The following is a 144179-nucleotide window of genomic DNA, read 5'->3' as shown; positions in this document are numbered from 1 at the left end:
CCATCTACAATCTGGCCTCCGACCTTACCACTCCCCTGAACTGGCCCTAATCAAAGTTACTAATAATCTTTTAACTGCCAAAGCCTCACAACATTACTCTGTGATCCTTTTTCTGGACTTGTCCTGGTACCCTTGCTCTTCTCAAATCTACACTTTTGATATGGGACTGCTCATAAAATCCCATGGCTTTCAGTACCAGTTCTATGCTGATGACACACAAACTTACCTCTCTGGGCCAAATGTCACCTCTGCTATCCAGTGCTTTAGAGTGTCTAATAACTATATCCTCCTTTCTCTCCTCCCGCTTACTTAAACTCAACTTGGAGAAAACTTAAAGGGAACCTGTCACCAGCATTTCACCTATTGAACTTTACTTCTCCCTCACCGGCTGCTGCTATAAAAAGTTCATTGGCGTTATCCCCTCTCCTAAACTCCTCCTCCGACTGTAAATAACGTTCCGCAAACATTTTGCGCCTTTTATCGTAATAATCCGGTGTCCCTTTGTGCGCTCACACCAGAAGAGGATATCAATGCACAAGCAAGGATTTTGTGTGCTAGGGAAGGCGAGGAGCGTTTAATCAAAGGCAAGGAGGCGGCGTAAACTTGGAAAGACTTGAGGAATTAAGATTTGACTCTTTTCAAAGGAAGATTTGACTCTTTTCAAAGGAAGATTTGACTATTTTATGCTCATTAGCATACAGTGTGGGAACACTAAAAAACTGAATACTAAAGCTACAGTGCTGACAAAGCAGATAATTATAGGTTATATAGAAATTATTTTTCACCCTCTACCACCAGGTATTGTTGGTTTAATAGGTGAAATGCTGGTGACAGGTTCCCTTTAATTCATAATTTTTCCCCCATCTCACTCAACCCCCTTACCAGAACTATCAATTATAGTTAATGGCTCCACGCTTTCCCAGGCTCAAAAGTCTGGTAGTAAAATGAAAAGATTTTTCCAGCTCACCGGTGTCCAGCGTCTTCAGTGATCCAGTGCACGGACCTCACCCTGGCCCAAGCATCTTCTACAGCAGCAGAAATAAGGTATGATCCAGCACTTCATGAAGAAATCTCTGGACTTTATTGTATAAACATTAAAAATCCACCCAGCACATAATCATCTGTCTTTATGTGCTGGGTGGATTTTTAATGTTTATACAATAAAGTCCTGAGATTCTTCAAAAGTCTGCTGCCTCGGGATAACGTTCGATTCTTGCTGTCATTCACAACACACATCCAAGCTCTTGCCACGTCCACCTCAAAAACATTTCTCAAATCCGCTCTTTTCACAACCTCGAGTCAACAAAAATGCTAGCACATGCCCTCATTATCTCCTGCAACATTCTTTTCTGTGGCCTACCATCTAAGACTCTTGCACCTCTCCACTTCATCCGCAAATCTACTTCAAGGTTAATCCACCTCTCCGCTCGTTTCACCTCTGCCAAACCCTTTACATTGCCAGCAAATCCAGTTAAAAACCTGTCTCCTTCATACATGTCTGCCCTAATATCCCGATACCTACCCACACGTAATCTACTGTCCTCACAGGACCTCCTTCTCTGCTCTCCTCTTATCTTCTCCTCACATTACCATCTCCAAGACTTCTCTCGTACATTCACCATACTCTGGAACTCGATACCCCCAAACACAATAGATCATCTCCCACCATCCAAACCTTCAACAGCAACCTAAAAACCCATCTCTTCAGAAAAAGCTTAGAACCTGTAATAACCCTGCTGCCACTACTGTACCAGATGGGCAGCTTCTACCCTTACTTTCTGTCTCCTTATCCCTTCCCTTGTAGAGTGTAATGCCTTTCGGGCAGGGCCCTCTTTCTTTCTGTACCAGCCTACCATTTATTAAGCTCATGTTTAATTGTACTAGTTGTTTTTATTGACAACTCTTTTTCATATGTACAGCGCCTTGTAATTTATTGCGCTAAAGAATAATCATTTTAAAGACATTATGCTGGTCTGGAACATGATTCCATTCAGTTTTAAAATGGCTTTTGTCTTACCACTTGTGTATTCCGTTTCATTGTCTGCATGTAGAGCCTTTGGCATTCTCCAAAATTCGTTACATATTTCAGCAAGTTACTCTGCAAGTTTCTCTGGAACTTCATCTCTGCTGTGAAGCAGGTAGGCAGCCGTGTGCCTTGAATAATCATCAATAAATATCAGAAAATATCTCTTCCTTCCAGGGGTTTGAATACTCATTATGCCATATACATCTGTATGTATCAAGTGTCTGTGCTGATCTAGTAGCACTGTTTTTAGGAAATTATTTCCTTGTCATTTTCTCTTTAAGGCAGCTAGTACATGTCATCTGACTGCATTGGTCAATTATAATTCCATCAGGAAGCTGTTCTTGAAGTAGATTCCTTATTGCTTCTGGGTTTCTATTTCCAAGACGCCTGTGCCCCATATAGATACAATTCTTTTGTTGCAGTATAAACAGTTGCATTTTGGCCAGTATACTGTAGTTCATCTTTTATTTTTCCTTCTGCGAGAGTGTGACCCTCATTTCTGATGATGCAGTTGTCATCTTTGAATGTAACTACATACCCCTGTTTTGTGAATTTCTTCACTTACAACAAGTTGCTTTCAAGACTAGGAACATAGAGCACATCATTTATTTGTATTTTTCTGGTTTGTGTTGAGGAGTCTTTGCAGTGGAAGTAACCATATCATATTCCATCTAAAAAATATTCAAAATTCCTTATTTTATATAAGAAACTTTCAGATTTAAAACATGTGAATTTCCTTCTTCTTATCCCATTACCCTAATATACTATATGAGCCTATCGCAACGCTCAGATTAAGGCACTGAACTGTATCTGCAGTTGATCCTGTTATTCCTTGTACTCTTAAAATCCCATTTAATTTTCCTTGCCAATAGTACATATTCGTTGTTAAAGAGGCTCTGTCACCAGATTTTGCAACCCCTATCTGCTATTGCAGCAGATCGGCACTGCAATGTAGATTACAGTAAGGTTTTTATTTTTAAAAAACGAGCATTTTTGGCCAAGTTATGACCATTTTCGTATTTATGCAAATGAGGCTTGCAAAAGTACAACTGGGCGTGTTGAAAAGTAAAAGTACAACTGGGCGTGTATTATGTGCGTACATCGGGGCGTGTTTACTACTTTTACTAGCTGGGCGTTCTGATGAGAAGTATCATCCACTTCTCTTCACAACGCCCAGCTTCTGGCAGTGCAGACACAGCGTTTTCTCGAGAGATCACGCTGTGTCGTCACTCACAGGTCCTGCATCGTGTCAGACGAGCGAGGACACATCGGCACCAGAGGCTACAGATGATTCTGCAGCAGCATCGGCGTTTGCAGGTAAGTCGATGTAGCTACTTACCTGCAAATGCTGATGCTGCTGCAGAATCAACTGTAGCCTCTGGTGCCGACACGATGCAGGACCTGTGAGTGACGTCACAGATCTGCACTGCCAGAAGCTGGGCGTTCTGAAGAGAAGTGGATGATACTTCTCATCAGAACGCCCAGCTAGTAAAAGTAGTAAACACGCCCCGATGTACGCACATAATACACGCCCACTTGTACTTTTACTTTTCAACACGCCCAGTTGTACTTTTGCAAGCCTCATTTGCATAAATACGAAAATGGTCATAACTTGGCCAAAAATGCTCGTTTTAAAAAAATAAAAACGTTACTGTAATCTACATTGCAGCGCCGATCTGCTGCAATAGCAGATAGGGGTTGCAAAATCTGGTGACAGAGCCTCTTTAAGCATAAGTATGATAATGTTATCCTCCTGCCACTACTTACCAGCTTAAGTAACACCGAACAGAAGCATCCAAGCATGCACCCCTCCTGAAATTCATCAGGAACCATGATTTAAACATTGCAGTGCCTCTATGTATGAAAACTCAATTTGATGGTTTGTTTGAAGCTATGGCTATCCTTAACCTTTGTTAATCATTAGTTAGAAAGATATTAATATCCAATAGACTAGGTGAAGGAGAAGAGTTAAAGAAGAACTCTGGCAAAAAAAAAAATTGCACATATAATTCAAACTTACCAGTAATATTCTAGCAGTGTCATTTGTTTCTTCCAAGCTCAGTTGCATCTATACATTTTTAACATTTCATTATGGGCGGCTGTGTTATGTGATCTCAGTCTGACCCCCAAAATAGACCATGCTCTCATGTGTAGACAGGAAGTCAGTCTCTCCTGTGTTTCTGACTTCCTGTGAACTACAGGATTACATAATTACCAATCAAACCCTCCTGGCAGCTCTGAGCACCTCTGCACACAGCTCTACCCTCCTTGCCCAACCCCCCTCTTATGCGTAGAGTGCTGCTGTAGTTATAATACTCCCCTGACCCACACTAACTGTCCATACAATCTGTGTGGACTGTGTGAAGCATCTCCAGTGTAGTTTTATGAGATACTGCTCTTTTCCCTGCATCCTGCTTGCAAGAGATGATGGCTGACAACCTATCACTAGCAGGAAACAGAGACTGGCTACAGCTGCATCACATAGGAATATACTGAGATTCTGCACTGTGAGTACAGTAGTTCTATGTCACTGAACTATCACTTGCTGCACTTCGATAGGACACAGAGCAGAGCAAGTGCAGGGTGACTAGACTCCGCCCCCTCTGGAAATGCAGAGGTATGATGGGAAATGTAGGCTGCACTAGGGGAACAATATCAGAGGGGAAAAAGGAACCGAGATGGCAGACAACCTATAAATGGCACATTAACTAAAACAGGTATACACAAGGCATACACAATAGCCTCTAAATGATTCTTTAATAATAGCATGTGCTGCACTATATAGGCAACAACAACAAATTGCTGGAGTGCTTCTTTAATATGGAATTAGAGTGAATGCTTATTTATTGTAAATGGTGTGACTCCTGTGATCCCTAATGCCAGGGGCGTAACTAGGAAAGACTGGGCGCCATAGCAAACTTTTGACTGGGGCCCCCCCCTCCCCTGGGTGTCACACAACACCCCCTTGTAGATAGTGCCTTTTTTACAGCCCCCCCCCTGTAGATAACGCCATACAGCCCCCCTGTAGATAACGCCATACAGCCCCCCTGTAGATAATGCCATACAGCCCCCTCTGTAGATAGCGCCATACATCCCCCTGTAGATAACGCCATACAGCCCCCCTGTAGATATCTACAGAGGGGGCTGTATGGCGTTATCTACAAAGGGGCTGTATGGCGTTCTCTACAGTAGGGGCTGTATGGCGCTATCTACAGAGGGGGCTGTATGGCGTTCTCTACAGTGGGGGCTGTATGGCGTTATCTACAGAGGGGGCTGTATGGCGCTAACACCATACAGCCCCCACTGTAGAGAATGCCACACAGCCCCCACTGTAGAGTACGCCATACAGCCCCCCTGTAGAGAACGCCATACAGCCCCCCTGTAGGTAACGCTATAAAGCCCCCTGTAGGTAACGCTATACAGCCCCCCCTGTAGGTAACGCTACACAGCCCCCCTGTAGGTAACGCTATACAGCCCCCATGTAGGTAACGCTATACAGCCCCCCTGTAGGTAACGCCATGCAGCCCCAACCCCCCCAAAAAAATCTGACCTGCTGTGTGTCCTACAAAAGACATGTATCCCCTATCCACAGGATCCAGGAGCCAGGAGCGTAGCTAGGGGGGGGCAGGCGGGGCATGTGCCCTGGGCACAGCTTAAAGGGGGGCGCCAGGGCCACCTCCTCCTGCACTATAATTGTACCTGTGTCGCAAGGACACAGGTACAATTAGAAGCAATGAATGACCGGGTACGTTCCGTGCCCGGCCATTCAGCGCCTTTCCACGAATGAAGCGACTGGTACCTTTTGCCTTTTGTACCAGTGACGCTTCCGTCGATGAAAGGCGCTGACTAACTGACAGGGAAAGTCATCCTGCCCAGCCAATCAGCGCCTTTTATAGACGCCGCGTTCAACCCCCTGGAGACCTGCGCAGAAGAGAGCAGGTCTCCATGGCTGCCGGACGGCGTGGGAGCGGGAATAAGGTGAGTTTGAATAGTTCTATTTTTGAATTTTTTTAATTGTAATAAAAGTGTGGCTTTATCTGCGGGGGGGGACTTTGTATACACGCGGGGGGGACTTTGTCTACACGCGGGGTGCTTTATCTACGGGGGGGTGTCTATCTACAGGGGGACTATATCTACAGGGGGTGGGCTATATACAGGGGGACTATATCTACAGGGGGTGGGCTATATACAGAGGGGACTATATCTACAGGGGGGCTATATCTACAGGGGGGCTACTATATCTACAGGGGGGCTATATCTACAGGGGGGGCTATATCTACAGGGGGTGGGCTATATACAGGGGGACTATATCTACAGGGGGTGGGCTATATACAGGGGGACTATATCTACAGGGGGTGGGCTAAATACAGGGGGACTATATCTACAGGGGGGCTATATCTACAGGGGGGCTATATCTACTGGGGGGCTATATCTACAGGGGGTGGGCTATATACAGGGGGACTATATCTACAGGGGGTGGGCTATAAACAGGGGGACAATATCTACAGGGGGACAATATCTACAGGGGGGCTATATCTACAGGGGGGCTATATCTACAGGGGGGCTATATACTGGGGTGGGCTATCTATGGAGCACCATATACATTGGTGGGCTATAGCTACAGGGGGGGCTATATAGTATATAGTCCCCCTGTATATAGCCCAGCCCTGTATATAGCCCAGCCCTGTATATAGCCCACCCCTGTAGATATAGCCCCCCTGTAGATATAGCCCAGCCCTGTATATAGCCAAGCCCTGTATATAGCCCAGCCCTGTATATAGCCCAGCCCTGTATATAGCCCAGCCCTGTATATAGCCAAGCCCTGTATATAGTCCAGCCCTGTATATAGTCCAGCCCTGTATATAGCTCAGCCCTGTAGATATAGTCCCCCTGTAGATATGGTCCCCCTGTAGATATGGTCCCCCTGTAGATATGGTCCCCCTGTAGATATAGCCCACCCCTGTATATAGTCCCCCTGTAGATATAGCCCACCCCTGTATATAGTATCCCACAAATATCTCCCCCTGTAGTGTTCCACAGAAAGCCCACCCCTGTATATAGCCCCCTTGTACATATAGTCCACCCCTGTATATAGTGCTCCACAGATAGCCCACCCCTGTATAATCTAGTGGAGCACTATATACAGGGGTGGACTATATGTACAAGGGGGCTATATACAGGGGTGGGCTATCTGTGAAACACTATATACAGGGGTGGACTATATGTGGAGCACTATATACAGGGGTGGGCTATATCTACAGGGGGCTACATACATGGTTGGGCTATCTGTGGAGCACTATATACAGGGGTGGACTATATGTGGAGCACTATATACAGGGGTAGGCTATATCTACAGGGGGGCTATATACAGGGGTGGGCTATCTGTAGAGCACTATATACAGGGGTAGGCTATATCTACAGGGGGGCTATATACAGGGGTGGGCTATCTGTGAAACACTATATACAGGGGTGAACTATGTGGAGCACTATATACAGGGGTAGGCTATATCTACAGGGAGCTATATACAGGGGTGGGCTATCTGTAGAGCACTATATACAGAGGTGGGCTATCTGTAGAGCACTATAGGGGGAGTTATTTGTGGGACACTATATACAGGGGTGGGCTATATGGGGGCACTATCTACAGGGGGCTCTATGGCAGGCACTATCTACAGGGGGCACAGTGTGCGTGTGTGTGTGTGTGTGTGTGTGTGTGTGTGTGGGACACGGTGTATCTTGCTATTATAATTAGAGGTGCAGTGTATGGCGCTATTATATTTAGCGGTGTAGTGTGTGGTATAATGATAACTTTATATTTATTTATAGGTGCAGAAATGTTGGTAAAGTGAGAAGCTGAAGACATGTGAGCGGCAAACTGCAGAAATGGTCTGTGACCGGGAGAAGTCGTCATAGTGGTCTGGACCGGATAGAGAAAAATAACTAGAATCTGAGACGTCACCGGTGAGTCACTCAATGTAAATGTTTATTCTGCCTCTAATCAGTAATGTAGTCACTGTACGATCTGCAGTGAGATGATGGGTGGTGTGATTATAATATGATTTATTTTTTGTGAAAATACATCTCCCAGCATATCCTTACCATTGTTCGGGCCATGCTGGGAGCTGTAGTTTTACGCCATACACACCCATACGGCAGGGGTTGCACTAAATTGAGCTGTATTTGTTCTGGGGCTGTATATATGTACCGAGCTTGGTTCTTGTGTTGTGTATAGAACCATATTACTTGTAAAATGTGCAAATATTTTTATGCTCGCGTTACATAAAAAGAAATGACACGTCGATTGGTATAGAAAACAAACACGGCGAGGGGGAAGGAGATGTCGGGAAAGAGGTTGGGGGGGGGCGCCATACTGAATCTTTGCCCCGGGTGCTGGAGAACCTAGCTACGCCTCTGCTGGCAGCGATAGGGAGAACGGGGGACCGAAAGTCCCCTGAAGTTCTCCATGACTAACCTCTGACTTCCGGCGTCTGCGCAGCTCAATAAAAATGAAAGGAGCGCTGGTCACGCATGCGCACAAGCGTGACCTGCGCTCCATTCATTTCTACGGAGCTGCCGACACAGACCCCGGAAGTCCGAGGTTTGTGATGGATAACTTCAGGGGACTTTCGGTCCCCCGTTCTCCCTATCAATGCCAGCGATCACACATGTATCCCCTATCCTGTGGATAGGGGATACATGTCTTTTGTTTAATGGCAGAGCGGGGAGATACCCCCCTGCTCTGCCGTAGTGTTCAGTGGCGTCACGCTGTAGCAGCCATAGCGGCTGCTAGCGGATGCCTCCGGCCATGGTGGGGGCCCGTGCCGGCGGGTGACACGGGCCCCCTCATGCCGCGGGCCCCATAGCAGCCGCTACGGCTGCTACGGCGGTAGTTACGCCACTGCGTAATGCTATACTTACACAGTGACCTTTGCCGCCCAATGCATTTCAACATTGCATCCTGGTGTTGCACTTAGCAAAAAAATTCTATAGCATCATATATGTATCAAGGTATGTAAGGACCAGGGCTTCAAGAGGATCTGTCACTAGTTTATTAATTCCCTATCTCCTAACTAATCTAATAGGCGCATTGCTGCTGATAACTACAGTGTAATTTGTTTTAAAAAAAACTTTTATGATTTGCAAAGTTATGAGCATTTTCCTAAATATGCTAAGGTGGCTTTAATAGCCAAATAGGAGGTGACTCTTTCTTTTCACTCTGGACGGAGTAATATTTTCTGTATGACGCTGTCCAATCAGCTTACAGCTTCTCGCCCTTCACTGCCCAGCAACACAGTGATCATATAGTATACAGCTTCCATTCCCGACTGTGTATTCAACTGGTGATATCACAGTTAAAACTGTGATCCTGGTGTCATATGAACGATTATAATCTCCTCTTTCATATGCCACCAGAAGGGGTGGACTGGATATTCCCTTTCTTCTGATAGTTTCCGGTCTGCTGCTAGGGGAAAGAAAATGACATGCAGGTGTTGTGATAGCGCAGAAGTGGGCATGCGTGGTATACACTGCTAGTCTGAGCATGCGAGATTTCTACACTAGCCGTGTTTACCACGCATGCCCACTCCTGCGCTATCACAACGCCTGCATGTAATTTTTTCCCCCTTAGCAGCGGACTGGAAACTATCAGGAGAAATTATGTCCGTGATGTCAGGAGCAGAGCTGGAGTCCCAGTCAGAGTGCTAGTAGCGCTCTGATAAGGACTCCAGGACTGGGGTTAGGGGATTTCACAGAGTCCCAGAGCAGAGCCTATACTAGCACTCTGCCCGGGACTTCGGCTCTGGGGTCAAGTGAAGTCCTTTTTTTTTTACCATTATGTAAGAGAGAGTGTTGTTTGGTCCGGCACTGATATGTTGCAGGTTTATCTTTAGCTCTCAATGATCTAATGAGAGCAGTAAAATGGCAACGGATATTAGAAAATATTTATTACTGGGTGTATACTGTGTATGCTGAGCACTCACAGCTAGAACTGCGATCCTGGTGTGATATGAAAGATTAGAATCACCTCTTTTATATGCTACCAGAACCACTATTCTAGGTGGTCCATAGCCCGAGATATGGCTGTTTGAAGTGATCCCCCTTCCCTCTAGAATGTGTCTCATACTGTATGAAGCAGCTTCATGCGGATAGAACAGCGTCAGAGACTGTGAGGCAGCTCCATCTCAAGAGAATCGCTGGTGTTACCTCCCAATTGTTTAATAAAGGCTCATTTACATATTTAGAAAAAAGCTCATAACTTTTAAAGTAATAAACGTTTTGGGACACAATTTTCACTAGCATTATCAGTGTGACATCTCCTATTAGATTAGCTAGGAGATAGGGCATTACTAAACTAGTGACAGAGCATCTTTAACCTCCCAACAGTACCGGATTCAGCAGTACAGTCCTGGATTCCGGGCGGTGTCCCGCTGTTTCGGGCGGCCGGGTGTATGTCCTCGGGACGCAGATACAGTTGAACCCAATTCTGAAGCAAGGAACCATCAGTTCCCTGCTTCAGAATTAGTTCACAGCGGAGTAGCAGAGGCAGCTCCTCTACTCACCGAGGACTCCCCGGGCACAGCGGCACTTTAAGCGCTGTGCTCGGGGAAGCCCTTGACGTCACTGTCCATATATGGACAGTGACGTCAGTGGCTACTCCTTGATCTGGCAAGGGATTCCACTTCTAGAGAAAACCCCTGAGGTCACTGTCCATATATGAACATTGACGTCAGGGTCTCCTCCTGGAGTGGAATCCCCGGCCAGAGTCGGCAATGGGGATTTCCTCTCAAGGAGTAGCCACTGACGTCACTGTCCATATATGGACAGTGACATCAGGGCTTCCCTCTATGAGTGGAATCCCCGGCCTAGGCTCTGGCTGGGGATTTCGTTCCTAGAGGGAGTCCCAATGGTGCTATCTACAGGGGTGGTGGCGCTATCTTCAAGTGGGTGTGGCACTATCTACATGGACACTGTGGCACTACACCGCATTCCAAATTATTATGCAAATGTTATTTTTCGCTGATTTTCCTAAATAGTCGATGCAAATGACAGTCAGTATAATCTTCAAGCCATCAACCGTTGGAGTATAATGCAAATTTTATTGAACAAATCTCCTAATGATAACAGATTTTTTTTTAGAAGTAAAAAACTCAAAATGTTTCAAATTATTATGCACAACAGAGATCAAAACATTTTAAAGGTTGTAAAGAACTAAAATGGTAATTTATTGAATTTGCAGCATCAGGAGGTATTTACAGAAATCAAAAGCTCTTTCAATCAAACAAAACTTAACAGGCCAAGTTACATGTTAACATAGGAACCCTTCTTTGATATCTCCTTCACAATTCTTGCATCCATTGAATTTGTGAGTATTTGGACAGTTTCTGCTTGAATATCTTTGCAGGATGTCAGAATAGCCTCCCAGAGCTTCTGTTTTGATGTGAACTGCCTCCCACTCTCATAGATATTTTGCTTGAGGATGCTCCAAAGGTCCTCAATAGGGTTGAGGTCAGGGGAACATGGGGGCCACACCATGAGTTTCTCTCCTTTTATGCCCATAGCAGCCAATGACACAGAGGTATTCTTTGCAGCATGAGATGGTGCATTGTCATGCATGAAGATAATTTTGCTACGGAAGGCATGGTTCTTCTTTTTGTACCACGGAAGAAAGTGGTCAGTCATAAATTCTACGTACTTTGCAGAGGTCATTTTCATACCGTCAGGGACGCTAAAGGGGCCTACCAGCTCTCTCCCCATGATTCCATCCCAAAACATGACTCCGCCACCTCCTTGCTGACGTTGCAGCCTTGTTGGGACATGGTGGCCATTCACCAACTATCCACTACTCCATTCACCTGGACAATCCAGGGTTGCACGGCACTCATCAGTAAACAACACGGTTTGAAAATTAGTCTTCATGTATTTCTGAGCCCACTGCAACCGTTTCTGCTTGTGAGCATTGTTTAGGGGTGGCCGAATAATAGCTTTATGCACACTTGCAAACCTCTGGAGGATCCTACACCTTGAGGTTCGCGGGACTCCAGAGGCACCAACGGCTTCAAATACCTGTTTGCTGCTTTGCAATGGCATTTTAGCAGCTGCTCTGCTAATCCTATTAATTTGTCTGGCAGAAACCTTCCTCATTATGCCTTTATCTGAACGAACCCGTCTGTGCTCTGAATCAGCCACAAATCTGTTCACAGTACGATGATCACGCTTAAGTTTTCTTGAAATATCTAATGTTTTCATACCTTGTCCAAGGTGTTGCACTATTTCACGCTTTTCGGCAGCAGAGAGATACTTTTTCTTTCCCATATTGCTTGAAACCTGTGGCCTGCTTAATAATGTGGAACGTCCTTCTTAAGTCGTTTTCCTTTGATTGGGCACACCTGGCAAACTAATTGTTACAGGTGTCGAGATTGATTACAATGATCCAAAGAGCCCTAAGACACAATACCATCCATGAGTTTAATTGAAAAACTAATAATTAAATGTTTATGACACTTAAATCCAATGTGCATAATAATTTGGAACACGATGTATATAGGGGCACTACCTGCAGTGCTATCTACATGGGCACTATCTACAAGGGCACTGTGTCACTATCTACAAGGGCACTGGCACTAAGGGCAGCTAAGGTGGCATTATACTGTATAAGGGCAACTAGGTGCATTATACTGTATAGAGGCAGCTATGGGGACATTATGCTGTATGGGGGCAGCTTTGGGGGACATTAAGCTGTATGGGAAAGCTATGGAGCATTATACAGTATGGGGCATTATACTGTATGGGGGTATCTGTGTTGTCTTTATACTGTATGGGGGCATCTATGGGGGCATTATACTGTGTGGGGGTTCTATGGAGGTGATATACTGTGGGGAGGCACTATGGGAGCACTATGTGGTACTGGCATTATACTGTATGGTGGCAGCTAATGGGGCATTATGCTGTATGGGGGCAGTTATGGGGCATTAAACTGTATGGGGGCAGCTATGGGGGAATTATACTGTATGAGGGCATCTGTGGGGGCATTATGCTGCATGGGGCAGCTATGGGGCATTATGTTGTATGAGGGATTTGTTTGGGAATTATACTGCATGGAGGTTTCTATATGGGCATTATACTGCATGGGAGAATCTGTGTGGGCATTTTACTGTATGGGGGCATCTATGGGGCAGTATACTGTATGGTGGTAGCTATGGGGCATTATATTGTATGGTGGCAGCTATGGGGGCATTATACTGTGTGGGGGCAGCTATTTGGTATTATACTGTGTGAGAGGCACTATAGGAGCATGATACTGTGTGGGCTGAACCGGGTGTGTATGGGCGGGGATTGGGTGGGATTAGAGGTGTGGCTTAAAAGAAAAGAAAATCGGTTGACCCTCTTTGTGATACTTGAAAGTTGGGAGGTATGTCTTTAAGGATGGTTGAATTCAAGTCGTTTTTTATCTTGTGTCCATCACTCGCAGAAGGGCACATACCAATACAGTGCCAGTTTAATATAATGTATATACTCTGCATTGGCAATAATTCTATGTAGCAGTTCTCTTTGTTATATGTTGGCATCTTGAAGCATTCATACATATTTCTAGATAAGGTATGTCTTTCTTAGGAGAAGTAAGCATATTAGAAAGTTGTTTCTGTGGCTATATATTTTGCCAGGTTTTACTTTATCACCAACAATTTCTTTAATCCATTCATCAGATAGACATGAGGCCACAACTTTGGATTGTCTTGTCTCTGTAAAGTACCAGATTTTGCTAATGCTGCAACAAAGGATTCCGCAGTCGTTACCACTAAGGAAGGTCACCACTTTGGTGCAACCTAGTTGTCTCCTGCATGGATTCCTGCTTGCATCCTGCTATCTGATAAAAACTCTGCATCTCGCTACCTGCTATCAATCCGTGTCCAGCTACCCACTATCAGTATGTATCCAGCTACCCGCTACCAGTCTGTATACAGCTACCGGTTACCAGTCGGTATTCAGCTAGAAGTCTATATCCTGCTACCTGAAACTAGCTTGAGGCCTACTACCTGTTGGCAACTGGTGTCCTGCTGGAAGCCTGAAGACCCACTACCTGCTACAAATTGTGACTTCAGACCTACACCCACCTGCTAAGGTATCATCTGCCAGTACCTGTACCTATGGCGTACTTCACCATTGTCTCCTGATACACTGGGCCAGCTGCCACTTACATCGGGACCACCTCAAGAGGTAGCAACCTGATAGTCTCCCCACAGCAAAGTCCAGATCCCCATATGACGGTTAAAGGGTGTTACCGGGGAGGCTACTTAGATAACGCCCTTAGAAGTGGCCCTAAGCCAAATTGGTTAAGTAGCACAGTGGGTCCACAACCCGCTGGTCATTACACACATTGCAAGGATTAATTACTCAGAATGGTTACCACTCTATTTTACAATGTTATGCAATTCTATAAATGGTGAAAATTTCACCATGTAGCAGGACAATGACTTACCATATTTCGAAGACTTGCGGAAAATTATTTGGTGGATTAACAGAGAACCAGAATATTGCCTTTGATTAACTAGCTGGCACAATGGTCAGGTTTCAACCTTGCTGAGCTCTTGTAGGATGAGCTCCATTATAAGGTCAGGGAAAACTGCCCTACAGGACAGTCACACTTCTGAGAAGAGCTATATTAGTTATAAGTTGAAATTTTCCCTGAACATCATCAAAAACTGACAGGTAAAATGTCAAATGTCTGCAAAGCTGTAATGGCTGCAAATGATTAATGTAAAGTTTGATGAATAGGACAGTTGTATGAAATTATATGTTATGACATTGTCCATAATTTGACGAATCTCTGGTTAATATACTGGTAACTCGTAATTTTCTCCCAATAAATCCAGTAATTCATCTAAATGTTATATATGTCTATTCATTCCATAATTATTTATTGTGTGTCTGTAAACATTGTGTGCAGAACAACTTTATTCATTGTGATTTTTCATATGTCTGGATTTAATTATTGTATGGGTCTCCCTAAATGGTGTAGAATGCTAACTAGGCAAAGTATGGATGTAGCCATCTTTATCTTGACTGATAACTTGCTGCAGCGTGATATCACATGACAAAAGACATTGAAAAGTCATTGAAAAAGTCAATATAAAGGACCTTGCCACTGTGTATTTAATGCGTTAAAAGTCAAGATAAAGACGGCGACATCTGTACTAGCAATAAAAAACACTAATGTACATTATATGTCTTCAAAACTTCAAGTGCCAAACAAAAAACAAGAATGCTTATTCATTATTGAGTGCAGGCATGCTGTTGGCATTTATTTTTCTGGTTGCCATGGAGACACCAATTCATAATAATGACTTTTATCAAATATCCATTATGGTTTCTTTTAGTGTCTACAAAGTACATTTTCTCCTAATTTAGCTTGAGAGGGAATAGCACATTTTCTTTTAGTGTAGAAATTGTAGATGATGAATTGGCTTCTTAAATGTGTTGTTTCCCAAATGACAGTACAATATTTCACTCTGTTCTCAGCTGACCTTCATTAGTTGGGATGCAGCTTTACAATATTGTTGGAGTGTGTTATTATTGTATAAATCAATATATGAGAATAACTCTGATTTATAAATTGCCCCAGACTCACCTTTTCACACTCTTGAGTAAAAATAAAAAGGAATTATAATTAACGAAGGCAGAAGGGAAGATGTAGAAGGTGTTATCTGTATTAGAAATAATTAACTTTAGTACTGCCCACTCCTTAATATTAATGAATGGCTACCATAAAGAAAGCCTGGTAAAGGGAAAGTTACTGAGCCACAGTTTAGATGATTAATGTATTTTTTGCATAATAATTCCAAACAACATTATAATTTGATTTGGGTGATTATGATAAAATAGCTAATAGCTTTAAAAAAGAATGTAAATTGGCTCTAATTCAGAATTTTTGTATACAGTATCAGTATGTTGCCGCTAACATAATTTATGATATTATTTAAGATTTAGGACATTTATAACTTTACTCTCACTCGGTCAATACACTGGTTTCTAATTCCACACATTATAAAATACAAAACTGTCACGTATCTATAAACTCTACATAATGGTGCACCATTCTAAATACACATTTACCACTGTACCCATACAATCAAATTGGTCAATTACCAATTACTGATTAATTGCCGGGTCCCAGGTCAGGCCTCTTTGCCAGGGTCCCCCCAAGTCAGACACCCTCTTGCCCAGATCAGACACCCACCCCCCAAATAAAAGATGAAAAAAAAGCATTTACTTACTGCTCATGCATCTTCTCTTGTCCGTAGGCAGCCCGCCCTAGAGCCCCCTGGTCTGTGCCGCACGGTATACAAGTTTCTGATGCCTAGCAGCATCAGGACATTGTATGCGATGCAGCACACAACATCCAGAATCAGAACGTTGTGTGTTGCATTGCATATAAAGTCCTGTGTTACCCAGCGTCAGGACTTTGTATTCAGTGCGGCACAGACCGCCTAATGGGGCAGTCTGAGGGGATCTAAGGCGGGCTATCTGCGGGCCCCCTTCCCTTCCGGGACCATTTGTGGTAGCACCCACTAAGACTGTAATTGCTACGTGCCTATTATCTTCATCACAGCTTCTCATCTCTTTTTCCATGCTTCACATATAGGTTAGATTGCTTGGCTTGGGCTGCCAGACTAAAGTGGGTCATACACTTGATATAGATGTGGCCAAACGCTCATTCGGCCAACAGCTATTTCTCTCCATATACATAAATGTTTGGATAGGCTAAGTGTGCATGTTTTCAATGGGCAGAGCAGAACTTTCCGCTACCAGATACCTCTAGCAGCTGCTTATCTCCCAAGGCAACAAAGCATTATCCAAGGTTAAGTCCAACAGTCCAGAAATTGGCAGGTTTATCTCAAGTTTATAGCCAGCTTAACTTCTTCCTGCTCCTGGACGTACTATTAGGTCATGGCAATTGCATCGTTCGCGCTCCATGACCTAATAGTACGTCCTGCATCCAACACAGCGTCGCTCGCGCCAGGCGCGTTCATGACCTGTGACAGCTGCTGTTTCCTACAGCAGGCTATCACAGCTCAATGTGCCAGGACCAGTCGTGATGGTCCCGCCTCAGCGATCGCCACTATTAGCTAGTCAGTGGCTAACTGACCAATAGCGGTGATCGATTTCTCCAATTCCTCTCCTTGACATCAGTTCCTGCTGCAACCACCCTGAACGTCTCTGTCGGAGTTAGCGAGGCATTCAGAGCAGTTGTAAGCAGAGAGAAGACGTCAAGAAAGTTTAAAAAAAGTTACAAAAAACACTTTTTTTTTTTGCTTCCCGCCTCCCCCTTCCACTACCCATTTCTGTTCCCTACCTCCTTGTGTTCTCCCCACATTTTTGGTCAGTGAACTCCTATCACTGACCACTTCTCAGTCTTCAGGACCAAATTTCTTGGTCCCAGGGGATTCTTTTTTCCTTTTTTTGTCTATATAAAATAAAAAACCAAAAAAAATAGAAACATTTTTTAAAAAAACAAATAAAAAAATAGTTAGTTTAGATAATTTTGACAACTTGACTGGTTAGTTTAGTATTAGGGCTATTTAGTGTCAGGGAACTGTCAAAAAGTGTAGTTAGGTATAGCGTCAGGGAACTTAGCATCAGGAATCCATCACCGTAGTTAGGTTTAGCGTTAGGGATCCATCACCGTAGTTAGGTTTAGCGTCAAGGAAGTTCACATAAAATGTAGTTAGGTTTAGCGTCAGGCACCCATCACCGTAGTTAGGTTTAGCATCAGGGAAGCTCGGAATAATCTAGTTAGGTTTAGTGTCAGGGAAGCTTGGAATAATCTAGATAGGTTCAGTGTCAGCGAATCGTCGCCGTAGTTAGGTTTAGCGTTAGGGAGGTTCACATAAAATCTAGTTAAGTTTAGTGTTAGGAACCTTCGCCCTAGTTATTTTTAGTGTCAGGGAAGTGCAATTGTTCTCTAAAAACAAAAAAAACACACTTTTGATCTGATTTAGGTAGCAACCTATTGCTCCCAGTTAGGTTTTTTTTTTTTTTGCTGTATACCAAATACATTTTGTACGTGTCTAAGCACAACAAACATGTCCCAACGGATATTTACTGCCAAAGAGGCGCATTCATTTCTTTCCTCCGACATAGACTCGTCGGATGGTGAGACTCTGTTTTATTTGTCGACCTCCTCATCCAGTGATGAAGAGGAGAGACTCCATAGGAGACGCCCCAGGACCACCACCATAGTTGAAACCCCTGAGAGAAATGACCCCGCAACAATTGATACCCCCAAGCGTTGTGACCCCATTTAGACCCCCACATCAGACAATTATGAACCCCAAATCCCTGAGTATACGGCCAGCCCAGGGATCAAGTTTAACACGGCAGGGCTCAGTGACATGGACTTTTTCAAGTTCTTTTTCACTGATGAGTTTATAGAGCTTATGGTGTCCCAGACAAATTTATATGCCCAACAGTATATGACCAAGAACCCCACATCATTTTATGCCCAATCCCACTGGTGGACTCCTGTAGACACAGCAGAGTTGGGCAAGTTCTGGGGACTGCTCTTGAACATGGGGCTTCTGAAAAAGCCATCCATTAGGACCTACTGGAGCACAGACATCTTACGCCACACCGTGATGTACCGCATAGCCATGTCCAGAATGCGTTATGAGGCAATACTTACATTATACTGATAATGAGCAGTGCCCACCCCGAGATTACCCCCGGTTTGCCCAAGCATACACCCCCGAGAAGTGTATTTCTGTTGATGAGTCCCTGGTACATTTTAAAGGGAGGCTTAAATTCTGCCAGTACCTGCCGAGTAAGAGGACAAGGTATGGCATGAAGATGTATAAGCTGTGCGAGAGGGCATCTGGGTATACTTACAAATTTAGGATATATGAAGTGAAGGACACCTGTATATAAGTACTGCTAGAAAAAATCTGAGGGGCCTTCCTAAGACACTGCTTGGGCAAACACTCAGAAGGGGTGATAGCAGGGCACATTCTAGCAGCAACATATTGTGTGTCAAGTACAAGGACAAGAGAGATGTCCTTGTATTGACAACAATACATGGCTACACCAGTACCCATGTACCAGTACGAGTTAAGAGTGCAGAGACCCCCAAACCAGACTGAATCCTGTACTACAATAGGTACATGGGAGGGGTGGACTTGTCAGATCAAGTCCTGAAGACCTACAGCGCCATGCGGAAATCGAGGGTGTGATATAAGAAGCTGGCCATGCACATCATACAGATGGCATTGTACAATGCATACGTGCTACGTCGATGTGCAGGCCAGAGTTAAACTTTCCTGGAATTTCAAGGGGTGGTTATCAAGAACCTAATTTTTAGGGACCAGGAAGGAGGGGCACCCAGTATTTCTGGAAGCCAGGCCACATGCAACGTACCAGGGCAACACTTTCCAGGAAAAGTTCCCCAAACTGGTGGGAAGGGAAAGAGTCAAAAAATGTGCAGAGATCGAAGGAGTACGTTGACTAAGCAAAGAAAAATTAAGTACTTAATTTAATGGAGATAATAATAATAAAGGCTACGCATTCAATGCTGGACAAGCGGATAAAAGACCTTCGGATACCGCCGCAGCTCCTTCCTGGGGATAAAGTCCGGCTGTCCACCCAGTATATACGTCTGAAGACCCCTTGTTACAAGCTAGCTCCTTCGTTTCTGGGTCCTTATGAGATAACAAAACAAATCAATCCAGTCACTTTCAGACTTCGCCTTCCTCGGTCTCTGAAAATCTCTAATGCCTTCCACATTTCTCTGCTGAAACCCACTATACTCAACCGATTTTCAAAAAAAAAATCCTGTCCATCCTGCTCCTGTGACTGATGCCGAATTTGAAATTAAAGAGATCCTGGATGTCAAACGAACACGGGGGAGATTATGGTACCTAGTGGACTGGAAAGATTATGGTCCTGAGAGATCTTGGGAGCCCGTGGAGAATGTCAACGCCCCAGCTCTCATCAAGGACTTTGAACGAAGGTTTCCAAGCAAGCCAAAAAAAGGGGGCATAAGGGGGGTACTGTAATGGCTGCCGCGCCGTTCCCCGTCTTCCCCACGGCCTCTGCTCCAGTTCCTGCGCCCTCCATTAACTCATGCTCATCCCGAGCTCCACTTACCAAATCCGGACGCTCTGCTGGCCCTGGGCAGCGTCATGTAAGTGCATCCCTTACCTCCCTCCGTGGCCATCATCCTCGATGTGCGGCTGCAGTCACTAGAGGGCGCGCACGCTGACTCGTCCTATCTTAAAGGGCCAGCACGTGCCTTAATTCAAAAGACTTCCTATTTAAGGTTCCTCTTCCTTTCATCCATGCTTGTTCAACCAAGTTCCCCGTGAGTTTCCCTGTGCCCTGGTTCTCTGTTTCCTTCCCTTCTGCCTTTATCTGGATTTCCCATTGTTGACCTCTGCCTGAACGTGACTATCCTTGCCTGCCGCCTGCCTTGACCTATTGCTATCCATACCCGTTACGCCGCCTGCCGCCTGCCACGACCTATTTCTATCCATACCCGATATGACGTCTGCTGCGTGTCCTGACTTCTGCCTACCATCCGAACGCCTCTACCCGCTGTGCCAGGCATTGCCTGGGTTCCAAGCACCATCTCCCAGACGACACAGATGATGCACAAAGAAACCGGTGAGAACCGTTATATTGGATTTTGGATTTCTGATTTTTCTGGAATAGTTTGCAGTGCCGTATCGCGTCTGCAATGCACTGGAGGTATGAAAACAGTGGAAACCCCCCAAAAGTAATCCAATTTTGGAAACTGCACCCCTCAAGGAATTTTTCAAGGGGTAAAGTTAGCATTTTGACCCCACAGTTGTTTTGCTGAATTCATTGGAATTAGTCTATAAAGGTAAAAATCGACTTTCTTTCTGAAAAAACATAGACATTTTTAATTTTTACAAGGAATAAAGGAGAAAAAGCACCCCAACATTTGTAAAACAATTTCTCCCGATGACGTAAATATGCCATATGTGGTAATAAACTGCTGTTTGAACCCACAGCAGGGCTTAGAAGGGAAGAAGCGCTATTTGGCTTTTGGAGCTCAAATTTAGCTGAAATGGTTTTCGGGTGTCATGTCGAGTTTGCAAAGCCCCCAAGGGACCAAAACAGTGGAAGCCCCCAAAAAGTAACCCCATTTGGGAAACTTCACCACTTAAGGAATCTATCTAGGGGTATATTGAGCATTTAGACCCCACAGGTCTTTTACAGAATTTATTAGAATTAGGCCGTGAAAATTAATATCAACATTATTTCCACTAAAATGTTGATTTTATTCAATTTCACAAAGGATAAAGGAGGAAAAAGCACCCCAACATTTGTAAAGCAATTTCTCCCGAGTACGGCAAGACCCCACACGTGGTCATAAATGTTTTTTCATTAGAAAGTAATTAACCCTTTCCGGACTATACCATGTTTTGCTTTTTCTTTTTCATTCTTCCCTCCCCGCTTTCCGACAGCCATAACTTTTTTATTTTTCCATCAATAGAGTGGTGTGAGGGCTTATAGTTTGCGAGACGAGCTGTAGTTTTTAATGGCACCATTGTTTGGTACATACAACTTTTTGAACAGTTTTTATTCCATTTTTTGGTAGAGCCAAGGTGACCAAAAAACAGCGATTTTGCAGTTTTAAATTCTTTATTTTTCACGGCGCTCACCATGCAAGTTAAATAATGGTATATTGTAATAGTTTGGACTTTTACAGACACAGTGATACCATGTTTTTCTTTTTCTTTTTGGTTTTTCCCTCCCCGCTTTCCGAGAGCCATAACTTTTTTATTTTTCCATCAATGGAGTGGTGTGAGGGCTTATATTGTAATAGTTTGGACTTTTACAGACACAGTGATACCAATATTGTGTATTTTTTTTATTTTTTACATTACTTTAGAGAAAAAATGTGAAAAGGTTTTTTTTGGGGACTTTAAATATTGATTTAATTTTTTCCACTAATAATAACTATTTACTTTTGTTTTTACACATTTTATTTGTCCCCATAGGAGACTTGAACCAGTAAATCAGTAGATAGCTGGTACAATACACTGCAATACTGATGTATTGCAGTATATTGTCATTTTTATAGGCTCCTGTAACAGCGCGATCGCTGTTCCTGTCCGTTAGTCCCGGATGTCAGCTCTAATACACAGCTGACAGCCGCAACGTATGGCGCAGGCTCAGCGCGTGAGCCCGCTCCATACATCCCCCCCACACCACGACATGCTATTAAGTCGTGGTGCGCGAACGGTTTCATGCGCAGCGGATGGTGCAGAGTGAAAATTTTCCACTGATGTGCCATTTTAGTGCACTATATGTTGTGCCCTGTTTGTGCCACAAATACCTCATAAAATATTAACAGGGTTCTCCCGGGTATGGCGATGCCATATCGGTGGACGTAAACTGCTGTTTGGGCATGCTGTAGACCTCAGAAGGGAGGGGACGGCATTTGGCTTTAGGGAGCGCAGATTTTGCTTAGTAGTAGCTCTGGCATTTTGCTGGTATTTCAGTTTATAATGTGGGCGCATATGTAGGATGGTGCAGGGTACATCAGGGGCATAATAAGAGGGTATAATAAAGGGGTGAATAAATAATAATCCGCAGATTTGTGGTCAGTGTCGCACTTATAAATGGCGCCCGTTCTTATCCGCTTTTGAAACACTGCACATTTTGCATCGCTATATTCTGGGAGCCAGAACTTTTTTATTTTTTTTCACCACCGGAGCTGTGTGAGCATTTATTCTTTGCGGGACAATCTGTAGTTTTCATCGGTACCATTTTGGGGTACATGCGATTTTTTTGATCACTTTTTATTCCATTTTTCGGCAAGTAAGGTGACCAAAAACCATCAATTCTGACAATGTTTTTTATTTATTTTTTGCAGAGTTCACCCTGGGCTATAAATTAATGTTTTACTTTATTTTGCGGGTCGGTACGATTACCGCGATACCATATGTATATAGTTTTTTTTTTACATTTTGCAGCGTTTGCGCAATAAAATAACTTATTTATAAAATAAATTATTTTTTGTGTCACCATATTCTGAGAGCCATAACTTTTTTATTTTTCAGTCAAAAAAGCTGTGTAAGGGCTTGTTTTTTGCGGGACGGGTTGTAGTTTGTACTGGTACTATATTGGCGTATATGCGACTTTTTGATCACTTTTTATTGTATACTTTAGGAGGGGTGGTGACCAAAAAAATAGTGTTTCTGGCATAGTTTTTCGTTTATTTTATTTGCGGTGTGCACCGTCTGGGAAAAATAATATTAGAGTTTTATAGTTGGGGTCGTTACGAACGCGGTGATACCAAATATGTGTTCATTTTTTTCCTATAATAAAACACTTATTATATGAAAAAAAGCATTTCTTGTTTATGTCACTTCTAACTTTTCTATTTACACTTTTTAAAAAAAAAAATGTATTCTTTTTTTGAACTTTTTTAACTTGTCCCACTAGGGGACACTTAGACTTCCAGCTCTGATCGCTGATAGAACACATTACACTACATACGTAGTGTAATGTATTCTGTCATTGTGACGTGACAGTCACTCTAACAGGAAGCCTAGGAGGACCAGCAGAGGCTGGTCCTCATAAGCTTCTGTACATGGCAGCCCAGAAGCCATTGTCTGGCATCCGGTTGCTATGGGTACCATCACCAGCCCCCGTGATTTCACGTGGGGGCGGCCGATCTGAACGCCGCTTTTAAGGGGTTAACTGCCAAAATCAGTGGCGATAGGGGGCGATCGGCAACAGGGACTGCAGGGCAAACACCCTGCACAGTTAACCGCTGCTGCGGTGTAGCGCCACCTGGTGGTTAACTGTCAAAGCACAGACGTAACTGCACGTCAAGGTGCATTAATGGCAAGGTGCGGGAAGGGGTTACACATGGTAGTCTAATCCAGGCACAGTCAGGGCCGTATTTAGAGTTGATGCTGCCCTAGGCACTTTTAGCACTGACGCCCCGCATAACTCCTGGAGTTATGGAAACAGCATAGCTTGCTGACCTTGCAGCTCAAGTGCTGGACCCAGGAAAGGTAAGTATAATAATTGTTTTGCTTTTTTATGTGTTACAAATGTGTTTTTTTTTGTATATTGGAATGTGTTATTTTACAGGTTCAGTTGTTGGACTACTTCGGATTTGGGAGTAATTCGATACAGCGTTTTTTAGTTTCAATAAAATTATTAACGTGGTATATGTTTTTATTTCAGTAAAATATTTTTTCTGTGTGTCTGCATTTCTTTATAACTTTATTACTATCGCCTTAGTAACCCCCCATTATTACCCCGTACCCACCGCCACTATGGGTACCGGGAAGAGCCGGGTACGGTACAGTACCGACCATCTGAAGTGATGGCTGGCATTGGGGGCTCCAGTGGAAAGATGCCAGATGGTGCGACGATGTAATCGCACCGGCTGCGGCGCAAGAAAAGTGCAGAATAGCAAGGAAGGGATTTTGATGTTTCACTTGCCTTGCCTGCGATCTCAATTGAATTTGCATCCTAAGGACGCGGATACAATTGAAGCGACCCTCTTGTCCCGGGGACTGTGACATACAACATTGTAAAATAATACATACAGTACCTTACCTGGTGCCCTCCAGTTATGCTGTGGATCCACTTTTTCCCTCAGCGCTGTCCAGAAATGGCTGCAGCACTACATAAACTGTAAGTCTGAGAAAGGCCGGCCTTATGTTGGATGGCGCCTGTGCAGGACTCCCTATTGCTGCCCTCCACAAACCAAAAATGAACCACATGTATACTGTACGTATGTAGCCAACTTTACTCTGGTAACTTGCTACAGCGTGATATCACACAACAAAAGTCATTAAAAATCAATTCAAAAAGTCAAGTTAAAGTTGCTTGACACTGTGTATTTAATGTGTTTAAAGCAAAGATATAGATGGTTACGTCTGTACATACATAAAGGCAAAATATTTAGACATGGCAGGCAAATATATGCACACACAGACACATAAATATACACATACTGGAACATACACAATTGTATAAATACACATATATAAACACACAGGCACATGTATACACGCACAAAAACACATGTACACATACAGACCCATATATACCCACAGGCACACATATACACAGTACAGATAATGTACAGGGTGGGCCATTTATATGGATACACCTAAATAAAATGGGAATGGTTGGTAATATTAACTTCCTGTTTGTGGCACATTAGTATATGGGAGGGGGGAAACTTTTCAAGCTGGGTGTTGACCATGGCGGCCATTTTGAAGTTGGCCATTTTGTATCCAACTTTAGTTTTTTCAATAGGAAGAGGGTCATGTTGTAACGACGGGGGTAGGGAAATGAACAAGTGAGCCCTAATCTCCCCTCCACTCTGTCCCTGCCTACTTGCAGTGACCCGCCCTAGGCGACGGGGTACAACTGGGCGGCGGTCCCTACGCTCAGTAAGTGCACGAGACAAACATACAAGGGAATACAAAGCAAAGGGAAAGGGGCAGTTGCCCACGGCAACACCGTGAGCAACCAGAGCGGTGAACGAGCCAAGTCAAACCAGGAGAGCACGAGGTACCAAACGCAGAGCAGGAGAGTAGTCAGTAAGCCAGGGTCAGTATGGAGCAGGATCAAATAGTTAGGAGCTGTAGCTGGGCCAGGAAACCACACGGAAAGAATCACAAGCAAGGAGGAACAGGAAAGGCAGGTATAAATAGACAGAGGGCGGGAGCTAGCTCCGTCTGGCCAGGCTGCGATAGGCTCTCCCACTCCTAAGCCTGCCATCCTGAGTGGTGGAAGATGGAGTCAGTATCAGAGACGTAGATTCAGGTGTAGACTGATTACCTATGGGAGTTAACTCCGAAGCTGTGCCTGGCAGATCCTTTACAGTACCCCCCCTTTTATGAGGGGCCACCGGACCCTTTCTAAGTGGACCTGGTTTACTGGGGAAACAAAGGTGGAACTTCCTGACCAATACCCCAGCGTGAACATCCCGGGCACCCAAGTCCTCTCCTCAGGCCCGTATCCTCCCCAATGGACCAGGTACTGGAGGGAGCCTTGGACCATCTTGCTGTCCACAATCTTGGCCACCTCGAATTCCACCCCCTCAGGGGTGAGAACGGGAACAGGAGGTTTCCTCGAGGGAGCCAAGGACGGGGAGCAGCGTTTAAGGAGGGAGGCATGAAACACGTCATGTATACGAAAAGATGGGTGTAACTCCAGCCAGAAGGAGACAGGATTGAGGACTTCAATGACCTTATATGGCCCAATAAACCGGGGAGCAAACTTCTTGGACGGGACCTTAAGACGCAAGTTCCTAGACGATAACCACACCAGATCCCGGACCATAAACAAGGGGTTAGCAGAATGTTTTCTATCAGCCTGAGTTTTTTGTACGCTCTGGGACGTCTCTAGGTTCTTCTGAACCTGGGCCCAGACTGTGCACAGTTCCCGATGAACGACCTCTACCTCGGGATTGTTGGAACTACCAGGTGAAACGGAGGAGAACCGTGGATTAAACCCAAAATTACAGAAAAAGGGGGAGACCCCTGACGAGTTACTGACCCGGTTATTAAGGGAAAATTCAGCGAGGGGAATGAATGAGACCCAATCATATTGACAGTCAGAGATAAAACACCTTAAATATTGTTCTAGAGACTAATTAGTCCTCTCAGTTTGGCCATTGGTTTCAGGATGGAAGGCAGAGGAGAAGGACAGATCAATCTCCAACTTCTTACAGAAGGCTCTCCAAAACAAAGAAACAAATTGTACCCCTCTGTCCGAAACAATATTGACAGGGACCCCATGGAGACGCAGGATGTGTTTGACAAACAAGGTAGCTAACGTCTTGGCGTTGGGTAGTTTCTTGAGGGGCACAAAGTGGCACATCTCCCTGAAGCGGTCTACTACCACCCACACCACCGAGTTGCCTTGAGATGGAGGCAAATCGGTGATAAAATCCATGGAGATATGTGTCCAAGGTCTCTGGGGAATGGGCAACGAACGTAGTAAGCCCGCTGGTCGGGACCTGGGAGTCTTGGACCTAGCACAAACCTCACAAGCGGCGACGTAGGCCTTAACGTCTTTAGGCAACCCAGGCCACCAATAGTTTCTGGTAATGAGGTGTTTGGTACCCAGGATGCCTGGATGACCAGATAGTGCAGAGTCATGATTTTCCCTAAGTACCCTTAGCCGGAATTGCAGGGGAACAAACAGCTTGTCCTCAGGAAGGTTCCCGGGAGCTGAACCTTGATCAGCCGCAATTTCAGAGACTACATCAGAATCAATAGAAGAAATGATTATACCGGGAGGCAAAATACAAGCAGGATCTTCCTCCGAAGGAGGGATGGCCATGAAGCTACGCGACAGTGCATCGGCCTTAATAGTTGTAGACCCAGCCCTATAGGTAACCAAAAAGTTGAATCTGGTAAAAAATAGCGCCCATCGAGCTTGTCTCGGGTTTAGCCTCCGGGTAGATTCTAGGAAAACCAGATTCTTGTGGTCGGTAAGGACCGTTACCTGGTGCCTAGCCCCCTCCAGGAAGTGGTGCCACTCTTCAAATGCCCATTTAATGGCTAAGAGTTTGCGGTTGCCAATATCATAGTTACCCTCAGTGGGCGAAAACTTCCTGGAGAAGTAGGCACAGGGGCGGAGATGGGTGAGGGACCTGGTACCCTGGGACAAGACAGCCCCCACTCCCACCTCGGATGCGTCAACTTCCACGATAAATGGCTCCATTTGGTTGGGCTGAACCAGCACCGGGGCCGAGATAAAGCACTTCTTAAGGACCTCAAAAGCCTGGACAGCCTCAGGAGGCCAGTGGAGGAGATCAGCACCTTTACGAGTGAGGTCCGTAAGAGGCTTAGCGATGACCGAGAAGTTAGCAATAAATCTCCTGTAATAATTAGCGAACCCCAAAAAACACTGTAACGCCTTCAGGGAGGCAGGTTGGACCCATTCCGCCACAGCCTGAACCTTGGCGGGGTCCATGCGGAATTCATGAGGAGTGAGGATTTGACCCAAAAATGGTATCTCCTGTACCCCAAACACACATTTTTCGGTTTTTGCAAACAGTTTGTTTTCCCGAAGGACCTGGAGCACCTTCCTGACATGCTCAATGTGGGAGGACCAGTCCTTGGAAAACACCAGTATGTCATCAAGGTACACTACAAGAAATATCCCCAGGTAATCTCTCAAAATCTCATTTATGAAATTCTGGAAGACCGCCGGAGCATTACACAACCCAAAGGGCATGAAGAGGTATTCGAAATGACCTTCGGGCGTGTTAAACGCAGTCTTCCACTCATCCCCCTCTTTGATGCGGATAAGGTTATACGCCCCCCGTAGATCAAACTTAAGAACCATTGGGCCCCCTGAACCTGATTAAAGAGATCAGGAATCAAAGGAAGGGGATACTGGTTCCTTACAGTGACCTTATTCAGGTTACGGTAGTCAATGCATGGCCTAAAACCACCATCCTTCTTCCCTACGAAGAAGAAGCCAGCACCTACCGGAGAAGTAGAGGGGCGAATGTAACCCTTGGCCAGGCATTCCTGGATATACTCTCTCATGGCTTCACGTTCGGGACAAGAAAGATTAAATATCCTACCCTTAGGAAGCTTAGATCCTGGTACCAATTCGATAGCGCAATCGTATTCTCTATGAGGAGGTAACACTTCGGAGGCCTCCTTAGAGAAAACATCAGCGAAGTCCTGAACAAAGTCAGGTAGCGTGTTCACCTCCTCAGGGGTAGAAATAGAATTAACAGAAAAACATGACGTCAAACATTCATTACCCCATTTGGTAAGCTCCCCAGTATTCCAGTCAAACGTGGGATTATGCAACTGCAACCAGGGAAGGCCTAAAACCAAATCGGACGATAATCCCTGCATCAACAGTACAGAGCACTGCTCCAAATGCATGGAGCCAACAAGGAGTTCAAAAACAGGGGTATGCTGTGTAAAATAACCATTAGCAAGAGGAGTGGAGTCGATACCCACTACCGGGACAGGTTTAGGCAAATCAATCAAAGGCATAGCAAGAAACATAGCAAATTCCACAGACATGATATTAGCAGAGGACCCTGAATCCACGAAGGCACTGCCGGTAACAGACCTACCACCAAAAGAGACCTGAAAGGGAAGCAAGATCTTATTACGTTTCATATTTACGGGAAATACCTGTGCGCCCAAGTGATCACCCCGATGATCACTTAGGCGCGGAAGTTCTCCGGCTGCATTCTTACGCTTAGGACAGTTGTTCACTTGATGCTTGTCATCCCCACAGTAGAAGCAGAGACCATTCTTCCTGCGGAAATTTCTACGTTGTTGGGGGACATGAAGGCCCCGAGTTGCATAGGTACCTCTGAGTTTTCCGGGGAGGAACGAAGCAACGGAACCTCGGGAGGCATCATGGGGGAGTCGGAGGAGAAAACACATAAACGTTCACGTTGTCGTTCCCTGAGACGTCGGTCAAGTCGTACCACTAAAGCCATAACCTGGTCTAGGGAGTCAGAAGAGGGATAGCTAACTAGCAGGTCTTTCAGGGCATTCGACAGACCCAACCTAAACCGGCACTTTAAGGCAGGGTCATTCCACCGAGAAGCTACGCACCACTTCCTAAAGTCAGAACAATACTCCTCAACAGGTCTCTTACCCTGACGTAAGGTCACCAGCTGACTCTCGGCAAAGGCAGTCCTGTCAGTTTCGTCATAAATGAGTCCGAGAGCAGAAAAGAAACGATCAACGGAGGAAAGTTCAGGGGCGTCAGGAGCCAAGGAGAAGGCCCACTCTTGGGGCCCTTCCTGGAGCCGGGACATAATTATACCCACCCGCTGGTTCTCAGAACCTGAGGAATGAGGCTTTAAGCGAAAGTAAAGCCTACAACTCTCCCGAAAGGAGAGAAAAGCCCTCCGGTCCCCTGAGAACCGGTCGGGCAACTTGAGGTGGGGTTCAGGAGGTGAGGTGAGGGGAACTACCAAGGTAGCATCAGGCTGGTTGACCCTCTGAGCCAGGGCCTGGACCTGTAGGGAGAGACCCTGCATTTGCTGAGCCAGGGTCTCAAGGGGGTCCATAGTGGTGTCAGGGACCAGGGTAGACTAGGTATGGGCTTGTGATTATGTAACGACGGGGGTAGGGAAACGAACAAGTGAGCCCTAATCTACCCGCCACTCTGCCCCTGCCTACTTGCAACGACCCACCCTAGGTGACGGGGTACAACTGGGCGGCGGTCCCTACTGTTACGTCCATGGCCGGGGATCGCCGTTCTAACTCACCCCCTGACGATCCCGGCCATGGACACCTCTCTGCTCGGCGTCCTCCTCCCTCTGGCAGGCGCCGGCACTGTCTTCCGGGTCCTTGCGCCGTTCCCCGCAGGGCGCGCGCGCCCGCGCGTGCACGGCCTTAAAGGGCCAGTACGCGTCCAGCTGCCAGTAATCAGTTATTAGCCCAAATGGCTGCTGGACTATAAAAATGAGCTCTGCCCACTGGTTCCTTGCCTGAGCGTTGTTGTATACCCTAGTCTGTCTTGCTAAAGGTCTCCCATTGTTTTCCAGTTCCCAGTGTTGCCCGTTCCTGCTGCCTGTATCCTGTATCCCGTACTATCGTTACCTGCTGTGAAAGCCAAGTCGTGTCTTCCGCCGCATCCGCGGCGTCACCTGCTGTGAAAGCCAAGTCGTGTCTTCCGCCGCATCCGCGGCGTCACCTGCTGTAAAAGCCAAGTCGTGCCTTCCCGCTGCATCCGCGGCGTCACCTGCTGTGAAAGCCAAGTCGTGCCTTCCTGCTGAATCCGCGGCGTCACCTGCTGTGAAAGCCAAGTCATGATCCTGCCACTGTCTACTATTGCGTCAGGTACCCGTTTTGAACTATAGACATTGTTTTGTACCTAGTTGGCCAGCTGCTACCCCGCTACGCGGTACGGCCCAGTGGGTCCACACCCCGCGCCGTGACAGTACGCTCAGGCCATGGACCCCGCTGGCCAAGTCAAGAGTCTGTCATCCTCCCAAGCCATGCGGGCAGACCTGCAGGATCTGCAAGCGCGACAGGATCAACTCATTGTGGCAGTAGACTCCATGGCGCAGCATCTTGGTGCACTAGTTTCTTCCGTCATCGCTCCTAGTGAAACTCCTCCCATCAACCCTCCAGCTACACCTCCTGGCAGCTCCAGTTCGGACTCTCGGTTCTCGCTGCCATTGCCACCACGGTTTCATGGAGATGCAAGTTCGTGCAGGGGGTTCCTGAACCAATGCCAAATCCATTTCACTCTGCACGCCCAAGCATTTCCTTCGGACGGAGACAGGATCGCCTTTATTGTATCCCTACTCGCCAGCAAAGCCCTGGCGTGGGCGAACCCAATGTGGGAACGACAGGGACCCGTGACCAGAGACTTCCTGGGGTTTGTGCGGTTGTTCCGTTCCGTATTCGAGGAGCCTGGACGAGCCTCATCGGCTGCTACTGCTATTTTTAACCTGCGTCAGGAGGACGTCTCCGTGGGCGAATACACCATCCAGTTCCGGACTCTGGCAAGAGAATTGTCTTGGAATAATGAGGCCTTGGTAGCATCCTTCTGGCATGGCCTAGTGCCTGAGATCAAGGACGAACTGGCTGCTCGAGATCTCCCAGCTGCCCTGGGTGATCTGATTCGGCTGGCTAGCCGCGTGGACATAAGGCTCAGAGAGAGATCCCAAGAGATTCTTCAGGTGAGACGGCTTCCTAGACTGGCGCTCAACTTCCAGCAACCCCTCTTGCCCTGTTCTTCTGCTGTGTCCGAGGTCCCGATGCAGGTGGATCGGCTTAAACTGTCTGATCAGGAGAAACAGCGCAGGCGCACCTCTGGACTCTGTCTGTATTGCGGCCTCGCTGGCCATGTCGTGCGTCTGTGTCCCCAGAGGCCTAAGAAACCCCAATGTCTGGGATTGGTTGGAGAGACAACCCTGGGCGCTACTGCACTTGATAGAGAATTCTCGTCCAAGCTGTTCATTCCTGTAACCATTGTCGCTGGCGGGAGACCTCATCCAGTCTCTGCCTACCTGGACTCTGGCTCTGCAGCCAATTTCATCTGTCAAGACCTTGTGGATCTCCTTCAGTTGCCCACTGTTTTGCTGGAGAGACCATTGATCGTTGCCTCGGTAGATGGACTGCCTTTGCCTGACCCAGTATTGTCTGTGACCAAGCCGTTGAGACTCCAGGTGGGAGCTCTTCATTCCGAGCTGATCTCTCTGTATGTCCTGTCCAAGGCCGTCAAACCCGTGCTGCTGGGCTTGCCTTGGCTTCGTCTTCACGCCCCAGTCCTGAATTGGAACTCTGGAGAAGTTATTCAGTGGGGCCCCAAGTGTCTAGACCGCTGTCTGGGTCATGTCCTTCCATCCCAGCCTTCTTCGCATCAGTCATTGTCTGGGCTACCTCCTTGTTACTCTCAGTTCGGTGATGTCTTCGACAAAAAGGAGGCAGAGATATTGCCACCACATCGAGAATACCACTGTCCTATCGACTTGATTCCTGGCTCTTCTCCTCCTCGCGGTAGAGTATACCCTCTTTCCTTGCCAGAGACCCAGTCTATGTCGGCCTACATTAAAGAGAATCTAGAGAGGGGCTTCATACGAATGTCTTCATCCCCGGCCAGAGCCGGGTTTTTCTTTGTCAAAAAGAAGGATGGATCCCTTCGACCCTGTATTGACTACCGGGGTCTCAATCAGATCACGGTGAAGAACAGGTACCCCTTGCCGTTTATTTCTGAGCTCTTTGATCGTATACGGGGGGGTGAAAATTTTTTCCAAGCTTGACCTGCGGGAGGCCTACAATCTAATCCGGATCCGTCAGGGAGACGAGTGGAAGACTGCCTTTAACACACGTGATGGACACTATGAATATTTGGTCATGCCCTTCGGCCTGTGTAACGCTCCCGCAGTATTTCAAGAATTTGTGAATGACATATTTCGTGACCTCCTCTATGTCTGTGTTGTGGTGTACCTCGATGATATCTTGATTTTTTTCCCCAGATCTTGTGACTCATCAGGGCCATGTCCGCCAGGTGTTGCTTAGATTAAGAGAGAATCATCTCTACGCCAAGTTGGAGAAGTGTGTGTTCCAAGAAAAGTCTCTTCCCTTCCTGGGCTACATTATCTCTGATCAGGGTCTCAAGATGGATCCTGAGAAGGTCAAGGCTGTCCTGGAGTGGCCACGTCCCCAAGGCTTAAGGGCCATACAACGCTTCCTGGGATTCGCCAACTTCTACAGACTATTCATCCCCAACTTCTCTTCTCTGACAGCTCCCATCTCCACCCTTACTAAAAAGGGTATGAATGCCAAAGTATGGACTCCAGAGGCGGAGATCGCATTTGAAACCTTAAAGAAAGCCTTCACGTCTGCCTCCATTCTGCACCATCCTGATGTGTCTCTGCAGTTTTCGTTAGAGGTGGACACCTCCTCTATTGGTGCCGGGGCTCTATTGTACCAGAGGGGTTCGAAAGGCAAGACAGTGGTATGTGGTTACTACTCCAAGCTGTTTTCTTCTGCAGAGCGCAACTACTCGATTGGGGACCGGGAGTTACTGGCCATCAAGATGGCTCTGCAGGAATGGAGTCACCTATTGGAAGGCGCAGCTCATCCTATCCTGGTCTTCACGGACCACAAGAACTTGACCTATCTACAGACGGCTCAACGACTGAATCCTCGTCAAGCCAGATGGTCATTGTTTTTTGCACGGTTCCAGTTCGAACTCCACTACCGACCTGCCGACAAGAATGTGAGGGCCGATGCCTTGTCTAGGTCTTTTGAAACAGAGGACACTGTGGAGCCCCCACAGAATATTATCGATCCCTCCTGCATCTACCCTGTCAACCCTCTGCAGGTTAGAGGCATTCCCCGAGGAAAAACTTTCGTACGGCTGGCAGACAGAGGAAGAATCCTTCGCTGGGGTCACTGTTCCAAGCTGGCAGGACATGCGGGTGCCCGTAAGACCCGAGACCTGATTGCCCGTCAGTTCTGGTGGCCGACGCTGCCCAAAGACGTCATAAACTTTGTCTCCTCCTGTACGGTGTGTGCAGCCAACAAGGGTTCCCACTCCAGACCAGCCGGTCTGCTCCAACCACTGCCGGTGCCCGAGGCCCCCTGGCGGCATATTGCTATGGATTTTGTTACGGATCTGCCTCCCTCTGCAGGATGCAGTGTGATCTGGGTGGTGGTGGATCGTTTTTCAAAGATGGCTCATTTTGTTCCCCTGACTGGCCTGCCTTCTGCCGCTCGACTGGCTGACCTCTTCATGCAACACATCTTCCGTCTGCATGGATTACCTCTGCATATTGTCTCGGATCGAGGGGTCCAGTTCACCTCTAAGTTCTGGAGAGCACTCTGTGGCCTACTCGGGGTAAAGTTGGACTTCTCCTCAGCTTATCACCCTCAGTCCAATGGGCAAGTTGAGAGGATTAATCAAATTATGGAGAACTACCTACGGCACTTTGTTTCCAGAAGACATGATGACTGGGTGCAGCTGCTTCCGTGGGCGGAGTTCTCTTATAATAACCATACCAGTGAGTCCACCACTTTCAGTCTGTTCTTTATAGTCTATGGCCAACATCCTCGAATACCCCTGCCCGGCTCTACCATGTCTCAGGTGCCTGCAGCCGATTCTACCTTCAGGAACTTTCTGCAAATATGGCAGCAGACACGGTCTTCTATTCTGCTGGCGGTGGACCGCATGAAGAGAAAGGCGGACACTAGAAGACGAGAACCTCCCCAGTTTCTTCCAGGTACAAAGGTCTGGCTGTCTTCCAGGAATATCCGGCTGAGGGTGCCATCTTGCAAGTTTGCCCCCAGGTTCCTTGGACCCTTCGAGATTCTGCTGCAGATCAATCCTGTGTGGTACAAGCTTCGACTGCCTCCTACCCTCAAGATCCCTAATTCCTTCCACGTCTCCTTGCTAAAAACCGTGGTTCTAAACCGCTACTCCAGGACTCCTAGTTCCGCAGTGGCTCCTGGCAGTTCATCCGGAACTTTTGAAGTGAGGGAGATCCTGGCCACCAAGAAAGTAGGAGGCAGGACATTTTACTTGGTGGATTGGAGGGGATTTGGTCCAGAGGAGAGGTCTTGGGAGCCAGAGGAGAATATCGATGCCCCGGTCCTCGTGAAGAAATTTCTTTCCAGCTCTGGTCCCAAGAGGAGGGGGAGTAAGAGGGGGGATACTGTTACGTCCATGGCCGGGGATCGCCGTTCTAACTCACCCCCTGACGATCCCGGCCATGGACACCTCTCTGCTCGGCGTCCTCCTCCCTCTGGCAGGCGCCGGCACTGTCTTCCGGGTCCTCGCGCCGTTCCCCGCAGGGCGCCCGCGCGTGCACGGCCTTAAAGGGCCAGTACGCGTCCAGCTGCCAGTAATCAGTTATTAGCCCAAATGGCTGCTGGACTATAAAAATGAGCTCTGCCCACTGGTTCCTTGCCTGAGCGTTGTTGTATACCCTAGTCTGTCTTGCTAAAGGTCTCCCAGTGTTTTCCAGTTCCCAGTGTTGCCCGTTCCTGCTGCCTGTACCCTGTATCCCATACTATCGTTACCTGCTGTGAAAGCCAAGTCGTGTCTTCCGCCGCATCCGCGGCGTCACCTGCTGTGAAAGCCAAGTCGTGTCTTCCGCCGCATCCGCGGCGCCACCTGCTGTGAAAGCCAAGTCTTGCCTTCCCGCTGCATCCGCGGCGTCACCTGCTGTGAAAGCCAAGTCGTGATCCTGCCACTGTCTACTATTGCGTCAGGTACCCGTTTTGAACTATAGACATTGTTTTGTACCTAGTTGGCCAGCTGCTACCCCGCTACGCGGTACGGCCCAGTGTGTCCCCTCGCCGTGACACCTACGCTCAGTAAGTGCACGAGACAAACATACAAGGGAATACAAAGCAAAGGGAAAGGGGCAGTTGCCCACGGCAACACCGTGAGCAACCAGAGTGGTGAACGAGCCAAGTCAAACCAGGAGAGCACGAGGTACCAAACGCAGAGCAGGAGAGTAGTCAGTAAGCCAGGGTCAGTATGGAGCAGGATCAAATAGTTAGGAGCTGTAGCTGTGCCAGGAAACCACACGGAAAGAATCACAAGCAAGGAGGAACAGGAAAGGCAGGTATAAATAGACAGAGGGCGGGAGCTAGCTCCGTCTGGCCAGGCTGCGATAGGCTCTCCCACTCCTAAGCCTGCCATCCTGAGTGGTGGAAGATGGAGTCAGTATCAGAGACGTAGATTCAGGTGTAGACTGATTACCTATGGGAGTTAACCCCGAAGCTGTGCCTGGCAGATCCTTTACACATGTGACACATCAAACTTATCGAAAATTTCACAAGAAAAACAATGGTGTGCTTGGTTTTAACGTTACGTTATTCTTTCATGAGTTATTTACAAGTTTCTGACAACTTATAAAATGTGTTCAAAGTGCTGCCCATTGTGTTGGATTGTCAATGCAACCCTCTTCTCCCACTCTTCCCACACTGATAGCAACACCGCAGAAGAAATGCTAGCACAGGCTTCCAGTATCCGTAGTTTCAGTTGCTGCACATCTCGTATCTTCACAGCATAGACAATTGCCTTCAGATGACCCCAATTATAAAAGTCTAAGGGGGTCAGATCAGGGAGGCATTTCTTCTGCGGTGTTGCTATTAGTGTGTGAAGAGTGGGAGAAGAGGGTTGCATTGACAATCCAACACAATGGGCAGCAATTTGAACACATTTTATAAGTGGTCAGAAACTTGTAAATAACTCATGAAAGAATAAAGTAACGTTAAAACCAAGCACGCATTTTTTCATTGTTTTTCTTGTGAAATTCTCGATAAATTTGATGTGTCACATGAACCCCTTCCCATTGAAAAAACTACAGTTGGATACAAAATGGCCGACTTCAAAATGGCCGAACCCAGCTTGAAAAGTTGACCCATGGTCAACACCCAGCTTGAAAAGTTTCCCCCCTCCCATATACTAATGTGCCACAAACAGGAAGTTAATATCACCAACCATTCCCATTTTATTTATGTGTATCCATATAAATGGCCCACCCTGTAGTAGACGTTACCTGCAGTCCAAACACCACAGATAACACACAGTAATAAATCTCGGATAATGTAGTAGATGTTACCTGCAGTCCTATGTAACACCACAGATAACACACAGTGATAAATCTCTGTGTATAGATAATGTAGTAGATGTTACATGCAGTCCTTTGTAACACCACAGATAACACACAGTAGGGGCTAGGCGATTAATTTGATTAATTCGACCTTTGATTGAAGCATGATTCTGATTCTAATCAGAATCGTGAAATCGATATTAGCCCCGAACCCAGGGGCGGATTAAGGGTACCATGGGCCCCAGGCAGTGGCGTAACTACCACAGTAGCAGCCGTAGCGACTGCTCCCATGGCCGGAGGCTCCGCTAGCAGCCGCTATGGCTGCTACAGCGCGACGCCACTGAAGGGGTTGTTCCTACAAAAGACATCCATCCCCTATCCACAGGATAGGGTATACATGTGGGATCGCCCAGCGATAAGGAGAACAGGGGACAGAAAGTCCCTCGAAGTTCTCCATGACAAACCTCATACTTCCAGAGTCTGTCGGCAGCCCCATAGAAATTAATTGCGCACCGGTCGCGCTTGTGCGCATGCGTGACCAGCGCTCCTTTCATTTTTATTGAACTGCGCAGACCCCGGAAGTCCGAGGTTTGTCATGGAAGAACTTCGGGGGACTTTCGGTCCCCCGTTCTCCTTATCGCTGCCAGCGATCACACATGTATCCCCCTATCCTGTGGATAGGGGATGCATGTCTTTTGTAGGACAAACTATAGGTCGTTTTTTGTTGGGGGCTGCATGGCGATACCTACAGGGGGGGTTTAGAGCTGCATGGCGTTATCTACAGGGGGGGCTGTCTGGCGTTATCTACAGGGGCTGTCTGGCGTTATCTACAGGGGAGATGTCTGGCGTTATCTACAGGGGGAGGGCTGTATGATGTTATTTACAGGGGGAGGGCTGTATGCCGTTATCTACAGGGGAGGGCTGTATGATGTTATCTACAGGGGGTTGTATGGCGTTATCTACAGGGGGGGCTGTATGGCGTTATCTACAGGGGGTTGTATGACGTTATCTACAGGGGGGCTGTATGGTGTTATCTACAGGGGGGTTTAGGGCTGTATGCAGTTATCTACAGGGGGGGTTTGGGGCTGTCTGGCGTTATCTACAGGGGGGGCTGCCTGGCGTTATCTACAGGGGGGGCTGTCTGGCGTTATCTACAGGGGTGCTGTATGATGTTATCTACAGGGGGTTGTATGGCGTTATCTACAGGGGGGCTGTATGATGTTATCTACAGGGGGGTTGTATGGCGTTATCTACAGGGGAGCTGTATGATGTTATCTACATGGGGAGGACTGTTTGGCGTTATCTACAGGGGAGAGCTGTATGGCGTTATCTACAGGGTGAGGGCTGTATGATGTTATCTACAGGAGGAGGGCTGTATGCCGTTATCTACAGGGGAGGGCTGTATGATGTTATCTACAGGGGGAGGGCTGTCTGGTGTTATCTACAGGGGAGGACTGTATGATGTTATCTATAGGGGGAGGGCTGTCTGGCGTTATCTACAGGGGAGGGCTGTATGATGTTATCTACAGGGGAGGGCTGTATGGCGTTATCTACAGGGGGGCTGTATGCCATTATCTACAGGGGAGGGCTGTATGATGTTATCTATAGGGGGAGGGCTGTGGCGTTATCTACAGGGGAGGGTTGTATGAAGTTATCTACAGGGGGAGAGATGTATGGCGTTATCTACAGGGGGGCTGTATGGCATTATCTACAGGGAGGGCTGTATGACGTTATCTACAGGGGGGGCTGTATGGCGTTATCTACAGTGGGGTTGTATGGCATTATCTACAGGGGGAGGGCTCTATTACGTTATCTACAGGGTGGGCTCTATGGTGTTATCTACAGGGGGCTGTATGGGATTATCTACAGGGGGCTGTCTGGCCTTATCTACAGGGGGAGGGCTGTATGGCGTTCTCTACAGGGGGCTGTATGTCGTTATCTACAGGGGAGGGCTGAATGGCGTTATCTACAGAGGGGGGCTGTATGGTGTTATCTACAGGGGGAGGGCTGTATAGCATTATCTACAGGGGGAGGGCTATATGGCGCTATCTACAGGGGAGGGCTGTATGGCGTTATCTACAGGGGGAGGGCTGTATGATGTTATCTACAGGGGGAGGGCTGCAGATTTCTGTTTAGGCGGCCACAGATCTGGCACGGTTTTAATTTAGCTGTAAAAGCACAATGAGCCATATAGAAGAAAAAAGCAGAATACTTTAAGACACTGAAGTGGTCAGGAGCTTTATAACGTTTTTATTTTTACGTCAATGGTGTGGTGTGTGAAGGATTCTTTTTTTGCGGGAGGAGTTATAGTTTTTATTGGAACCATGTAAAGTACCATATAATGGGTGAATTGGAAAAAACTGAGATTGCTCCATGGTTTTTTGGGTTTAGTTTTTACTGTATATATTTACCTTCTCTTAAGGTAAAAGTAGATTTAACATATACTTTTACCTTAAGAGAAGGTAAATATATACAGCCCCAGAACCAGGCTCATTACATATATACAACACCAGAACCAAGCTCAGTACATATATACAGCACTAGAACAAAGCTCAATACATAAACCAACCTCAGTACATATATACAATGCCAGAACCAAGCTCAGTACATATAACCATACCCAGAACCAAGCTCAGTACATATATACAGCACCAGAGCAAATACAGTTCAGTACAGAGATCATTTGCAAATTCAGTTTTACCCCTGCTGTATAAATTTGTATGACATAAAGTGACAACTCCCAGTATAGGCTGAACAATGGTTCGGATATGCTGGGAGTTGCTGTTTAACAAAAATAATGCTACCATCTGTCATCTCGCTGCAGATCATACAGTGACTACAGTACTGACCAGTCACAGGGAGAATAAATATTTACATTGAGTGACTCACAGGTGATGTCGCAGATTCTTTTTCGTTCTTTTTCTCTTTTTTTCTCCATCCGGTCCAGACCTCTATGATGACTTCTCTCGGGCACGGCCCATTTATGCAGTTCACAGCTCAGATGTCATCGGCTCCTCACTTTTCCAACATTTCCGCAGCAGATTCCAACATTATATTTACTTCCCAAAGTCCATTAGAATGCCACAACCCCCCTGGGAAGACCAATAATTTCAGGTAAGGGAAGTCTGACTGAAAAGATTTGTACTTTCATTGATTACCACCTTAAAGGGATTGTAGAAAATGTACCAACATACATTCGGGACACAGCCGACCTCCTACAAAAGATCGATGGAATCAATATTGAGGAGGACATACTTTTAGTCACCTGTGATGTTGAATCTCTATACACGAGTATTCGACACACAGATGACTTGAGGGCAGCAGCCTCGTTTATGACTATGACGAACATAGAAAAATCATTTGCCAACCTGATACTTACCCTTTTGGAATATGTCTTAACACATAACTTCTTTACATTCATTGGGTCCTTTTACCTACAGCTCCAGGGAACAGCAATGGGGGCGGAATGTGCGCCCTCATATGCCAAATTGTTCCTGGGGCTGTGGGAGAGGGACCTATTGGGAGATGGTCGGGATGTCTCAATGGACCAAGTCATTTTTTGGGGTCAGGTACATCGATGACATCCTGATCATCTGGAAGGGTACTCCAACATCTTTGGAGAATTTTATCAACAATCTAAATAAGAACAAATCGAATATCAAATTAACATATAAATATGACAAGTGCCATGTCGACTTTTTGGATGTTAGTTTATCTAGGGATATGTATGGATTTCTTCAAACTGACGTATTCAGAAAATCCACTGCAGTAAATGCATTACTTCATGCGTCTTCCTCTCATCCCGCACAGACCATTCAAGCCATACCTACGGGCCAATTTTTGAGGATTAGAAGGATTTGTTCCTCAGATGAAGTATTCGAAAAACAGGCCTATGATCTCACAAATCGCTTCCTAAGTCGGGATACAGCAAGAGATCTATAAAAAAAAGGCCTATCACCGTGCAAAAAATACTCCAAGAGAAAATCTTCTATTTCCAAAGAGTAAAAAACAAAATGACGTACGGGTAAGATTTACAACTAATTACCACTCACGCTGGTCCCAGATGAAAGGGATCATGAAACAGTTGTGGCCGATTCTCCGGTCTGATCCTACCATCGAGAAATACACTACCGTTCAAAAGTTTGGGGTCACCCAGACAATTTTGTGTTTTCCATGAAAACTCACACTTATATTTATCAAATGAGTTGCAAAATGACTTGAAAATATAGTCAAGACATTGACAAGGTTAGAAATAATGATTTTTATTTCAAATAATAATTTTCTCCTTCAAACTTTGCTTTCGTCAAAGAATGCTCTATTTGCAGCAATTACAGCATTGCAGACCTTTGGCATTCTAGCTGTTAATTTGCTGAGGTAATCGGGAGAAATTTCACCCAATGCTTCCAGAAGCCCCTCCCACAAGTTGGATTGGCTTGATGGGCACTTCTTGCGTACCATACGGTCAAGCTGCTCCCACAACAGCTCTATGGGGTTGAGATCTGGTTACTGCGCTGGCCACTCCATTACAGATAGAATACCAGCTGCCTGCTTCTTCCCTAAATAGTTCTTGCATAATTTGTAGGTGTGCTTTGGGTCATTGTCCTGTTGTAGGATGAAATTGGCTCCAATCAAGCGCTGTCCACAGGGTATGGTATGGTGTTGCAAAATGGAGTGATAGCCTTCCTTATTCAAAATCCCTTTTACCTTATACAAATCTCCCACTTTACCAGCACCAAAGCAACCCCAGACCATCACATTACCTCCCCCATGCTTGACAGATGGCGTCAGGCACTCTTCCAGCATCTTTTCAGTTGTTCTGCGTCTCACAAATGTTCTTCTGTGTGATCCAAACACCTCAAACTTCGATTCGTTTGTCCATAACACTTTTTTCCAATCTTCCTCTGTCCAATGTCTGTGTGCTTTTGCCCATATTAATCTTTTCCTTTTATTAGCCAGTCTCAGATATGGCTTTTTCTTTGCCACTCTGCCCTGAAGGCCAGCATCCCGGAGTCGCCTCTTCACTGTAGACGTTGACACTGGCGTTTTGCTGGTACTATTTAATAAACCGAATAAAAACCCGAATAATACTAGTGGTCCTAGTGACTAATTACAACTAAACCAGAACAAGAAACAAGTCACGACCAGGTGTTTTGAAAAAATACAAAAAATCTTTATTAAAGTAAATTAGACACATGAAGAAAACGTATAACACTTAGACATACTAAAATGCCATGGACCCTTGAACATAAACGGAATCCGAACGTAAAAGCAGCATGGCCCCCCAGATGTAAAAATGGTCTGAAACAACCTATAAATGGCTAAAGTGCATAAATATATATTAATGAGCAGGTACTAGGCATGGTACGCTTTTGCACAGATGAACACATAAGTAAGTGTAGAGAGTATATATAAGGTACAATCTTAAGAAAAAATGACATGTAAAGTAATATACCTACACCTGCGTATAAGAGGATAAATAGGAGATCAAGACCAGGAGGGGGACCTCTGCTTAACCCAACGCGCGTTTCGCTGGTGCTTCGTCAGGGGTTGATGTCCAAATGCCCCAATTGCCCCTAGATATACCTTCCTCAATAATGTTTTACCGGTAAAATCACAGCTGTTTCCTATCGGGTGGTTAGGTGTTCAGCGTCGGTCATCAGTGACAGACGGCGATACATCCCGCCCACCCACGATAGCGTCCTATCGTGTAGTCATATCTCAAAACAGTCCTCCTCCCAGAACCTCCTCCATCGGCATAACCACACCAGGCGGGCGGGGGAATGAAATCAGCCCGCCCGCTCGATGTGGAGCCGCCGAAGGTCAGAAGCAGGGATATAAGGAAGAATGAAATTAAAAAATTAGTAGCAATCCAGTTTTGGCCCAAGGTAGAACTATCTATCCTGATCATTAAGGTGACAAAAATGAGTTAAAAGAGGCCAGCCGATCTCATTGAACAGCAGCAGCGGGACAAAGCGTCCCGTTGCTAGGGAACAGTCCAGCGTGAGAGCAGCAGTTGCTGTTAAACACGCTGGAGAGCATAGTAGAGCATTACGAGCCAAGGTCACTGTCCAACGTGGGGCATTTGGACATCAACCCCTGACGAAGCACCAGCGAAACGCGCGTTGGGTTAAGCAGAGGTCCCCCTCCTGGTCTTGATCTCCTATTTATCCTCTTATACGCAGGTGTAGGTATATTACTTTACATGTCATTTTTTCTTAAGATTGTACCTTATATATACTCTCTACACTTACTTATGTGTTCATCTGTGCAAAAGCGTACCATGCCTAGTACCTGCTCATTAATATATATTTATGCACTTTAGCCATTTATAGGTTGTTTCAGACCATTTTTACATCTGGGGGGCCATGCTGCTTTTACGTTCGGATTCCGTTTATGTTCAAGGGTCCATGGCATTTTAGTATGTCTAAGTGTTATACGTTTTCTTCATGTGTCTAATTTACTTTAATAAAGATTTTTTGTATTTTTTCAAAACACCTGGTCGTGACTTGTTTCTTGTTCTGGTTTAGTTGGTACTATTTAATGAAGCTGCCAGTTGAGGACCTGTGAGGCGTCTATTTCTCAAACTAGAGACTGTAATGTACTTGTCTTGTTGCTCAGTTGTGCAGCGGGGCCTCCCACTTCTCTTTCTACTCTGGTTAGAGCCTGTTTGTGCTGTCCTCTGAAGGGAGTAGTACACACCGTTGTAGGAAATCTTCAGTTTCTTGGCAATTTCTCGCATGGAATAGCCTTCATTTCTAAGAACAAGAATAGAGTTTCACATGAAAGCTCTCTTTTTCTAGCCATTTTGAGAGTTTAATCGAACCCACAAATGTAATGCTCCAGATTCTCAACTAGCTCAAAGGAAGGTCAGTTTTATAGCTCCTCTAAACAGCAAACCTGTTTACAGCGGTGCTAACATAATTACACAAGGGTTTTCAAGTGTTTTCTAATCATCCATTAGCCTTCTAACACAGTTAGCAAACACAATGTACCATTAGAACACTGGAGTGATGGTTGCTGGAAATGGGCCTCTATACACCTATGCAGATATTGCATTAAAAACCAGACGTTTGCAGCTAGAATAGTCATTTAGCACATTAACAATGCATAGAGTGTATTTCTGATTAATTTAATATTATCTTCATTGAAAAAAACTGTGCTTTTCTTGCAAAAATAAGGAAATTTCTAAGTGAAAGTGACCCTAAACTTTTGAACGGTAGTGTATATAAACGAATTTCCATGTATTTCTGCTCGACGCTCACGAAACTTGAAAGACTACATTGTGAGAAGTCACTACCAATCCAAAAATTAAAAATTTCCCTTTGGTACTAAAGGCCCTAAATGGGGGTGCAACCCATGCGGACATTGTGTCGCATCTCCAAATATTGAAAAGACAACCACTTTTGTGGATGCTGGAGGTGAGAGAACTTTTGAGATCACACATCATATAAATTGCTCCACAAAATCGGTTGTTTACTATGCCACATGTCCCTGCCCTAAAATATATATTGGTCTCACTTCCAGGGAACTGAGAATACGAGTAAAAGAGGATGTACGGGATATATTTGGTGCAGTTGAAATTAAAACCAATCGCCCGACATTTTAAGGTTCATCATGCATGCAACCCTATGAAATTGAAGGTAAGGGGCATTAACTGCATCAAGGTTGACATTCGGAGGGGTGACATACTGCAAAAATTGGCACAATGTGAATCCAAATGGATTTGGACTCTCAATACCATGTATCCACATGGGCTAAATGAAGTCCGTAGTTTCGGTCCTTTTCTCTGACCATGGATCTCCATCGGGTCCATTTTTTAATCTCTTAGTTTTAATTTCGCCTACACCGTTGTTTTATATATATCATATATGTTTTTTTAACTAGCTTTCATTCTCATGCATGTAGATGGAGTTGAGATCATGAATCTCGTTGGATGTATGGATTTAGAATGGATATGCATATAGGTGCTATGTCGCTGGACAGGATCGGATTCCAAAGGACGCTAATTCTCCCTTATATATCCATCTAAAAATATTTTCATTGCAAAGTGTGATATATGGTCTTTTGTGGTATATGCACCATTTTCTCATACATATATATATATATATATATATATATATATATATATATATATATATATATATATATATATATATATATATATATACATACATATATCACATATATTCTTAATCAATGTCTTAGTAGTTTTGTTCTTCTTATAAATTGTTATATATTTTCCCATCACTATTCGTATTTATTATGTATTATTTTTATATATTTTTTCATTTTTATTTTCCTACTCACTGCATTATTTATTAAATATTAATTATTACCAACCATTTTATGACCACTTATTCACCTTTTATTGTATATTTTTTTTCCTTCACCCATTCACTTCCACTGCTCACTGATTATCTCTGTATCACCACCATTTCAATTCATTTTTTTAGTATTTCAACATAATTTATCGATACAACGATATGCCATCACAGCACACTGTATATATATTATTCATATCACGACATTGTCACATGTTTTATTTTATACAGATATTGAGTTTTCTGGTTTTCATTGTTGTATTTAGTACTTTCTCTTTGTCACACACACATATCATTTTCACATTTATACACATATTTTTGCATTATTATTCATCACTCACGACTATAACATTTTTGAGTATGACTCTTTAGATTATGTACACACATATGTATGTTTTTTCTCATGTTTTTTTATACGCATCACACACTGCATGTATCATCACGTTGAACTTTTATATTTATTTTTATTATTTTTCACCTTCATTCTATATCTTAATTATTATTATCATTTATGTCTTTTTATTACCATTCTCAAACTGCCCATATATATCAATTTTCTCTGATAATGTTTAAGCAATAACATATCGGCGATTGAGTGTCCGCCCTGATCTGTCTGTCCATTTTTCACATACCCCCTACATCCACTTTTCATCCAGTCATGTTCCGGGTTTTTGACTTCTTACATTGATCCAGGGAAAAGCCGAGCGCACACGCTTTGGTGGGAGTGTCCGTGATGACCTGCGGTCTGGCGTCTCTATCCGGCTGTGCGGAGTTTGAGTGACGTTCTCGTTGCTCTCTCTCTGGCCCCTCCTGATGACGCCACACCGGAAGAACATCGCCGGACATCTCCGGACCTGGCGTGTGACGCTATATAGAAGTTATCCCACTACCAGTCGGAAAATGTTCTCACTCCCCTCACATTATTGGACGACGTCTCCGTAAATAGCAGCTTCCGCTGGAGAGACACCACCCCCAGACGAAGGCATTTCGCCGAAACGTGCGTCGGGTTGGTGTCTCTACGGTGCAGGAGCAATAATATGGGTAAGTAACCCTGTTTATACCAATCAAGTGCATAGGTCTGGCTTCTCTCCTCTCAATTCATTATCCTCTTTTTGAGGTTGTCCACACTGTATAAGTGTTTATACTATATCTTTTTGAATCATTATTTTTCTTGAGCCAGTTCCAAATCCATGCACGGGCATATCTGCCCATCACCTTTGCTGCATGCATTTGATGCCACTTCTTTGTAGCTTATATTCATATACTCTTTGTATGCCCATATGTTTCCTGCCCTGTAAGACACCACGATGTTGCATTGCATGCTTCATTTTTAAATCTGTTTTGTCTAATATATGTTTACCAATAAAGTATATTTTGTATTTTTTCATAACAATGTTGTGTTAATTGACCTCATCTATAGGATATATCCTGTAAACGAAGATAAAATTCTCATGATGCCACACTCTATGCTTCTAAATATAATCGTATCATACAATGAATATAATAGTACTATACACTGTACTCCTGAATATAATGGTACTACACACTGTGCTCCTGAATATAATAGTACTATACATTGTGCTCCTGAATATAATAGTACTATATACCGTACTCCTGAATATAATAGTACTATACACTGCGCCCCTGAATATATATGTCTGTGTGTGTGTGTGTGTGTGTGTGTTTGTGTGTGTGAGTGTATGTCTGTGTATATGTGTGTATCGCAGACAGCATATCTATAGCACTTACGACACTATAAACTATGGACAGGATTAGATACAGTGGCTCAGCACAGTATCACACATGATAGGATTAGATACAGTAGCTCAACAGACAGTATCACACATGATAGGATTAGATACAGCGGCTCAGCAGACAGTATCACACATGATAGGATTAGATATAGGGACCAGCTTGCTGACATTGCGGTTCCACTGCTGGACCCAGAAAAGGTAAGTATAAGAATTGTTTTGCTTTTTTATGTGTTACTAATTATTTTTGTGTGTTTGTGTTATTTTACAGGATCGGTTGTTGGACTACGTCGAATTCGAGGACTACTTCAATGACAGCATTTTTTTTATTCTCAATAAAATGGTTAATGAGGGTTGTGTTTGTCACATTAATTTCAATAAAATATTTTTTCTATGTCCGTTTTTCTGACGGCTAGCACCCTGACTCATTCATTTCAATGGGGCCATGCACACTTCAGTTTTTTTGACGGTCCCGATCAAAAGTAGAGCATGTCCTACTTTGGTCCGAGATTCCGTGACCGTGAGGCCCATGCAGGTCAATGGGGCCGTCAAAAAACTGAAGGCACACGGAAGGCATCCGTGTGCAGGCCGTGTGTGACTGAGCCGTTGCCTAGCAACGGCCGGGCGGGCAGAAGTACATTTGTGATATTACACTAATCGGCAGTCACTTATCTCTATCCAGAACTGATAGAGAGAAGAGGCTGCTGATAAAAATAAAATAAAAAGCAGTTCATACGTACCCCGGTCGTTGTCTTGGTGACGAGTCCCTCTTCTTCCTCCAGTCCGACCTTCCTGTATGACGCGGCAGTCCATGTGGCCGCTGCAGCCTGTGATTGGCTGCAGAGGCGGTCACGTGGGATGAAGCGTCATCCCTGGAGGTCGGCCTTCTGACGTCATCCAGACTTGCGTGACCGCCACTACAGCCTGTGATTGGCTGCAGCGGTGACATGGGATGAAACGTCATCCCTGGAGGCCGAACAGGAGGAAAGTAAGTATGAACTGATTTTTTTATTTTTTACTTCTTTAAAATCTTACTTTGCGAGCGCCGAGGATGGTCATTCTTCAGCGCTAGTCACTGTCCAGTGTGCTGAAAGAGTTACCGCTGATCAGTGCACCCCATTAACACTTTCAGCACCCTGTACAGTGACTAGCGCTGAACAACCCTGCTCTTTCAGCACCCTGGACAGTACCATGCTCGGCGCTCGGAAACGGAAACACGGAGTGCACACTGGAGTGCACACGGAAAACACACGGCCGCTAAAACGGGCACACGGATCCGTCAAAAACAGCCGTGAAAACGGTGATGGAAGTGTGCACGAGGCCTTACCCTCCTCTTCAGCCAAAGCGCATGTCCTGACTCTATCCAGGATCAGGATGCTGTGCACAGCGCATAGCGTTGTGACGTCATGCACTGCGCACCAGACAGAGGAAGGTAAGTACTGTAGTTACTATAGTAACGGGCCCGCGGCTCCAATTACTATAGTAACTTTTTATTGATGTAGTGCGGCCCCTATAGCTACGCCACTGGTTGAGTCAGAGGTCCCGCTTCACTCCCGTTCTCTGTAATTTTAACAGCCGGTAAGGGAGAACCGTGGCGAACTGGGCCCCCTTCCGGCCTCGGGCCCCGGGCACTTTCCCACATTGCCCTCATTATAATACACCCCTGCCCGAACCAATGGCAGCGGCTTCTCATTATGGCAGGAGGGGACGATGGAGGAAGAAGCCGTTAGAGCAGCAGCGGCTCCAACACCAGCAGGCTCTCCAAACTTAAAGAGGCTCTGTCACCACATTATAAGTGCCCTATCTTGTACATAATGTGATCGGCGCTGTAATGTAGATTACAGCAGTGTTTTTTATTTAGAAATACGATCATTTTTTACAGAGTTATGACCTATTTTAGGTTTATGCTAATGAGTTTCTTAATGGACAACTGGGCGTGTTTTACTTTTTGACCAAGTGGGAGTTGTGGAGAGAAGTATATGACGCTGACCAATCAGCGTCATACACTTCTCCCCATTCATTTATACAGCAGACAGCTTTCTTATTACATCACTATGTGCAGCCACATAAACACACTATAACGTTACTCAAGTGTCCTGACAGTGAATATACATTACCTCCAGCCAGGAATTGATGTCTATTCAGAATGCTGACATTTCTGTAGCATCTGTCTGAGATTAACAGCAAGGCAAGCGTAATCTCGCGAGATTATAATGTAACCTGTCATTTAAAACGAGATTACGCTTGTCTTGCTGTAAATCTCACAGAAACGCTACAGAAATATATGGACAGTTACATCAGGGACTTCTCCTGAAGCTGTTCCCTACTCCTGAAGCGGAATCCCCAGCTCTGTGGCAGGTGTTTCTGCTCCAGGAGAAGTCCCTGACTTCACTGTCCATATATAAACACAGTGATGTCAGGGACTTCTGAAGCGGAATGTGGCCAGTGATTCCGATTCAGAAGAAGTCCTTGACTTCACTGTCCATATATAACGGTTCTCACCGGTTTGTTCGTGGATCTTCGGTGTCGTCTGGGAGAAGGTGCTTGGAACCCAGGAAACGCTTGGCACAGCGGGTAGAGGCGGTCGGATGGGTAGGCAGAAGTCAGGACAGGCAGCAGACATCGTAACGGTTATGGCAGCAATAGGTCAAGGCAGGCGTCGTAGCGGGTATGGATACCAATAGGTCAAGGCAGGCGGCAGACAAGGATAGTCAAGTTAAGGCAGAGGTCAGTAACGGGAAATCCAGACAAAAGGCAGAAGGGACGGAAACAGGGAAACTCACGGGGAACTTGATTGAACAAGCATGGATGCAAGGAAGGAGGAACCTTAAATAGGAAGTCTTAGGAATTAAGGCGCGTGCTGGCCCTTTAAGACAGGACGAGTTAACGCACGCGCCCTCTAGTGACTGCAGCCGCACATCGAGGATGACGGCCGCGGAGGGAGGTAAGGGATGCCGCTGGTGCAGGATGGACAGGAATTTTCTTAGAAAAACGGTTGAGTATAGTGGGTTTCAGCAGAGAAATATGGAAGGAATTAGAGATTTTCAGAGACTGAGGAAGGCGAAGTCTGAAAGTTACTGGATTGATTTGTTTTGTTATTTCATAGGGACCCAGAAACCGAGGAGCTAGCTTGTAACAAGAGGTCTTCAGACGTATGTACCGGGTGGACAGCCAGACTTTATCCCCAGGAAGGAGCTGCGGCGGTATCCTGCGTCTTTTATCCGCGTCTCTCTTAAATCTGGCTACGGCTTTGTGGATGGAGTCCTTGGCCTTCTGCCAAATCCGTACAAAGTTGCAGTGGACCGTGTTAGCAGCTGGAACCTCAGAAGGCACAGAGACTGGTAGGGGAATTCCTGGGTGCTGGCCATACACCAAGAAGAAGGGAGAAGAGCGGGTAGATTCCCCCGTATGGTTGTTGTAGGCAAATTCGGCCCATGGAAGCAGACCTGCCCAGTCGTCTTGTCGCGGAGACACGAACATCCTGAGGAAACTTTCAAGTATTTGGTTTATCCGCTCTACTTGACCATTGGGGATGGTACGCGAAAGAGAAGTCTAGTTTGATCTCCAGCAGTTTGCACAAGGCTCTCCAGAACTTGGATGTGAACTGAACTCCTCTGTCAGAAACAATATGCTTAGGAAGACCATGCAGGCGAAAGATGTGCTTGATAAACAGTATTGCCAGTCGGGAAGACGATGGAAGGCCTGAGAGAGACCCAACAAAGAACATAATCCCTTTGTTTAAGGGGTACGTAGGTCTTTCCTGAGGAATGTGTACCACTTCAGCTGGAGCAGCAATCACAATAAGTTTAGGACCTATAATAAACTGTGGGCTGGGCTCTTGGTCTGTGGGGTCAAAACAGCGAGATAAAGCGTCAGCCTTGGTATTCTTTACAGCGGGTCTGTAGTGAAGCTAAAAATTGAATCTGGAGAAGAATAATGCCCATTGAGCTTGACGAGACTTTAGGCGTTGAGCAGTCTGTAAATATAGGAGTTTCTCTCAAAGACGCATTTTTCTAGCTTGGCAAACAGAGAGTTCTCTCGCAGACGCTGTAACACTTGGTGCACATGCACACGATGAGTTTGAATATTGGGAGAAACTATTAAAATGCCATCTAGGTATACCACCACACAGCTGTACAACAGATCTCGAAAAATGTCATTAACAAAAGCCTGGAAAACCGCAGGAGCATTACAAAGTCCAAAGGGTATGACGAGGTATTCAAAATGCCCATCACGAGTGTTGAAGGCGGTTTTCCATTCGTCTGCCTCGCGGATACGGATGAGGTTATAAGCTCCACGAAGGTCTAGTTGGTGAAGATTTTCGCCCCCTGTAGGCGGTCAAGGAGTTCTGAGATAAATGGTAATGGGTACTTGTTCTTTAATGTGATATTATTCAATCCTTGGTAATCAATACAAGGACGCATGGAGCCGTCTTTTTTTCCCACAAAGAAAAACCCTACGCCAGCAGGAGAGGAGGACTTACGGATGAATCCTCTTTCCAGATTTTCTTGGACATACCAAGACATGGCCTGAGTCTCGGGCAAGGACAAAGGGTAGACTCTACCTCTGGGAGGCGTGGTGTTGGGGACCAGGTCTATGGCACAGTCGTATGGCCTGTGAGGAGGCAGCGATTCAGCTTGTTGTTTACAGAAGACATTCGAGAAGCTTTTGTATGGAGTAGGAAGTCCTGCTGAGTTAGGTTCTGTAGACTGAGGCATGGGTGGGCGAATAGATTGTAGACAATGTTGGTGTCAGAAGTCACTCCAGCGGGTAATTTGACCTCCAGTCCAGTCAATAACAGGAGAGTGCTTCTGCAACCATGGTAGACCTAGTAGCAAAGGGTTCAGAGAGTCCTTTAAAACATAGAAGGAGATACGTTCCTGGTGCAGTGCCCCTGTTAACAGGAGAATGTGCTCGGTGAAGAGATAGTTTCCTGTAGAAGCCTCCCATCTACAGAAGCAATGGACAATGGTTTGGTTAGTTTTTGCACTGGGATTTGGTAGCGATTTACCAAGGACTGGCACAGAAAATTCCCAGCGGATCTGGAATCTAGGAAGGCTTGAACGCAGAAAGTGGTTCCTGCAAAGGACAGCTTCGCTGGTATGGTCATCTTCTGAGAGGAAGGTATTCCTCCTAGGGTAGCCTCTCCTACTTGCTCTAGGCATTGGAGTTTTCCGGCCTCACTGGACAGTCTCTGATGAAGTGCATTTTACCACCACAATACAAACATAAATTCAACTTGCATCTATTCTGGCGCTCCTCAGGAGTGAGTCTTGTTCTCTCCACCTGCATGGGTTCGTCCGACAGAGAGGAAGATGAGGCCAGAAGAGGTCTTTGGAAGGTTGGTGCCAACCGTGATGTCCGATTGCCTCGAGCAGATTCTTGTTGTCTCTCACGGAAACGTATATCTACACGATTAGCTAGAGTAATCAAGTCATCCAAGGACGATGGAAGGTCTCGGCCAGCAAGTTCATCCTTGATTCGGCCCGCCAGACCCTCCCAGAAGGTCGATACCAAAAGCCTAATTATTCAACTGGAGTTCAGTAGCCAAGGTGCGGAATTGAATGGCGTATTGGCCTACTGTGAAGGTTCCTTGCCGGAGCTTGAGTAGAGAGGAAGCTGCAGAAGAGGCTCGACTCGGTTCTTCAAACACCCTTTTAAACGTGGAGAGAAAGTTCTGAATGTTGTACATGATGGGGTCGTTTCTCTCCCACAAGGGCGATGCCCAAGCCAGCGCTTCACCAGACAGCAGAGACAGAATATAGGCCACCTTAGCCCGGTCTGAGGAAAAATGATGCGCCATGACTTCAAAGTGGATGGTGCATTGGTTAACAAATCCCCTGCAGGTCTTGGGGTCTCCCTCATAGCGGGCAGGCATAGGTAAATGTAGTCCAGGACTGTAGACAGGAGCTTACGGTGGTGGTGGTGGCATCGGACGCGCCGGAGGCGCTAGTTCGTTCAAACGAGTGGACACATTCTGCAGTAGCTGAAACAGCTTATCTTGTTGGATGTCATGTCCGTGGCTGCGGGCTGTCAGCTCCGTTCCTCCCCTGACAGCCGCAGCCACGAGTCAGCAAGCGCTGGCCCCAGCCTCCTCCTCAGGAGAAGCCAGCGCTCGCGACTACTCACCAATTCCGGATCCCGTAGGGTGCGCGCGCACGCTCGTGCCCGCTCTTAAAGAGGGCAGCCTGCGCACCGGACCTTGTTCCTGAACTTTGACCCGTGAGTACTCTGGACTATAAGAGGGGTCCAGCCCCCTAGTTTTATGCCTGAGCTTTGTATCCCTAGTCTGTCTTGCAAATGGCCCCCTAGTGTTTCCTGCTCCCAGTGTTTCCTCTTCCTGTTCCTGTATCCTGATCTAGTGTCGTGCTTGCTGTTACCGTGCTGTGCTGTATACCACGCCTGTCCTGCTTCTCTACACATTACGCCCACCTGCTGCCAAGTTCCTGCCTAGCCTGCCTTGCTACTGTCCGAGCTGCCACAGGTACCCTATACGAACTATAGACTCTGACCTGCGTCCTGTTAGCCAGCTGCCATACCGCCAAGGCGGTACGGCCCAGTGGGTCCATGAACCCCTCGTGACAGTAAGCTCAGGCCATGGACCCCGCTGGTCGATCCAAGACCATGACGACATCACAGGAGATGCGGGCGGATTTGCTGGATCTCCAGTCTCGACAGGACCAACTCCTCCAAGCTTTGAACACTCTCGTTCGTCAGCAGGAAGCAAGAGCTACCGATCCTCAACCTATACCTCCTGGCAGTGTTGATCCTCAGACTACACCTCCTGGCAGTGTCAACCCGCGTTTTTCTTTGCCACTGTGCCAGATCCATTTCAGCCTGTGTTCTAGGACATTTTCATCTCGCTTTCATCATCTCTCTCCTCACTGGCAAGGCTCTTGCATGGGCAAACCCTATCTGGGAGAGACAAGGACCTGAGACCCGTGACTTCCAAGCCTTTCTCCGGACATCTCGCATGGTGTTTGAGGATCCTGGACGGGCCTCATCTTCAGCGGCTGCCTTGATTAAACTACGCCAAGGAGACACCTCCGTGAGTACGCCATCCACTTCCGCACCCTGGCGGGAGAACTGTTGTGGAACAATGAGGCTCTGGTGGCTGCAATCTGGAATTGACTGTCTCCTAAGATTAAGGACGAACTTGCCGCTCGAGACCTGCCATCTACCCTGGATGACCTCATCCTTATGTCCGCCCGGTTTGATATGCGGATCCGAGAACGCCTCCAAGAGGTTCGTCAGGAGGGAGACCCTCCTAGTCTGGGACCTACTTTACAGCAAGCCCTTCTGTACTAAGATGTCGATCCTCCTAAGGAGTCTGTGTTGATGGACTGGGATAAGCTATCCACCCAGGAGAGACAACGCAGACGCACTTCGGGATTTTGTCTTTATTGCGGCCTCGGTGGCCACCTTGTGCGCTTGTGTCCACTAAAGCCCCAAAGCCTAGGGTTGCTAGGAGTGACAACCCTGGGTAAAAAATTATCCATACCAGCGACCATAGTGTCCGGCGAGAGAATGCATCAGGTCTCTGCGTATCTGGATTTGGGATCCGCTGCTAATTTCATCCGTAGAGACCTGGTGGACCTCCTTCAGTTGTCTACCACCCCTATGGAGAGCCCGTTGACAATTGCTTCAGTAGATGGTCTACCCCTGCCAGACCCAGTTATTGCTGTGATCAAACCATTGAGGTTCCAAGTAGGAGCTCTCCACTCCGAACTGCTGACGTTCTATGTCCTACCCAGAGCCGTTGATCCTGTGTTGCTGGGCCTGCCTTAGCTCTGATTGCATGCCCCAGTTCTGGACTGGAACCCTGGAAAGGTTCTCCAGTGGGGCCCAGAGTGTCACAATCGTTGCCTGGGACAGATTCGTTTGGCTCAGTCTCCTCTGCCTCAGTCACTGGCAGGACTCCTGAGTCATTTTGCTTCATTTGCGGATGTCTTCAGCAAGAAAGAGGCGGAGACACTGCCCCCACATCGGGCGTATGACTGTCCTATCGAGCTGATTCCTGGTGCTTCCCTTCCCTGTGGCAGGGTATATCCTCTCTCTCTGCCAGAGACTCTGTCTATGTCCGCCTATGTTAGAGAGAACTTGGAGCGGGGCTTCATACGCAAGTCTTACTCCCCGGCAGGAGCCGGGTTCTTCTTCATCAAAAAGAAGGATGGTTCTCTTCGTCCCTGTATAGACTACCGGGGTCTCAACCAGATCACGGTGAAAAATAAGTATCCATTGCCATTGATCTCAGAATTATTTGACCGTATACGTGGTGCCAAGATCTTTTCCAAGTTAGACCTGCTGGGGGATTACAACCTAATCGCCAGGGTGACGAATGGAAGACGGCATTTAACACCCGGGACAGACACTATGAATATCTAGTAATGCCCTTCGGCCAGTGTAATGCTCCCACGGTCTTCCAGGAGTTTGTGAATGACATTTTCTGTGACCTCCTCTATGTTTGTGTAGTAGTCTATCTTGATGACATCTTAATTTTTTCTCCAGATCCTATGACTCATCGGAAACATGTCCGTCAATTCTTGCTGCCGTTAAGGGAGAATCATCTGTCTGCCAAATTGGAGAAGTGCGTATTTGAGAGAGATGCTCTACCCTTCCTGGGCTACATCATCTCGAATAGAGGTCTCAAGATGGATCCTGAAAAGGTAAAGTCCGTCCTGGAATCGCCACATCCTCAAGGCTTGAGGGCCATACAGCGCTTTCTGGAATTCGCCAATTTTTACAGACAGTTCATCCAAAACTTCTCTTCACTAACATCTCCTATCTCTAACCTCACCAAGAAGGGCATGAATGCCAAGGTGTGGACTCCTGAGGCAGAGTCTGCATTCAATACCCTGAAGAGTGCCTTCACGTCAGCCTCTATCCACCATCATGCAGACGTTTCCCTACAGTTCTCTTTGGAGGTGGACGTGTCCTCTGTTGGTGCTGGGGCACTCCTGTTCCAGAGAGGTTCCAAGGGCAAGTCTAGGGTATGTGGATATTTCTCTAAGCTCTTCTCTTCCGCAGAACGCAACTACTCGATTGGGGATCGGGAGTTACTGGCCATCAAATTGGCCCTGGAGGAGTGGAGACATCTACTAGAGGGCGCAGCTCACCCCATCCTGACTTTTACGGACCACAAGATGCTCACCCACCTACAGACAGCCCAATGGCTGAATCCTCGTCAGGCCAGGTGGTCACTGTTCTTTGCCAGGTTCCAGTTTGAGCTCCATTATCGCCCCGCTGACAAGAATGTGAGGGCCGATGCCTTGTCCAGGTCTTTTGAGATGGAAGACACTATGGAGATGCCCCAGAACATTATCGACCCGTCCTGTATTGTTAAAGTCAATCCACTGCAAGTTGGGGACATCCCTCCTGGGAGAACTTTTGTGCGCATGGCTGAACGAAGGAGAGTCCTCCACTGGGGACATGCCTCTAGACTGGCAGGTCACGCGGGGATCCGTAAGACCCGGGATTTGATTGTCCGTCATTTCTGGTGGCCCACGCTGCCCAAAGATGTTATTGACTTTGTTTCCTCCTGCTCTGTGTGTGCAGCTAACAAGGTCGCTCACTCCAGACCCGCTGGTCTGCTCCAGCCATTGCCTGTGCCCGATGCTCCCTGGCAGCATATAGCTATGGACTTTATTATTGACCTGCCTCCCTCTGCCGGATGCAGCACTGTCTGGGTGGAGGTGGATTGATTTTCAAAAATGGCCCACTTCGTTCCTCTGACAAGTCTTCCGTCTGCTCCTAAACTGGCCAAACTGTTTATCCAACACATCTTCCACCTGCACGGCTTCCCACAGCATATTGTGTCTGATCGGGGGGTTCAGTTCACCTCGAGGTTCTGGAGAGCCCTCTGCGGACTTCTAGGTGTGAGACCTCGGATGGGATACGACACGTCACTGGTGACGTGTCGTTTCTGCGGGTGCTCGTTCATGACTGCCCGCCCAGCCTATGCAGCTTTTCACTGTGAGCGCGCCTATGCGTGTTCACAGTGAAAAAAGTGAAAAGGGACGGCACCTGCTGACTAGAGAGGTACAGTGGCATCTGTACTTTTAGTTCTTACCCTATCAAAGCCTACACACAGTAGGCTTTGATAAGGGGTCATACAACACGATGCAGCACACGGGTCGCATGCAGCCCTTGAGGCTGTTATCTGCGGCCCGCGGGACACCGTTGCGCCGTAGGACCGAGCAGGCCCAAGGAGGAGCCGCACTACGCTAGTATAGGCTCTGCTCCGATGTCAGGCGAGTCCCGGAGCAGAGCCTATAATAGTACACTGTTTAACAACTGGTTCCCGACCGCTGGCTGTATTTTCCAGCGGTCGGGGTCCTTAAAACCCGAGCCATAGACTTTTTACGGCTCGGGTTTTAACTAGCTGCCCGCGCGATCGGGCAGCTGAATGTCGGGTCTCCGACTGTCAGTGACTGCCGGGGACCCTGAGGAGAAGATAGGAGCAGCTTCCGCTGCTTCTGTCTTCTCCGATGTCTTTTTACACAGCGTTCAATGAACGCTGTGTATATGAATAGAGACAGCAGCAGTGCCGCTGTCTCTATTCCTCCCGGTGATCATGTGACTGGTCACATGATCGCCGGGTGCCGTTGTGGCAGAATGCTGCTGGGTCTTACTAGACCCAGCACAGCCCTATTAGTGACAATCGTCACTATGAGAGGGCTGATTTCCCTTGTAACTGGGGCTGCTGTGCAGCTCCAGTTACAGTGGAAAAGATGGTGTAAAAGAAAGAAAAAATATATATAAAGTTCCCCAAAGGTCTTTTTTGACCTTTGAGGGACAGACCATAGTAATAAAAAAATAGTAAAGTACAAAAAATAAAATAAAAATAAATACACATAAAATACCCACCCCAAAAAAATACCGTTCCCCCCGCCAATCATTGTTGTAACACTAGCGCTGACCCAATTACCCTAATATAGACATGTAATATATTAAAATTTACGGTAGACAATGACGATCACAAATAAAAGGTCTACTTTAGGGTAAAACTATGTTATTACCAAAAAAAAATAATAGCTGAAACGTAAAAAAGCTTATTTTTTTACTATTATTTTCAAACTTTATGAATAAAAATTCTAAAATGGCAAAAAAGGTGTGTATAAAAACGATAAAAAAATAAACCTCCATTGTCTACGGAAAAAACGTTGCAAAAATCACGTCGTTGGCCCAACAAATAAAAAAGTTATAGCCAATTAACTAACACGTGCTAAAAATGGCTAAACGGTGTCTGGTCGTGAAGGCGCAAAATAGCCCAGTCCTGAACTGGATAAGATCTTCTGGGGTCCTGTATCTAGGCCTACATTGTTAGGCTTAGATACAGGGTCTAACAAACAGTGTCACACATGGAGCCTGTATCTAAGCCTAACACAATGTAGGCTTAGATACAGGACACCAGATGACATTCTTTTTATTCCTGTATAAGGGTATGTTCACACGGCCGAAAATGCGTAGCAATGATTTCAATGGGAGGCGTCGGCGTCTTTTTCCCGCGAGCAGTAAAACTGCCTTGCGGGAAAAAGAAGCGACATGCTCTATCTTGGGGCTTTTACGCCTCTGACCTCCCATTGACTTCAATGGGAGGCAGAGAAAGCGCATTTCGCGTTGTTTTATGCCCACGGCGCTCAATTGCCGCGGGCGAAAAACGCCACGGAAAACGACGCGAAAAATGCAGTGAAAAACGCAGCAAGAAAAGCCGCAAACAACGCCGCAAAAAACAGACGGAAAAAACAACGCTACGATAGGCTACGATAGGCTACGATAAACGCCGCGAAAAACATCGCAAAAAGAGCCGCAAACAAAGAGGCAAAGAACGCCACGAAAAACAACTTGGAAAACACCATGAAAGACGCAACAAAAAACGCAGCAAAAAAAAACGCAAACAACGACGCAAAAAAAAGACGTGAAAAACGGCGAAAAAAAAGGCTACGATAAATGCCACGGAAAACGCAGTGAAAAACATCGGGGAAAAAGACGCGAAAAAAGACGCAAGCAAAGAGGCAAAGAACGCAGCGAAAAACAACAGGGAAAATGACACGAAAGACGCAATGAAAAACGCAGCAAAAATAGCCGCAAACAACGACGCAAAAAAAGAAACGGTAAACGACGCGAAAAAGGCTACAATAAACGCAACGGAAAGCACAGCGAAAAACATCGCAAAAAAAAAGACGCAAACAAACAAGCAAAAAACGCCAAGATGAACTAAGCGAAAAACGCCCCGAACAAAGCGACAAACACAAATGAAAAACAAAGCGCACAAAAAACCCCGGGAAAAAGGATGCAAAAATCAACGTGCAGGGAGAGGTAAATCTGCCGCAAACTTCAAGAGGGAATTTTGAGGCAGATATTCCTCCTGCAATAAAACTCTGTGTGAACATAGCCTTAGTGGAGAGAGACATGAGATAGAAGAAAGTGGACGAGGGTGAGGGTAGACACGAAGAGGTTTATAGACCTGAAAAGAGAAAGAAAACATCAATGTGAAAAACATAATGGGGGGGTGACATTTGCTCACCATCCTTCAAGAATGTCAGCAAGGAGACAAGTCCAGTGAAGGATGTCAGCGGAGAGGAGCAAGGACAGTACGTGCACGCTCATTGCAGCCTGCAATGAGCGTGCATGGAAAAAAAGTTTAATCACAAGGAAAGATCAACAAACCAGACCTGAACTGCATGTAAACAAGCTGTGCTAAATTCAAAGAAGAAATGTGGTAAGTAGAATTTTTAAAAAAAATAATGCTTTATTTAGGTTGTCTGTATAAGGGGTAATGTATGACACAGTTTTTGAAAAAATTTTGGTATCTCGGACAACCCCTTTAAATAGGAAGTCTTAGGAATTAAGGCGTGCGCTTGCCCTTTAAGACAGGACGAGTCAGCGTGCGCGAACTCTAGTGGTGCAAAGAACTAATGTGCCTGTGGCACAGTGAAAACCCAATTTCCCAACTACTGACTGAAACTGAATAAAATATAACTTTTATTAATGTACTTGTAAAATGTCCAAAGGAAAGTGAGTGCAGCCGCACATCGAGGATGACGGCCGCGGAGGGAGGTAAGGGATGCACTTACCTGACGCCGTCCAGGGCCAGCAGAGCGTCCGGATCGGGTTAGTGGAGCTCGGGATGAGCAGCTGGTAATGGAGGACGCCGGAACAGGAGCAGAGGCCGTGGGGACGGCGGGGAACGATGCGGCAGCCGTTAAACCATATATGGACACAGTGACGTCAGGGACTTCTGAAGCGGAATCCCCGGCGCTGTGGCCAGTGTTTCCACTCCAGGAGAAGTCCCTGACTACACTGTCCATATATGGACACAGTGACGTCAGGGACTTCTGAAGCGGAAACCCCGGTGCTGTGGCCGGTGATTCAGATTCAGGAGAAGTCCCTGACTTCACTGTCCATATATAGACACAGTGACGTCAGGGACTTCTGAAGCGGAATCCCCGCCGCTGTGACCGGTGATTCTAATTAAGGAGAAGTCCCTGACTTCACTGTCCATATATTGACACAGTGATGTCAGGGACTTCTGAAGCGGAATCCACGGCGCTGTGACCGGTGATTCTGATTCAGGAGTCCCTGACTTCACTGTCCATATATGGACATTGAAGTCAGGGAATTCTCCTGGAGCGCTCCCCCTACAGGAAGGTGGGGGGGTGCCATCTATGGGGGGTGGCTTGATACACGTGTGCTGTATAGCACTACCTACAGGGAGGCTGTGTGGCATTACCTAGAGGAAGAGGGGAGCTGTGTGGCATTACTTACAGGGGTTCTGTGTGCCACTACCTACAGGGGGTCTGTGTGGAACTACCTACAAGGGGGTCTTTGTGGTACTACCTACAAGAGGGTCTGTGCGGCACTAACTACAAGGGGGTTGTGTGGCATTACCCACAGGGGGGCTGTGTGGCATTACCCACAGGGGGGCTGTGTGGTATTACCTACAGGGGGGCTGTGTGGCACTACCTACAATGGGGTCTGTGTGGCAGTACCTACAAGGAGGTCTGTGTGGAATTAACTACAGGGGGGCTGTGGAAATATCTACAGAGGGCAGTGTGTGGCATTATCTACAGGGAGCAGTGTGTGGCATTATCTACAGAGGGCAGTGTGTGGCATTATCTACAAGGGGGATGTGGCAATATCTACAGAGTGCTGTGTGGCAATATCTACAGAGGTCAGTGTGTGGCATTATCTACAGGGTCTGTGTGGCATTAACTACAGAGGGAAGTGTATGGCAGAAAATTTACAAATGAAATGCATCCGTTTTTAAAACGGACAGGGAAAAAAAACGGATGCAGAACGGGTCACAATCGGTCGTTAAAAACGGAAACAGAACGGATGCAAAATGGCCGAGAAAAACGGACCAAAACTGGTGTTTTTATCGGCCGACACTCGGACCCTGTCATGTGAATAGAGCCTAAGCGCTGTGCTCGGGGAAGCCCTTGACATTACTGTCCATATATGGACAGTGACATCAGTGGCTACTGATTGAGCGGAATCCTCGTTGCTGATAATCTGTCCGGGGATTCCGCTCCTAGAGGAAACCCCTGAGGTTACTGTCCATATATGGACATTGACGTCAGGGGCTCCTCCTGGAGCAGAATCCCCGGCCAGAGGGCAATGCGGCATTATCTACAGGGGCGTGTGTGTGTGTGGCGCCATCTACAGGGGGCCTGTGTGGCATTATCAACAGGGGGTACTGTGGCATTATCTGCAGGGGGTACTGTGGCATTAACTACAGGGGGTACTGTGGCATTATATACAGGGGGTTCTGTGGCATTATTTTTTTCAATTTAAATTTTTATTACGTTTTCAATATAACAAAGGAGAAAAGGAAAACACATTTGCACTACATAATCCATTCCAATAAAACAATTCCATACATTGTCAGCAAGTTACCGTAAATCTTGAACTATAGTACAAATGCAACAGAAATAACAAACAGACAAATCTCAGCTCCTTAGGGTATGTTCACACGGCCTATTTACGGACGTAAATCGGGCGTTTTTGCCCCGAATTACGCCCGAAAATAGCGCCTCAATAGCGCTGACAAACATCTGCCCATTGAAAGCAATGGGCAGACGTTTGTCTGTTCACACGAGGCATATATTTACGCGCCGCTGTCAAAAGACGGCGCTTAAATAGACGCCCGCGTCAAAGAAGTGACCTGTCACTTCTTTGGCCGTAATTAGAGCCGTTATTCATTGACTCCAATGAATAGCAGCGCTAATTACGCCCGTAATTGACGCGGCGTTCAAGCGGCTGCACATGCCGGTACGGCTGAAATTACGGGGATGTTTTCAGGCTGAAACATCCCCGTAATTTCAGCCGTAACGGACGCCCTCGTGTGAACATACCCTTAGGCTGTAACGAAATAAGTTTAATAAAGACCACCGTGTTACCTTCTTTCAAAACATGTAGCCTCTAAACCAGAGGTTGTGCCCTCCCATATCCATCCCACAAACAGTCAGAAGATCACCCTAGGCCTCAGTGAGAATTTTTTTTTTTTATAGGACTATTCAAAAGTACAAGACGTCAAATCAGAAGATAGAAAGATGAACCTATAGCCTCGAACGTACCACCCAAAACTACTAATGCCTATGTCATGACGGAAGGGGGGGGCAGTCCCGGACAACCTATATTCAGACCATAGGGCCCATTGCACGCGAAAACTATTGAATGTATTTAGACGTACAGCTACCATCTTCTCCATAACATAGTCAAATTGCACTAAATTAATTAACTCCGCTGTTGTAATCGGATCTGAGGACTTCCAAGACCTGGATATCAATAGTCTGGCAGCCAGGATTACATGGCCAACAACCCACCGAAACTCTGTAGGAATGTCAACAAGGCCAATGAAACATAATGCCAGAGCAGGGGATGGAGATACCTTAAACTGTACAATAAAAGAGATAACTGTGAAAGTTGCTTTCCAAAAGTTGGATACTAGAGGGCAAGTCCACCATGCATGCATATAACTACCTATCATACCGCAACCCCTCCAACAAGACGGAGAGTAAGTAACATTAAATTTAGAAATTTGCAGAGGGGTTCTATACCACCTAAGTAATATTTTTTGCGCTGTTTCTCTATGACTAGCTCCCCTTCAAATTCTGGAGACCCATTGTATAGTAGACTACCATTCAATTAGTGAAATTTCCCATTTAAATCTATTTCCCAATGCAACAGATATCCTGGCTTGACTAACGACTGAGATCGGGAAACCTCAGAATAAAACAAAGAGATCCCTTTGGGTTTAGGCGATGCTAGAACAAGTATCTTATATGCAATAATAAAGAATACTGGGGTATCCAGAGAACTCAACTGTAAGATATGGCAGATTTGAAAGTATTTAACAGATCATGTTTGGGAATGTGGTATCTTTGTACCAAATTCTGAAAAGGTATGAATGCATCTCCATCATACAGTGAGCCTATATCACATATCCCAGCCTTTACCCAGGTCCTGATTTCTGGCACAAAAGAAGATAGATAGCAGAGGGGCAATAGCTTCAAGGATATACACTCCGACACAGGTGTAACTGAAGTAAGATATCTCCAGGAGGATACAGAAGCAACAATAGAAAGTAAAGGTTTACACAATACTGGGCTTTTAGAAACTTTTATTGACAGAAGGGCGACAAGAGGAAACTCCACCATGGACCTCTCAACCTCTACCCATCTAAGTTCCGAGTTACTATGCCACCAATGATACATATGGGTAAGAACAGTAGAGTATTTTTTAACATCCGGAAACTCCCATCCCCCCAGAAGGCCAAGGTCTAACCCTCGTGGAAAACCGTATTCTCGATTTCCTTCCAGCCCATATGAAATCCGTAAGTAACTTCTGGAGTTTGGAAAGGTAAGCATTAGAAACCGGGATAGGTACCGTACGTGTAAAGGGAAGTGTCCCTATATATATATATATATATATATATATATATATATATAGTGTGTGTGTATATGTGTGTATATATACAGTATATATATATATATATATATATATATATATATATATATATATATACACACATATATGTAATATATATGTGTATGTATAATACATATAATGTATCATGAGCCAGGGCTGTAACAACAACAACAGCCCTGGTCATGAATGTGGTTGTAAGCAAAGCAGGACAATTAGCATTGCCCTGCTTTGTTTGGAAATCATGGAGACAGGTTAAATAGCCCTGCGTCAGTACGCTCAGCAGCCGAACCTAGCTGGAGCTAGCAGAAGACGACCTCACTACCAGCTGAGAGCTGCCTGCCTGCCTGCCTAACCACCACGAACCGGCTCACCTCTCTCTCCTCCAACGACCTGCTACGGCTCCTGCGTCTGCTTCTGCTCCACCAACAAGTCGAGTCACGCTAAGTATCAAGTGTAGCAATAGCTACACTTAACCCTGTCTCTCCCTGTCTCCTCCTGCTGTAATATTTGCTTCCCTGAGTTAACCCCTTGCTCTCCCTGAGTACTGTCCCAGAGTCCCTAAGTTAACCCTTGCTTCACTGAGTCCCTGAGTTAACCCCTTGCTCTCCCTGAGTACTGTCCCTACTCCCCCTGAGTAAGTTAACCCTTGCTTCCCTGAGTCCCTGAGTTAACCCCTTGCTCTCCCTGAGTACTGTCCCAGAGTTAACCCTTGCTTCCCTGAGTAACCCTTGGTGCAAGTTAACCCCTTGCAGTACCTGAGTTAAACACTTGGTGAACCCTGTTCACCCTTGCTGCCCTAAGTACCCTGCAGTGACCCTTGACCTGCACATCCCCAGGTACACAGAAACCCATTCCCCTTGTTCCTCCTTATCCCATATTAACCCTTAGTGTATAGGGAAAGTTATATTAGGAGGGCGTGGGATAGAGATAGTGAGCGTGTGAGAATCACAAGTAACTTATGTGTATTGTGTTGTAACGTAACTGTATTCTGTGTATGTTTAGGTAAGTGGGTGGCGGTATAATTAGGATTGTGATACCGTGTTTATACTGTACTGTGATTAGTTACTGTATTTTATATATGAGAGTGATTACTGTATGTTAATAAATATTACCTTTATTTACTATACGGTCTTATTCCCTTGAGTAGCCGCTAAAACAATTAGATCGACGTTAGTATAAGGAAAAGGTAGGGGAACTTGGCATAACCCTAGTGACCCTGATTATAAAGGCGGTAGTAATAGTGGGTGCCACTAACCAGTGAATCCCGCTATTACCCCACCCCCTTTAACAGTACGAAACATATATAATATTACAGGCAAAAGTATAATTTTAACTATAGCTATCTTACTCTAATACCCCCAATATTCGGATCATTGCGTATCAACTCTGCCAATGGTTCCATGGCTAAGGCAAATATGATGGGGGACAAAGGACAACCTTGCCGCGTGCCATTCTGTATCTTAAATGAGTCGGACAAAAACCCTGAGGAAAGAACTTTAGCTGAGGGAGACGAGTACAATGCAAGTATAGAGGATTTTATAAAACCTCTAATGCCAAAATGCTCCAAAAGGTGAGATAAATAATTCCAATGCACTCGATCAAACGCCTTCTCTGTGTCCAAGGCTAAAAGCAGAGAAGGCCTTTGAGATACTTCCTCACACTGCACTAGATTTATAAACCTACGAGTTTCGTCCTGAGTCTGCCGTCCTGCCACAAACCCTACTTGATCTGATTTAACTAATTCGGGGACAATTTTGAAAAGTTTGTTTGTAAGAATTTTTGTATAAATTTTAATATCCGAAATCAAAAGGGAGATCGGGCGGAAGTTAGCTGGAAATATAGGGTCTTTTCCGGGCTTTGGAATGGTGACTATGGTAGCAGATAACATTTCCTCCGGAAAATTATCATCTGTTGCAGCCTTATTAAAGACTTGCAGAAGGTGAGGGGCAAAAATTGTGGCATACACTTTATAATAATTATTTGTGAACCCATCAGGGCCAGGAGCCTTAAATTATTTAGGGGAAGATATGGCTTTAATTATCTCCGACTCAGTAAATGGAGCCGAAAGGTCTAATAACTGGGGTTGGGAAACCTGTGGCAACGGGACAAAATTGAAAAAGTCCGTAATATCAGACCCTGTAGGTTGATAGGTGTCATTATCTCCATGTAGGTTATACGAAGCACTGTAATAAGCTTGAAATTTCTCAGCAATTAATCTAGGATCCAGGACTTTATGCCCCTTTTCAGCTATAAGATGAGCAATGCGAGAGTGCGGCGCTGCTTGTTTTAGTTTCTTAGCCAAAAATGCCCCAGCTTTGTTATTATGCATATAAGCATGCATTTGCATGCGTTTGAGATACAAATCGTGCTGGGAAGCAAGTAAAGATTGTAAATTTAATTCAGTCGCATAACTTATTGTGGGGGCTGCTTTATTTTTCAGTTCCAGACTCTAAATGTTCTTAGTTAAATCAGATATCTCCTTTTCCCTTTAGCCTGTGAACAAGCTTTTATCAGCATCCCTCTCATATATGCCTTATGAGCATTCCATAATACATGTGGACAGTTCTGTGGCATTATATACAGGGGATACTGTGGCATTATATACAGGGGGTACTGTGGCATTATATACAGGGGGTACTGTGGCATTATATACAGGGGGTACTGTGGCATTATATACAGGGGGTACTGTGGCATTATATACAGGGGGCACACTGGCATTATCTACAGTGGCGTGTGGGGCACTATATACAGGCGGTGTGTGGCACTATATACAGGGGGGTGTTTGGCACTATCTACAGAGGGCACTGAAGCATTATCCACAGGCAGTGTGTGGCCCTATATACAGAGGGCACTGTGGCATTAGCTACAGGGGGTGTGTGGCACTATATACAGGGGGTGTGGCACTATCTACAGAGGGAACTGCAGTATTATCTACAGGGGGTATGTGGCACTACATACAGGGGTGTGTGTGGCTCTATCTACCCAGGGAACCGTGGCATTATCTACAGGGGGTGTGTGGCACTATATACAGAGTTAACTGTTGCATTACCTACAGAGGGCAGTGTTTCATTATCTACACATGAAATTCATCTGTTTTAAAAAATTTGTCGAAAACGGAAAACACAGTGTTTTTCAGTCAAGGTGTGGTGTTATCCATTCTTGATATGGTTGTGTTATCCAGTTATGGCATGGTTGTGGTAGCCAGTCACGGTATGGTGGTGTTATTGGGTCACGGTATGGTTGTGTTATTTATTTCCGATATGGTGGTGTTATCCAGTTGCAGTATCGTGGTGTTGTTCAGTCACACTATCTTGTAATTCAGTCAAGGTATGGCTGTATTATTCAGTCAAGATATGGTTGTTTACAGTCATGGTGTGGTTGTGTTATCCAGTCACTGTTTGGATGTATTTTCGTTCACTATATGGTTTTATCCAGTCACAGCATGGTGGCGTTATCCAGTGTCGGTATGGTTGTTTTATTTAGTCACAGTATGGTGGTGTTATCCAGTCTCAGTATAGTTGTATTATTTAGTCACTGTATGGTGGTGTTATCCAGTCTCGGTATGGTTGTATTTTTTAGCCATGGTATGATGGTGTTAGCAGTCAAGGTATGGTTGTATTATGCAGTAACTGTATGGTAGTATTATGTAGTCACGGTATGGTGATAATATTTAGTTACTGTATTATATTAATTTGGGGTAGGGCAAGTCTATGTATAAACATTCCAGATTCTGGTACAGCATATTGTGCCCTGTCTTTCTGGTACAGCATATTGTGCCCTGCATTTCCCAACAAACCACATAAGTCTTGGGTAACACAGTTCACACCACTGAACACCGGGACAGGGCTGTGCACTAGGCAACAATGCCAAGTGTAAATGTCAATGAGCGGCATTTACATTTATCAATCGTTCTACCAATTATTTTTATGCCAATATTACAATTGATAATCAACAATAAACTATAGTTTTTTCATTAATCTACTTTTTTGTTAACACTGACCAATTATCATTATTAGACATTAGCAAATCGTGGCAATTGATGAATGTAAGGCTGGGTTAACATTTAATTTTTTGGTGTGTTTTTTAAATATCCACGCCTTTTCACAAAGCCTTTTAGCTGTAATCTGATTTTCAATTTACTATTGATAGGCTTACAGCTGTAACACTTTGTAAAACGCATGAGTAATTGATAAAAGCTTGCACTTTTCATATGCGTTTTTCTTTCCTGCCTTTCTATAACAAAAACGCACAATGAGAACCCACTCTAAATTGGCCTTTATTAGCGACGTAAAACACCAAATTAGGCCTCTAATGCACATGGTGCTCTTTTACTCCTGAGCCCTGTCGTATGTCCAGGAAAAAAAATAGGGCCACATGTAAGTTGTTTCTAATAACAGGAAACACAGCATAGTAATTCTAGAACTGAAATAGCACATCTATGAAAAAAATTGCTATTTTCACTTTGCAACATCCACTGCGCACTAATTTCTGGTAAACACCTGAGGGGTCAGCATGTTCAATACACCCCTAGGTGAATGTCTTGAGGGGTGTAGTTTCCAAAACGTGGTTACTCGTCAGCAGTGGCATAACTACTGCTGTAGCAGCCGTAGCGGCTGCTACAGGGGCCCGTGGTATGGACCTCCCCCATGGCTGGAGGCTCCGCTAGCAGTCGCTACGGCTGCTACAGTGCGACGCCACTGAACACTACGGCAGAGCAGGGAGGTATCTCCCCGCTCTGCCATTAAAGGGGTTGTTCCTACAAAAGACATGTATCCAAAAGACCCCCAGCGATAAGGAGAACGGAGGACCGAAAGTCCCCTGAAATTCTCTGTGAGAAACGTTGTGCGCATGCATGACCGGTGCTCCTTTCATTTTTATTGAGCTGCCGGATGCAGACCTCGGAAGTCCGAGGTTTCTCATGGAGAACTTCGGGGGACTTTTGGTCCCCCGTTTTCCTTATCGCTGGTGGCCCCAGCGATCACACATGTATCCCCTATCCTGTGGATAGTGGATACATGTCTTTTGTGGGACAAACCATAGGCTACAGGCCGTTTTTTTTGGGGGGGGTGTGGAGTTGTTGGCGTTATCTACAGGGGGGCTGTGTGGCGTTATATACAGGGGGGCTGTATGGTGTTATCTACAGGGGGGCTGTATGGTTCTATATACAGGGGGGCTATATGGTGCTATATACAGGGGGGCATTATGTTGCTATATACAGGGGGGCTGTATTTTGCGAAATACAGGGAGGGGGCTGTATGGTGCTATATACAAAGAGGGGGCTGTATGACTCTATCTATAGGGAGGGGGCTGTATGGTGCTATCTACATGGAGGTGGCTGTTTGGCGCTATCTACAGGGAAGAGGATATGGCGCTTTATACAGGGAGGGGGCTGTATGGCATTTTATACAGGGAGCTGTATGGTGCTATATACAGGGGGCTGTGTATGGCGCTATCTACAGGGGGGCTGTATGGTCCTATCAGCAGGGGGCACTGTGTGGCGGAATCTACAGGGAGGCACTATCCACAAGGCGGGGTAGTGTGGCACCCAGGGGAGGGGGGCCCCAGTCAAAAGTTTGCTATCGGGCCCAGTCTCTCCTAGTTACGCCCCTGCTTCTGGGGGATTTCCACTGTTTTGGTACCTCAGGGGCTTTGCAAATGCAACATGGTGTTTGCAAACCATTCCAGCAAAATCTGCACAAAAGTTAAATGGCGCACCTTTTATTCTGAGCCCTGCCATGAGTCCAAACAGCAGATTATGACCAAATATGGGGTATTACAGTACTTGGCAGAAATTGCTTTACAAATGTTCTGGCCCTTTTTTCTATAAAAAATTGAAACTAAAACTACATCAAAATAAAAAATATATATTTTTCATTTTCACAGCCCATTTCTAATTCAATTTATGAAACATCCGTGGGTTAAAAATGCTCACTGCACCCATAGATTAATTTCTTGGGGTGTAGTTTTCAAAATGGGGTATTTTTAGGGGTGTTTCTTATGTTTTGGCACTTCAAGACCCCTGCAAAACTATTGTAGTGCCTGGAAAACATCATAATAAAATGGAGGTTCCAAAATCCCCAAGGTGCTACTTCATTTCTGAGGCCTGTGTTTCAGTCAAGTAGCCCACTAGGGCCACATATGGGAAATTTCTAAAAATGTCAGTCAGTATAATCAACATTGATATGTGTTTCTCTGTTAACATCTGCTGTGTTACATAAAAAAGGATTAAAAATTAATCTATATTCATTATCAGACAGAGAGTGCCCCCATAAAGATTGTAATGCAGAGTGCCCCATAAACATTGTCAGCCAGTGACCCATAAACATTGTTAGAGAGTGTGCCCATAAACATTGTTGGACAGAGTGCCTCCACAAACATCGTTGGACAGAGAGTTTCCCCATAAACATTGTCAGACACAGAGTGCCCCACAAACTTTGTCAGACAGAGAGTGACCCATAAACAATGTCAGAGAGTGACCTATAAACATTGTCAGACAGAGTGCCCCATAAACATTGTCAGAGAGTGACCCATAAACAATGTCAGAGAGTGACCCATAAACATTGTCAGAGAGTGATCCATAAACATTGTCAGAGAGTGATCCATAAACATTGTCAGACAGAGAGTGCCCAATAAATATTAAATATTGTAATGCAGAGTGCCACCATAAACATTGTCAGACAGAAAGTGCCCCACAAAGATTGTCAAAGAGTGCCCCATAAATATTGCAATGCAAAGTGCCACCATAAAAATTGTCAGACAGAAAGTGCCCCATAAAGATTGTCAGAGAGCGCCCCATAAATATTGTAATGCAGAGTGCCACCATAAAAATTGTCAGACAGAAAGTGACCCATAAAGATTGTCAGACAGAATGCCCCATAAATATTGTTAGACAGAGATTACCCCTGTAAACTTTGTGACACAGAATGTTCCCCCATAAATATTGTCAGACAGTACCCCATAAACATTGTCAGAGAGTGACCCATAAACATTGTTAGAGAGACAGTGCCCCATAAACATTATTAGACACAGTTCCCCCATAAACATTGTCAGAGAGTGACCCATAAACAATGTCAGAGAGTGACCCATAAACATTGTCAGAGAGTGATCCATAAACATTGTCAGAGAGTGATCCATAAACATTGTCAGACAGAGAGTGCCCCATAAATATTAAATATTGTAATGCGGAGTGCCACCATAAACATTGTCAGACAGAAAGTGCCCCACAAAGATTGTCAAAGAGTGCCCCATACATATTGCAATGCAAAGTGCCACCATAAAAATTGTCAGACAGAAAGTGCCCCATAAAGATTGTCAGAGAGCGCCCCATAAATATTGTAATGCAGAGTGCCACCATAAAAATTGTCAGACAGAAAGTGACCCATAAAGAGTGCCCCATAAATATTGTTAGACAGAGATTACCCCTGTAAACTTTGTGACACAGAATGTTCCCCCATAAATATTGTCAGACAGTACCCCATAAACATTGTCAGAGAGTGACCCATAAACATTGTTAGAGAGACAGTGCCCCATAAACATTATTAGACAGAGTTCCCCCATAAACATTGTCAGAGAGTGACCCATAAACAATGTCAGAGAGTGACCCATAAACATTGTCAGAGAGTGATCCATAAACATTGTCAGAGAGTGATCCATAAACATTGTCAGACAGAGAGTGCCCCATAAATATTAAATATTGTAATGCAGAGTGCCACCATAAACATTGTCAGACAGAAAGTGCCCCACAAAGATTGTCAAAGAGTGCCCCATACATATTGCAATGCAAAGTGCCACCATAAAAATTGTCAGACAGAAAGTGCCCCATAAAGATTGTCAGAGAGCGCCCCATAAATATTGTAATGCAGAGTGCCACCATAAAAATTGTCAGACAGAAAGTGACCCATAAAGATTGTCAGACAGAGTGCCCCATAAATATTGTTAGACAGAGATTACCCCTGTAAACTTTGTGACACAGAATGTTCCCCCATAAATATTGTCAGACAGTACCCCATAAACATTGTCAGAGAGTGACCCATAAACATTGTTAGAGAGACAGTGCCCCATAAACATTATTAGACAGAGTTCCCCCATAAACATTGGGAGAGGGAGAGTGCCCCCATGAGCAGTTAGACAAAATCCCATAGGCCCCATGCAGACGGCCGTGCCCGATTACAGGTACGGCAGGCCGCCGACGGCCACCTGCATTTTTTTGTCCGTGCACCCATACAAAGTATGGGAGCACGGCCCGTAAAACCTGAAAAATAGGACATGTTCCATAATTCCCGACACAGTTCTACGACACGGACACGTATCCATAGCGATACTGAATGGGTCCGTAATTGCGGACCGTATTGTGGTCCGCAATTACAAAGACTTTTTACGGTTGTGTGCATGGGGCCATAGTGCCTCATAAAAAAACCTTTTTTCGGGAGTCACTCTGACATAAATACATTAACAATCATTATATTCCTTTGTTGTGTTTCTTTCAAATATTATTTTTTACAGGTTTTTACATGTTGCAAAAAAACAACAACAAAAAAACATCCATATTTGCATTTTTCTTTTTTTGAACTATAGGACTTTGTTATTTGTATTTTGCAGAACATTCCTATAGTCAGTTGACATTGGTGCTCTGATACACACCTGTACAGTAGTTTTGTTTTTTGTTGCGTTTTCAATAAAGTTAAGAAAAAAAAAAAAAAAAGCTTCTTCCTGTAAACTCTACAGCCGTACGGGAATGACGTAGTGTGGCGTACTGCCCCTTTCACCGCTACTGTGCTCCCGGCCTTTGCAGCTTCCGACGCTTACATGTATGGTCGGATCGGGAGTGTGCCAGCGCAGCTCCCTTTCTGCTTCACCTCCGATCTCCGCCATTTATCAGGTCAGGATTGGGTTACCCACTGGGGGTCACCTGGATATTGCAGGGCCGGGGCCGCCCGTGAAGCCCGAGTGTATGGTGGCCCCGGGTCCGGTAACCCCCGCTGCTTGTGTTCTCGGCATCTGTCCGAGGTCTTGTTTGGCTTGGTGAGGGAACGGCATGTCTGCCTCTTCCGCTGACATGATTGAAACCCCTCCAGTGCTCAACTTTGAAGAGATCGACTTCAAGGAGATCGAGGTGGAAGAGGTGAGTTGGGGGACAACAACCGGAGGATGAGGCTGGAGGTTGGGGAGCTGTATGGGGGCATTGCATGGTGCAGGACGTATACATGAGTCGGGTAAATGCACAGAAGGGGGTAGTGCTGCCAAGTGACAGCAGCTGCTGACTGTCAGAAAGTTCCCGGTAAACCAGTGTAGTGTTGTCACTGCTGCCCCTGATCATGTATGGACACCCATTATATGCTGCCCATAGTCAGGACATCTTCATTGTAGAATAATATTATAAAGCTTCCCAATGTACAGCAATTCAGGGTGCAGCTTTCTATCATTCACCTCGTCCTTATTGTAGCGGAAGACGGGGGAGAGCATGTCGTGGCCTACTCGATTAAAAGTGCCTTTCCAGAGCCGGTGCCGCTACCGCTCCTACAAGCCCTGGGATTGGAGCAGGCGGCAGCGATGGGATGAGGAGTTTAGAAAGTTGTAGACCGTGCTGTCTGATATACAGGACCCCATGGATATCATGCACACGACCGTAGTGTTTTTCTGGTCCGCAAATTCCAGGACCGTGTTCCGTGAAATGTCCTCCGCAGTTCATCCGTATGTAATCGCAAAATGCGGATAAAAAAAAAAAGCCCAGGTACAACATGATGTCAAAAGCTTGTCCCAACCCCTTTAGAAGTCAACTCTGAGATAAAATAAAAAAAATCACAGATCAACCTATTTGAAGTGTAACGTTACTCGAACTTCTGAAATGTAAGGGCACGGCCATACGTGGTAGAGTTTTTCCTCTGAAAATGTTGGTGCAGATTTGGGCCATTTACGCAACAAATCTGCACCAACATTTGCATATTTGACAGGTAATTCAGACGTTGCAGAAAAGACAGCGGACTTGCCACAGGTTTCAGTTTTTGCATTGAATTCAACAGCAATTCCACCACGTCTGCCCGTGCCCTAATAGTGACATGTCACGTTTTGATTGGTGGTGGTCCGAACCATGAGACCCCCACCAATCGCACAAACTAAGCAATCACACGTGCACTTCTGCAGCTTCGTTTCAGCGATTGGTGGGGGTCTCAGTGATCCAACCCCCACCAATCAAAACTTCAGACATGTCACTATGACATGACAGAAGTAAAAAACAACAAACCGCATCAAGGTGTGAAACTTACCCATGCGTTTATTTTGCGCTTGTATTGTCTTCTCCCACTCTGCCAGTTACAGTTCACTGCAGATCTCCTGCCAGGCAAGATCTTTTACATTCCTGTCAGAATACTCTTCCAGGCGCTTATCCCATAGACTGGGCTTGTGCTGGACCAGGATGATTAACTTCTCAACGCTGATCATAGAAGCCATGCTGCTCTCTGCTGCTTTCTGCTGCTTTCCAACACACTCTCCAGCCTTCACGACGACAGAACTCATTCCCGGTCGTTGCCTAGCAACACTTCCGCAAATCCGCAAACTGCGGTTGACACATGGAGGTGTATCCGCTTTTTCCACGGGCCCATTGACTTCTATGGGCATGTCCGCATCGAATTTGCGGGCCATAATAAGACATGTCCTGAGTTTATGCGGCACGGATTTGCGGTCATGCGGGGACCAGTGAAAACACGGATAGTGTGTATGGGCCCATAGAAATGAATGGGTCCGCAATTCTCCCGTGGATTTTCGGGGGAATTGCGGACGCAAAAACACGTTCGTGTGCATGGGGCCTTAGTGTACCATGGTATCCTCTCTCAGCTCTTCTAACTGAACTCTGAATGTGCCTGAATATTTTTATCTTGACGTTTGATTTGTGTCGATCTTGGGGGCCGTAGTTCTAGACTATATTTAAAAACCAATTTAAAATTGGCTCATGGATCCTGCATACAGTCCCTGTTCTCCCTGACGCCCTGTACTGTCCTTCTGGGGAGAATACCTATGTAAAGTATCTGAGGCCCACAAAGGTTCGGTATAGATTACTACAAGGCGATGAGAGTTTTACGAATGAGGGCCTATGGATTTCTCCAGACTCCCCAAGCACCAAGCTTGTAACGCAGCGCCTCGATTACTTTAGAGGTGTCCCCGCTGGATCTTCATGGTCCTCTCCTATGTTTTTACTGAAGTGCAAGTTTTGCGTCAACAGCACTTTCCATCCCATGCGTTTTAAAATGTAATCTGGCCGCGAGTGCTTAGCATTAGACTGGTCTGACTTAGTAGTTATACGTCTGCATTTTATGCTTTGCCGCATCGCCCGGTTCGGCCTTGTGTTTTGCCCTGAATGCGGCTCTTCTGTAATATTTCTGAGGGATTCCAGTCAAAATCCACTTTGATATATAGTATCATATAGCGTTTGTTTGTTGTAAGTAACCATGGAGACACAAGTCTGCATAATGTTTGCAAAGTTGCTTTATTGTTTGAAAACATTTGGGATAATAGAAAATACAATGACTGGATACAGAGGTGTGCAGACCCTTTATGATGTATTCTCCCAGATTCCAGCGGCCACGTTCATTTTACACAACTTGTAACGTGATGGAGACGGCTAGGTTTTCCTTTCCTTGGCTCTCCGCAGATAGTTGTGTACAGGCCATAGAAAGCGGACGGGCGCCAAAGGGGCAGGATACGGGGCACTGCAGCCTCTATGGTCAGATTCTCAGTCCTGGACCCTATAGTCAGTTAGATCTCTCCAGGAGACCGGTTGTTATTGTTTAGTAGCCAGCAATGCGAAATCTCATAGACCGCAATAGAAAACCACATAAAAAGCTAGACACCATTAGCTAATAAGCACAAAAAAAGTCTATCTGGCTCCTCTAATTTCCCATGCCTTGCCCATATTGTCTCTTTGTCTGTTTAGAATTTTTTTTTCCGCTTGCCATGTACATCCAGCATATAGGCTGCAAAAATATCTCAACCACAGCATATGCCATAAATGTCTGATAGATTCGGGTCCCAGCTCTGGCACCCTCACCTATCTCCAGAACTAGAGGTTGGTGTATATGCTGGACATACACCACAAGCATGGTGTGAACACAGCCTTTGAAGTGAATGAGAGAAAAGGCTGCAATGCACGTAAATCGCCGCTAAATGCGTGTCTGCGATTCACAGTGAGCAAGAAGAAATGGACAGCGCTGCGGCCCCTTCAACACAGTTAAATCAGTTTGAGTCCCACAAGTTGGACCCCCACCCATCAGCTATTGATGGGCTATACTGAGGATAGGCGATCAATTTCTATTGCCTGGAAAACCCCTTTAATACCACTTTCTGTACATTAAGTTTATTCTGACTATTCAGCATATTTTCCTTTAAAACATAGGATGGGATGACCATTTGATTTCTTGTATTGGATAGTCTCCTTTCTTGATCTGCTTTGCCGTTTTCATTTGTTTAACATTGTAATATGCAGACTTTGGAATAAATATTGAATATCTGTAAGAAATACAAACATTCCAACATGTCCAATAACTGTGTTCATGACCGCCTAGCACCACCAAGGTGTGTGTTATGTTTATAGACAAAATTATACCTTTTTATATTCCAGCCATACTGATTTCTTTCTGCCACTATTACCCTGCCACTATTACCCTGTTTGTGGTTTGGCAAATTTGAATTGGTTTATTCCTAAACGGATTGGTGTGTGTTCTGTATGTCAGGGATTACTAAGGTTTATAACAGGCTTAGGAATAGACTAGGTTTTAGTTAAGAGACACTGCATCAAGGATGATGTTAGATAATGATATTGCCATTTAGATCCCTGTTTATGGTACTTAAAGAGGCTCTGTCACCACATTATAAGTGGCCTATCTTGTACGTGATGTGATCGGCGCTGTAATGTAGATTACAGCAGTGTTTTGTTAGAAAAACAATAATTTTTGACGGAGTTATGACCTATTTTAGCTTTATGCTAATGAGTTTCTTAATGGACAACTGGGCGTGTTTTACTTTTTGATCAAGTGGGCGTTGTGGAAAGAAGTGTATGACGCTGACCAATTATCAGAAAAAAGGAGATTTTTGAAGCAGCACTAGTCCCGAGTATGGTGCGGTGCACGCTGTCAAGCCAGGCAAACCAACTCCAGCACGATGTATATCCAAAGAAGTAGTAGGACAACAGCACACGTCTTCAAATCATCAAAGTGGTTTTATTGTCAAGACATCCACAAACGACAAGCAACGTTTCGACCCATAGTGAGTGAAGGCTTGACAAAGACCCTTCACTCACTATGGGTCGAGACGTGTGCTGTTGTCCTACTACTTCTTTGGCTGACCAATTATCGTCATAATTCTCTCCATTCATTTAGTCTGCAGATAGCAATATCGCTATGTGCAGGCACATACACACACATTAACGTTACTGCAGTATCCTGACAATGAATATGCATTACCTCCAGCCAGGATGTGATGTGTATTCAGAATCCTGACACTTCGCTAATATTATCCCGACGCTACAACACAGGAAGCGTAATCTCGCGAGATTACTCTGTAAACTGTCATTTCAAACGAGATTACACTTGCTGTGCTGTAGTGTCGGGATTGTGTTAGCGAAGTGTCAGGATTCTGAATACACATCACGTCCTGGCTGGAGGTAATGTATATTCATTGTCAGGATACTGCAGTAACGTTAATGTTTGTGTATGTAGCTGCACATATCGATATCGCTATGTGCTGTGTAAATGAATGGGGAGAAGTGTATGATGCTGATTGGTCAGCGTCATACACTTCTCTCCACAACGCCCACTTGGCCATATAGTAAAACGCGCCCAGTTGTCCATTAAGAAACTCATTAGCATAAAGCTAAAATACTTCATAGCTCCGTAAAAAATGATCGTTTTTCTAGATAAAAACCACTGCTGTTACTTACATTACAGCGCCGATCACATCATGTACAATATAGGCCACTTATAATGTGGTGACAGAGCCTCTTTAACCCCTTAAGGACGCAGCCTAGTTTGGGCCTTAAGGCTCAGAGCCCATTTTTCAAATCTGACATATTTCACTTTATGTGGTAATAACGTGGGAATGCTTAAACCTATCCAAGCGATTCTGAGATTGTTTTCTCGTGACACTTTGGGCTTCATGTTCGTGGTAAAATTTGGTCGATATATTCAGTCTTTATTTGTGAAAAATTGCAAAATTTAGAGAAAATTTACAAAAAATAGCATTTTTCAGAATTTAAATGCATCTGCTTGAAAACCAGACGGTTATACCACCCAAAATAGTTACTAGTTCACATTTCCCATATGTCTACTTTAGATTGGCATCGTTTTTTGAACATTATTTTATTTTTCTTGGACGTTACAAGGCTTAGAACATAAACAGCAATTTCTCATATTCTTAAGAAAATTTCAAAAGCCTTTTTTTCAAGGTACCTCTTGAGTTCTGAAGTGGCTTTGAGGGGCCTATGTATTAGAAACCCCCATAAAACACCCCATTTTAAAAACTAGACCCCTCAAAGTATTCAAAACAGCATATAGAAAGTTTTTTAACCCTTCAGGCATTTCATAGGAATTAAAGCAAAGTGGAAATGAAATTTGCAAATTTCATTTTTTCTGCTGAATTTCAATTTTATTCAATTTTTTTTCTGTAACAGAGAAGGTTTTACCAGAGAAATACTACTAAATATGTATTGTCCAGATTCTGCAGTTTTTAGAAATGTCCCACATGTGGCCCTACTGCGCTCGTGGACTAAAACACAAGCCCTAGAAGCAAAGAAGCACCTAGTGCATTTTGAGGCCTCTTTTTTATTAGAATATATTTTAGGCAGCATGCCAGGTTTGAAGAGGTGTTGAGGTATCAAAACAATGGAAACCCACCAGAAGTGACCCCATTTTGGAAATTACACCCCTCAAGGAATTAATTTATGGTTTTTGTTATCATTTTGACCGCACAGTTTTTTCACAGCACCTATTTGAATTGGGCTGTGAAATGAAAAAAATGATATTTTTTCCAATAAGATGTCATTTTTGATCAAAATTTCTTATTTTCACAGGGAACAACATACCCCATTTTGTTGCCCAATTTGTCCTTATTGCGGCAATACCCCATTTGTGTTGATAAACTGCCGTTTGGGCCCATGGGAGGGCTCAGACGGAAAGGAGCGCTATGTGTTTGTTGGAGTCCAGATTTTGCTGGATTGGTTTTCGGGTGCCATGTCACATTTGCAGAGCCCCAGAGGTATCAAAGCAATGGAAACCTACCAGAAGTGACCCCATTTTGGAAACTACACCCCTCAAGGAATTCATTTATGGTTTTTGTTATCATTTTGACCGCACAGTTTTTTCACAGCACCTATTTGAATTGGGCTGTGAAATGAAAAAAATGATATTTTTTCCAATAAGATGTCATTTTTGATCAAAATTTCTTATTTTCACAGGGAACAACATACCACATTTTGTTGCCCAATTTGTCCTTAGTGCGGCAATACCCCATTTGTGGTGATAAACTGCCGTTTGGGCCCATGGGAGGGCTCAGAAGGAAAGGACCACCATTTGGCCTACTGGAGCTTTTCTGGTGCTAAGTCATGTATGCAGAAGCCCCTGAGGTACCAGTACAGTTGAAACCCCCGAGAAGTGACCCCATTTTAAAAACTACACCCCTTAAGACATTCATCTAGAGGTGTAGTGAGCATTTTGACCCCACAGGTACTGTGTAAAAGATAATGCGCAGCAGATGGTGCAGAGTGAGATTTGCAATTTTATATATATATATGCCATTTCAGTGTCCAATATAGTGTACCCAGCATGCACCACCGGAGATATACACCCCTTAAATTGTAATGTGGGTTCTCCTGGGTACGGCAATACCCTACATGTGGCTGTTATCAGCTGCCTGGGCATACGGCAGGGCTCAGAAGGGAAAGATGAGGGGGGTAAGCTGTGCGGAGTGCATCAGGGTAAATTAAAAATCAAGGGATGTATGATACATTTTAAAACAATCTTTCATACAGAGCCCTGGTTTTTCGGGACACGTGTCGCATTGGTATATTGTGTTCTTCCTTATCCCCCTCTTATAGCAGACTCTGCACCTCTTTTGACTCTTTCCCTTTCCACCGGTTTGGGGAACTTCTCCTGGAAAGTGTTGCCCTGGTATGATGCGTGTGGCCTCGCTTCCAGAAGTACTGGGTGCCCCCCCCTTCCTGGTCCCTAAAGATTAGATCTTGAAATTCCAGGAAAGTTCCCCTCTGGCCTGCACATCGACGTAGCACGTACGCATTGTACAAAGCCATCTGTATGATGTGCCCGGCCAGCTTCTTATACCACACCGCATGGCGCTGTAGGGCTTCAGGACTTGATTTGACAAGTCCACCCCTCCCATGTACCTATTGTAGTCCAGGATGCAGTCTGGTTTGGGGGTGGCCTTTCCTTCATATATCCTAAATCTGTAGGCACAGCTTATACATCTTCACGCCATACCTTGCCCTCTTACCCGGCAGGTACTGGCGGAATTGAATTCTCCCTTTAAAATGTACCAGAGACTCATCAATAGAAAAACACTTCTCGGGGGTGTATGCTTGGGAAAACCGGGCACTGAAACGGTCTAATAGGGGTCTCCGTTTATACAAACGGTCAAAACTGGGGTAATCTCGGGGTGGGCACGGCTCATTATCAGTATAATGTGAGAAGCGAAGTATTGCCTCATTTATTTATTTTTTTAGGTTCCAGTTCAGTTCTGAAGTTGCTTTGAGGGGACTATATATTAGAAACCCCCATCAAACACCCCATTTTAGAAACTAGACCCCTCAAAGTATTCACAACAGCATTTAGAAAGTTTATGAACCCTTTAGGTGTTTCACAAAAATTTAGAGCAAAGTAGAGGTGAAATTTACTTTTTTTTTTTTTGTCAGAAAATACTCTTTATACCATTTTTTTTATAACACAAAAGGATTTATCAGAGAAACGCAACTTAATACGTATTACCCAGATTCTGCAGTTTTGAGAAATATCCCACATGTGGCCCTAGTGCGGTAATGGACTGAAGCACCGGCCTCCGAAGCAAAGGAGCATCTAGTGGATTTTGAGCCCTCTTTTTTATTAGGCACCATGTCCGGTTTGAAGAGGTCTTGTGGTGCCAAAACATTGGAAACCCCCCAAAAGTGACCCCATTTTGGAAACTAGACCCCTTGAGGAATCCATTGTAGTTTTCTTGGGGTGCATGCGGATTTTTCATCAGTTTTTATTCTATTTTTAGGTGGCGTGGTGACTAATAAACAGCAATTCTACTATTGTTTTTTTATTCTTTTTTTTTTACAGCGTTCACCGTGCGCTATAAATGATATATTCACTTTATTCTGCGGTGCGATACGATTACGGCGATACCAGATGTTTATAGTTTTTTTTTATGTCTTATGGCGTTTGCACAATAAAATACGTTTTGTAAACAATCATTCACTTTTTGTGTTACCTTATTCTAAGAGCCATAACGTTTTTATTTTTCAATCAATAAAGCCGTGCGAGGACTTATTTTTTGCGTACCGAACTGTAGTTTCGATCAGTACCATTTTTAGGTACATGCGACTTTTTGATCTCTTTTTATTCCATTTTTTGGGAGGTGAAGTGACCAAACAATTGTGATTGTGGTACGGTTTATTAATATATTTTTTTACGGCGTTCACCGTGCGGGATAAATAACAAAATAATTTTGTAGTTCAGGCCGTTACGGACGCGGCGATACCAATTATGTATAGTTTATTTGTTTGTTTATATCTTTTTATTAATAATAAAGACTGATAAGGGAAAAAGTGGGACTTTTACTTTTATTACTTTTAAAACTTTTATTTTCTTATTTTTACACATCTTTTTTTAACTTTTTTTTTACTGTATTACTTTGTCCCACTAGGGGACTTGAGGGCAGGAGGCCCTGATCGCTATTCTAATACACTGCACTACATGCGTAGTGCAGTGTATTAGAACTGTCAGCTACTCACTGACAGCAAGCATAGTGGGTCCTGACGTTGTCAGGACCCACTAGGCTTCCGTCTATGGCATAGCCGGACGCCATTGTTTGGTGTCCGGTTGCCATATTCACCATTGCCGGCCGCTATCGTGTAGCAGGCCGGCGATGGCGGATTAACCCCTAAGAAGCCGCGATCGCTATTGAACGCGGCTTCTGAGGGGTTAATCGGCGGGGGAGCTCCGCGATCGGTCCCGGCACATTGAGCAGTGATAGTCTGCTGTCGGAAACAGCAGCTATCACAGCTCATGAACGCGCCCCGCGCGAACGGCGCCGTGTTTACTCCATGACCTACTATTAGGTCACTGAGCGCGAACGCTACAGTTAGCATGACCTAATAGTAGGTCATGGAGCGTTAAGGGGTTAAGGTGTTTTCTTGCCTTGATACAATAGAGACATATCTTACACGTGGCCCTTTGGACCATTATTTGAATAATACCACACCACCCATTATTTTTGTCAGAAATGTATGTTTACGGTAGATTTGATGGCTTATACACGTGGCCATATTGTGATGTACAAGAGACATTTTTAGTGCCAAGGATGGGTTATATGCCATTTCTTTGGGAAACACTTTCCTGATCTTCCAGGATGGGATTCGGACCCGTTCTTGTCCATAATTTATTTGGCTCTTGCAAGCAGCTGTAGTACGGCCATGTGCATGAGTTGTAAGTAAAACAGAATGACTGTAGATGTGAAAACTATCTCGATGCCAGCTTTACGGGAAATGGATCATCCTATAATAAGCATAATTTTATAGCTACCCCTAAATCTCTCAATTTAACTAATTTTAAAATGGAAATAAAAATATTACAGTGCTTGTGATGATGCCAGCAGTGGTAAGAAACCAACTTGAACTTGGTAGAACTAAAATCCAATCCTATTCAGAGATGAAGATCATATTGTAATTGTGGGGCAGGTTTACTATTCAAAATGCGCCCAAATTCTGACATATGTGCACCACATTTATTAACCATTTTAGACACGTTTTTTTTTTTGGGGGGGGGGCACACCCAACGAGGGGGCGTGGCTTTTTGGGAAATGGGATATGATCTAGCAGAAAGGGGACTTGGCTTAAATGGAACACTGTGTGTTAGAAATGCGGCAAAAATATTTTTGACTTTTGCATTTTTTTTTAACTGGGCCCCCACTGGATGGACTGCGCTTCTGTCTTGCATTGGAGCTCTATGGACACGTTTAGCCTGTACGTCGGGTGCTTTCCCGACACACATGCTAAACGTAAGCCCAAAACTTGATGTGAGCAGGACTTAGAAATTGCACTTGATCTTCAATTGGTATCAGTGGGGGATGCTACTAGCGTGACTTGGAACTCATAAGTTGTGAATCTGTCGACTACTGGAAAACATTGTGATGGAAAACTACTCCAATGTGAACTAAACCAGTGATTCTTCAAGAGAGCCCAAAGCTGTGCTATGCTTGCCCAATTAAATCTATTTTGTCTAAACTAGGATTTGCCGAGACACTTGCCTGCTCTGAGTCACCCCTCTGTCGCTAGCACAGTGAGGGTTTAACCCTTTTATGACCAGACCTGAAAATCACCAACTACATTTTTCTGTTTTTATGTAATGTATGGGCAATAAAATATATTTTAGGTAAAATGACTTCTTTTTTTTTTTTTTAAAGTTGTTTTTTTTTTTATAATACAATGAGAACTGTTATTTTCAACTTTTTTTTAAAACTTACAATGTATTCGCATACTCAGGTATGCTTATACATTACACTGTCACTATGAGACAGGGTGCTATTAGAGCACATTATGTGCTGCCCTAACAGCAGGCTTACTGAGCAGACAGCCCTTGGGTTCTTTCTAGGTCCCCAGGACTTGCTGCAGAGGGTTCCCCCAGTCTCTGATCGCAACATCGGGTTTCCCTATGGGTCATGGCACAGTAACGGATCGCAGCGATCAAAGGGTTAAACAGCTGCAGTTGGAATTTTTTTCTGATTCCAGCTGTTCTCAAAAGGCTTCTCTAAGTACAGGAGCTGTTCGTTACATCTCCTGCCTAGAGAATGAGTGCTCAAATGCCTTTTCTACAACGACCCCAAAAGACGTCGCTGTAGACTGGGTATTCACACTGCCTGTGGTCAAGACAGTGGGTGGTTGGGAAGGGGTTAAAGGCCTTAATAAAGTACCTATTACCACATTTTCCCTTATACACACAGTTACATAATACGGTTAAAAAGACATATGTCCATCAAATTTAACCAAGGTATGGGAGAAGGTGTGGAGAAAGGGATATGGATAAACTTAAGAACTTTGTTTCCCCTTATTCATCAAGAGGAAGGTAAAATTCCCATAACGCATGAGGCCATTAGGCTGGATGAACATTCAAAGAAGAATTCTATACATTGACATAGGCGCTGATATTGGGTTTTTTCTAAGCCTTTTTTGAAGCCATCCAATGTTGCTGCTGCGGCCAGCTCCTAAAGTATTCCATAGATTCACAGTTCTCACAGGCCTTAATTACACGAGCGTAGTTCACGTCCGTGATACGCGTGTGAAAATCACGCATGTCGCACGGACCTATGCTAGTCAATGGGGCCGTTCAGACATTGTGTTTTTCACGCAGTGTGTGTCCGCTGCGTGAAAAACTCACAGCATGTCCTATACTTTAGCGCTTTTCGTGCATCACGCACCCATTGAAGTCAACGGACGCCTTCCATGTGCTGCGCGTGACTCGCGCTACAGTTGAAGAAATTAAGGGAATAATAAAACTACCTCCTTCATTTCTGTTTATAAACCTCAAAACCACGTGTCATAACAATGCCATATGCGCTAAAAACACACAGCCACGCACCAAACACGGATGCCACACGGAACTGCAACGCACAAAAACGCACACGTTCATGTGAATTTCGCCTAAAGAAGGCTTGTCGCCTCTGGAGATTGAACCTTGTTTTTTTTTCTCCAGGCGAGGGGAAGGGGGGCTTGTCTTTTAAGAGGAATTTACATGAAATAGGTTTCCACCATATTTTTGTGCAGGCTATTTTATATATTTATACAAGTTAGTCGTTTCTTTTGAAGACTAAATAAATTTAATTTGTTTAATCGTTCCTCATAACTTAGATTCTCCATGCCCCTTATATGGTTTAGTTGCTCTTCTTTGTGTTTGTTCTAACTCCAGGGCATCCTTTCTATGAACTGAAGCCCAGAACTGAGGTGCATATTCTAGATGAGGCCTCACTAATGCTTTGTAAAGTAGCAAAAGTCCCTGTCCTGTGAGTCCATGCCAAGAGCACCTTTAACCTACCCCTACATGTGCAGCGTGTAATTGGCAGGGCTGCACAAACCCTGGGGCACTTTACATTTTTTTTCCTACCCTCCTCCGTTATTTGGATATCGGTGCCGTTATATTTGGCACCCGATATTTAAATAACCCCCTGAATGGTCAATGGGGCATGTAACATCGCTGTGACACTGTCCAATCAGCTACGGACCGTGCCACAGCAAGAGCTGGAGGGAGGTGTGTGTGTGTGTGGACGCACGCACGTTGGAGATCACACAGTCTTGTACTTGTCTGCCCAGAGCTGAAGAGTGAGAGCAGGCGTGCACAGCTGCAAGCTGCGCGTTCGCACACGCTCTCCTCTCTCCAGCTCTTGCTGTGGCACTGTATGTAGCTGATTGGTCACAGCGATGTTACACGCCCCCTTGCCATTACACACCCCATTGACCATTAAAAGGTTCTCTTTAATGACCGACCGTATCCTGCTGGCCTTAGAAGCAGCTGATTGACATTGCAGACTGTTATTTTTCCCTCGTGCACACGACCATAAGGGTTTTTTCTACCTGCATGGACCCGATGGCTACGAATACACATCCGTCTGTAGACTTCTGTGGGTGAGCCCGTATTTTGCGGATCATTTCTATGGCCCGGACGCACATCTGTAAATATACGGAAAAGTCTCGGTGGCCAATAGAAGTGAATGGGTCCACTATTTTGTCCGTAATTACGGATGAAAACTATGGGGCCATAGTCTGATCAACAATTACACCCAGATCCTTCTCAACAAGTGACTCTCCTAGTTTACCTTCCCCATAGGACATATGATGCATGCAGATTGTTGGTACCCAGACGTATAACTTTACTTTTATCTACATTAAACCTCATTTACCAAGTGGATGCCCAAACACTGTGACCAAATCCGCTTCTACTTTATGGACATCTTCCATAGACTAAACATTACTACATAGCTTGGTGTCGTCTGCAAAAAATAGAAATAGTGCTATTAATCCCATCCTCTTCAACTTATTTATTAATTATATAGACACCCAGGGGAGTGTACTTTTAGGCAGTGCCAGGGGTTGTCCAGGATTAGAAAAACATATCTTCTTTCTTCCACAACCCGCACCACAGGCTGTGTGTGGTTGCGGCGCTGACCTGCAATCCCAGACACAACCCATGGACAGGTGTGGCACAGTTTTTGGAATAAGGCTGGGTTCACATGACCTATTTTCAGGCGTAAACGAGGCGTATTATGCCTCGTTTTACGTCTGAAAATAGGGCTACAATACGTCGGCAAACATCTGCCCATTCATTTGAATGGGTTTGCCGACGTACTCTGCAGACGACCTGTCATTTACGCGTCGTCGTTTGACGGCTGTCAAACGACGACGCGTAAAAATACAGCCTCGGCAAAAGAAGTGCAGGACACTTCTTTCAGACGTAATTTGAGCCGTTCTTCATTGAACTCAATGAAGAGCAGCTCAAAGTTTTCTCCTGAAAACAGTCTGTCTTTTCAGACGTAAATGCCTGCTATCGTGTGCACATACCCTAAAGCATCCATGTTTATCAAATCCTGTACAACCCTTTTAATTGTCCTATAGGTGTGATCTGAGCCCTGAAAACCTGCCTTCTGCCAATGCAATTGATGAGTCCCCGGAAGAGAAGAGTCCTGCTCTACTTGTCATGTGCAGCTTCTTAGCCAATCACTTGATAAGTACGTTTTCATATTTGTCATGTGATTGGCTCAGAAGAAGTAAAATAGAAGGTCTTTCCTTCTGACTCCTATCCGGGGTAGAAAGATTTCAGGGCTCTGATCTTCCATACAGGTCAATATATGAAATAAAATCCGATAACATTGTTTGGGCAAACTGTGTACACTTTCCTGTGTTACCTTCATGGACTGAAATATGGTTATAGATGCTCAATCGTATGAACAATTAAGTGCTAAAGTAACGCTACTACTGCAATATGGGTGCTATTAAAATCTTGCTTCTGTGAGAGGTGCTCCGTACAGAGGTCCTGGAGGAAGGAGCAAGAGTTAGTACAGACTGTATACAGCGGTGTCCGTAGCGCTACAAGCATGGACGTGGCTAAATACAGAGTCTATCTCCATCTTCAGTCCCAGCCTGCCTTTGCAGTACGCCATGCCAGGATTATAACCATTTGTATAAGGAAAGTCAGGGCCTAAAGTTTTTCCAACAAGGGCCCGGTATCTCCTCGTAGTTTCACCTGGCCTAAAGAATCGTGCCATGCATCGGTCACGTTTTATGGACTGGTGTATTTTTACCTGTATCTGTCACGTGAAGATGGTATAGGGTAGAATATTACTCTCTTGTATCTTTGTTTCTAAGATTTGGTAAATGACTTTTCTGTATAGGACTACAACCTCTGTTTTATTAGTAATGGATTAATGGAAATGCAGCACAGGGACGGAATCATTTATTATCTTGTAACCTAATCTGCATAAAACAAGGCAACAGTGTTTCCCTGTGGAGAGATCTTGTCAGACAAATGTCAGACTTATTTGACAGGGTTACCGGAACAGTTCATTGGGGAGGTACAATAAATATGGTTTATTTAAATTTCAGGACATTCACCAATGCTTTTCCGTGCTCAGTAGCGACAAACTATGCACCTAGGGACCGAATCCTAGTACATTCAGGTGATGACAAATTGTGAACTTTAAACAAATAACTTGAAGGGGTGTAGCAGCAGGTTCTCTGCTTTAGCTAGATGGCGTACGGTCTCTGTGGAACATGTTCGCCATTTTTTGGCCCTTAAAAAATGATTACCAGTCAGTTTCTGTCATTTTAGTAGAACTTGTTTTATTAGTTATTTTGGGATGTCCCATTTCTGTCTTTTTTTTTTTTTTTTTTTTTTTTTTTTTTTTTTTTTTTTTTCTTCTTTAGGATCTCTGGAGGTAAAACTCATTATTCACAATCTAGTAGTGCTTTGGTGTTTTTTGTTTTTTTTTCTTCTTTAATTTACTTTACTTTTGTTGCTACATTTAGCTGTAAATAAATAATTGTTATCTAACAACTTTTATTCTGTAGATATGCAGGATTACTTTCCTGTTAATTTGAGTTGTACCAACTGCTATATAATGGGCAATGCGTAGTCCAAAAGACTATTGACCCCGATATACCATAAATGAAAAAAAACATGCATGTTATTTCAATAGAATTAGGCAGATGTGAGGCAGTTCATTTCAAGGAGAAACAAAATGATGATGAGAAAAATCCATCACGGTATCCTTGTTTGCCCCAATGGCAGCCCGAGACCAAGGGTCTTCTAGGCCCCCACTGCTACAGCTACAAATATCTTAGACCAGTTCTACAGTTTTTTTTTTTTATAACTAACACTTTTGTTATTTGTTTTTGTTGATCTTTACTATTCACATTCATTAGATTTACTTTTTATATATGAGCTGAGATCATGGCATCTGTTGGTTAGGCCTCGTGCACACTTACGTCACCGTTTTCACGGCCGCTTTTGACGGGTCAGTGAACCCGTTTTAGCGGCCGTGTGGTTTCCGTGTGCACTCCGTGCGCTGAGCATGGTACTGTCCAGGGTGACAGTACCATGCTCGGCGCGCGGAAAATACAATTTTAATGTAATAAAAAAAATTACAAATAAATAAGTTCATACTTACATTCCTCCTGTCCGGCCTCCAGCGATGACGTTCAATCCATGTCGCCGCTGCTGCCAATCACAGGCTGCCGCGGCCGCTGCAGCCAATCACAGGCTGCCTCGGCAGCCAATCATAGGCTGCCGCGTCACAAAAGAAGGTCGGACTGGAGGAAGAAGAGGGACTCGTCACCAAGACAACGACCGGGTACGTATGAAAGGCTTTTTATTTTATTTTTAATCAGTAGCCTCTTTTCTCTATCAGTTATTGATAGAGACAAGTGGCTGCCGATTAGTGTAATGTTTTTCTGCCCGACCTTCTTCCGTGTGCCTTCAGTTTTTTTGACGGCCCCATTGACTTGCATGGGCCTCACGGTCACGGAATCCCGGACCAAAGTAGGACATGCTCTACTTTGGATCGGAAAGGAGCAACGGACCGTCAAAAAAACTGAGGTGTGCATGGCCCCATTGAAATGAATGGGTTCAGGGTGCTATCAGTGACAAAAACGGATAGCACCCAGAAGGAAAAAACTGAAGTGTGCATGAGGCCTTAGTTGTTTAGTTCCAAAGGAGGAAAATGTGCCCTGGTCATATGACACACAAGCGTTTAAACTAGAACAAGCCATTAACCTGATTGAGCATTACGTGACAATGGCAAATATTCACCTCTTTAACCCCTTGACGCATTATCACGTAGATGTATGTGATAAGTGTCATAGGGAAGTATGGAGGGCGCTAATGTTTTGAGTGCCCTCCATACCCTGCGGGTGTCAGTCTGGGCTGTCAGCTGTAAAACAACGCTAACGGCCGGGAACAGCGATTGCGCTTTTCCTGGTCCGGTACCCCTCAAATGCTGCGGCCAATCGTGACCGCAGCATCTGAAGAGTTGTAAAGAGGGGGCAGCCCCTCCCACAGCTCATCAGCGCCCCCACACCGCGATCGGGGGGCGCCGGTGTTTGTCATGGCAGCCCGGGAACTTAATGACGGCCCCCAGGTCTGCCTTTTGTCTGCCCCTGTTAAGCCATGTCTCTGGTTCAAGTCCCCTAGGGGGACTCATTAATGGTGTAAAAAAATAAATAAAAATTATTAGTAGTGGAAAAAAAAAACAATTTCCCTCTAAAGTAATGTAAAAAATAAAATTGGTATTACTGCGTCCGCAAAAGTCTGAACTATTACAATATACCATTATTTTACTTGCACCGTGAGCGCAGTAAAAAACTTAATCCGCCAAAATCACTTATTTTTTTTACGAACTAAGGCCACCAAGAAACAGTGATCAAAAAATGGTACCAATAAAATTTATAGCTCTTCCCGCAAAAAATAAGCCCTCACATCGATCAATCCACGGAAAAATGAAAAAGTTATGGCTCTCCGAATGTGCTGAAACAAACAATTAAATTTTTTTTTGACACAGGTTTTTTTCTTTTCTTTTTAAAGTAATAAATATATATATATATATATATATATATATCAAGATATCAACGTAATCGTATTGAGCTGCATAATAAAGTTAAGTTCTCATTTTTACCGCATGGTGAAAGCCGTAAGAGCGAAAGCCACAAAAAAATTAATCTCCGATTTTTTTATTTATTTTTTTTTCCAAATTTTTCAGTCCGCAATTTTTTTTTCTCAGTACATTATATGGTACTTTATGGTGCCATTACAAACTACAACTCTTCGCACAAACAATAAGCCCTCACACCGCTCCATTGACGGAAAAATAAAGTTATGGCTCTTGGAACACGGGGAGTGAAAAACGAAAAAAAATAAAAATGGTTCGTCCTTAACCCCTTGAGTACCCAGCTCATTTTGGCCTTGAGGACCAGACCCATTTTTTCAAATCTGACATGTATCACTTTATGTGGTAAGAACTCCAGAATGCTTTTACCTATCCAATTGATTCTGAGATTGTTTTCTCGTGACATGTTGTACTTTAGTTTAGTGCAAAAATTTGGCCGATAAATTCATTGCTTATTTGTGAAAAACACCAACATTTAGCGAAAATATGAAGAAATTATGATTTTTCCCATTTTAAATGTATCTGCTTGTAAAACAGATAGTAATACCACACAAAATAGTTACTATTTCACATTTCCCATATGTCTACTTTATGTTTGCATCGTTTTTTGAACATCCTTTTATTTTTCTATGACCTCACAAGGCTTAGAACTTTAGCAGCAATTTCTCATATTTTTAAGAAAATTTCAAAAAGCGATTTTTTTTTTTCAGGGACGAGTTCAGTTCTGAAGTGGTTTTGAGTGCCCTATATTTTAGAAACCCCCATAAAACACCATTTTGAAAACTGCACCCCTCAAAGTATCCAAAACAGCATTCAGAAAGTGTTTCAACTCTTTAGGCGTTTTACAGGAATTGAAGGAAAGTAGAGCTGAAATTTTCAAATTTCATTTTTTTTTTTACAAAATTCATATGTAATACATTTTCTTCTGTACCACAGAAGGTTTTACCTGAGAAACGCAACTCAATATTTATTGCCCAGATTCTGCAGTTTTTAGAAATATCCCACATGTGGCCCTAGTGTGATAATGGACTGAAACACAGGCCTCAGAAGCAAAGGAGCACCTCTTGTATTTTGGGGCCTCCTTTTTTCAGAATATATTTTAGGCACCATGTCAGGTTTGAAGAGGTCTTGTGGTGCCAAAACAGTGGAAACCCCCAAAAGTGACCCCCATTTTTTAAACTACACCCCTCAGGGAATTTATCTAGGGGTATAGTTAGCATTTTGACCCCACAGGTATTTTGCTATATTTTCTGGAGTTAGTCTGTGAAAATGAAAATCTACTTTTTTTCTGGAAAAACATAAAAATGTCTAATTTTTGCAAGAAATAAAGGAGAGAAAGCACCCCAACATTTGTAAAGCAATTTCTCGCGATTACGGAAATACCCCATATGTGGTAATAAACTGCTGTTTGGACCCACAGCAGGGCTCAGAAGGGAAGGAGCGCCATTTGAATTTTGGAGCTCTGATTTTACTGGAATGGTTTTCAGTGCCGTGTCACGTTTGCAACGCCCTGGAGGGACCTAAACAGTGGAATCCCCCCAAAAGTGACCCCATTTTGGAAACTATACCCCTCAAGGAATTTTTCTAGTGGTATAGTTATCATTTTGACCCCACAGGTTTTTTGCTGAATTTATTGGAATTAGTCTGTGAAGATGAAAAGAGACTTTTTTTGGAAAAAACACAGAATTTTCTAATTTTTATAAGGAATAAAGGAGAAAAAGCACCTCAACATTTGTAAAGCAATTTCTCCTGATTACGGAAATACCCCATTATGTGGTAATAAACTGCTGTTTGGACCCATGGCAGGGCTCAGAAGGGACGGAGCACCATTTGGATTTTGCAGCTCAGATTTTGCTGAATTGGTTTCTGGGGGCCATGTCGCATTTGCAGAGTCCCTGAAGTACCAGTACAGTAGAAATTCCCCAGATGTGATCCCAATTTGGAGACTATACCCCTGAAAGAATTAAATTAGAGGTGTAGTGAGCATTTTGAGCCCTCAGGTGTTTTATAGATTTTATTAGAATTGGTCCATGAAAATGAAAACATTTTTTTTTTCCAATAACCTGTAGCTTTAGCTCAGAATTTTTCATTTCCACAAGGAATACAGGAGAAAAGACACCCCAAAATGTGTTACACAATTTCTCCTGATTACGAAAATACCCCATATGTGGTTGTAAACGGCTATTTGGACATACGGCAAGGGTCTAAACGGAAAAAGTGCAATTTCGTTTTTGGAGTGGAGATTTTACAAAATTTGTTTTTGACGCCATGTTGCATTGCGCTGAGGTACGAGTACAGTGAAAACTCCCGAGAAGTGACCCCATTTAGGAAACTACACCCCTAAAGGATTTCATCTAGAAGTGTAGTGAGCATTTTGACCCCCAAAGGTTTTGCAGAAATTAGTGCACAGTGGATGTTGCAGATTGAAAATTGCTATTTTCCACAGATATGCTATTTCAGTGCCCAATGCGTTGGGCCCAGCTTGTACCAATGGAGACATACGCCCCATAAATTGTTAAGCGGTTCTCCAGAGTACGGTAATACCCCATATGTGGTCATAAACCGCTGTTTGGGCACACTGCCATGCCCAGAAGGAGCGCCATTTGGCTTTTGGAGCGCAGATTTTGCTTGGTAGTAGTTTTGTTTAGTGTTTTACTGGTGTTTCAGTTTATAATGTGGGGGCATATGTAATCTGTGCGGAGTACATACATTTTTTGCGTGACACACTGTCGTTTTTATTGGTACCATGTTTGGCTACGCGCGACTTTTTGATCACTTTTTATTCCATTTTTTTGGAAACAACGTGACCAAAAAAGGAAATTCTGCCATTGTTTTTTATGGTATTTTTTTTACGGTGTTCACCGTGCGGGATAAATAATATGATATTTTTTTAGGTCAGGCCGCTACGAACGCGGCAATACCTATTATTATGTCTAGTTTTTGTCTTTTTTTTCATTTTTTTTCTAATTATAAAGGGCTTGATCAGGGAAACAAGGTGATTATTGTCTTTATTACGTAAAACTTGTATTTATTTATTTATCTAAAACTTTTTTTTTGACTTTTTTTTCACTTTTTATTTTACACATACTAGGGGACTGGAAGATCTGATCTTCTGATCCCCTGCACAATACACTGCACTACTTCTGTATGTACTGATGTAGTGCAGTGTATTGTAACTGTCACTTTACAACTGACAGTTGAGCCTATTACGTCCTGCCTTGGGCAGGACCTAATAGGCTCCCGTACCTGGCAACCAGGAAGCCGTTGCTAGGCTTCCTGGTTGCCATTGCAACCATCAGAACCCCGCGATTTTTCGCGGGTGGGCAATGGGGTGCAGAGGGAGCCCCCTCCCTCTGTATCAATCACTTAAATGCCGCTGTCGCTATTGACAGCGGCATTTAAGGGGTTAAACTACAGCGATCGGAGAGGACAGTGATCGCTGTAGTTGCAGTGGGATGTCGGCTGTATATTACAGCTGACATCCGATGATGGAGCGAGCACAGCTCCTGTGCCCGCTTCATCCTCAGGGCGTTACTATACGCCCATTTTCGGGAAGGGGTTAATAAAAAGTGTTTTTTTTTTTTTTTGTTTTTTTTTTTACACCGCTTTCTCTGATCTCCTCACGTATCTCACAGAAGTGAGGAGATCAGAGAAAGTGACAGGAGCTTTCTCCTGCAGACGACGTCACAGACGGCTGTGATTGGTCAGTCTTCAGAGGCTGACCAATCACAGCAATCGCCGGCATTGGGGACTGCTAATTGGTCCCCAGGCCGGTAGCAGAGACGGTTAGCTGTCAATGGCAGCTGCCGCCGCTGTTCTGTCACTATGTGATTTCACATAGTGACAGTTTATTCCTGCGCCGTAATAGTACGTCGAAGGTACGCTGGAATAAGCGGCCAGCGACGTACTATTACGTCGAAGGTATGCAAGGGGTTAAGGAGTTAAGTAAGGCCATGTAAACATCCCGTTTTTGCCCTACGATTAGCGTGTACATCGGAAAAGCTCCCAACGTACGAGCGAAACGTGTCCATAGAGCTCAATTAGTCTGACGTATGCCAAAAGAGTGTCCTTTTAGGCCCCATGCACACGAACGTGCTATTGCGGCCCCATTCACTTCTCTGGGCCCATGCACACAACCGTGTTTTCCACGGTCCGTCCATGGCCCAGGAGCCTGGACCGCAGAAAGAATGGGCATATCCAGGCTCATAGAGATTAATGCACGCGGCCATGTGCACGGCCCGCGAATTGCGGGTGGCCCGCGGGTGACACTCCGCAGCCGTCCGACCCAAAAATCACAGCTGTCCACATGGCTAAGGTCTTGTGCATGAGGCCTTCGACTCTATCGGGCTGGTATACATGATGTTTTTTTGAAGGTCTGGAATTTTGTAGTAGACTACGCTGTTCAGTGTTCATAGTTTTTTTTGGGTTTTATTATTGAAGAACTCCATGTTTGTAACCGTGTATCGCTAATAGAACTCCATGCTGCAGTTTTGATCCATTGATTTTTGCATATAGTCCATTTTATTATTCTGGGAGCTTGGCTTTCCGGATAACCTTGTATTATGTTCTGTAAATCACATGGATGTCGTTTTTTTTCAACAGGTAGTTGGAAGAGGCACCTTTGGTGTTGTCTGCAAAGCAAAATGGCGTGGAAAAGATGTGGCGATCAAACAAATTGAAAGTGAATCTGAGAGGAAAGCCTTTATTGTTGAGGTATATATTATAATGACCCTTCTAGAAAGGTAAATGAAGTACAGTCTTTATTCAGTCGGGACAATAAAGACATTATTGGGAACTTATTACTTGTGAACTGTCGCCTGAAAATATTCCATAGTGCTGGCCTGCACAAATCCATGCTCCGGGTGAGGAAAGTTAGGAGCCGGCAATGACACCATATCAGACCGAATCCTATATAACCATCATACTCTGGGCACTGCAAGCGTGTTGCTTCACCATCTGGTCATGCCGGATGAATGAGATTAGTGCAAAGCGGTAATACTTGCTTTAGGGGGAATAATGTTTTAGCTGTTTTTATATTTGAGGTCAGCCTCCCAGTTTCATAGGAGACACCTCTTAATAGTAGTGCGTACAATTACATTTTAGCAAATCATGAGTTTCCAACTTCGTAGTAGGCCCATATTAGATGAAGCCCGTTTCCAGTTACTACAATACAATTGCACAAAGAACCATAAAGAATTTTTTTTCCCCACGTTTACCGGGGGAAGAACTGGCCTGGAAATTGTACCTAATCTCAACCACGCCAAACCGTTTTGGGATGTGAACCAGGCATTATTACCTATAACTCACTAGTGCTCTTGTTGCAGAATGAATGTGAATCATTGTTGTCATGAAAAAGGAGGCAACTTCTTAATGGCCAGGATTCCGGAATGAAATGTTTAAGCACGTTTGGACTCCGGTGTTCAATTTCTTTTAACTATTTGGTGTACTTTGGTTGTCGTCAAATATCGTCATACACTGCTAAAATCTTTATTTGGAAATACTGCAGGCTACATAAGCGTGCCCATACATTCACAGCAGTGCATATTGTTTCTGCCTAATGCCCCTGTTCTGTGCCACCTGTTGCCAGTCAGGCAGCTACAGTATATGTGAGTAGCCGATCATATGCGGCTTCATATTGTATCTACTTTCTGGACAGAGCTCTGCTAAAAAAAAATCAATTCAAGAATAGACCACATCAGGAGTAGGATTTCCAGGCATTTGTTACATGGTGTTAACCCTGAGCTGCTGAATGCAAACTCCGCTTTTAGGAAGAATTGGTCACCAAGGATGTTTTTCTTCTAAACCTGGCTTCTAGGATTTATCATTTTGAAGTTATAATATTGGATTGTTTTATTATATTATGTAACCGGCTTGGGGCATTAACCCTTACCAATGCCCTTAGCACAGATTCAGTAATTTCCCAAGCCCTTTTGATCAATTTCCAGCTGAGCAGTGAAACCCATTGATTTTTAACTGAACCTGCATTGCAATAGAAAATGTAAACTGTGCACAAGGTAAAAATGTATACACAATGTAGCGATCAAACGAAAAAATGTAAAAACATGTCTTTAATCATGCGGAATTCCAGCATGAAGCAGTCTTCCCAGAAAGTCTGCATTTTAAGAAGTTGTTTTGTGACTGTAACAAAATGTCATGTCATTTTTATTTTGTACAGGTTTTTCTTTCAGTCCATTTAAACTGCCTTTTGTTTAATTTCAGCTTCGCCAGTTGTCACGTGTGAATCACCCAAATATTGTAAAGCTATATGGAGCTTGCCTAAATCCGGTAAGTTTTAGTAGTCTTAATTATATTTTAACTTTAAAACAATGTGTTAGGTTTCAGAAAAAATGTATTCTTACAAAAATAGCACAAACATGTACCATACGAAGAAAAGGGAAAAAATAAGGCTCAGAAGGTTTTTTTTTTTATTGCTTGACCCCATGAAAGGTACTAGTTGGGATAACCGGGTCTAGTAAAGTCCCAATGATTACATTTTGGTCCCTAAAAATTCTGACTGCTTTATGAAATGTACTGTTCCCACAACTGACTAATCTACATGAACCTCCTTAAAAGGAGTCTGTCACGTCTTTTGTTGCTCCCCCCCCCCCCCCCCCATGCTAATTCTACTAGATAGGGGAAGGGGAGACAAGTTTAAGCATACCTATGTTGGAGTTCTGGCTGAAAGCAACACTCTGGAAGTAAAGTTTTAATACTCACATTCGGAATGTGAAGTGTCTGACTTCCCGCTGTAAGCCCTCCCCTATGCTTTTGAGTTAGGGTTATTAGAAAGCACCGCGTATGAGGCTGGGGACCAGTAGAGCAGCCACTCGAGCAGAGGGGAGTGGTTACAGTAGAAACATTGACATCGTTTTGCTGAAATGGATTCTAACTTTTCAAACAACTTGTACTAATAGTATACCAGATGTATATCCACTTTTTAGTTTCTTACTGTTCACATTTTTTTTTATTTTATTTTTTTTATCCATGCCAATTCTGTGTAAAGTTACTTACACTAAGGCTACTTTCAGGCGAACGTAGCTAACCTTGGACGTGATATTATATACTAGTAGTATACGGCCGGCTCAGGGGATAAATATGAATTCATTCGCATAGGGGGTGTGGCATACAAAAAGGGTGTGGCCTAAATGTTCAATAAGCGTAATCGAGCTAACATGTTCAATTAGTCAAGATTTTGATTTAGGTCCTAATTGCCCTGCCCTAGTTGACACCCTGCCCTTACAGCCAGGGTTAGAGATGGCAATCGTGGCATCTGAGCTGTTAGATAGTCATTTTGACTCGTATTACATTTTATTTTTATTTTTTTTCAGGTATGTCTAGTAATGGAATATGCTGAAGGAGGCTCCTTGTATAATGGTAATTGCATGAACTTTATTTTTCTGTATCATATGATTTTTAAGTCATTGTAGAAGGTAAATTGTACCAGTTTCACTTCTTCAATGAGAACCTTTTGTGTGAAAGTGTCGGGTTGTGCAGAAACTCATCAATGTAATCTTTATTTAAAGGGAGGATATTATAAGGAAATTACTTTAAGGCCTTATGCACCAGAGAAGTACTCCGCAGTAATTCACCCAGTGACCTATATGGGACCCTACTATACCTCCATGTGCCTCTGACTTCATAGTGAAGTTTTTTGTAGCTGAACATATGAATTAAACAGGAAAAAAAAGTGTGTGCCAAGTTTCACTTGACACGGTTCTAAAAAAAAAAGTTTGATACCCTGCAGGGAAATTAAATGTCATCACCCCATTATTAGTAGATTATGAAGCGTTTAAAGGGGTAGGAGAAGAGAAGATTTTATACAGTTGTTACAAAGCGCTGATGTCACTTCGTTGTGTTAAGTTACACACTTTCCTGACCCTCGTTGTTCAGAGATGGTGGGGAACAGTTCCTTTAAGGACTGCCTCCAGAATGTAAACGCAGCAGAATACAAAATAAATATAAAATTATTATCCTGTATACAGAGCAGCTGTATCTAGCGCTGAAACCTGTATCAGTCAGTGACAGCGGGTCTAAGTTCATAACTTAGACGTGATCGATAACAGTTGGATACAAAGCAGCTCTATCTCCAAAAGTAAAAAAATATAATTTTTAATAAAGTATTTAGAAAGTTGCACCAAACACACTGATAGACCATTTGATTTAAAAAAGAACTAGAAAAAGGAAAAACACATTTTAAAAGTGTACATAGCCTTTAGGTACACAACATATCTGAAATATATAACTGGTGAACTAGAGGAAATAAAATCCAGTAAGCCATGTTCCAGTAACAAATAACTTTCTGTTCTATACTATATTGTTTATACCTTATTGGAAGAGATTTTCTTACTATATCCCTTAGTATATAAAAAATGTATGAAAATTATCATGGCATTCCTATTAAATCTAAAACCATTAATTCATGATCTGAAGCTCATGCGCACGACGGTAGCCATGTGCGCGGCCATGATTTTCGGGTCGGCCGGACACGGAGTGACCGCTGCGAGCTGTAATAAGGCTTGCCCGTTCTTTCTGCGCTGCAGGCTCCTGGGCCATGCATGGACCGTGAAACCACGGTCGTGTGCATGGCCCCATAGGAATGAATGGGGCCGCAATTCTCCCATGGATTTTCATGGGGAATTGCGGCCCCAAAAGCACGTTCGTGTGCATGAGGCTAATTGTTTTGCCATGCTCAATACGCTCCACTGTCATGACATTTGCTGCTCGACATCTGGAATTTTGACAATTTCTTCAGTGTCTGACGACAAGCTGTCACTTTGTTATAAACAACACACGAACGTGCTTTTGCGGCCGCAATTCCCCTGAAAATCCACGGGAGAATTGCGGCCTCATTCATTCCTATAGGCCCATGCACACGACCGTGGTTTTTCACGGTCTGTGCATGGCCCCGGAGCCCGGGCTCATTGAAAATAATGGCCATGTGCATAGCCCGCTTTTGCGGGCGGCTTGTGGCTGTCACTCCGTGGCCGGCCAACACGGAAATCACGGCCGTGCACATGGCTACGGTCGTGTGCATGTGAGTGTTAAGTGCTGAGAAGCAACTGTCATGATTTTAAATGCAAAATATGTAATCTGACGTTAACCTGCACTTTAAAGAGGCTCTGTCACCAGATTTTGCAACCCCTATCTGCTATTGCAGCATATAGGCGCTGCAATGTAGATTACAGTAACGTTTTTATTTTTAAAAAACGAGCATTTTTGGCCAAGTTATGACCATTTTCGTATTTATGCAAATGAGGCTTGCAAAAGTACAACTGGGCGTGTTGAAAAGTAAAAGTACAACTGGGCGTGTATTATGTGCGTACATCGGGGCGTTTTTACTTCTTTTACTAGCTGGGCTTTCTGATGAGAAGTATCATCCACTTCTCTTCAGAACGCCCAGCTTCTGGCAGTGCAGATCTGTGACGTCACTCACAGGTCCTGCATCGTGTCGGCACCAGAGGCTACAGATGATTCTGCAGCAGCATCAGCATTTGCAGGTAAGTAGCTACATGGACTTACCTGCAAACGCCGATGCTGCTGCAGAATCATCTGTAGCCTCTGGTGCCGACACGATGCAGGACCTGTGAGTGACGTCACAGATCTGCACTGCCAGAAGCTGGGCGTTCTGAAGAGAAGTGGATGATACTTCTCATCAGAAAGCCCAGCTAGTAAAAGTAGTAAACACGCCCCGATGTACACACATAATACACGCCCAGTTGTACTTTTACTTTTCAACACGCCCAGTTGTACTTTTGCAAGCCTCATTTGCATAAATACGAAAATGGTCATAACTTGGCCAAAAATGCTTGTTTTTTAAAAATAAAAACGTTACTGTAATCTACATTGCAGCGCCTATCTGCTGCAATAGCAGATAGGGGTTGCAAAATCTGGTGACAGAGCCTCTTTAACTAGGGGAAAACTAGCCAAAATGCATTGCGAGGATAACTTTCCAAGTAGTTCTGTCCGCATAACAGCGATCTATTTCTTCTCGTTTTATAGTTGATGCTGAAATTTGTTTCCAATCGATGATATAAGCTAGAAAAGTGGACATATTAATGTCCGCATAGTACTCATCATGGATCCAATTGGTTCATTAATCTCTATGAAACCAGAATTTGGTATATGGATGTGTGGAAGTAAATAAGCACGTTGTCTCCCTGTAGCCATAGTCCCTGAGCCCGGCAATTGGGGAAAAAAATTTAATTTACACCATCCTACAAAATAGGGCACATTTAGAGCTGTTAATGGGAGCAGTTAGATAGACCTACAGCTCCTCCGTGGATATGACCTTTAAATGTTAATTACTACATTTTAGTTTTTTTTCTGCCTAATTTAGTTTTATTTTTTTACATTTAATAGAATTAAAATTCACGCACGTTATTTTATTGGTTTCTTCATAATGCTACTAGTGGATTTTATCCAAAGGCAGAGGTTGGCAATAAAGCCTGGATGAAAACCAATCCTTTTTATTATTTTTTTTTTCTGTATGTAAACCTATGTATTTGTGTCATTTTTATTTTGCAGTACTGCACGGTGCTGAGCCCCTGCCTTACTACACAGCTGCTCATGCTATGAGTTGGTGTTTACAATGTGCCCAAGGGGTAGCATATTTGCACAGCATGAAACCAAAGGCTCTTATTCACAGGGACCTTAAACCACCAAAGTAGGTTTATATTCTGTATTGCTTGCTTGTTGGCTAAATATTTTAGTTCAAGTAAACAATATTGGTTGAATGAATTAGGAATGTGTTTTAAGCTGGCCATACACATTAGACAAGTCATCTGTACCCGCCGACTTTGCCAGCATCAGCCAATGGCCTTTTGTGTATGGGGGGTGAAGCAGGATCTTGCATGCTGCATTTCAACGTTTGGATTTTATTTTTATTTATTTTTTATAGTCTTTCAAATATACAAAACCAGTAAATATAGAAACAAAATGACTGATCCTTATGTCATTCCCAGCCCCCTAGACACACAGCTAAAACATAATAACAATATTAGGTTTTGGTTTTTTTTTAAATCCCATTGCTCCCTCTGGTCACTTTGCATACAGATGTCCAGCCATTCTTTTGTAGAAAAAAAATTTGTATTTTCTTTTATAAACTAAGAATATGTTGACTGATATTGGGAGGACCATTGGTTCATAGTATTTTGTTTATGGTTTTTTTATTAGCGGCCAACAATATTATGTGTATTATGCTTTTATCACGTGCACTAAAAGGACTTTTCTAGACCTATATGAAAAATATTCTTAGATCACGCTTGAGCAAAAAAAAAACAAAAAAACATTGTATCATGGATTCAATTTTAAAAATCGTCCCAGAATTTTTGGATGACTGGCATGAGCTAAACTGCATTCATGTTTAATGTACTTTGTCACGTATTAACATAAATAACATTATTGGGGGTTTAGTTAGCCGGTTTAAAATTTTTATTTCAATTGGATCAGTCGGATTACCACATGCAACAGAGGGGACAGGCAGTGGCTTTTTCCCCTACGTATTAAAAAAAACAAAAAACATGTATGGTCGGTCTCGCTGAGTGTGCATGTTTTTGGGGGCGCTTGGGGAAATAGCGGCAGGCCGACCTCTATCTAACTGTATGGCCAGCTTTTGGCTGGGGCTAGACTATGACTTGTCTTGTGACACCCACAGTTTATAGAGATGCATTGTGTTTCATGTAAGTAACGATTATAACCCACAAAATAGTCTCTGGCTATTGATGAACGGGAAATATAAAGTTAGGATTCTTATTTGGTTATACTGTACTCATATCTACAGTGCCCTGGAAGTTAATGCGCTTTAAAAATACATTTTTATACTTTAATTTCTCTAACATATGAGTCAGAGTGCTTTTACAGCAATTTCAATATATAGGAGAAATTTGCCTTCATTAGGGCATATTCACACGTGGCAGAAATGTCTGCGACAAACTCTGTTGCCATACAGCTGAATGGGTTTGTTTATGCAGCAAGCACATGGATTTCTGCCGCCATTCAGGTTGCATAAATATTTGCAACAAATCTGCCACGTGTGAATATACTCTTAACGGAGAGCAATTGTGGGGAAATCAAACTGCATGCGGCTACTCTGAGGCAGCTATTTGCAGAATTCAGCCACTTTTTATGGGGAAAGAGGTGACAGCGTTGCCTTCCGGTTTCCCAATGGCCTCATTCCCCCACGTCTTCCCTCCACTTCTAGCTTGTAAAGTGGTACATACTATGGAAATGCTTTAAATAAAATACCCTGATATATGAAAAGGCAAACTGTTGCTTAAAGAGGCACGGTCACCAGATTATAAGTGCCTACATATCCTACATCTCCTACATAATCTGATCGGCGCTGGAATGTAGATAACAGTGGTTTTTATTTTGAAAAACTATCATTTTTTTTATCAAGTTATGAGCTAGTTTAGATTTATGCTAATGAGTTTCTCAATGGACAACTGGGCGTGTTTTTACTTTTTACCAACTGGGCGTTGTACAGAGGAGTGTATGACGCTGACCAATCAGTGACTAATCCGCGTCATCCACTTCTCATTGTTCCAGCCCAGCATGATCCACAGCACAGAGTGATTGTGCAGTGAAAGAAGTAAACACGCCCAGATGTTACACACACACAATACACGCCCAGTTGCTAAAAACACAATACACGCCCAGTTGTCCATTAGAAAGGCTAATTTGCATAAATATAAAATAGCTCATAACTTAGCCAAAAATGATCGTTTTAAAAAAAAAAACAACTTTACTGTTCTCTACATTGCAGCGCCGATCACATGCAATAGGAGATAGGGATTTGATAATCTGGTGACAGAGCCTCTTTAAGATGGTCTACCTCTGACTTGTATTATCAGCAGCTGCATTAGTAACAAAATAAGCAGCAATATCCTAATAGCTTGTGGATTTAATGTGTTGGTAACAAGCATGTTAACTAATGACATCACGTACGTACGTTTTTCTTCTGGAAAAAACTAGGCAATGCAAATATCTTGTCATTTATCATCCATATTGTACCTTTCATTTGCTTTGCAGCTTGCTTCTGGTAGCTGGAGGCACTGTTCTGAAGATCTGTGACTTTGGTACAGCCTGTGATATTCAGACTCATATGACAAACAACAAAGGTAGTGCTGCTTGGATGGCTCCTGAAGTTTTTGAAGGTAATTTATTTTTTAAGGGTTTGTTTAACAGACTGAAGAATAATTTTGGGATCTAGAGAGGTATTTTGGATTATTTTTGTGTTCCCAGTATAATCGGCTGTGTCACTGTTTGGGCAGTAAGTTAAGCAAGCCCCTTTTTTGTTTTAATTTTAAAATGACGTGATGGTTTTAATAAGTGAACAGATAGATGGATGAGTAAAAGCATAATGTTCAATAAGTATAGTAACCATGGTCAATAGATCTTTGTACATTTTAGGCTAGGGCTACATTGGGAAAACTTGTAGCATGTGCGATTTTCAAGTGGTTTTCACAATCCTTAAAGGAATGGCTTGAAGTAGGTGCGTGCATGCGTGTGTTTTTTATTTGCAGTGTAGATGTAAGCTCAACCTTGCCGACTTCTGTTGGTCCAAAAGTACTTTCATCCAAAAATAGCGTTATCTGAATAAGAATGCTAAAAATGTTTGTCTCGTTATGCACATGCATTGAAGGGCCGCTTTGTTAGACACCCATCTACTAGCGGGTTGGACCTCCTTTGGCCTTCAGATTCGCAGCAATTCGTCTTTGCATAGATTCTGCCAGGTGTTGAATTTGTACTACGGGAATATTGGCCTATGAGGACAGGATAGCTTCTCGAAGTTGCCGTTTAAAGTGTCCTCCTGCCATAGGGTAAAAAGCTGCCATGAAGGGATGAACTTGGTCGGCCGCAATGCTTAGGGTAAGCCCTACTGGTCAAATGTTCATCCACAGCCTGAACTGTTGACGCCAGACAGAAAGGGTTCCTCTCTTTATGCTGCTTGCGCCAAATTCTGGCTCTCCTGTCAACATGGTGCAGCAGAAATCTAGATACATCTGACTAGGTGTTTTTCCATTCCAATTTTTGCCCTCTCTTGTCCACTATAGTCTTTTCTTTCTGTTTCCCTTAGACAGCAATGGCGCTCAAACTGGTTGTCTGCTGTTATAGCGCATCTGTGCAAAGGAACATAGAGTTGTGCTTTCTGACACGTTAGTTGGAGCACCAGCATTGTGGGAGTTAACGTTCACAGGACCCCTTTCCTTGAATGTTTTCCCTCTAACACACTGTTTTTGGGTATACTCTTAACACCATTGCACATGAAAACACCACAAGATTGAAATTCTGGCTCGGCTAGTTTAGCAGCGATGACCATGTCTCGTTCAAAGTCACTCGGATTGCTCGATTTTCCTATTATCAAGTGGATCACACCGAAACTGATCCACAGAAAACTTGCTCACTTGATTTATTCTGCACTCTGGGGTTAAGTGTCTAATTTCCATACAGGGAAGCTGTTCTCATGAAAGGGTAGGGGTCTCTAATAAAGTGGCCATTCAGTGTAGCATATGGCAATTGTTTGAGCTCTTGTATACTGGTTACACCGTTACAAATTTAGTTTGTTTTATGTTTACAAGATGTGTATTTTTATTTTTGCATTTTCAGGTAGCAACTACAGTGAAAAATGTGATGTGTTCAGTTGGGGCATCATTCTTTGGGAAGTAATTACCAGGAGGAAGCCATTTGATGAAATAGGAGGTCCTGCTTTTCGGATAATGTGGGCTGTCCATAACGGTGAGCTAATTAGAATTTTCCATTTACTGGGCTACATGTTTTTCTGTATAGTCCAACCTCCCATTTATCCAATGTCATACACGAACCACAGTCTCTTTAAATGTGTGTGTGTGTGGTAACAAGCTGATCCTAGTTCTATCCAGTAGCACCTGGTGGGAACTGCATAACAGCCTTTTTTTTTTTTTAGTTAAACAGTTATTATATACATGATTAGACATTGTTCTAATTTTTTTAATTTTTTCACAAGTCAGGAAATTATAAATTAGATTCTAATTTATAACATTTCCCTGTGCTGGTCACTAGAGAGCAATTCCCAAAATTGCAGCATTGGCATGTGGTAAAGCAACCACATTGCTTTATGCTGCAAAATTTGAGAATACTCACTCGCTCTAGTGAGCTCACAGAATCCCCCCTCCTTTATCCTGGCTAGTGCCAGGAGAAAGGAGGGGATTGAACGGTCAAACCTCCTACACTGTGTGTCGCCATTTTTTGAGCGAATGCACAGTGTAGTAGGCTTACATACAGTGGTAATCACACACTAAAACACAAACATAACTTACTTGCTCCTGCCGCCGGTCCGTCCGCTCCTAGTGCTTGCTTGTAATCGCATGTCCGGAAGCCGCGACCGGAAGTAGTCATCTTACTGTCCGGCCGCGGCTTCCGGTCCACAAGAAAATGGCGCCGGGGGCCGCTCGGCCGAAGACCTTCCATTTGGACTGTGTGGGAGCGGCGCATGCGCCGTTCCCACACAGACGGCGTACACCATAGTGAATACGAACAGCTCACATTCGCATTTTCTATGGAGATGTATGTGCCGTGTTCCATCTCTGTATGTGTCGTTAATCGACACATAGAGATGAAAAAAAAATGGCAGCCCCCATAGTGAAGAAAAAGTTAGAAAAAAAAGAAAAGTAAAACACAAACACAAAAATAAAAATTTATTTTAATAAAACACTAAAAGCAAATTGATGTATAAAATTTTTTTTTCACGACACCCTTCCTTTAACGTAATTGTGGCTATTTTGCTGAATCTGATAAAAGCTAAAGGGCCAACGGCTTTCATTCTTGGGATCAGTGTGGCTCCCAGTGGTTAGACCAATCAGGCTTTGTTGGCATATCATAGCGATGTCGCTAGTAGAAAAACCCCTTAAATCTGAAAACTTGATTTGCCATGACAACACGGGCACTTGATTCAGAAGGAGTAAGTGGGGAACAATCATCTGCATGTTCTTTTAATGTGCATAGGATTATGGATTGGCTTGTAAGATTCCAATACTGTAGGGCTGCGAAGTGCACTTCTAAAACCTGACTATGGGTACATTGGACTAAGCACAATTCCCTCAAAACTTTGTATGTGTTTTTTAACAATACTGAAAGATAGTTATACAGATAGACATATGGTGGAATTTCTTAATTGATTAAAATATTTTTTATTTTGTATACCTTAAAGGGGCATTCCCATCTCAGACATTTATTGTATATCCATAGGATATGCCGTTAATGTCCGATAGATGCAGTTCCCACCTATGGGACCCGCACAATAATATTAACAACAATAATAATAAATGATATAGTGGCAACATATTTCGCAGCACTTTACAATTCAGAAGGAAACTAACAATTCACACCAGAGGAGTGAGGTCTCTGCTCGCAGGAGCTTACAATCTCCGGAAATAGTGGTGACCCAATGTAAAAAGTGCTTGTTCAGTACAATAATCCAGCCACACACAAGGCTGCATGAGCCGGTCACCATCCAGTATCTGTGTATGTCAGATTGAAATTGCATTAGGGTGCAAGGAGTGTTAAGAAACTGTCGAATGAAGCGGTCAGGTGTGGAGGAATAATGTATTAGAGGGGCAAAGAAAAGGAGTCCGATTAGGGAATGTTATAGGCCAGTCTAAAAATAGGTGTTTTCAGGGCACGCTTAAAACTGGATGTTGGGAACTAATCAGATTTTCTGGGGTAGTGTTTTCCAGAGGACTGGTGCAGATTATGGAGGATAACTGGTAGGTTAGATTTACACGAGCGTTGCGCATCTCGGACTTGAAAAACAGACGTTTTTCACGTCCGAGGTGCTTCTGTGCTTTTCACTGTGGAATGTGTTAGAACGCATCCCCCATAGACTAGAGTCTATGGAGGTATGCGTGAAGCGCAAAAAAAATAAGACGTCTTATTTTCTCACAGACCCTACACATGGTCCGTTGAAACAACGGCCGTGTGAATGACCCCATTGAATTACATAAGTCTGTGTGACGGCCGGTGTTTTAACGGACGTATAACACTCTCGAGTGAATCTAGCCTAAGGGTCCCTTTCTTTATGTTGAGCTCCCTGTAGTCTTGATTTTGTTCATTCCTTTATTTTTATGGTATGTTTTCTTTTACCCTTTTGTAAGATTTGCTTTGCTAAAAATAACACTACTGCTTCCTAGTATGTTTAATACCATTGTGTTCATCCGTCTAATCCATCCACTTAATTACCTTCTGTTATGAATTCCCAGGTACTCGACCACCGCTAATTAAAAATTTACCTAAGCCTATTGAAAGCTTAATGACTCGCTGCTGGTCAAAAGATCCATCTCAACGACCTTCGATGGAAGAGATTGTCAAGATAATGACACATCTTATGCAGGCAAGGTGTTTTTTTTTGTTTTTGTTTTTTTTGGTTGTGTGTGGTTTTTTTTCTGTTTTAATACCTGTTGAATTTGCTTAATCAAGGGCAAACACTAGCAAAAGTTCATATTAAAGTTTTTTTTGTTTTTTTTAATCTTGAGCGATGTTTTATATAATTTGGAATGCATTTTACACCGGTCATGGCAGAACCACATTCACAGTGTCTTGTGTGGACAGGAAGTCCGTTTCTCTTTGTACTGTAAGTATATGAGACTCACATTTAAGTTGAATGTATGTCTCATAGACTTACAGTACATAAAGAAACTTATTTACAGTTTAACCCATTAGATGCTGCTGTCAATAGCGGCATCTAATGTGTGTGACAGAGGGAGGGAGCTCCCTCTATCACCCCATTGGCACCCCCGCAAAGAAATCGTGGGGTGCTGTTGGTTTTCCATGGCCTAATAGATTGCCTGTCCGTTTTACGCTGACTGGCAATAATGCTTTGATATACTAAGTATAGCAAAGCATTATATAAGCGATCAGAAGAACGCAAAGTGAAGTCCCCTAGTGGGAAAATAAAAGTTAAATAGTTGAATAAAGTTAATGACAAAAAAATAAAGATTACAATAAAAATCAAAACCATTCCCCCCCAAAAAAACTGGTTTTATTTAGTAAGTATCAAAACAAATAAAACATACACATATATGGTATCGCTGCGATCATAACGGCTCGAACAATAAAGTTAACACATTAATTAAGCCACCGGATGAACGGTGTACAAAAAAAAACTGAAATTCCTTATTTATTTCTCCCACTCCCCCCATAAAAAAATAAAATGAAAGTTAATCAAGAAGTCCAATGTATCCCAAAATAGTACCAATGAAAACAACACATTGCCCCGCAAAAATCAAGCCCACATAGACAGAAAAATAAAAAAGTTACGGCTCTTGGAAAGCGACGATGCAAAAACAAGCAATTATTTATTTTTTTTAAGTGTTTTTATTGCAAACATAGGAAACCATATAAAACTTTTATATAATTGGTATCCCCGTAATCGTGCCGACCCATAGAATAAAGGTAACCTGTTGTTGTTTACTCTGCATAGTAAACAGCATAAATTTATAACGTGAAATTAATGCTGGAATAGCTGCTTATTTTCAATTCTCTCCTAAAATAAAGTTAATAAAAGTTAATCGATTTATATTATATGCAGGCTATAGTCCTTCTCAATGAATTAGAATATCATCAAAAAGTGAAACTCACATATTATATAGATTCATTACACACAGAGTGATCTATTTCCAGCATTTTTTTTTTCTTTTAATGTTGATGACTATAGATAACAGTTCATGAAAAATTTAGTCTCTCAGAAAATTTTTATATTTTATATTAGCCAAATTAGTTCTAATACCAAAATGTAGGCCTACTGAAAAGTATATATTATATTAAGTCCAGAGTCAGCGCAGCCGTCTACCAGGAGATTTTACAGCACTTCATGCTTCCCTCTGCTGACAAGCTTTATGGAGATGCTGATTTCATTTTCCAGCAGGACTTGGCATCTGCCCACACTGCCAGAAGTACCAATACCTGGTTTAATAACCACAGTATCACTATGCTTGATTGGCCAGCAAACTCGCCTGACCTAAACCCCATAGAGAATCTATGGGGTATTGTCAAGAGGAAGATGAGACACCAGACCCAACAATGCAGACCAGCTGAAGGCCGCTATCAAAGCAACCTGGGCTTCCATAACACCTCAGCAGTGCCACAGGCAGATTGCCTCCATGCCACGCCGCATTGATGCAGTTATTAATACAAAAGGAGCCCCGACCAAGTATTGAGGGCATATACTGGACATACTTTTCAGTAGGCCTACATTTCGGTATTAAAAATCATTTTTGAAATTTGGCTTATATAATCTAATTTTCTGAGACAAAATATTCGGTTTTCATTAACTGTTACCATAATCATCAACATTAAAAGAAAAAAATGCTGGAAATAGATCACTGTGTGTAATGAATCTATAGAATATGAGTTTCACTTATTTAATTTAATTACTGAAAGTAACTTTGATATTTTATTTCATTGAGAAGGACTAGTATAGGACACTGGCTCACTGAAACATAAATTATATTTGTGAAAATTCCCTCTTGAATGAGTTATTCAGAGATGAGGCTATTCCCCATAACCATAGAGTAAATATCTTTTCAGTAGACCCACTGTTCTTGATCTGTCACTTTTGTGTATACTGTGTGTCATCATCATTTTGAAATTCTTCTGCAGTATTTTCCTGGAGCGGATGAATCATTACAGTATCCATGTCAATACTCTGATGGGGGACAAAGCAATTCTGCCACAAGTACAGGTTAGTAGTTCTGCTTTTTTTTTCTTTTTGTTTTTTCTTTGTTTTAACCACTTCTGAACCGCCCATAGACTATAAACATCCGGGCGGTCCGCAATTAACTCTGCAGGGCCGTTCCAGAACGTCCTACAGAGTTAGCAGGTTTGCCGCTCCCCGGCAGCATTTGGCTCCATGACGCAGCTGCCTCTAGACAGCTGGTCTCCGGTCATGTGATCGTTGACAACCTGTCACAATGATTATATTGCTCCTAACAGCAGCGCTTACGCGCTGACTGTGAGGAGCTCTGATACAGCTGTCTAAAACAGCTGATATCACAGAGCTTTCACCCGTGTGGTCTCCGGTCATGTGATCGCTGTTACAGCATGTCACAGAGATCACATTGTTCCTCCCGAGCAGAGCATGCGCGCCGACGGTAAGGAGCTCAGCTATGTGAACACTGTGACAGCCTGTCACAGCGATCACATGTGTGTCTAGAGACCGCTGTATCACTGACCTTCAGAGTGGTCTGTGGTCAGGTGATCAGTTGCAAGAAATCCAAACTGTCGTGTCGCCGTTACTTGCAGGTCGCAACGCAACCACATTGACTTTCATTACTTGCGGTGTAGGCTATGGGACATAGCTATCTTTGGCCGGTCGACTTGTGTCGTGGCCAAAGTCACCATGTAACTCACATGGAGTCTTTTGCAGGCAGAATAAAATCTGGCTCAAAATTCTTGAAGGAATTTTGAGGCAGATTTTGACCTGCCTGCACTTTTTTTTGCCGTGTTTTTCGCCCAAGGCCATTAAGGGCCATGGGCGTAAAACACTTTTTCTGCCTCCCAGCCGCCCGGGATAAAACAACATTTTCAGCCGTATATTGGCACTGATTCTGACACGGTTTCTACGTCAAAATCCGCGCCAAAAAACTGTGTGAACTGGACCTTAGGTTGACGTTAGATGTGGCAGATTCACTCCAAATTTTCCCTGTGGCTTTACGCAGGTAAAGTCTGCAGCAGATTACAGTACAAGGCAAGTAGATGAGATTTTACAAAACTCCTGCATGCTGCAGACATTTTTCACGGTAGATTTTCAAATCTTTGATATGTCGTTAAATTCCATAAAATCACTTTTGGGGTGTCAAAGGGGTTTTCCAGTCCACAAAAATTGATGGCCTATCAATATCTGACCAATGGTGGCCTGTCTCCCTGCAGCCCCGCCAATCAGCTGATTCTCGTACGATCTTCGCTTCCCCTTAATTTCCTGTATTGCTCACACTGTAAATTGCCAACACACTTTTAGCGGCGGTTCACAGTATTAGTCTGTTCACTTCAATGGGAGAAAGCTGTAATACTATGAACCGCTGCTACAAGTGTGTCCGCTATTTGCAGTGTGAGCAGTAAAGGAAATGGAGGGGAAGCGGCGCTCGTATAAGCACTGTGGCCCCTTCAAAACAGCCGATCGATGGTGCCGGTCCCTGACCAATCCAGATATTGATGGCCTATCCTGAGGAGAGGCCATCGTTTTTTGTGGTTTGGAAACGTCACAACATCTGTAATGGTCGTATGGTGTCAGCGAACAAGCTTTGGAAATTTTTTCTCTAAAAGCCAGTTAGCGCATCATTCAATGTAAGCGCCACCTTGCGCCCAGCGTGTAAGAAATGCACAAATATTTGGTATAGTTGAAGTTGGCAGAAGCTGCCAAATATGTATTCATGTGTGTATACCCAGTGGCATGCACCGGACATAAAAAAAAATTACCTAATTCACACATTCACATTTTTTTTCAACTTTTTTCCTTTTTTCCTTCCATATTTAAAAAAAGTAAAATATAAATTTTTTTTTTATTTTTTTTTACACAATATGGAAGTCCAATATGTTCTGAGAAAAATAAGACCAAATTCATGTAGGTTGGAAAAGTAATAGATCAACAATTAAAACGTAAAAATTGGCCTGGTCAGGAAGTGGTTAACTTACAATTGGTGGAGGATGTCAAGATACAATAGAAAAGAAAATCTAGTTTGTGTAATTCCGCAATGGAAAAACTTTTCAGCTACTAAGAAATGTATAAAGTAACATTTACGTTAAGAATGAATAAAACAAATATCCGTATAATCTTATTTTGATCTCCCCTTTCCTGATCCTATTTTGTACAAATTGTAATATAAAGGTTAAAAAATAAACGCTCTCTTTTTCGACGACTTCACTTAACTGCAGGCATCTGTTCTAAATCTCCCCGTCTCCAGCGCTTAAGGTGCCCATACATACCTGCCCATATGGCCAGTATGCCTAAAGGTATAATTTTTGATCATAATGCATATCCACAATTACAGTGCAGAACTGAAAATTTTAAATTTCCAGCCTACCTTGGGACTGCCTCTGATTAGATTGAGGGTGAAATTTAAGGTGAACCTGAATGTTTGGCCAACTTTACCTAAAATGTTGACTATAAACAAACCATCTTTGTTTTCAGATAATGTTGGCCCTGGAATAGGCGATAGAGAGCAGAAAACTGCTGGTGTCTGAATGGATGCCGGCAGAATGAACTGTGGAGTACCTGTTGGAGACCCCAATGCGTCTCCACACATTGTGTGTTCACAGTATTCTAGGTAATGTAGGGAGTGCTGAGACCTCTACAGCTGTATCTTATTGGCAGTAGTGTTGTAAACTGCTCATAAGTGCCATTTATATCCTGATCTCATCGAGTAAAGCTTTTCTAAAAGGTTAGATTGGGTAATCGTTCAAATGGTACCAAATCTATAATGATAGAAATGAACTGTAATAGATTAAAACATGACCATGTATTTTCTCCTACAGGATCTTGCATTGACATTACTTCAACAAATACCAGCAATAAGAGTGATGAAATCCAACCCAGTGCTGACGATACCATTAAACGGATAGAGTCCAAACTGGCACATTTAAAAAATCAGTCCAAAAGTGTAAGTAGATGTGATGGCTTCTTGTTCTTCAGTTATTCTCGATCAAATGTACCTCACTATTTTTAAATCTTATTTGTAATAACACTTTTTTTTTTGTGGGATCCTTGAGGTTCTACCTTCTCGTTTACACCCAGTGCTCCCATTAATACTTTTTGGGGTGCCAGTGCACAAAGCAGCTTTTTCTCCCATATTCTTTGTGTAAATTTAAAAAAAAAAAAAACGTTTCCGCTAAAATAAATGTTGTCTTTCACAGCCCATTTATAATAAATTTTATGAAACACCTGTGGGGTACAAAATACTTTCACTACATCCAAAATGTGGTCTTTTATCTGTGTTTCATATATTTTGGCACATCAATGCCTCCTTCAGATCTTGAGAGCTCACGAAGGCCCCATGCACACGACCGTAAAAACTCCCGTAATTACGGGCCGTAATTACAGGCCCATAGACTTCTATTGGCCACAGGTACCTCCCCGTATGCTTACGGTAAGGTGCCCGTGCCGTTGAAAAAGATAGAACATGTCCTATTTCAGGCCGTAATTACGGCACGGGCAGCCCATAGAAGTCTATGGGGCTCCCGTAATTACGGGTGACTACGTGTGTGCACCCGTAATTACGGGAGCGTCGCTAGGCGACGTCAGTAAATAGTCACTGTCCAGGGTGCTGAAAGAGTTAAACGATCGGCAGTAACTGTTTTAGCACCCTGGACAGTGACTTCCGATCACAATATAGATAAAGCTGTAAAAAAAAAAGACGTTCATACTTACCCAGAACTCCCTGCTTCTTCCTCCAGTCCAGCCTCCTGGGATGACGTTACAGCCCGTGTGACCGCTGCAGCCAATCACAGGCTGCAGCGGTCACATGGACTGCCGCGTCATCCAGGGAGGTCGGGCTGGATGTCAAGAGAGGGACGCGTCACCAAGACAACGGCCGGGTAAGTATGTATTTCTCTTACTTTTATTACGGAAAGGGCTGTCCCTTCTCTCTATCCTGCACTGAGAGAGAAGGGCTGCCGATTAGTGCAGTGCAATTTTGCAGCCAAAAACGTGCCCGTAAATACGGGTGGAATACGGGTGACACCGGACCCGTATTTACGGGCACGGGTCCGTAAATACCGGTGCAATACGGGTCGAGTACGTGTGACCAAGGACCTGTATTTACGGGTGGACAAAAATACGGTCGTGTGCATGGGGCCTAAGGCCACATATGGAATTTTTCTAAAAACTACATAACCAGGGTATTATTGAATTGTTTTCCCCTATTAACACCTGCCGTATTACAGGAAAAATGGATTAAAATAAAATATGTGCAAAAAATAAACACCTAGAGGTGTAAAAAAAACCTTCCAAAATGCAGTTCTAAATACTTGGAGGCGTGCTGTTTTTAAAATGAGTTGAAGAGTTTCTGGGCTCTACAAAGCCACAACAGAACTTAATTGGTTCCTAACAAATTAGATTTTAAAAATTTATACCTCAGAGACCCGCGGCAAGAATCGCTCGGTATCTCCCTAAATTGCTGCAGTTTTGCAATGCCTGGCCAAAAAAACCACTGCTTGTGCAGTTGAAGCACTTGATTTCAATGCTGCTGCATGTTGTGGCACTCCTATAGGAGTTGTCTTCAGAGAATAAGAAAACAAACTGGCTGCAGGAAAGACGTTACGATAAACATTAAACAAACATTAAATCCTGTGCCAATGCGCCGTTGGTCCCCGCCGGTCTGACTTGTTCTGCTGTGTTGATGTGCCGTTTACGCATGTGACCACTGCAGCCAGTTACTGGCCTCAGGTGTGAAGTGCCATTCTTGCTAGCATCACCGCTGCAGCGGTCACGTCGAAGAATGGCATGTCATTGATGCAAGGAAGTTGGCAAAGACTGTCGGGGACCACCGGAAAATTGGTTCTGGAGCGGCAGGGGATTTGATAGGGGAGTTGTTTGGTTTCTTATTTTAGAACATTTCCTGCAGCCAGTTTTTCTTCTCTCGGACAACCCCTTTTAAGCTGAACCTGTGAGCATGAAATGATCAGCACATGTTTTCTCTGGACGTGAGCAAAATTTCTCCTTTCACTGACTGATCAGATATCTTAAAGGAGCACTCCCACAATTTTTTATTCTCTGACCCATTGGAAAGGCATATTATGTCAATTGTGGTTAAGGTAATCTTCTTACCGGTGGCTGTATTTGTGAGTTATCTACTCCCTTCTGGTCCTCAGCTGTGTCATGTGACCAGCAATGGGACTCCTAAAATGTCACAGCGTCTCGTGTGGACAGGAAGTCAGTTTCTCCATTCATTCCTATAAGACTCACATCAATGCTGTGATCGTAATGAATAGAGAAACTGACTTCCTGTCTACACATGAGACACTGTGGCAGTTGGAGAGTCCTATTGCTGGTCACATGACACAGCTGAGGACCAGAAGGGAGTGGATAACTCACAAATACGGCCACCGGTAAGTAGATTATCTTCACCACAATTTACATAATGTGCCGCACAACAAAACACTTTTGGCTATTGTGGAGGCTCCCAAAGTCGCTGTCCGTATATGGGGCAGAAGAAGCCTCAAGAATTGCCCTCCTGGGGACTATAGCCCCGAAGCTTCCTGATGAATATGTTTCATGTACACCCGTGACGGATAATTAACAGTGGCATCCATCACCCACAGACTCATGTAAAAAAACAAAATTCTTTATTTGCAGGATCCTTCACAATAAAGTAGCATGGTGTACTGTGCTATGCCGTAAAAAAAAACAAAAAACAAGTTTACCGACGTATAAATGGACACTCTTCTGGCTCCCGTCGGACTAATGGAGCACAATGGACAGACGCGTTTATCTTGTACGGTGGGAGCTTTCCCAACAAAACATAAATATTCATAAACACAATGTCAAGAAGGCCTAAATCCATCTATTGACATACCTTGCTGCTCAAAATAATGATTTTTTTTTTTTTAAAAGTACTATAAAATGTAACCGAGAAACCTATCGCTTCCTGGGAAACCTCATGAAGTAATAAACCAAAGTGTAAAACCTCTCAAATGTACAGTATTAGTCAAAAGTTTGGACACGCCTAACTGAATGTCTTTCCTTGATTCAGGGATGCTTTGACCTAAAGGCTTAATTTTTTAAATGCACCAATTTACTAATGAACTACTGATATTTAGAGGTGGAAAATATTGAACCTCAATTAACGAGTCATCATTTCAAGGCGTATGTTTAGTATGTGTGCCTTTTTACAGTTAATTTGTGGAATTTCCTCATCCATGTCCAATGCCAGTCAGCAGTGTCAACAAGAAGGGAGGGGTCTTGAATAGCCATATTTTTGGTTTTCTGTTTTATAGTAGTCCACAATATGGCCAGAACAGCTAAACAAAGAAAAAAGGCAAGCCGCCATTACTCTAAGAAATGCAGGTTGGTCAACAAAATTCAGGAGAATTGTAAGAACCTGAAATGTTTTCTTTTTTCAACTGCAGCGGCAAAAACCATGAATCGCTTTCCAACTAATGACGAGTATGCTCCTCATGAGCAGCAAACAGTAGCCTCATCATGACCAGCATAATAGTCATGCTAGTTTCATGGGCAATGTTGCTGTACCTGTGCGATCAGGGGCTGGAAAACAACTGGAACCGCAAAGATCAGAGAAACCTAGTCTAAGGGTATGGTCACACAGGGTGGATATGTTGTATAAAAGTACACAGCGTATCCCCCAAATTGTGGTGCAGTTTTTCGGCCAGAATGTCTTCTGCTTATAACGGCATGTGAGGAAATTTTTTTTTTATACTTTTATACTTTTCATCACGTGACCGCTCAAGACTGTGACTGGCTGCAGCAGTCACATGGGATAAAACGTAATCTCTGGAGGCTGGGCTGGACGCAGAAGCAGAGCTCTTGGTAAACATGAGAGATTGGTTTAATTTTTTTTCCTAGTTGCAATCTTTGCGGCGGAATTACAGCTTTCCCAATTTCAAAAATCGCAACATCTATTTGTTGCGGATTTTACCTCCCATTGAATTCAATGGGCAAGACCCGAAACAGAAAAGCAGCGATTCCGCAACATAAATTGACATGCTGTGGATTATTTTTTATTGTTTTTGTGCAGCGTGTAGATGAGATTTGTGCAAATCTCATCCACCTTGCTGCTACTGTAATACGCTGCGGACTTTCCCCAATAAAATCTGTTGCGGAAAATCCGCAGTGTTTGCGCTACGTGTGAACCCGGCCTAACCCTTTATACACCACAATCAAGGCTGATCGTGGCATATAAAGATACTGAAAAGGGACCTCCTTTTTGATAAGCAAACTGCCCATAAAAAAAATATGTAAAAAATTAAAATACATACATTTTAAAGTGTCTGTGCGTATATATGTATGTGTATATATTGACAAAATATGGCACATAAGTAAAAGCAGCTAACCAGTACTCAGCGTGAGTGCAAACTCTTATGGAGCTAGTAGAGAGAATGCTAAGCGTGTAACAAGTGGTTATCAAGGTAGAAACTAAAATATAAGTTTTGTATTACTTTATTTGGTCACTGTATAGTTCCACTTACTTTACTGTTATAAAATGTGTAAAAAGGGAAAAATAAAGAAAGCCCATTCTATGAGTAGATGTCCAAACTTCTGACTGGTACTGTATGTAGTTATGAGGAATGTAAAAAATGTTTTCTCTAATTTAGGAATAAGAACGGTCTCTTAAAGAAAGGGAGACGGCTTCAGCTGATTTGACGGCTCTGTGAGACTTCCTGCTTCTAAACTGAGAGTCCACTCTGTGGGGGGAGACTGGGTGCAGCATGTGTACAGTGGAGATCTCTGCTGCTATATTACTTCATTCTGGATGTTATATTAGCAGCAATATGAGAGGATTCCTGTGTATCATGGAGGAGCAGGCTAGAAGAAGCAGCAGCAGCGATAAAACCGGTCACAGCTTTCTTCTCCATGTGAGACTGCAGCTGTCTCTGTGTATGTAGGGAGAGACTCCGATTAACCCTCTACAAGCAGCTGCTCCTCTAGCTGGGCTGCATAATACACAGGGAAATCATATTAGGCTAAGTTCACTTTTGCATTGTATAATCCATTATATTAATCTGTTTTTAGATTAGTGGATGTTCTAAAAATAACGGATGCAAACGGATGGTAAGGCTGTGTTCACATCAGCATTAGTTTCCGCTGAGGGGCTCCGTCTGGGGTTTCCGTCGTGTTAAGCGGAAACTTCTGTTTCCCTCACAACTAAATGGTGACCGAAACCTAGCTAATGGTTTCCGTCTGTCACGGTTGTGATAGGTTTCAGTCGTTTTGGATGGAATCAATAGCACAGTCGACTACGGTATTGATTCTGTCAAAACAACGGAACCCTTGCACAACTGAGACAAATGGAAACCATTGGAATCGGATCCGTCACTTTTGAAATCAATGGTGATTGAAACGGAAACCTATGGTTTCCATTTGTATCTGTCAGGGCTCCGTTGGAACGAAGCCTTATACAACGCAAGTGTTTACTTCGCTAACAATATTCTGTTTGAAGTAAAGTTGAGGCTCTTGGCTGGAGGTGAACCAATTTTATTTGGGCAATCTACGTTTTCCTGATTCCTAACCCATTAGAACACATTTGCAAATTAATTCGTTCGGTCTGAGATTTGCTTTTGGCAAAGTTATGAGAAAAAATAGGGGAATCCGATCTCTTACTCCATTCCTACAAACCAGGCAAATTGATTTGCTCACCCTGAATTCTGATCAGATTTGCGCCCACGGCTCCACTTTACCATTCAGATGCTGTATAGAATCGCCCCCCTCTGGCACAGTTGACACCTAGAGAAGAAGAGAATCTCATGATATTTGGACTTCAGTCAGCTGAAATGAAAGTTAAACCTGTTACATAGGTTGAAAAAAGACAATGGTCCATCAGGTACAACCTTTCTCAATCAATTACACGTCATTTATTGCTTGATTTAATGAAGTCTGTGATAAAATAACAGATACTCACTCGCCTGTTAAACATCCCGCTGCTCCAGCATCAATGATCCTGTGGTAATTTCCGGTCTTTGCCTCCATGGCTGCAGTGATGTGCCGTCATTTCAGGCATTACCAGTGTGGTCAATGATTGGCTGCAGCAGTCATATGCCGGTATGGCATGTAATCATTGCTGTTGTGCAAGCAGAAACCAGAGGGGACCACAATCTCCTCAGTGCTGGAGGGGGGGGGGGGGGGGCAAGCATTGCTTTATTTATTTTATCACACATACGGCTACCAGATCTTTTTTAATACCTGAATAAACCTTTTTGTGCCTTGGTTGTCTTCTGCAATGTATATAAGATTTTTTTAAATCTTTTTATGTAGGGTGAATCAGGCCGTTTGAGTTTACCACCTTCTCGCGGTAGCAGCGTAGAAAGCCTGTCTGATACACGAGGGAAGCCCTCTTCATTGTTGGGCACATCTGAGAACAAAAGAATGAGTGCTGACATGTCTGAATTGGAAGCAAGGATTTCTGCTAGTACAGGTAAAGCGGATAAAGGACACAAAAGTGAATATTGCTGAGCCAATTGAACTTTCAACTTAGGGCAATATAGCTGATTTTGCTGGCCGCATTAATGGCTGCTGACAAAATAGAAATGTGCAAACCACCATTGTTTAGCAACAATTGGGGCTCATTTAGATGAGACGGGTCTATTTACACATTGCTGTCATATCGCAGTTTTTGCTTGATTAACTGCAACATGTGAATAAGACCCTGATCGATAAGTGAGATTGCGATGCGTACACAATACATGGCATTTTAGGCTGTTGTACTGTTGCAGATCTGTGCACCTAATTATTTTATTACCGATAGTTAGTTAACCACACCAAGCTATTAATTTTTTACATTCAATATTTACTTTATATGCCGAGAACATTTAAGTGTAATCTACCCATCGGCATTGTATGTATTCGAGGCAGGAGGTTGGTATAGTGCAAAATAAAGAGTAGCACATACACACATCTAATGAAAAAAAAACACCTAGATCCCATAACAGAAGAATGAAAAAAAGCACGTCTAAAACACAGAAGAGCTGTTATAGCAAACGACTACCACTTAAGTGCCATTTATTTGCCATAAAAGATAACCCCACAGAGAGAAATATTGAGTGTAATAGCAACATATGATATCAATTCTACAAAGTTCAATGAGAGGTGAAAATGGCAACAGCGTTTTGCTTAGCATAGGAACCAGCTGACCACGTTTTCTGCAGTAAACCAGAGTCTGAGATGTGCTTTGTACATCCCGCAAAAATAATTTTATTTTTCAGACGATCTGTTCTATTATTTTTACAGGCATTTTATAAGACGTGATACTTTTAAATCATTTTGCAACATAGGGTTAAATACAAATGCTTAGTCCTTGTATTTCTACACACGAGTACAATTTAACTTACTGTTTCTATATAAATCATAAATTTTTTACACAAGGAATAGGATTACGCATATATGAACTCTTGGTTATCTATGTGTTACATGCATGTTCACAGCCAAATCCATAAACCTACACAAGGACCTGCTGTGCTGATCTGTCTGACACACTTGCACTGCTGTTATGTGAATGTTCCCATTGATTTAGTTTTTTCAACTCTCCTGACCTGTGTTTTACCAAATCGTTACGTTCTCCTTAATATATAATTATGCTAGAGAACTTGTGGTGGTGGTTTCCTCTGTTGTTCCTCCTGGAAACGAATAAGTAAGGCTAGGTCCGCACAGCGACTTTGGTGTCGCACCATAAGCACACACCGTTACACATCAGAGAAATTGTGTGATTTTATTTTAGAGTGCGACCACATTCAAAAGCATTCCTTACTATGTCGCAATGCAACCTTATGATCTTTGTCGTGCGTTCAAAATCTTTGTGTAGCCCTAGCTTAGACAGCTGAGCGTTACCATTCCACTTGTCAATGTGTTTACCAAGTCAGCCTGACCCTTCCCAATCAGTGCTGATAGTGTTAATTTATACATAAGTTTCCAGGAGGAATAAAAAAAGACTCCAGAATTATTTTATGGGGCATACAGGTATTTGGTAAAACAGAGCTGTCAGGAGAGGTGATAGATGCTCTTTGTGTGCATTCTTCATTCATTACTTCTCAGTTAATGTACGATCATTAAAAGTTATCTTTTATATAGATCATCCTCCATTATGAATCTCAATATCTATTGATAGAACTATTTAATCAGTTTCCACCCATCCGCATTATAAAGAGGTTACTTTTCTTCTTCTATTTTGTCTGGACGGATTGTTGTAGTAATCAAAGACCATCCAGTTATAACCCTACATAGTGTAATACTTTTTCAGTAAGTAACTTGTAGTAAAAATAGTTAACCAATGAACCCCTTCCAAGTAAACATTAAAGGGGTTATCCCAAGATCAACTTTTATCACCTTTCCACAGAATCGGTGGTAATTGTTTAATCACTGGGGCCCCACACCTCTGGGTCCCCCACACCCAGTATTCCTCCTCACTGCTCAACCATAGTGAGGAGAACTTTGAATGGAGCGGCGGTCGGGCATGCGCAGTGCCGCCTTGTTTAAAGTCTATGGGACTGCCAGAGACAGCAGCGTTCCGCGCTCATCTGTTCCGGTTAGCTCCATAGAAGTGGAATGGAGCGGGTGGGCACATGCTCAACTGCTGCTACATTCAAGTTCTTACTATGGTTGAAATGGGCGGGGGGGCTCGGGACCACCATTTTAGTCCTTGTGGATAGGTGTTTAATGGTAACCTTGGAATAACCGCTTTGAGTTTTTCAGAAGGTCTTCTCCACCTTTAACTACCGTCAGTTAATGTTGTGGTGTTTTTGTGCATGGTCACTTGTGCTTTTCATGTACGTAGCATGCATGGTTGTTTTTTTGCATGCATTTCCATTGTGTAACATTGTGCTGTACACTTTTATGCTTTTGTGAATTGTGCCCTGTACCACTTGTAGTCGTTTGCATGTGTATTGTGTATGTGTTTTTGCAGCTTATACCAAGCCTAAACGAGGCCACCGTAAAACTGCTTCATTTGGCAATATTCTGGATGTCCCTGAGATCATCATAACAGGTACTACAGGATGAGCATAACCTTGTGAGCCAAAGATTAATAACCGCAAATCAATGAATGCTTCTTTCTCCAATTTGTTTCTCTGGATAGTTTCCAACTATTTCAAGTCAGTCTTTAATTTAATATGTGCTATTTTATGCGCACAATAGCTGTAGAAGAAATCAGAATATTATATTAACACATTGTCTTTTATGCCAAATCTTAAGATATTTTTATTTACTTTTGTGCTGGGAAAAATCAGGCAAAAATAGGAAAAATGTTTTACATTTTCCCACTTTACTCCTGGTACTGTTGTGATTTCAGAGTACCAAATCCCTTGCATAGACATAGATTTAAATGGTGGATGCCTACAGCTGCCACTAGCGGGAGCGTGGGAGATTACTGCATACTGTCATCTTTGAGAATGTATGGTATGCATTTAGCTCCTAAACTCCCTCTAGTGGTGGCTCCAGGTAGCCAGCATGTTATGTTTTTAATTTATATCTGCAGACTATCTGGAGCTTTGTAATAGAAAAGTGGAGCTGACACTGCTATAAATATAAAAAAATCACCGCATTTAGATTACAAAACATATAAATAGTATTCAAGGGTGGATATTTACTTAAACCCCTTGCTGACATTTGACGTAACTGTACGTTCTAGTTGGTAGAGGAGGCTCAAGGACTGAACCCACTCCATACTCAGCGGGTGTCTACTTTATTCTACAGTCTACACTTCACTGTAACAACTGGGATCTGATCTAACTCTGATCACTGATGTTTAACCACTTACATCCTGCGGTCATTAGCGACTGCAGTATTTTTGCCGTTAGTAAGAGGAGGTGCTCCCTCGGTCACTCCATAGGTTAATGGTTGTCATGGCAGCCTGGGAACCTAATAAAGGCACCCAGGTCTACCTTCTTTCTGCTCCTATTAAGCCCTGTAATATATAGGTATTAATGTATTGTACAAACGATCAAACAATCGCTTGTTCAAGTCCTCTTAGGGGTCTAAAAAAAAAAAGTAAAAACACTGCTCGTTTTTAGTAATGTACAAAAAAGGTATTCAAATTTAAAAAAAAAAAAATATATATAAATATAAATATATATATATATATATATATATATATATATATATATATATATATAAAATTACTTTTTTTTTTTAACCAAATATACAACTCAGCTCTCTACTCACTGAAATATATCAACAAGGAGATTAACAACTGGAGCAGGTAAAAAAGAGGGGAAATCCTGAACACCACAAAAAAGAGACACATTTTTACCGCTCAGACGGTTGTGGATATAAAGTGTGAAGTGTCCATCAAGGGTTTGACCTTCCCCCAGCTAGCATGCAGAAAGGACGATCCAAATTTCCACTGGTGTGTGTATCTTGCTGGTACTTGTGGTTCCACACAGAAATGAAACTGCAGAAATGCAACTGCTTGCTGTGTATATCCTCGTACGTGATGTTCTAAATCTCCAACAAGGGAGAAAAAGGAGATAGTGCACTACCTTTTGGAAACTACAAATTCCACGAGTTTATTCCATACTTACAAAAACAGATATAGATAAAAGCATAAGATAAGCACTTGTAACACGCCAAATATTGCAACCCGACCCTGGGTTTCGCCCTTCTGGCTTCCTCTGGGGCATCAGAAGCCAGAAGGGCGAAACTCAGGGCCGGGTTGCAATATTTGGCGTGTTACAAGAGCTTAGTTTATGCTTTTATCTATATCTGTTTTTGTAAGTATGGAATAAACTCGTGGAATTTGTAGTTTCCAAAAGGTAGTGCACTATATCCTTTTTCTCCCTTGTTGGAGATTTAGAACATCAAGTACGAGGATATACACAGCAAGCAGTTGCATTTCTGCAGTTTCATTTCTGTGTGGAACCACAAGTACCAGCGAGATACACACACCAGTGGAAATTTGGATCGTCCTTTCTGCATGCTAGCTGGGGGAAGGTCAAACCCTTGATGGACAAATTAACTTTTTTGTCTTTGTAAAAGACCGTACATCCTTTTAAAAATGAAAATTTGGTATATCTGTAATTGTATTGACCCACAGAATAAAAGTAACATGTAGTTTTCAGTGCATGGTAAACATTTTAAAAACAAAATGTTTGCTTTTCCATTACATCATACAATTATTTTTGTTTTCAGTTCCCAATACTTTAAATGGTGCCATTAAAAACGACATTTTGTGGTCACAAAAAAAAAAAAAAAAAAAGCTCTGACTGTTGACCAAAAAATAAAAATGCCATTTTGAAGGGAGAAAAAAAACTAAAAAGAAAAATGGCTGCAGCAACAAGGGGTTAAGGGTTGATGTACCGTATTAATAACAAACACCTACATGTAATGCAGGAGAGACATAACCAGTGTCTCTCCTGCCTGCCATCCGCAACAGACCAGTGAATCTTTATCTTCAGGAGCTCCGTCTCCTCCCCATATTAGAGTAGCCCAGTTCTATAGGCTGCTATGGCAACTCTATTGCACAGGCAGGCGTCTTGTGTGTTTTCTGCACTGTGTATAGAGCGCTCATCTTTATTGGGTGATCTATATGGAGTCCCATCCTTAGTTATGTTGGGGTTAGGTTTTTGGCAGTCTTTCTTGTAATGTTATGACATTACTTTGCACGTCTTTGGTAGAGCAAGGTCCTTTCCATGTAGTTGACGATATGTTATATATAGTCTTTGCAGAATTTAGTTTCGTACCGAAGAGTTGTTTGCAGGTTTTAGTTATAGTTTAAAATAAAGCGTGAAATGGTATCTATAATCTAGACCTAATATTACTCAAATGCTCAATTTCATGAGTAACGTTTCAATAAAAGAAACCTTTTTGTAGCTTTGACTCTAGTTTGTGCTGACGGAATCATAATTGGAGTGACAAGCATTTGATATTAATTCTTTAAGCTTCTACTATTAGTGGAATGTAGGAGTGTGTAAAATAACATGCATGCCTATCTAAAATAAGCGTCCTCCACTAACCATGCTAATGAATTGTCCGCAGCTTCTCTACCGTGGTCTGCACTTTGTGTTTCACTTGTTTTTCTATTGGATTTTCCTTCCTCCCTAATAATTCTGCCTTCATTTCTCATGCCATTCCAGCATGTTCACAAGTGCTGCTGTATTGAACGAAGAATGATAAATATTTCTGCCGCCACGTTTAATTCTTGCTCATTTCAGGCCTGTGTTGTCTCTAAATAAAATGCACTTGCTAAATAAGTAGTAGCCATGATGTTTTAATTGCTGCGATTAGTTAGACTGACAACATCCTTAAATGCCAATGCGATACAAAGGTGGAAAATAGTAAGGTCCATTTCAAATCACATTTTATCCATCCAGTTTTTCGACAGAATAGAAAAATGTAGCCTGACAATTTTTTTATTTTATGCCCTGTTGAAGGACAGGATCCAGGTAATACATTTTCCTCGCAAGCCAGATTGTTTAATACGCTGATATTTATCAGATTGCATGAATGTCAGATTAAAGAATCACTAAATTTATGTAAAAGCACGTGCTAGCCTAGTACTTGTGTCCATTGGTGTTGAGATACCCTCAGTGGATACGTTTCCATTATACCACTGCTACTGGTGTTCACCATTGTCACAACCGGTTTCTGTCATTGGCAGAATTGCAAAGCTCTGGTGTTATCTATGCCTGTTCAATACCTGACAGGAGAGAAGACCAGTGTGCATGTCTGCTTTACAAGCCCATTTATAACACCGCATGATGGGCGTAGTGGGTTGTGACTAGTTGGACTTTGTGATGTGGTGGTGGATTTTTATGCTTGTGAAATGCAAACACACAACCATCTTCTCTCCAGAGTCGGTCAACCAAGTCAGTTGCCATATGTTTCACTCTCCATTCTTAGCAAATGTCCTATATGAAAACCAGGATCTGTCTCTCTCTCTGTCTCTCTCTCTGTCTCTCTCTCTGTCTCTCTCTCTGTCTCTCTCTCTGTCTCTCTCTCTCTGTCTCTCTCTCTCTGTCTCTCTCTCTGTCTCTCTCTCTGTCTCTCTCTCTGTCTCTCTCTCTCTGTCTCTCTCTCTCTGTCTCTCTCTCTGTCTCTCTCTCTGTCTCTCTCTCTGTCTCTCTCTCTGTCTCTCTCTCTGTCTCTCTCTCTGTCTCTCTCTCTGTCTCTCTCTCTGTCTCTCTCTCTGTCTCTCTCTCTGTCTCTCTCTCTGTCTCTCTCTCTGTCTCTCTCTCTGTCTCTCTCTCTGTCTCTCTCTCTGTCTCTCTCTCTGTCTCTCTCTCTGTCTCTCTCTCTGTCTCTCTCTCTGTCTCTCTCTCTGTCTCTCTCTCTCTGTCTCTCTCTCTATGTCTCTCTCTCTATGTCTCTGTCTGTGATCATGGCCTGTTTAATGTCTAGCAAAGGTGTCCATATGTCCAAGATGTTGGCTAGACCTTGTCTGTGTATAATGGCAGGTAAATGGCTGGCCAATACTTCTAGTGCACCTAACTCAGGGGAGAGAACAAAGAAGCTGTCTAGTAAATATTCTGTGTCTATAGACGCACCGTGTACCCGAAGAACAGTGTTCCAAATAAACCAGTCATTAAATATTATATTAAGTGAATGTCAGGAAAAGTTATGGTCTGTAAGTAGCTGTTCACTTTGGTTAAAATCGATTTTTAGTTTTACTGGGGTTCACACTTCTTATTGAGATCTAGACACGAGGCAAACTGCTGGTACAGTGGATCGGACCTGCAGCAACTGTTCAATAATGAATTGCCGCTATGAAATGTTATGTAATTCAGTATGATGAACCAAGAATTTCACGCATTCTCTCAGCTGTTGCTTCAGGCAGTCTTAGGGTTTCCTTTTGGTCAACTGATCTATGATCTACACAATACAAACATTACGTATTCCTCAGTCAAGAAATACTTGAGTGACCTTAGTAATTGAGACATTTTCTGTAAGCCTATGCATGTTCTAAACAGTGGCTTTAAACTGGGCATAGACAGGAGTTTGTCAGTTACTAGCAGATCTATATTAGGCAGGGGAGAATAATTCTGATCTATTGATGGCAAGATGTGATATGGGGAATTAAGTATGTGAGTGACAGAGCATAGGGTTAAAGGCTATTTGCTGCTGAATTAATGCCTGGGTTTTAATACGGAGATCTTAGGAAATGAGACGTGTATTTGGCATATGCCCACTAAGGTGGGCATTGTGGAGCAGAACGGAGGCTGATGTTACCAGCTGGCTCATTAGGTCAGCATTCCTGCTGTAGAAACTGTATCACGTAAGGCCCTGGAAATAGATGCCGTCATCAGCCCTGGACAGCAAACATCCAGCCTATTAAAACACATGGCAGAAGATGGTGGAGGACAGAACTGCTATTCGTGTGATAGGAGTGGTCATTGTCTTGGTATATACTTTCTGCTGGCCAGTGCTTCTCCAGTAAAACTACTGCAGCTGTCTCATTCCCTGTGCGGATCCCTTCATTTCTGCCTATGGACTCATACAAACACCAAGCTTTCACAATTGTGTCCCTTCAGTTATACATAGGAGCAGAGTTTGGTAAATCCATTCTTGTTTGATATTCAGCAGGCAACGGGCAGCCGAGGCGCAGATCTGTTCAGGACCTTAGTATTGTTGGAACAGAATCCAATCCGGTAAGGAGCCTCTATCAGAAGAACTTGTGTTTTTTCAGTGTACTGGTTTGTTCCTCGGTTGAATGAGTATAACTGTATAAAAGGCCAAGGCAGTAGACTTGGCCACACTGGACGGGCACTCGAAAGTAGGTGATCTGCTGATTTCCACGTGTTCCCTGGCATGTTGAGAGTTTATTTTTATGCTTGTTTTTAGTTGTATGTTTGATTACCTAAACTTGTAGAAACTATAGCATTACCTGAAATAAAAACTATTATTTACTGAGCACACTTGTAAATTTTAGTTTTTGTAAAGTCCGTTACATCCTTGCCTTTTTTTTTTTCTTTTTTTTTTAAGCGTTAGAGGGCAACATTATTTCCTGTTTTTTCTCCAATTTCTTGGACCGAACAGGTTTTTTAGCCATTTTAATGGTTGTCTCCTATACACAACTCCTGTCCATACGTGCTATGAGGGCATATAGAAGTAGGGACCGTGCCCATGGTCCATGAAGAGCTTCTCACATGGATGATCCCCTTTTGTACTACATATCCCTTTCAGTTGGATTATTTTATGTATCACACAGCCATAAAGTTAAACATTAAATTACAAACTGCCTGCAGCCTCCACTAGGGGACGCTTACTGAATACAGATTTGTACATCTCCCATTGAACTTGATGATAAATGTGTATGTGGTAAACTCCCAGGATGGTGGCTGCAGTCAGACAGAATTTTATCCTATAACTCTGAAGGGAGGCAGGGGGTTTGGAGCTAAATCAGAAAAATGGAGATCAGTCCCCTATGAAGATGTTTTATTAACTTTTATCAGCACATTTTAGACCCAAAAACAAAATGTGAACATTTACTTTCTTAAATACTGATTGATAAACTGTCCCAAGTTCTGATGTTTGATAAAATAGCTTATTGACTTTGTTCCTATGTTTTCTAAATGGTTTAGGAAAGTAGAAGTAGAAGCAGCAGCAGATCCTCAAGTCCTAGTGTGAGGATGATTACTACCTCAGGACCAACCCCTGACAAGCCAGCACGTGGTATTCCATGGGTTCCTGATGATTCAGGTAGCCTTAAAATTTCATGTTTTACAATTCACAAACTTTACTTGGGACTGTTTTTTTCTAAAGCAAATTTAAGTCCCAACATTTATTAAATGATTTTTTACTGATAAACGACGTTTCTTTGTGGAATCTACAGGTGGTCATACGCATTAGATGAATGTCAACCGAACCCACAGATTTTGGTGGGACCGGACAACCATCTGTGTATGGCTTTTCCCAAACCTCCCTCCCACCAATAGGAGATAAGTCACTGCCAGACTTTCTTCTCCCTACGGAGAGCACATGCTGTGTGTGTTTTCTGCTGTGACTGATTATAGTATAATAGCGTTTGTCTTCAAAGATGCTAATATTCTCTGAGAGCTCACAAAGGCTCCAAAACATAGCATTTATTTTATTAAATTTGCATAATCTATTTAAACCTATAATGTAAGTAAATATATATAAAATTGCTGCACCGATCTTAGCTGAATTATCAATCATAGATAAACAGATATTATCCTACTGTAAGGTTGGATACGTAAAGTGCGGTAACTGGTCTGTCCTACCGCTATCTCTGAAAAGAGCGCTCTGCGATCAAAGACTTGCAGTATCCCTATCCCTATCTTATACCCACCGATTGCACTTGAAACTATGCGTTTCTGTATCATCATGCATCCTCGGGTCATGTAGTATATGTTATTCATATCATTGTTGTGTAGCAGCAAGGCTTTGTGTATGGGGGGGAAGGGGTCGGGAGGGATAGCTGTTGGCCGAACACTGTGATGATCTAAGGTGTATGGCCAGTTTAAAAGCTTTAAGTCAGTGAAGATCCTGTTTAGATCGATTGTTAAAAGTTACTATTCATTCAATTCTGTATTATCATTTCCTAATAGACATTCTTTGCTCAATGCACTGTCAGTCGGCAGACTTTGCATTGTTAACAGCTCTGCAGCATTATTGTTGGGGAATTGGCATTTCTAAAGGGCATAATTCCTGCAATCTTATATAAAGAAATTGTTATTTATGCAATTCCTTTTGGGCGTTACAATCTGTTGCTCCATGCTACAGTGGTGGGTTTCTGCGCTTTAAAGTTATCACTTCTTTAAAAGAGATTTCCGCAAACTTTGTTTCTTTACAGAATCCCCCTATTATCCCTAGTAGTAAAACAAAACAAAAAACAATCTGCAGGGTTCCACCCTTTCCCCCAGTAGTCGTAAAATCAGCCCCCCTTTTACCTAGTAGAGCTAGCAAGTTTTTCTCCCCACCCCTTATCTCTACAGTAGTGCTTGCCCGTATATGCTCACCTTCCACGAGCTCCCACAATCCACCCTCAGATGGCCAGCTGCTACATGCAGCGGCCTGTTCCTTTATCTCCGTATTCCTATATCGTTCTCTGCTGACAGAGATCATTCTTGGAGTAGCTCTCAGGGACTATCATTATGTGACAATCTGTGACTGCATCTGCCAAGACCAATCGATCTCCACTTGTGGAAGCACCCGGCTGCCTAATGCGTGAAGTGCAGGGAAGACCTGGTCGCCAGGGCTTATTTTTTAGTCGCCATGGTGAACAGGTCTTGTCTAGCCTTGTTGAATCATATAATGAAAGTTAAAGGAATATTCCCATCTGATATTTATGGCATATCCGATAGATGCAGGTCCCACCACTGGTTCCTGCATCTATCTCTGGAGTGAGACACCCTGACCCTGTCTTACAACCTGATACTGTCGCTGGACTCCGGCCGCTGATTTACAAAGAGGTCATTTTTTCCAAGAAATGGCTGAGTGTGTTTTGCTACGCTGTTTCCGGAGTGCCCATAGAAGTGAATGGAAGCTCCAGAAACAGCGAAGCATGGCGAGCTACGCTGTTTACATAGCTCCTGAGTTCTGGAAACTGCGCAGCAAGTCGCTTGGGTATTTCCGGTAAACCCAGCCACTGATTGCGGTAGAAGGCAGGATGTGTGTCGGGTTCCCATTCTAGAAATGCAGGTCCCAGTGGTGGATTTGCCATAAATGTCTGTGATGGGAATACTCCTTTAAGGGAGGAAGAAATGTCTACTACGTGTATAGAGCGGTATAGCACATGCACGGTGTGGGATGGGATCCACATGAGACCTAGTAAAAGAGTGTCTTCCCTATGCGCACAGTAATAAAAATCCACAGAACATGTAGTGCACATATGAAAAATTCAATTTCTGCCTCTTCTTTTGTAAACTTTCGTACAATCGCCTGCTCCATTCTTACAAAAGACTGTCCAAAGTCTCTATAAGGATTGCAAAACAGTATATACTGATCTGTGGTAGGTCGCCTTTGTTGTACATACGTTCAGACGTTTGTGTTGAAGTGTATTTTGTTTTTATATAGACGTAAGCCATATTCTCTACATTTTGTTTCAGATACCAATGGTTCAGATAACTCAATACCAATGGCATACCTTACTCTGGATCATCAGTTACAAGTTAGTATAAGGTTTCTCAAGTTACCTTTTTTCTTTTATACTGTTAATGAACCTCATCATATCTTATACTTTGATAAAACATCTAAGTTTTTCTTCTGAGGCTGTGTGACTAGAAATGCTTTGTGTGTGGCAGACAACTAGGAAACCAGAAAGGCCTCCGTTAGAGGTCATTGCATCTGCTCCCTATGGAGATTTTGTCTTACACAATAGTCAATAGGACAGTATGCTGTTATATTTCCCATCAGAGCAGTAAACCGTAGAGATAAAAGTGTGGTTCCTGTACATCTGCCATCTGCCACATATATTGGTTAATGGCCACCTCGACAGAAGCATTTCCAGACTCTTTTTCTTGAACCCTGCACAACGAAACGGCATCTGGCAAGAATTTTTACCTTACTTGGCTACCTTCGTAACTTGCGACTCATGCTGATAGGCCTGTTATGTGACACTGCTGAGCAACAGTGAATGTAATTGGTCAAAGCCATCACTGAACAAGTCTACAAGCATATTTCCATAGACTTATTCAGAAATCATAAACCCTTAGACTATGTTCACACTGGTACGGATTTGCATTTTGTTTATCTGCAACAGAAATGCACATGTATAACTCAAGAGACGTATAGTAGCTCCATTAAGCTTGCAATCTGCGGCAGTGATAAACATTCTGCAGCTCATTATCTGTAGCATGTGCCGTAAAAGTCTGTTGGATAGGGGTCTCGCCTTTGGGACCCCCTACCACTCAGATTTGAAATCACTTTGAAGCATATTCTTTCGGATAACCCGTAACGCTGGTAATTCATCTGTTCATACCTAATCTAAAAAAAAATATATACTTTTGTCATTCTTGTTTCATGTTCACCACTAATCTGGGCAGTTTACATGTTAAGAAGCTGTTTTATTTTAATGTAATCTTTTCCTTTTGATTTTCAGCCCCTAGCACCATGTCCAAACTCCAAAGAATCTATGGCTGTGTTTGAGCAGCACTGCAAAATGGCACAGGAATATATGAAAGTACAAACGGAGATTGCATTATTACTGCAACGAAAGTAAGTCCATGTGTTCAGTTTGGGGATAGAAAAAGGTGTTGCTTTGTGCCGACGTCATTTCATATAAATTCCAATGATATGTGTATTGTGGTGTGAACTATTAGAAGTTCAGTTTAGATGATATTTAGGTCCAATAAAAGTGGCATACCCGTCATACTGATATTATGACTAACAGAACCGATAAAAACACAGGGACATATACAAAAACACCGAAAAAGGCCATACTTACAAATGGACACAGCCAGGCCAGAAATGCTGATGAAAGGGCGAGCAGGTGCTTTAAATAATAGCCACTCCCACTAGTCTTGAGGGGAGTGGTGTGTGGTGCATGGGATGTGTAGTAAGAAATAATAAATGAATAGTGTGTGTGCAAGTGTAATACTATAAGTGAAATATAGGGGGCAGTAATAAATGAAGTGCCTCAATAGAAATAAATGGATAATGGGGTGCAAGTGAGTGAAACATGGAGGGATAGTGTGTACGTCATGAGGCACAACGTGTATAGCCAGGTAGAAGCCTATTTGTGACGCCTTGATAATTCATAGAGCGGGCTACCCTGCTTGCTATGCCAAACAACAACACACCATGCTCTCCCAGCATCAAAGACCCGGCTGTGTCCAAGAGAAGCAAATATACATAATAATGAAAAATACCTGGGGTATTGGTAATCATTTTGGCCAAAAGGACGCAAGCTCACAATCCACGACAAGGATCCCCAGACTTGCGAGTCCCTAAATCCTAAACTGGAACAGAACGTTCCTGATGCACAAACAGAACCGATAAAAACACAGGGACATATACAAAAACACCGAACCATTTGTAAGTATGGCCTTTTTCGGTGTTTTTGATATTATGACTAGATAATATACAGTGACACCTCTTGAGAAAACCACTTCCATATCTAGTCTAGATTTTCTGTGACCGATTTTCACTTCCCTTAATTCTTATGCATACTGTCCACCTAGAAGACCATTTTTTTTAAATGCAGTTTCGGGTGGTTGTCTGAAACCGGTTTCACTGTAAAAGATCTATAAAGTATATAAATATAATATATCATTTTATTCACACTTGCGTAGAATGGTGTATTAAGATCAATGATTATCAATTATAAATGCAAGGAAAAGAAAAGCTTGAAGATTTGTAAAGCACTTTAGACAGTTGTTTTTTTTTGTCCAAGCTGTTTTGGACGTTAACAAATTCTACCTCTTGCTGACTTCTTTCCCAATATCGCTGTGTTCAAACATTGGGTTATTGGGTTTTCATACAAAATATATTTATTTTACAATCATTTTGTAGGCAAGAACTAATAGCAGAACTTGACCAGGATGAAAAAGACCAACAAAATACATCTCGTCTGGTACAGGAGCACAAAAAGCTTTTAGATGAAAACAAAAGCCTTTCAACGTATTATCAGCAATGCAAGAAACAGCTGGACGTCATCCGAAGCCAGCAACAGAAACGGCAAGGAACATCCTGATTTTGATCCGTTACCAGATGACTTCTCGCTACTGTGCAATTAAAGACAATTTGCAAACTTTCCTTTGTTACTTTCAGCATGAAAATGGATATATTCATTGGATCCGCACATGAAGCTGCAGGATAAAATACAGCCATTAAGGGATTGATGTGAACTATTGGTGTATGCATGTTTCATGCCTTTGAAAGGTCCTAATACGTGTTATAGGAATAGTTTTGATTAATCTTTTATATGTAATGCTGAACTTTGCTTCTTAAAGAATGTCAAAGATCCTGCTCTTCAAAGAATTTATTTTTTGGTAACAAAACGCATTTTAGTCGGCTTGCTAATACAATTTCCAGTTACATCATTTTGTCCCTTTCAGGCCGTTTCACATATTCTATGTCTCGTATTTCTGTAGTTCAGTAATTTATGTTTTACTATTTGTGTGAGGAGAACAGAGATGTGGGGGTGGTGTACAATGAAATAAAAGCAGGTTCGTTAAAAACAAAATAAAAAATACAAAAAACTGCTTACACATGCAATAAGAATGACTTTCCCTGCTGTCCCTTCAATCAGAACTTAATTAAAATACAGTAAAGGAACACCATGCTGTTAAGATAATCATTCCCATCTTGTTGGGTCATAGGATGTTTTTACATTAATTATTGAAATTCTAGAACATTCTACTCGAAGTGCCTACATGGAGTAAACGTTCTGTGTGAATAGATTACTTATCCTATCAAAAAATGCAGTTATTCACAGGCCAGTGGGCTGTAGTCCTAAAAATGATTTGTAAACTTCTTAATGTGCAGTCATGCGATAAAGTAAGTACACCCCATGTACTCCCATAAACATCAATATTTGATCTTCATTCAAGCAGTATGCACAGTTAAAGGTAATAAAACTGAACATAAAACACATTAAATTCACAGATTTGCCATTTCCCCCTGTTAAAGTCATACTTGGCATTGCCTTGTTTGGTAGACCATTGTAAGAAACCCTTACTGGAGCTTATTTACATCAATTGGGAGAATAGTTTAAAAACCAGGGATAATAGTCAAAGTTGAAAAAAAAGGATAAACCCCAAAAAATGCAAGAATTATTTTTACTATTTGAGATACAGCTACTTTGTATCTTGTATGCAGAGCAGCTGCAGCTAGCCTGAAACCTGTATCTGTCAGGTCCGTGGGACTGAGGGGGTTCAGTGTCAGCGGGTCCTATGTCCCGTTGACACGCAGGATTGAGCTGTTCATAACTTAGATGTGATCGATAACTGATGGATCAGGACCCACTGTCACAGAAACAGTCAGTCCCGCTGACCTGACAGATTCAGGTTTCAGCGCACAATACAGCTGCTCTGTATACAGGATACAAAGCAGCTTTTAACTCAAAAAGTAAAAATAATGTAAGTAGCTAGAAACATCTGTAAAACACCTGTGGGATAAATTCTCACTACACCCATAGATGAATGCCTTGAGTAGTGTAATTTTCTTAAAATAGGGTCAGTTCTGTGAGGTGTCTTTAAGGCTGGATTCACGCGTCTCATTAAAAATATGGGGGGGGGGTTGCTGCAAATCGTGGTAAAACTGCCACTCCTTAGCGAAAAATGTATTACATTGGCATAGACAAACGCATTTTAACTGCAACGTGAAAACTTAGCCTTATTAGTTCACCTCAGAGCCTTTTCAATTGGTCTAGTGCTGTGTAAATCACTAAACTAGGCCTCAAGTGCGCATAATGCTCTTTCATTCCTAAACTTTGTCGTATGTCCAGGCAATAGATAAGGGCCACATGTAGGGGGTTCTTAAAATCAGGAAACAGCAAAATAATTAGAGAGCTGTCTTTGCACAGTGGCACAAGTTCGGCACAACATATTGGCATATATCTATAGAAAAATTGCAGTTTTCACTCTAGATGAATTCCTCGATTGGTGTAGTTTCCAAAATGGAATCACTTCTTTGGGGTTTCCACTGTATTGGTACATCAGGACAATGAAACATGGCATCTGAAAAACATCCCAGTGAAATCTGCACTGCAAAAACCAAATGGCACTCCTTCCCCACTGAGACCTGCCATGTGCCCAAACAGCAGTTTATGACAACATATGGAGTATTGCCATACTTGGGAAATACACATGAATGTATGAGAGCGGGCTGCGGCTGTGTAATAGTCATTGCCCCGCTCCTGAGTCCTGACAAGTGCGCGCCGTCAGGATGATGCGATGCGGCCAGCGCTGCACTAATGAGTGGAGGCACTGAAGACAGAACATGGCGGGCGCACTACAAAACACCCCCATGTTCTGTCTTCAGTGCCTGAACCGCCGCTCATTACTGCAGCGCCGGCCACATCACCTCATGCTGACCGCATGCGCACTTGTCATAAGCTGGGCAATGGTTGTATTACACAGCCGGAGCCCCGCTCTATAACGGCGGAGATCCGAGTAACCTCATCTCCGCTGCTATTCCTCTGAATGCTGCGATCAAAGCTGACTGCAGCATTCAGGAGAAAATGAGAATGGGGGGGGGTGCCCCTGGATCGCGACACAGGGAATTCCTGTGACTCGATCGAGGACCATACCATATATGGCCCGACAGCCCAGGGTCTATTGAAGGACTATAGTTCCTGTTAGGGAATACTTAGATATGTCCTAACTGCCTGTGTACTATACGTACGCAGGCTAATTTACTGGCATATATCCGATTTATGCCAGTACATTAAAGTTTAAAAATAAAGTAAAAACAAAGGAATATTACATTTAAATAAAATACAGACACCTTTTTTTACAATAAACATTAAAATAAGTCTCCATACATAAAATATACACATTCGGTATTGGCACGGCTGTAGTAACCTGCACAACAATTTTTTTTTTCGCGTCATTTATGATGTGTATGCTGTAAAAAAAATAAAAATAAAAAATATTTCTTTCACTTATTATTGTGAGGCACGAGGTGTGATGAATTTAACCTCCATGTGCCTCAGATTAATAGTAATTAACCCCATCATGTACCACACACATTAACCCATTATGACTGACAAACATAATGGGGTTAATTACTATTAATGTGAGGCACAATTCACCATCACGCCTCGCATCACAAAATGGGAGAACTTTGTTTTTGTTTTTTTATTACTGTTGGCAAAGTATCGTTTTTGAATACTACATGAAGTATCGGTATCGAAGTCCAAATTCTGGTATTGTGACTTCCCTAGTAGGTATGATACCTTTTATTGGCTAACCAGAAAATTATGTATTCAATCTTTTAGAGAACGGAGGCTCCTTCAGGCAAGTTTACAAATTAATAACTTTTAACACATTTAAGATGTTACACAAAGACAATTCGTGTCGTTTTAAGGACAACCGATAAAAAAAAATTTGGGATTTCAAACTGATAACGCTCCAGTCATTGACACTAGGCCTCAATCTAACATCTGGATTTATGAGCCATAACATGAACACACTTCGCCTCCCCCCATCCCCCCCAATCAGACTGACTCCAGATCCCTTAACTCCTAATTCCTATAATCTCAGTTTTATTGCCCCTGCTTATTTTAATGATGTATCACCTCATGTACAAATTGTCCTTGTGTAACATCTTAATAATAATTTTTTTTTTCTTATCTTCTAATGCCTCATGCACACGACTGTGTGTGCTGGCTAGGTCCCGTCAGTGTTCTGTGGAAAGATAGGACATGTCCTATCTTTCCACGGATCAGAGAATAGGGTGAGTTTTTACGGACCAGATTCACTCACTAATGTGAATGTGTCTGTGAAAACCATCGGGTGCAACTGGCATTAGTCATTCATTTACCTGATGGAGCCTTTGTGTTTTGAAAGCTTGCATACATAATTTTTCTGGTTAGCCAATAAAGGTATCATACCTACTATACTTTTGTGTTTTTTTTTTTGTTTTTTTTTTACACAAGTATTTAACATTGCAGGATTTATTTTTATAAATTGAGTAAACATCCAACATTTACCACCAAATAACCATACAATGTGTCTCCATAAAAGAATCACTTGGATGAGTAAAAGCCTTTCCATTTACTACCACATAAAGTGACCAATTTGAAAAATAGCGCTGCGTCTTGATGTGTAAAACAGGCACCCACCTTTATGGGGTTAGTTTCTGTAGACAATCAAAATTGTCAGCTCAGAAGATGGGCTGTTATTTCATTCTGTGATTAAGATCCACAAGGTTTAAAACGCACAGCATTTGTGGGACCGGTCTGCTCACCATGTCTCTGCAACGTGATTTTTTTTTAAGGAATATTTGAATAACTGAAAATAAGACTGGTTATTATGTCATCCTTGGCTCCTCCATAGGACCAACCCCCCTAGAACTAAACCGAGTACTTTAGCATAGTAGATGGATCGGCCTATATAGGACCTTCTGACTCCATACACAATGTGTAATAAATAGACAGAGTTACTGCCAAATATATATTTTATTGGGTGAATAAACGTGTTGCTTTCGGACTGAAGTATAGCAAAATTCCAGGTAAACCAATTTTCACTTTCCTCTCATCTTCAGCATTATAGAAGAGATTTAAGCAGCAGAAATGGGGGAGTTAGGTTTTAAACACTGCACTTAGAACGCCAGTGCCAAAGGCTGAACTCTTTGTATTGATGTCAAGCCTGTAATGCTTAGTGTATCTAAACCTTCAACAAACTTCTGACATGTCATAGTGACCGGTCAGATGGTTTCAGCGGTGGGGGTCGGAGCACTGAGACCCCCCACCGATCGCTAGAACTCGAGCGCTTCTACCGCTTCATTCTAGTGATCGATGGGGCTCTCAGTGCTCAGACCCCCACCAATCAAAACTTCTGACATGTCACTATGACATGTCAGAAGTTTGTTGAAAGTTTAGTTAACCTTTAATCAAAGTAGATTGGGAATTTTTAGCAAACTTTCCTCAATAATACAATTGATAACCGTGAAACGCGCCTTAAGGCCTCGTGCACACGACTGTATTGGTGTGTACGGGCCGTGACGTGCGGCTCGGACGGCCGAAGAGTGTCGCCCGCAAATTGCGGGCCGTGCACATGGCCACGTGCATTCATTTCTATAAACTTGGACCGCAAACACAGCCATAATAAGACATGTCCGTTCTTTTTGCGGTCCAGGCTCCTGGGCAATGCACGGACCGTGGAAACCAAGGTCGTGTGCATGGGCCCATTGAAATGAATGGGGCTGCAAATTCACCCTCAGATTTGCGGGTGAATTGCGGCCACAAAAATACGTTCGTGTGCATGGGGCCTAGGTGTACTGGTCTTTATTCCTGTTTTGAAGCCATCCACAAGAATTGCAGAAAACAAGGAATATCAACAGAGAAATCAGAATCTGCTAGCCAAGCAGAGAATTTCTTCCATATACTAGAATAAGTTCTATTTGTAGACTCTTTACGTTAATAAACGGGAAGTATCAATCACTGCATTAGAGAACCCTCTGTCCTTTACTTTAGTTCTCTCACATTCCAGGCTCTAAAATTACGTTTGGGGATGTCTGGATGGAACAGGTCCTTTTGTAGTAGAAGGCATGGATTAAGAGGCAGTTTGCAGTATTCCCCACTTGAAACATGCAACAATAGGGGGAGCGAGGCCCTGCAGAGCCAGAATGGGGCAATAAAGTGCACTCTGGGATGTTCTATGAGGATCTTCTTTAGAAATCTCTGGATTAGGGAGACTGGAGTATGTAAAGGAAGCGACCATTCCAGCTGATTGAAAACCCATTGATTGCTGTGGGACGGTTTTATCGATTCAGGGAGCAGAATTCCAGATGGGTTTTTTTTTTTGCTGTTGCTGGTCACCGTTATGTCTAACTCTAGTAATAGAGGGAAATATTTGGGATTAAATTCCCATTATGATGAATTTATTGTGTTCCAAATTAGAGGATCCGCTTGTGTATTCAAACAACCTCTGATATGCATGGCTTTCAGGTGTAACAATAATTCTTCCGCTTAGTTAAAGATCTTCATTCACTCTTTCAACAGTGACTTGCTTCTTGTATTTCCGTTTGTTGATATAATAGACCGAGACCAGGTTGTTCAACTGGAGAATAACCGCCTTGTCTCTTACTTGATTTTTGCAGTGAAACAAAGCTAAACTGATGGCCTTCAAGTCACCAAAATTGGAAAACTGATGTCTGTACTTCTTGCCAAACTTTCTGTACCCAGTTAATCACTACAGATGCATCTGCTCATCTTCAGATCGTCACTGCATTTTTGTATTGAAAATTCCTCCCCCTGGAGATGTTTTTATACTGAGGCCACTAACCTAGAATCTTCTTTATTTCTGTCTTTAGGCTGACTAGGGACTGAAGGTTGTCTGGATTGCGATTTTAGGTTGCTAGCATATCTTGCTGCAATTCCCTGATGTGGGACTGGGCCCAAGGTACTGCATTTATAGCAGCTGTAAAATATCCCAGAGTCTACATAATGCTGTGGACCGATAGATGCATCGCTGTGATATGACAATGAACTTCCTTTTGCATTATCGTCATCTTCTCTGGGGGCAGATACAGAGCCAAAGAACTGGAGTCTATCGGAAACCCTAGAAATTACTTCCTTTTTGACGGACACCCGATTTCTCCCAATTGATGATGAACCCAGATTTTGAAACAACTGAACAGTGTTGCGAAGATGACTCTGAGGCATAGGTACTGATGCAGCCACCAAAAGCTAGTCGTTTAGGTATGGAAATACCTGTAGACTTTAGATGCACAAGGCTGCAACCACAACCACCGCTACCTTTGGGAAAATCCTGGTAGCAAGACATAGGCCAAAAGGAAGCGCCTTGAATTGTAGATGTTTCATATTACCTGATGAGAAATAGCTCTTTTGATGACTCTGCTGAAGAATTTCTTTATAGGAATATGAAGATAAGCATCTTTCAGGTCTTAAAATGCCATGAAATGATCTTGTAGTCTTATACTTGTCTTGGATATTATCATATCCATTTTGAAACAAATCTTTTTGAGACAGCGTGTAATGTCCAATGGGTTTGTGGAACCACTGGGCTACTCCACCGCAACAGAGTAGCTGCTGGCCAGACAGATGTAATACAGTCACTGGTAGATGGTACCTTGGTGGCAGCTGGACACTAGCAGGTAGCGGATACAGGCTGGTGCCGGATTAATGTACATGGACACAGGATGCAGTATAGGGGACTGGTCAGGATACAGAAACTTTTGCAGGCAAACGCTGAGTTAGTACAACATTGCTCAGGCACTTGGGAGATGGTGAAGGTGCCGTGCCTTAAGTAGTCCTGGGAAGCAGCAGGGGTGGTTGGGTAACTTTTGAATTTTGCATTCACTGGGCCCTGCTCACGCACTAGGGATCCGGCGGCTGTGAGCTGCGGAAGAGGCCGCCGAGCAAGGTACGAGACCCGGTAATAGGGACCGCTGCCGGTGTTACATAGCTGTTGACATATCGCAGATTTGTAATTAGGCACCACTTCTCCCCTGGCTCGGGGACAAAAAAAAAAATCATGGAATACACCCCACGACCTTTCACTTCTTCTGGAACGGGTTCTAAGGCATTTTTGTTTAAGAACTCTTCCACCAAGATGTTTATACGTGAATCTTTTTGATCGTTCAGAAGGAATATGTGTCTTGGGGTATAATAGAACGCCATTGCATAACCTTCATTGACATTGTGAAGCACCCACTTGTCTGTTGTAACATTTAACTAGGAGGGATTTTTTAAGTGGCCGTCTACTTTTAACAAACATCTGACATCAAAATTCTGACTTGGAGGGATGTGGATTCTCTGGCTTTTTCTTAAAAATGTCAGAGAAAGGTCTGCGAAATATGTGGTCTGATATAGCTTGCTCATTTCTTTTGCGGAAATCTGACTTGAAGAAGGAATATGTACCTCGACAGGAAAGATTTTTTTTTTTAACTGAATATTTTGCTGCTTTGTAAAATATTATTTTTTTCCCCTCTATGTACTTCAAGGAGCTTATTTAATTGAGCTCAGTAGAGCCTCGCTGGCTCAAAAGAAAGGGCACACAAATTGTTCTTAGAAGCGACATCCCTCAACCATGTTTTAACCAAATGGCTCTTCTGGCTGTATTTCACAAGGCCACATTTTTAAAAGAGGCTCTAAAGACATCGTAAGGGAAATCGCACGAGTAATCTGCAGCTGACTTAAGGGGGTTTTCCCACGAGAGACATTTATGACACATTCACAGGACATGTCATAAATGTCAGATAGATGCGGGTCCCACCTATCTCCAGAACAGGGTCCCCTAAACCCCGTTCAGCTGCTCTGTGTTACAGCTGAATGAGGTAAATTCCGACCATGAAAAACATATGGTCGTGAGTTACGTAAACAGCGTAAATCGCTGAGCTACGTTGTTTTCGTAAGTCATAGAACTTAATGGTAGTTACAGAAACAGCGTAGCTCGCATGCTATGCTGCTTCTGTAACTGCCATTCACTACTATTGGAGTTATGGAAACAGCGTAGCTCAGCGAGTTACGCTGTTTACGTAACTCATTACCATATAACCTTTTTCATGGTCGGAAAACACCTCATTCAGCCGCAACACACAGCAGCTAAACAGCGGGGGCCCCGTTCTGGAGATAGGTGCGGTTCCCAGAGGTGAGACCCGGATCTATCTCACATTTATGACATATCCTGTGGATATGTCATAAATGTCTGTAATGTCCCCAAGACATTACTATAAAGATAATGTATTGTAATGTATTGTAATTGTATTTTATGACCTTTTTCCAACTATTAGGTACTGTCACTTTAAAAAGTAAATGTGAATTTGCAATACACTGTTTTATAGCTTATGCAGGAGTGTCAGATACAGGGGAAGTTTCCAGAAGGTGGGAGGAGCTTAGGAAAAGAGGCAGTTGGAAAAGGCAGTCGCTGAGGAGGAGAGTTGGAGTGAGTGAGCAGTTGAGGTAACAGCAAAGTGGAGTTGCTCCTGAGTTTTATCCATCCTAGATCCAGAGACAGGCTGCCTACAACATCAGGCCATAGAAAAGCTCGCAGAAGGAAACTGAATAAGCTGAGGAGAAGTAGTTCTTAACACAGAGGAACCAGAAGCCATTAACACCGCCACCATGTATGTTGGTGAGTCTCATCCGTCATTATACTAGCCCTGACTACCCATGATAGAGGCAGAAGTAGTACAGGCCATTACAGAGATTGGACAGATACTGCATTGCCCAATTGGACAGACACTGCATTGTCCCACATACTATGGGATCAGCTATGCCCTAGAATTGCCGAGGGTAGGATCAGAAGAGGAGCAGTGAGGGAGGGTCGCCCACTCCTGCGGATTATATGAGAAGCAGAAAACTTCTGGGTCTGCATTGTATTGGAAGGATTGAGTTTTACTATAAGGAATTGTGCCTCCATTCTATGTGGAAGATTGTAACCGCCATGTTTGATGCTGAAGTAAATTGTGCCGCGAGCTCACCTGTTCAACTACCACCTCAACCTCCTGTCTTATGCTGTAACCATCAAGCGTATTGTGCCCAGTAAAATCTACTGTGAAAGTTTATTGAACCCTGTCTCCTGGAACATCTTTATTTCGGGGTACACCACATAACACCCCAGGGGACAGAGAACAGTGTATCCCGGAAGCACCACCTTTATTTCACTGGTTCCTCGGCCCGAGGAGCGGGAGAGAGAGAAAGGGCGCCAAAACCAATGCCAGCTCCTAGAGTCCCTCCCTCCGCGACTCGGCGCCTGCGGTTTACCACACGAATCTTGGCGTCACGAACAGGATCATCGCCTCTTTTGTGAGAGACTTTAGTAAAAATTCAGCACATAAGAGGTTAATCAGCCATTTTGCAAGATGCTTTGTTTTATTCCAGCACATGTAAGGTTAATCAGCAATTTTGGAAAGACTGTAAAGATGCAACCTTATATTAGTAATACTCTGCAGTGTGATCTGTCAGACAATTGTTTGGAAATTGCTGCCTTGAAAGTTACAAAACGTGCTGTGAGAGACTTTATTTGGGTTTCAAATTGTTTACTGCGCCACTGCTGGGCTTTACACCAGCCCTGCAGGGGTTAACTACTAGAGTCGCCAACCGTCAACTGAAAGGCGGGAAAAACAGTTGACCATCCCTGAAAAGGTTAACTGCAGTGAGTTTATTGTGCCAGAGAGGCGCCATTGAACAGCCCAAGCAAAAGGCGGGAAAAGTAGAACCCCACTGCCTAGCAACCAAGTTTGAATATCAGCCGGCATCAACAGAAAGCAGCCGGAGCTAAGCCGCAGTGATCGGAAGCCAGGTACAGCCAGCTCGATCAAGTGCAAGTTAGCCGGATCTAAAAAGTACCTCCCGGAGCCAGAGTTCTGCTCTAAAAGGTTCTTGTACAGCAGGGAGGTGTACACTGGAAAAAGTCTGGGCGCCATCTTGGCGAAAGGCCGGAAGTGAAGAGCGCCC

General features: G+C 43.4%; 1 protein-coding gene across 4 annotated transcripts; it reads left to right on the top strand.

Annotated features, from left to right (window-relative positions):
* Positions 1-72821: 72821 nt before the first annotated feature.
* Positions 72822-134368, top strand: MAP3K7 (mitogen-activated protein kinase kinase kinase 7). 4 transcript variants are annotated; one of them, XM_075862165.1, is made up of 17 exons: positions 72822-73225; positions 95110-95220; positions 96727-96792; positions 97836-97881; positions 101032-101170; positions 103537-103661; positions 105115-105243; positions 107742-107872; positions 110140-110221; positions 113011-113135; positions 119462-119621; positions 122103-122183; positions 127712-127779; positions 128713-128830; positions 131200-131261; positions 132192-132307; positions 133604-134368. In XM_075862165.1, exons 1-17 carry the CDS (start codon positions 73139-73141, stop codon positions 133782-133784), a joined length of 1827 nt encoding a protein of 608 aa, XP_075718280.1. In that variant the 5' UTR covers positions 72822-73138; the 3' UTR covers positions 133785-134368. The 4 variants fall into 4 exon arrangements, with proteins under 4 accessions (XP_075718280.1, XP_075718281.1, XP_075718282.1 ...); XM_075862166.1 differs by lacking the exon at positions 122103-122183; XM_075862167.1 differs by lacking the exons at positions 72822-73225; positions 95110-95220; positions 96727-96792; ... (4 more) ...; positions 107742-107872; positions 110140-110221 and adding an exon at positions 112709-112802.
* The last annotated feature ends 9811 nt before the right edge of the window (positions 134369-144179 follow it).

This window comes from Rhinoderma darwinii, chromosome 4 (genome assembly GCF_050947455.1).
Source record: "Rhinoderma darwinii isolate aRhiDar2 chromosome 4, aRhiDar2.hap1, whole genome shotgun sequence".
Taxonomy (NCBI): Eukaryota; Metazoa; Chordata; class Amphibia; order Anura; family Rhinodermatidae; genus Rhinoderma; species Rhinoderma darwinii.
Note: the sequence above shows the minus strand (reverse complement) of the source record. Positions and strands in the feature narration are given on the sequence as shown.

Bases quoted from the DNA above. Each gene is read 5' to 3' on its own strand.
- MAP3K7 (XM_075862165.1), top strand. From the start codon at position 73,139: ATGTCTGCCTCTTCCGCTGACATGATTGAAACCCCTCCAGTGCTCAAC. The intron at 127,780-128,712 runs GTAAGGAGCCTC...TAAATGGTTTAG, and splicing joins TTGGAACAGAATCCAATCCG to GAAAGTAGAAGTAGAAGCAG. The intron at 128,831-131,199 runs GTAGCCTTAAAA...ATTTTGTTTCAG, and splicing joins ATGGGTTCCTGATGATTCAG to ATACCAATGGTTCAGATAAC.